At 36.5% G+C, this 134896-nt stretch overlaps 1 protein-coding gene across 2 annotated transcripts; it reads right to left on the reverse strand.

Annotated features, from left to right (window-relative positions):
- Positions 1-38557: 38557 nt before the first annotated feature.
- HOOK1 (hook microtubule tethering protein 1) lies at positions 38558-113012 on the reverse strand. Of its 2 annotated transcripts, XM_084964914.1 has the most exons (22): positions 112765-113012; positions 104986-105071; positions 96123-96195; positions 93106-93156; positions 91781-91913; positions 86105-86172; positions 84729-84791; positions 83488-83571; positions 77249-77415; positions 70624-70764; positions 68784-68985; positions 67899-68009; positions 61063-61150; positions 60911-60971; positions 58834-58974; positions 56730-56823; positions 54707-54741; positions 54094-54176; positions 53396-53496; positions 50556-50657; positions 48580-48648; positions 38558-42052 (listed from the first exon to the last, which is right to left on the reverse strand). In XM_084964914.1, exons 1-22 carry the CDS (start codon positions 112825-112827, stop codon positions 41882-41884), a joined length of 2187 nt encoding a protein of 728 aa, XP_084821040.1. In that variant the 5' UTR covers positions 112828-113012; the 3' UTR covers positions 38558-41881. The 2 variants fall into 2 exon arrangements, 1 of the variants encoding a protein (XP_084821040.1); XR_014808143.1 differs by lacking the exons at positions 38558-42052; positions 48580-48648; positions 50556-50657; ... (4 more) ...; positions 58834-58974; positions 60911-60971 and having other exon boundaries at positions 61117-61976; positions 67590-68009.
- Positions 113013-134896: the final 21884 nt, after the last annotated feature.

Genomic DNA, 134896 nt, shown 5'->3' on the forward strand with positions numbered 1-134896 from the left:
TAGGTCCTTGTTTTTTATCTTATATATAGTTGTATGTATCTATTGATCTTATACTCCTTAATTTATCCCTCCTTCCCTTTTCCCTTTGGTAGCCATAATTTTATTTTATATGTCTTTGGGTCTATTTCTGTTTTGTAAATAAGTTAATTTTATCATTTTTTCAGATTTCATGTATAAGTTATATGATAATTCTCATTTTCTTTCTGAATTACTTCACTTAGTATGATAATCTCTAGGTCCATCCATTGATGAAAATGGCACTATTTTGTTCTTGTGGCCGAGTAGTATTCTATTGTGTGTGTGTGTATACATATATATATATATATCTTATTTATCTATTCATCTTCTTTATCTATTCATCCGTTGATGGATATTTAGATTTCTTCCATGTCTTGGCTATTGTAAATAGTGCTGCAATGAACATTAGGGTACATGTACCTTTCCAAAATTATATTTTTCTTTGGCTATATGCCTTGGAGTGGGATTGAAGGAAAATATGGAAATTCTATTTTTAGTTTTTTAAGGGACCCCCATACTGTTCTTCATAGTGGTTATACCAATTACATTCCCACCAATAGTGTAGGAGGATTCCTTTTTCCAACTGTACACTTAAGATCTTTTCAGCTTGCTGTATGCAACCATATCTCAGAAGAAAAATAGGAAAGCATGTTCAAAACACAGGCACATAGTCCTTGAATATGTGAAAAATCACTCAACATTAGTCATAAATGCAAATTAAAACTATCCTAAGATTTTATTTTCATCAATCATCCCTGCAAAACTCCAAAATGCTCCACAATACAGTGTGTGACAAGACTGTAGGACAAATAGCTGCATTCATAAATTGCTGGAGTGAGTGCATCACAGTTATAGCTATGAAGGGCATTACCAAGAAAACTATATGTGCACTTACATTTTGGCCCAGCCATTGAACCTCTAGGACTCTGCCCTGAAGATATACCACTGTAGGAGTTCCCATCGTGGCTCAGCAGAAATGAAGCTGACTAGCATCTATGAAGACACAGGTTCGATCCCTGGCCTCACTCGGTGGGTTAAGGATCCAGCATTGCTATGAGCTGTGGTACAGGTCACAGATATGGCTTGGATCTCGCATTGCTGTGGCTGTGGTGTAGGCCAGTGGCTACAGCTCTGATTCAACCCCTAGCCTGGGAAACCTCCATGTGCAAAAAGCAAAAAAAAAAAAAAAATATATATATATATATATATATATATATATATATATATATTTCCATAAACACAAAACAGCATACACATAAGAGCATTGAGATTATTTGAAATAGCAAAAGACTGAAACATAGCAAATTTCATTTATTAGGAGATGATATATGCAAACAACTATGGAGTGCCATGATTTGATAATAATTTTTAAGATATAGTCAGTGGGAAAAAAAAACCAAGATGCCAGGTATAGAGGGCAAAGCAGTGGTTTCCAATAAGGAGGGAAATGAGAAGGGGCAGTATCAGGATAGGTGATTTTTTTAAAGGGTTATTACAGGATCATATGAAATCATGTGTGTTAAACTTTTGTAAACTGTTTAAGGCACTCACTATAAAATTTCAAAATCCTCCATTCAATTAAAAATTTAAAAAAAGGACTCAGGGTATCACGGGAATTCAGACAAACTAATGGTCAAGACTTTGGAGTTATACTGGCCTGAATTCAAGTCCTGGTCTTACCATTTAGTAACTTTTGCTTGGCAATTGAGCAGACCAGGCTACTTTCCTGAACCCATTTCCTAATTTGCAGAACAGAAGGAATAACACAGCTGTGAATCATGAGCTGGGTTAAAGGATGCCCTGTCCCTGTCTGGGTCACCTTCCTTTGCAGTGCTTCTTCTCAAGGGATAGTTATCTAACTACCCTGATAGATGCAGGAATGTCTGTGGGCAATAAAAGGGAGCCAGATTTCCTCGAGTCACTTTTTAGTACTTAAGAGCCAGATCATAGTTCAATATGTTTCTTATTTCTCTGCAATGACCAGAAATATCCCAGATGAATATTTATTGAATATTTATTAGCCTACACCCAGGAGAAAAAGACAAGAATCAGATCTTAGCTGATGCAAGATAGACATATGATGAAAAATTAGCCTACTTTGTTGTGAGCGACAGGATTTTAGGATTGTTACTGGAGCATGAGTTACCTTGAAAATGTCTGATAAACCTGATTTTAATTTCTGTGGTGACCAAAATATGTGTGTATGTGTATATAGAGTTATTTTGTTTAACATATTCAATATTTATAAATTTATATTATATGCAAATCAAATTATATAATATGCAAATATATTATAAGTATATAATATATAAGCGTATTATATATTTTTGTACCAAAATTATTGCTATTTTAATTTTATTTTATTTTGCATCTATTTTTATTATTTAAATTTTATTTTAATTTTTTGGTTTTTTTAATTTTAAATGATTTACAAATCATCTAAATTTGTTCTGTCAAATTCTGGCAAACAGTAAAACAACCCAGTTATACATAAATATACATATGATACACATAAATATATATATAATATACATATATATCATATTATCTTCTATCATGTTCTAGCACAAGTGATTGGATATAGTTTCCTGGACTATACAGCAGGGCAATAGTTTGCATCTACTAACCCCCAAACTCTCAGTCCAACACACTCTCTCCCCCTCCCCCCTGGCAATCACAAGTCTGCTCTCCATGTAGGTAAGTCTGTTTCTGTCCTGTCAATAGGATCATCTGTGACATATTTTAGATTCCACATATAAGTGACATCATATGGCATTTGTCTTTCTCTTTCTTACTCTGCTTAGTATGAGAATTTCTAGTTCCATCCATGTTTCTGCAAATGGCATTATCTTGTTTTTTTATGACTGAGTAGTAGTCCATTGTGTATATGTACCATATCTTCTTAATCCATTCATTTGTTGATGGACATTTAGATTGTTTCCATTTCTTGGCTATTATGAATAGTGCTGTAATAAATATAGATGTGCGAGTATCTTTTTGAATTATAGTTTGTCTAGTTATGTGTCCAGGATTGGTATTGCTGGATCATATAGTAGTTCTATATTTAGTTTTCTGAAGAATCTTCATACTGCTTTTCATAGTGGTTACACCAATTTATATTCCCACCAACAGTGTAGGAGGATTCCCTTTTCTCCACACCCTCTCTAGCATTTGATATTCGTAGGCTTATTATTGATGGCCATTGTGACTGGTGTGAGATGGTATTTCATTGTAGTTTTGATTTATATTTCTCTAATAATTAGTGATGATGAGCATTTTTTCACGTGCCCATTGGCCATTTGTATGTTTGCTTTGGAGAAATGTCTATTTAGGTCTTCTGCCCGTTTTTCAAGTGGCTTGTTTTTTTGCTGTTGAGTTGTATGAGTTGTTTGTATATTTTGGAGATTAAGCCCTTGTCATTTGTATCATTTGCAACTATTTTCTTCCATTTCATAGAATGTCTTTTTGTTTGTTTGTTTTTAAGGTTACCTTTGCTTTTTAAAATCTTTTCAGTTTGATTAGGTCCCATTGGTTTATTTTTGTTTTTATTTCAATTACCTTGGGAGATTAACCTAAGAAAACATTGCAAGGTTGATATCAGAGAATGTTTTGCCTATGTTCTCTTCTAGGAGTTTTATGGTGTCTTGTCCTATGTTCAAGTCTTTAAGCCATTTTGAGTTTATTTTTGTGCGTGGTGTGAGGGGTATTCTACTTTCATCGGTTTCCATGTAGCTGTCCAGTTTTCCCAGCACCACTTGCTGAAGAGACTATCTTTTTCCCATTTTATATTCTTGCCTCCTTTGTTGAAGATTTATTGAGCATAGGTGTCTGGGTTTATTTCTGGGCTCTCTGTTATGTTCCATTGGTCTGTATGTCTGTTTTTGTACCAGTACCAAAATGTCTTGATTATGGTAGCTTTGTAATATTGTCTGAAGTCTATGAGTTATGCCTGATGCTTAATTTTTTTTGTTCAGGATTGCTTTGTCAGTTCTGGGCCTTATATAAATTTTATAGGTCTTATATAAGTTCCATGTAAATTTTTGGATTGTTTGTTCCAGTTCTGCAGAAATGTTATTGGTAATTTGATAGGGATTGCATTATATATGTAATTGCTTTGGGTAGTATGGGAATTTTAATGATATTAATCCTTCCAATTCAGGAGCATGGGATATCTTGCCATTTTTTGAATCCTCTTTAATTTCCTTGATTAGTGTTTTATAGTTCTTAGCATATAAGTCTCTTAACAACTTGGTCAGGTTTATTCCTAGATATATTATTTTTGGTGCAATTTTAAAAGTTATTATATGTTTATATTACTTTTCTGATATTTCATTGTTTGTGTATAGAAATCCAACCAATTTCTGAATGTTAATTTTGTATCCTGCTACTTTGCTGAATTTGTTGATCAGATCAGGAAGTTTTTGTATATAGTGCTTAGTATATATAGTATCATGTCATCTGCATATAGTGACACTTTTACCTCTTCTCTTCCAATTTGAATACTTTTTTTTCTTTTGTTTGTCTGATTGCTGTGGCTAGGACTTTCAATACTATTCTGAATAAAAGTGGTGAGAGTGGGCATCCTTGTTTTGCTCCAGATTTTAGCAGGCAGGCTTTCAGCTTTTCTCTCTTATTATTTTGGCTGTGGGTTTGTCATAAATGGTTTTTATTATGTTAAGATATGTTGCATCTATAACCACTTTAGTAAGAGGTTTTTTTATTATGAATAGATGTTGAATTTTGTCAAATGCTTTTCCTGAAACTATGAAGATGATCCTGTGGTTTTTTACTTTTTTAAATGTAGTATATGATGTTGTTTGATTTGAGTATGTTGAACTTGGGATGAATCCCACTTACTCACGCTGTATGAACTTTTGTACGTGCTGTTGGATTTGGTTGGTTAAAATTTTGTTGAGAATTTCAGTGTCTATATTTATTAAATACATTTGACTATAATTTTTCTTTTTTGATAGTATCTTTGTTTTTTGTATTAGAGTGATGGTGGTTTTATAGAATTATTTGGGAGTGTCTCCTTCAATTTTTGGAAGAGTTTTAAAAGATTGGTATAAGTTCCTTTTTGTATGTCCTGGACTTTTGTTTGTAGGGAGGGTTTTTATCACATGTTCCATTTCATATCTAGAGATCAGTCTGTTCAAATGATCTGTTTTTTCTTGATTTAGTTTTTGCAGGCTGTCTCTAGAAAGTTGTCCATTTCTTCTAGGTTGTCAAATATGTTGCAATAATTATTCATAGTATTCTCTTAAGGTTTTTTTTTTTTTTTTGTATTTCTGCAGTATCCACTTAGATTTCTCCTTTTTTATTCCTTATTTTGTTTATCTGGGTTCTTTCTCTCTTCTTCTTGGTGAACCTGGCCAGAGGTTTGTCAATTTTGTTTACACTTTCAAAACATCATCTCTTGGTTTTATTGATTTTTTTTCAATTTCTAATATCTATTTTACTGATTTCCTCTCTGATCTTTATGATTTCCTTCCTCTGCTAACTTTAGGCTTTGTTTGTCTTTTTCTAATTCTTTTAGGTGGTAGGTTAAGTTGTTGATTTGAGATTTTTCTTCTTTTTTGATGAAGGCCTCTATTGCTGTGAACTTCTCTCTAAGCACTGCTTTTGCAGAAGCCCATGGATTTTGAATGGTCAAGTCTTCATTGTCATTTGTCTTGAGGTATTTTTTTTTTAATTTCTATTTGATTTCCTCATTGACCCATTGAGTTTTTAGTAGCATGCTTTTTAGTCTCCATGTAGTCAGTTTTTTCTCATTTCTTTTCCTGTGATTGATTTCTACTGTCATGCCGTTGGGGTCAGAGAAGATGCTTGACATAATTTGTTAAGGTTACTTTTGTGCCCCAGTATGTGACCAATTCTAGAGAATGTTACATGTGCACTTGACAAGAATGTATATTCTGGGGTTTTTGGATGTAATGTCTTATAAATATCAATTAAGTCTAACTGTTCTATTGTATCATTTAGGATTTCTCTTGCCATACTGATTTTCTGACTAGGAGATCTGTCCGTTGATATGAGTATGGCATTAAAATCTCCTATTATTGTTGTATCCCCATCAATTTCTCCTTTTATGTCTGTGTTAGTATTTGTTGCATGTATTTGGGTGCTCCTATTTTAAAGGCATATATATTGATGAGTGTAATATCCTTGAATTGATGCTTTTATCATTAAATACTGTCCTCTTTATCTTTCTCTGTGGCCTCTGTTTTAAAGTCTATCTTGTCTGATAGGAGTATTGCAACTCCTGATTTTCTGTCATTTCCATTCACATGAAATATCTTTTTCCATACCATCACTTTCCAATTTATATATATCCTTTGCCCTAAGGTGAGTCTCATGTAGGAAGCATATTGTGGGCTCTTGTTTTTTGTGCAGTCTACCACTCTATGTCTTTTGATTGGAACATTCAGTCCATTGACATTTAAATGTTGATAAATATGTATTTCTTGCCATTTTAAAACTTGTTTTCCAGTTGATACTATGTTTCTCCTTTTTTACTTTTTTTTTTTTTTTTTTTGGTTGGTTGGATGATTTCCTTTTATTTCATGCTATGTCCTCCTCTTTTTAGTTTTGGCAAATGCATTGCTTGGTTTTTGTGGTTGCCCTGTTTTTCAGGTGTCTTAACCCCTTCCTATATCTGCTGGCTTTATCAGATTAGCAGTGGTTGTTACAGATGCAACATATCTGTTGCATAACGGTATAGGCTCAAATACTTCTAAAAAAAAAAAAAGCAGTCTAGATTTCCTAACTTTCCTTCCCTATATTTTATGATTTTGATGTTCTTTTTTATATCTTCATGTTTATCCTTTTGCAGATCCCTGAGTTTATTGTTGCTTTTACAAATAGTTTTTTTTTTTTCCTTTTAGATCTGTATGCTGGCTTATTTAAGTGATTACTTTCCAATGGTCACCTTATCCATACTGTATGTTCTTACTTCTTTCCCATTTAGAAGAGATCTTTCATTATTTCTTTTAGAATGGCTTTAGTATTGCTGTATTCTTTTAGTTTTTGTTTTTTGGAGAAATTCTTTATTTCTTCTATTTTAAATATTCTTGATGAGTAGAGTATTCTAGGCTGCAGATTTTTTCTCCTTTAGAACTCTGAATATATTTTGCCACTCTCTTCTGGCCTGTAGTGTTTCTGTAGAGAAATCAGCTGATAGCCTTACGGAATTTCCCTTATAATTAACTCTTTGTTTCTGTCTTGCTACCTTTAGAATCTTCTCCTTATCTTTAACTTCTGCCATTTTTACTCTGTGTCTTGGTATGGATTTATTTGGGTTCAATTTGTATGGGGCCCTCTGTGTGTCCTATATCTGAATATCTGTTTCCTTTAGATTTGGAAAGTTTTCAGCTATAATTTCTTCAAATATATTTTTAATCCCCCCCTTTTTTTTCTCCTTCTAGAATTTCTATTATGTTTATATTGGTCCACTTCGTATTATCCCAGAGATCTCTCATATTACTTTCATTTTTTTGGAGGGGTGTTCTGTCTGCTGTCCTGATTGGGTAATTTCCATTATTCTATCTTCCAAGTCACTTATTCATTCCTCTTCATTGTTCATTCTGCTCTTCAATGCCTTTAACTCAGCTTGCATCTCTGCAAATGAATTTTCTTAATTTTTCTTGGCTTCTTGTTTCTTGTTCTTTTCTAAAGTAATCTGCATTACTGTTCATAGCTGCTCTTAATTCCTTCAGTATTTTCATTATCTCCCATTTGAACTCAGCGTCTGATAGACTTCAGAGGTCTCTTTCATTGTTTGCTCCTTCAGGGGAATTCTCCTTTTATTTTAACTGGGAAGGTTCCTGAGCTTTTTCATTTTTCTTATATTTTTCTCATTCTGTGAGTTTAGGGAAAACAACTATCTACTTTAGTCTTGAAGGTGAGCTGTTTTTATGGGAGAGCACCCCTGAGTAGCTTATGAGGGCTTACTAATTTTTTATTTATGGGGGGGACATGAGGGCCACATTTCATTTGGATCCTTGCTTTCTCTTTCCTCAGTGTGTGCAGGCTGTTATCCCCTTAATAAGGGGTGTGCCAGTGTACTGCCTTGCTTCTTGGGAGATAAAAGGTCCTGTAGCCAGTGCCTACTTGCTGAGCCCTTGACAGTGGCAAGGACCCAGGGATAGAGGGTGCAGGCTGATCCTGGTTGCAGGGCCCTGGGAGATGGCAGTGACCCTCAAGGCGGTGTAGGCATTGCCCAGAGACTTGGCAGAAGCAACAGCAGAGTCTGTGCATTCCCAGGGAAGTGAGGGCAATGGATGGTGCTTAGTTGCAGTGCCCTCCTCTTCAGTGAGCCCTGAAGTGACTGGAGCCACAGATGATGCCGGTTCAGGGATCTTTACTGGTGGTGGGCCACACCCATCTCTGGAGTCTGAGAGGTTTACAGCAGTTTGCCCCCACCACCCATAGCCTGAAAAAAAGGCAACCCTCTGCCAGAGAGCCTGTGAACACATGCTCAGAGATAGATATTCCTATGGCAATTTCCCCCTCTTCCCCTCATTCTTGCCAACAATGGCACCTTGCTTCTCCTTTGGGCCCTGGCCACCTCCCACATTCCCTAGGCTATGGCACTCCACTCCCCAGCCTGTGGCACACTGATCCCTCAGCCTATTTCCACAAAGCCAACCTTAGTCCTCTACCTGGAACTGTCCTCCAAAACCTGGGTCTCAGTGCCCAGCCTCTGCCTGAGTGTCTCAGCCTGTGGTGTCCTGGGGAGTGGTACCATGGTCTGTGAGGCTACCTCTCTGCTTTGCCCTCCTCTGTCCATCTGCTGTGCTTTTCTCCAAGGTTTTGAGGTACTCCCTCTATCCTGGTTGACCTCCCCATCAGTTAGGTGGCTTCCTGGGGAACAGATTCCTTTCCTCTTTCACAGCTCCCTCTCAGGAGTGTTGGTCCAATCCTGATTTCTTTCTTTTTTATTTTTTTCCTCTCTTCTCTCTCTCTCTCTCTTTTTTCCCCTTTTGTTCTATCCAGTTATGTGGAGGGTTTCTTGCCCTTTCTGGAGGTTTAAATTCTTCTGCTGGCATTCAGTAGATGTTGTATGCCAGTTGTTCTACATGTGGATGGGTTTTTTGTTTGTTTTTTTCTGGGTGGTTTTGTTGTTGTTGTTGTTGTTGTTGTTGTTGTTGTTTTTAGGACCTCACTTGTGGCACATGGAGGTTCCCAGGTTAGGAGTCTAATCAGAGCTACAGCTGCTACGCTATGTCACAGCCACAGCAACAGCAGATCCAAACCATGTTTGTGACCTACACCACAGTGCTCATGGCAACACCGGATCTTTAACCCACTGAGCAAGGCCAGGGTTCGAACCTGCAACCTCATGGTTTCTACTCAGATTTTTTTCTGCTTCACCGCAACGGGAACTCTTAGATGGGTTTTTTTTTTTATGTGTTTGTGGAACAGGGTGAGCACCATATCTTACTCCTCTGCTATCTTGATCCTGTTCCTGTGTTATATATTTATACTGAGCAAAGTAACAGTGTTCTTGGCATATAATAAAGTGTAGTTGTAATGCTGTTATGGTTTTTCAGACAAAGCCTCCTGTTCTTTCTATACCTTTTTACCAGGCCATTTGATCTTTTCAATGGATTCACAGAACAGTAAACTCTTTTCCCTGTTGACCACAAAATCATTATAAATCCTTTAGCTAGGCTGCCACACAGGTGGTCTAGGTGAATAGTGCCCTCTGGAGGTAACCGTGTACAGCCATGTGTGTGACACACTCCTTTGCTGGGTTCATGGTAGTTTTATCATCTGAAACCTGCTTACCTCTTCAATCCATCTCTTAGTACTTCTGTCAAACTGCTGAACTCATATCAGTTCCCTCAGGCCCCAGGTCCTTTATCATCTCTGTCTCTATAAAATTTATGTCTCTGTAAGATGTGTCTAATTATAGCCAGTAGACCTGACTTAAATGTCAAATCTTCAATGACATTTTGTTGACTCCTTGATCCTTCCATTCTCTGAGAACTCTACTCAAAAGTGTCAATTTTGGAGTTCCCCTCATGGCTCAGTGGTTAACGAATCTGACTAGGAACCATGAGGTTGCCGGTTCGATCCCTGGCCTCACTCAGTGGGTTAAGGATCTGGTGTTGCCCTGAGCTATGATGTAGGTCTCAGATGTGTCTCAGATCCGCATTGCTGTGGCTCTGGCATAGGCCAGTGGCCACAGCTCTGATTAGACCCCTAGCCTAGGAACCTCCATATGCCACGGGTGCAGCCCTAGAAAAGACCCCCAAAAAAGTGTCAATTTCTTATTTCCATGTAATCTCCCTATTATATTTAACTTTTCAGAGGGATTATGCCTTCCTCACTTAGGATAAGTACCCAACAGTTTTGGTGCATAATACATCACAGGTAAATGTTTGTGGAACATGTCGAGGGCTGGGTGGGAGGAGTCAAGTGAGGAAGACAGAGCAGTCTGATTCATACTGCAGCTTGTCAGATATCCTTTCCTGCTCTGCAGCAGACCTTGAAGCCTCAACTTCACATCCTGCAAAATGTGGACTTCAAAGACTGCTTCCTAAGATCACTTCTACTTCCAAAAATATGACTTTTGGAGAGAAAAACGTCTGAAATGACAAAGTAAGGACCTTCAGAAATCTACTCCTCCATAAAAGCACTGGAAAAACTAGCAAAAGTTGTCAAAGTGAACATTTCTAGAAGTCTTGCAACAATTGTACATGTTATAAAGAAAGTCTTTGAAAAATATGAGCTTTTATTTAAGGATAAGCAAAAACAAAAATAGAGCTGAATCTTGGTAAGAACAGAGAGCTCTAAGGCATTTAACTTGTTCTGCTCCTGTTGCTCTCTCCCAAGCTCCGCAGTCTCCTTGAAAAGTAACAGCCTGGCAACTACAGTAGCTGAGAAAACCAGCACCATGCAGACACTGAACAGAACACCCCAAGGACCCAGTGCCCAGACAATTGTCTTTACTTGGCCTGTCTGGTAGCTCCCTGGAAAACATCACTGTCAGGGCTTGTTGTTATTTGACCTGACTCAATGTCTAGTCTGTTTAAACCATACTACAATGAATTTGTTCAAAAACACATATTTTGGTTGGGTTATGTGGTTTTTCATTGAGTTGTATGAAAGCATTATATATTCTGGATGTTAGCCCCTGGTCATATATACATGGTTTAAAAATGTTTTCTCCCATTCCGCAGATCACATTTTCTCTCTGTTGATTGTTTCCTTTGCTGTGCAAAAGCTTTTTAGTTTGATGTAGCCCCACTTGTCTTTTTTTTTTTTTTTTGCCTGTGCTTTTGTTTCAGGCCCCCAAAAAGTTATTGCTAAGTGCACTGTCAAGAACATTTTCCCCATGTTTTCTTCTAGTATTTTTATAGTTTGCTGTCTTACATGTAAGTCTTTAATCCATTTTGAGTTGATTTTTGTACATGGTGTGAGGTAAGGTTTCAGTTTTGTTCTTCTGTATACCTAGTTTTCTCAAGACCATTTATTGAAGAGACTCTCTCTTATCTATTGTGTGTTTTTGGCTCTCTTGTTAAAGATCATTTGACCATAAATGTGTGGATTTATTTCTGAGTTCTCTATTATGATCCATTGGTTTACACGTCTGTCTATTACTGTAATGAGTAACATACTATTTTCATTACTACAACTTTTTAATATAGTTTGAAATCAGGAAGATTGATGCCTCCAGCATTGTTGTTCTTGCTCAAGATTGCTTTAGTTATTCAGGGTCTTTGTACTTCCATATGAATTTTAGGAATTTTTTCCTATTTCAGTAAAGAATGACATTGGGATTTTGATGGTGATTTCATTTAATTTCTAGATGACCTTGGGTAGTATGGACATTTTTACAGTATTACTTCTACAATCCATGAGCATGGAATATCTTGCCATCTACCTATGTCTGCTTTAATTTCCTTATGTTTTACAGTTTTCATTGTACAAGTATTTCACTCTTTTGATTATTCCAAAGTATTTTATTCTTCTTGTTGTAATTTTAAATGGGATTCTTTTTATTTATTTTTATTTTATTTATTTATTTATTTAGCTGTGCCTGCCGCACATGAAAGTTCTGAGACCAGGGTTCAAACCCACACCACAGCAGTGACCCATGCCACAGCAGTGACAATACCAGGTCCTTAACCTACTAAGCCACAGGGGAACTCCTAGGCTTTTTTTTTATAATTTCCTTTTTGAATAGTTCATTGTTGGTGTATAGAACATCAATTTTGGTATGTCATTTTTTTTTATCTTGCAACTTTACTGAATTTTTAAATTAGATCTCCCAGTTTTTGTTTTGAGTCTTCAGTGTTTTCTATAAATATGATTGTGAAATCTGCAAAAGGAGATAATTTTACTTCTTTCCATTTTAAATGTCTCATTTCTTTTTTATTGTCAGCTTAATTGACTTGGGCTTCCAGGACTATGTTGAGTAGAATTTATGAGAGCAGGCATCTTTTATTGCACTAGTTCTTAGATGAAAAGTTCCATTCCCTCACCTCCAATTGATTATGTTAACTAAACACTTTTCATATGTAGCCTTTATTGTATTGTTCCTTCATTACCTATTTTGTTGAGAGTTGTTATCATGAACAGATGTTGAATTTTGTCAAATGCTTTTGCTGTATATAATAAGATGATCATGTGATTTTTATTATTGTATTGATGTGGTGAGTCCCATTGATTGATTTGTGTATGTTGAACCATCCTTGTTTCCCAGTGATAAATCCAACTTGGTCATAGTGTATAATTCTTTCAAGGTGCCACTTAAATTTGATTTACTAGTATTTCATTGAAGATGTTTGCATCTGTATTTATTAGATATATTGGCCTGTAGTGTTCTTTCTTGGTCTCTGTTTGTCTGACTTTGGTATCAAGGTAATTATGGCCTCATAAAATGACTTTGGAAACATCCCCTATTGTATTTTTTGGAAACATTGAAAGATATTAATTATTTTTGAATGTTTGGTAGAATTCACCCATGAAGCTATATATGGTCCTAGGATTTTCTTTGTGGTAGGTTTATGATTACTATTATAATCTTCTCATCTGTTACTGATCTATGCATGCTTTCTATTTTTTTCTTGCTTTGTGCTTTGTAGGTTGTATGCTTCTAAGAATTTATCCATTTTTTGATCATGCAATTTGTTGGCATAGAATTATACATAATACTCCTTTTTGATCCTTTTTATTTCTGAGGCATCCATTACAATGTCTTCTCCTTCATAACTGACTTTGAGTTTTCTTTTTTCTTAGTCTAAGGGTTTGCTGATTTTGTTATATTAGCAAAAAGAAACCTCAGTTCTTAGGTTTGTTCATTTTTTAAAATTGTTCTTCATTTGATGTATTCCCTAATCTTTAGATAACTTTGGGCTTAGGTTTTTCTTTTTTTTCATTTTCTAGTTAATTGAGGTGTAAGATTGAGTTGTTGAGATCTTATTTTTAAAAATTTTTAAATTTATTGAAGTATAGTTGATTCGTAATGTACTAGTTTCAGGTGTGCAGCAAAGTGGTACAATTTTAAATAAGTATGTGTATATATATATGTGTGTATATATGTATATACACATAAATATTCTTCTTCAGATTCTTCTCTATTATAGGTTATTACAATATATTGAATACAGTACCTTGTGCTATACAGCAGGTCCTTGTTTGTTTTCTGTTATATGGTAGTGAGTATATGTTAATCTCAAACTTTTAATTTATCCCTCTGCCTCTATTTCCCCTTTGGTAACCATAAGCTTATTTTCTATTTCTAAGTCTATTTCTGTTTTGTAAATAAGTTCATTCGTATTTTATTTTAGATTCCACATATAACTGATATTATATGATAATCTTTTTCTTAATTCATTAGTGTGATAATCTCTAGGTCCATCCACGTTGCCACAGGTGGCAGTATTCATTTTATGGCTGAGTAATATTTCATTGTATATATATACCACATCTTCTTTATCTATTCATCTTGTTGATGTACATTTAGGATGATTAATTGTCTTGCCTATTGTAAATACTGCTCTTAAGAACACTGAGGTGTATGTATCTTTTCAAGTTAGAGCTTTCTCCAGATATATGCCTAGGAGTATATGTTAAATGTATATTTAATTTTTTAAGGGCCCTCCACACTGTGCTCCATAGTGGCTGCACCAATTTACATTCCTACCTACAGTGAAGCAGGGTTCCTTTTTCTCCATATCCTCTCTAGCATTTATTATTTGTAGCCTTTTTGATGATGGCCATTCTCACCTGTCTGAAGTGGTACCTCATTGTAGTTTTGATTTGCATTTCTCTAATAACTAGTGACATTACGCATATTCATTTGTATATTTTCTTTGAAGAAATGTCTATTTAGGTCTTCTGCCCATTTTTTATTTCTTTATATTAAGCTATATGAGCTTATTGTATATTTGGAAATTAATCATTTGTTGATTATATCATTTTCAAATATTTTCTTTCATTTTTTAGGTTGTCTTTTCATTTTGTTTATAGTTTGTTTTGCTATGTGAAAGCTTTCAAGTTTAATTAAGTCCTATTTGTTTATTTTAGATTTATTTCCATTACTGTAGGACTTGGACCCCAGAAAATGTTGCTGTGATTTATTTCAAAGAGTGTTCTGCTTGTGTTTTCCTCTAGGAGTTTTATAGTATCTATCTTACATTTAGGTCTTTAATCCATTTTTAGTTTATTTCTATATATATATGGTGTTAGAGAATGTTCTAATTTCATTTTTATATGTACTCTCCAAGTATCACTTATTGAAGGGCCTGTCTTTTCATTGTATGTTATTGCCTCCTTTTTCATAGATTAACCATAAGTGTGTGGACTTATTTCTGGGTTTTCTATCCTGTTACACTGGTCTATATTTCTGTTTTGTGCCAGAACTGTACTGTTTCGATGATTGTAGCTTGGTAGTGTAGTCTGAAGTCAGGGAGCCTGATTCCTCCAGCTCCGTTTTTCTTATCAAGATTGCTTTAGTTTTTCAAGATCTTTTGTGTTTCCATACAATTTTTTAACCCCCTATGGCCACATCTGTGGCATATGGAGTTTCCCAGGCTAAAGGTCTAGTCAGAGCTATATCTGCCAGGCTATACCACAGCCATAGCAACTTGGGATCTGAGCCATGTCTGCAACCTACACCACAGCTCACAGCAACTCCAGACCCCTGACCCACCGAGAGAGGCCAGGAATCAAGCCTGCATTCTCATGGATACTAATAGGATTTGTTTTTGCTGTGCCACAAAGGGAACTCCCTCCATATATTTTTGTTGATGTTGTTCTAGTTCTGTGAAAAATGCCATTGGTGATTTGTAAGGGATTGCATTGTACATGCAGATTTCCTTGAGTAATATAGTCATTTTGACAATATTTATTATTCCAATCCATGAACATGGGATATCTTTTCATCTGTTTGTATCATCTTTGAGTTCTTTCATTAGTGTTTGCTGTTTTTAGAGTACAGATCTTTTGCCCCCTTGGCCTCCTTGGATAGTTTTATTCCTAGGTATTTTCTACTTTTTGATTCAATGGTAAATACAATTGTTTCCTTAACTTCTTTTTCTGATATTTTGTTTTACTTTATAGAAATACGAGAGATTTACATGGATTTGTATCCTGCAAACTTACTGTATTCATTGATGAGCTCTAGTAGTTTTCTGGTAGTGTCTTTAGGATTTTCTATATATAGTATCATATCATCTACAAAGATTGACAGTTTTACTTCTTCCTTTCCAATTTGGATTCCTTTTATTTCCTTTTCTTCTCAGAATGCTGTTGCTAAGACTTCAAAAACTGTATTAAATTAAAATGGTGAAAGTGAACATCTTTGTGTTATTCCTGACCTTAGAATGTTTTCTTCTCACTGTTGCTTATGATGGTGGCTGTGGATTTGTCATATATGGCTTTTATTATGTTGATGCATGTTCCCTGTATGCCCACTTTCTGGAGAATTTTTATAAGAAATTGGTGTTGAATTTTGTCAAAAGTTTTTTGGGCATCTATTAAGATGATCATATGATCATATGATTTTTGTTCTTTAAATTGCTAATGTAGTATATCACACTTACTAGTGTTGTGTTTGAAATGTGTTTTCTTTGTGTGTGTATACATTGTAAATTTTTTATTTGTGTTTGCCATGAGGTTTTGATACATCTCATATATATATATGTAAATATATATACATACCCACACATATATACATGTTTTCCTATATCCATATGTATATATGTGTGTATATGTATATAAATATTTAATCTAGCGGTATATATCTTGTATGTATATGTATATATACACATATATATCTTGTATGTGTACATGTGTATATATATATACTTATATATCACGTGTGTGTGTGTACATACACACACACAATATCATTTTAAGTTTCTCATCTTTTATTTTCAAGTGCATTTCTAATATCCTGCATTTGTACTTCTCTTCTCAATTGCTGATCTCGATATTGTATTTGCGTTTGGATGATCCTATCTTTACTGTATGTTTGCCTTTACTGGTGAGCTTTTACATTCATAATTTTCTTGTTTCTAGTTGTGGCCTTTTCTTTTCTGTTTAGAGTATCTCCTTTAGCATTTGCTGTGAAGCTGATTTGGTGGTGCTGAATTCTCTTAGCTTTTGCTTGTCTTTAAAGCTTTTGATTTTTCCATTGAATCTGAATGAGAGCCTTGCTGGTTATTCTCAGTTATCCCCTTTCATCACTTAAAATACATCCTGGAATTCCTTTTTGGCCTTCTGAATTTCTGAATGAAAAATTTGTTGATAACCTTATGAGGATTCCCTTTATGTTATTTGTTGTTTTGCCATTGTTGCTTTTAATATTTTCTCCCTATTCTGAATTTTGTTGTCAGAATGACTAATATGTGTCTCAGCATGTTCTTCCTTAGGTTTACCTTTTATGGGACTCTCTGTGATTCCTGGGCTTGAGTGTTTCCTTTCCCAGTTTAGGAAAAACTTCAATTATTATACCTTCAAATATTTTCTCAGGCCCTTTCTCTCTTTCTCTTTCTGGTACCACGATAATGTGAATGTTATGGTTAACATCGTCCCAGAGGTCTCTGAGACTGTCCTCATTTCAAATTTCTTTCTTCATTCTGTTTCACAGCACTGATTCCACCACTCTCTTTCAGCTCATTTATTTATTCCTATGCCTCATTTATTCTGTTATTGATTCCTTTTAGTGTATTTTTTTATTTTAGTTGTATTATTCATCTCTGTTTTTTGTCCCTTAAATCTTCTTGCTTTTTGTTGAACATTCCTTGAATCTTCTCAATCTGTGCCTCCATTATTTTTCTAAGATTGCAGATCATCTTTAATATAGTTACTCTGCTTTTTCAAGTAGATGTGGTTGTTCTTCTAGAAGAAGTATCTTGTTACTTCTTCTGATACATATTTCTCTACTGTCTCATTTGTCTAACTTAATGGAGCTTAGAACTTTCACTACTGTTGGAGGATTTCTGCATCATAATTATTTTCCAGTTCATGGGTTGCCCACCCATCTGGTATGGTATTGGATGACATTTCAAAAGTGCCCCATTACCATTTTGTTGTAACCTATTTTTTTGGATGTAGAATATATTTTTTGGTAGAGGTGAGTCTTTTTTGTCAACAGTTGTTCAGTAGTTAGTTGTGATTTTTGTGTTTTCATGAGTAGAGGTGTATTCAAATCCTCCTATTCTACTGTCTTTGCTCATGGCTCTCTATTTAAAATAGTAGTTATTTTTAATACTTTATTCCCATTTGTTTTTTTCTTTTTTTTCTTTTTTTTTCCTGCTGTACAGCATGGGGATCAAGTTACTCTTACATGTATACATTTTTCCCCCACCCTTTGTTCGGTTGCAATATGAGTATCTAGACATAATTCTCAATGCTACCCAGCAGGATCTCCTTGTAAATCTATTCTAAGTTGTGTCTGATAAGCCCAAGCTCCCGATCCCTCCCACTCCCTCCCTCTCCCATTGGGCAGCCACAAGTCTATTCTCCAAGTCCCTGATTTTCTTTTATGAGGAGATGTTCATTTGTGCTGGATATTAGATTCCAGTTATAAGTGATATCATATGGTATTTGTCTTTGTCTTTCTGGCTCATTTCACTCAGTATGAGATTCTCTAGTTCCATCCATGTTGCTGCAAATGGCATGATGTCATCCTTTTTTATGGCTGAGTAGTATTGCATTGTGTATATATACCACCTCTTCCGAATCCAATCATCTGTCAATGGACATTTGGGTTGTTGCCACGTCCTGGCTATTGTGAATAGTGCTGCAATGAACATGCGGGTGCATGTGTATCTTTTAAGTAGGGTTTTATCTGGATAGATCCCCAAGAGTGGGATTGCGGGGTCATATGGAAGTTCTATGTATAGATTTCTAAGGTATCTCCAAACTGTTCTCCATAGTGGCTGACCAGTTTACATTCCCACTATAAGTGCAAGAGGGTTCCCTTTTCTCCACAACCCCTCCAGCACTTGTTATTTGTGGATTTATTAATGATGGCCATTTTGACTGGTGTGAGGTGGTATCTCATGGTAGTTTTGATTTGCATTTCTCTCATAATCAGCGATGTTGAGCATTTTTTCATGTGTTTGTTGGCCATCTGTATATCTTCCTTGGAGAAATGTCTATTCAGGTCTTTTGCCCATTTTTCCATTGATTGATTGGCTTTTTTGCTATTTAGTTGTATAAGTTGCTTATATATTCTAGAGATTAAGCCCTTGTCTGTTGCAGTATTTGAAACTGTTTTCTCCCATTCCGTAGGTTGTCTTTTTGTTTTCTTTTGGGTTTCCTTTGCTGTGCAAAAGCTTGTCAGTTTGATGAGGTCCCATGGGTTTATTTTTGCTCTAGTTTCTATTGCTTTGGGAGACTGACCTGAGAAAATATTCATGATGTTGATGTCAGAGAGTGTTTTGCCTATGTTTTCTTCTAGGAGTTTGATGGTGTCCTGTCATATATTTAAGTCTTTCAGCCATTTGGAGTTTATTTTTGTGCATGGTGTGAGGGTGTGTTCTAATTTCATTGCTTTGCACATAGCTGTCCAGGCTTCCCAGCAATGCTTGCTAAATAGACTTTCTTTTTCCCATTTTATGTCCTTGCCTCCCTTGTCAAAGATTAATTGACCATAGGTGTCAGGGTTTATTTCCAGGTTCTCTATTCTGTTCCATTGGTCTGTCTGTCTGTTTTGGTACCAATACCACACTGTTTTGATGACTGTGGCTTTGTAATATTTCTTGAAGTCTGTGAAAGTTATGCCTCCTGCTTGGTTTTTGTTTCTCAGGATTGCTTTGGCAATTCTGGGTCTTTTGTTGTTCCATATAAATGTTTGGATTGTTTGTTCTAGTTCTGTGAAAAATGTCCTGGGTAATTTGATAGGGATTGCATTGAATCTGTAGATTGCTTTGGGTAGTATGGCCATTTTTACAATATTGATTTTTCCAATCCATGAACATGGAATATCTTTCCATTCCCTTACATTTTTTATTTCTTTGATTAAAGTTTTATAGTTCTTGGCATATAAGTCCTTTACCTCCTTGGTCAGGTGTATTCTGAGGCATTTGATTTTGCGAGGTGCAATTTTAAAAGGTATTGTATTTTTGTATTCCTTCTCTAATAGTTCATTGCTGGTATACAGAAATGCAACTGACTTCTGAATGTTAATCTTATATCCTGCTACTTTGCTGAATTTATTAATCAGTTCAAGTAGTTTTTGGGTTGAGTCCTTAAGGTTTTCTATGTATAGTATCATGTCGTCTGCATACAGTGACAGTTTTATCTCTTGTCTTCCTATATGGATGCCTTTTTTTTCTTTTGTTTGTCTAATTGCTGTGGCTAGGACTTCCAAAGCTATGTTGAAGAGCAGTGGTGAGAGTGGGCATCCCTGTCTTGTTCCAGATTTGAGTGAAGAGGCTTTCAGTTTTTCCCCATTGAGTATTATATTTGCTGTGGGTTTATCATAAATGGCTTTGATTATGTTCAGGAATGTTCCCTCTATACCCACTTTGGCGAGGGTCTTGATCATGAATGGATGTTGGACTTTCCCAGGTGCTTTTTCTGCGTCTATTGAGATGATCATATGATTTTTGACTTTTTTTTGTTAATGTGGTGTGTGACATTGATTGATTTGTGTATGTTGAACCATCCTTGTGAACCTGGGAGGAACCCAACCTGGTCATGGTGTATAATTTTTTTGGTATGTTGTTGGATTTGGTTGGCTAAGATTTTGTTGAGAATTTTTGCATCTATATTCATCAAAGATATTGGCCGATAGTTTTCTTTTTTGATGTTATCTTTGTCTGGTTTTGGAATTAGGGTGATGGTGGCATCATAGAATGTCTTTGGGAGTATTCCTTCTTCTTCAACCTTTTGAAAGAGTTTAAGGAGGATGGGCACCAATTCCTCTTTATATGTTTGATAGAATTCACCTGTGAAGCTGTCTTGTCCTGGACTTTTATTTGTAGGGAGTGTTTTTATGACTTCTTCAATTTCATTTCTAGTGATGGGTATGTTCAGTTAGTCTATTTCTTCTTGATTCAGTTTTGGCAGGCTGTAAGATTCTAGAAAATTGTCCATTTCTTCCAGATTGTCAAATTTGTTGGCATATAGTTGTTCATAGTATTCTTTTATGGTTTTTTGTATTTCTGCAGTATCCATTGTGATTTCTTCTTTTTCATCTATAATTTTGTTTATTTGAGTTCTTTCTCTCCTCTTTTTAGTGAGTCTCGCCAGGGATTTGTCAATTTTGTTTACCTTTTCAAAGAACCAGCTCTTAGTTTTATTAATTTTCTCTATTGTTTTTTGACTTTCTATTTTATTGATTTCTTCTTTGATCTTTATAATCTCCTTCCTTCTGCTGACTTTAGGTCTTTTTTGTTCTTTTTCTAATTCGTTTAGATGGTTAAGTTGTCAATTTGGGATCTTTCTTCTTTTTTGAGAAAGGCCTGTATCACTATAAATTTCCCTCTGAGCACTGCTTTCACAGCATCCCATAGATTTTGAGAGGTTGTGTCTTCATTATCAGTTGTTTCAAGGTAGTTTTTAATATCCTTCTTGATTTCCTCATTGACCCATTGGTTTTTTAGTAGCATGTTGTTTAGTCTCCATGTAGTAGGTTTTTCTCCTTTCTTTTCCCATGGTTGATTTCTAATTTCATGGCATTGTAGTCAGAGAAGATACTTGAGATAATTTCTATGCTCCTAAATTTGTTGAGGTTAGCTTTGTGTCCCAATATGTGGTCAATTCTTGAGAAGGTTCCATGTGCACTTGAGAAGAATGTGTATTCTGATTTTTTTGGATGTAATGTCCTGAAGATATCAATTAAGTCTAACTTTTCTATTGTTTCCTTTAGGATCTCTGTTGCTTTATTGGTTTTCTGTCTAGAGGATCTGTCCATTGATGTGAGTGGGGTATTAAAGTCTCCTACTATGATTGTATTCCCATCAATTTCTCCCTTTATGTCTGTTAATATTTGTTGTATGTATCTGGGTGTTCCTGTATTTGGGGCATATATGTTGATGATAGTAACATCCTCTCCTTGGATGGATCCCTTAATCATTAAATAGTGTCCTTCTTTGTCTTTCTTTATGTCTTTTGTTTTAAAGTCTATTTTGTCTGATAAGAGTATTGCAACTCCTGCTTTTCGGTCATGTCTATTGGCGTGAAATATTTTTTCCCACCCCTTCACTTTCAATCTATATGTATCCTTTGTCCTAAGGTGAGTTTTTTGTAAGCAGCATATTGAAGGTTTTTGCCTTTTTATCCACTCAGCCGCTCTGTGTCTTTTGATTGGAGCATTCAGTGCATTGACATTTAAGGTGATAATTGATAGATGATTATTTATTGCCATTTTGAACCTCATGTTCCAGTTGATTCTATAGTTCTCCATTCTTCCTTTCTTTTTTTGGTTGGATGGTCTCTGGTTATTATATGTTTGACTGTTTTTTTTCCCCATTTTTTGCGAATGCAATGTTTGGTTTGGCTTGTGGTTGCCCTGTTTTTTAAGTATGCTAACCCCTTCCTATAATTGTGTGTTTTAGCCTGATGGTCCTGTAGGTTCAAACACTTCATTACTATATTAAAATTAAGAAGAGATACAAGCAAACAAGCAAAAAAAAGGTTTATTTATTTCCTAACATCCCTTGCCCACATTTTATGATTTTGATTACTCTTTTTTTTTTCTTTTTAATTTCATTTTGTTTGAAACATGTTCATGATTAAATCTGTATGCTGGCTTATTTGAGTCACTGCTCTCTGTGGTTTCCTCAATCCTAGTTCTTCCTCTTCTTTTTTTTTTTTCTTTTTCCTCCCTTTCTTTCCTTCCTTTCTTTTTGGTTTAGAGAAGGCCTTTCAGTATTTATTTTAGCCTGGGTTTTGTATTGCTGTATTCATTTAGCTTTTGTTTCTTGGAAAAATTTTTATCTCTCCTTCTATTTTAAATGATGTTATTGCTGGATAGAGAATTCTAGGTTGCATATTTTTTCCTTTTAGCACTTTAAATATCTCTTGCCATTCCCTCCTGGCCTGTAGTGTTTCTGTAGAGAAATCGGCTGATGAACTTATGCGGGTTCCCTTGTAGTTAACATTCTGCTTTTCTCTTGCTGCCTTTAGGATCCTCTCTTTATCACTAACTTTTGCCATTTTTATTATAATGTGTCTTGGTGTGGGTCTATCTGGGTTCAATTTGTTTGGGGCCCTCTGTGCTTCCTGTATCTTGAACTCAGTATCCTTTAGATTTGGGAAGTTTCCAGGGATAATTTCTTCAAATATATTTTCCATCCCCTTATCTTTTTCTACTCCTTCTGGAATTCCTATTATGTGTAGATTGGCCCGCTTTATATTATCCCATAGGTTCCTATATTGCTTTCATGTTTTTTCATTTGGTTTTCTGTCTGCTGACCTGATTGGGTGATTTCCATTATTCTATCTTCCACATCACTGATTCATTTTTCCGCATTATTCATTCTGGTTTTTACTGCCCTTAGTTCAGTTTGTATCTCTGCAAATGAATGTTCTAGTTTTTCTTGGCTCCTCCTTATATTTTCTAGTTCCTTTCTGAGGGTGTCTGCATTACTGTTCATATCTTCTCTTAATTCCTTCAGTATTTTCACTATTTTTCTTTTGAACTCCAGGTCTGTCAGACTGCAGAGATCTGTTTCATTGTTGACGGCTTTAGGTGAGTTTTCCTGTTGGTTTAACTGGGGGTGGTTTCTCAGCTTCTTCATCTTGCTTGTTGTTTTCTTTTTCCTGGTGGAGTTGTACTCTCCGTTATCGGGCAGTGTTTGCCTTGTCACTGCCTTGGAATGTTTCCTAAGGGCTGGCATTGCTGGTCAGTCTTCTTTGAGGCAGTGTGGCTTTTCTGGAGGGTGGGCAGGGCAGACAGAATCTCTCTGAAGAAAAGGAGGACTTCCTGAGGGCAGACAGGACTGGGAGGTCCACACCACGATGGGAGTAGATTTCACTTGGCCGGTCAGAGCTTGCTCTGGTGTTTTTGGGCTGTGGGGTTCTTGCAGGGGGCTGGTGGTGCTGGGCAGTTGTTCCCTAGGAGTGCAGTGCCCCCCAAGGGCTGTAGAAGCTATCAGGGTCATTGAGAACCCAAGAGGCTCTTCCCAGGGCAGCCCGACTCAGAAGGACTGTCCGAGAATGTAGGCACATCTTTTCACCGCCCGGCCAAGCTTGTTCTAGCTTTTCTGGGCTGTGGGGGCTCCTGCAGGGGGCTGGCAGTGCTGGCCATTCTTTTTTTTTTTTCTTTAGGCACCTGTGGCATATGGAAGTTCACAGGCTAGGGGTCAGCTTGGAGCTACAGCTGCCAGGCTATGCCATAGCCAGAGCAATGCCAGATTCTAGCCATGCCTGTGACCTACACCACAGCTCAAGGCAATGCCTGGTCCTTAACCAACTGAGTGAGGCCAGGGCTCAAACATGAATCCTCATGAATACTAGTCAGGTTCTTAACCTACTGAGCCATAATGGGAACTCCCACTCTTTCCCATTCTTTTCTTTCTTTTTTTAAATTATAATTGATGTACAGTGTTGTGGCAATTTTTTCTGTATAGTAAATTGACCAAGTCATATATATGCATACACATTACTTTTATGTTACCTTTCAATATGGTCTATCCCAAGAGACTGTATAAGTTCTCTGTGCTATACAGTAGGACCTCATTGTTTATCCATTCTAAATGTAATAGATTGTATCTACTAACCCCAAATTTCCCATTCATCCCACTTCCTCACCCCTCCCTCTTGACAACCACAAGTCTATGCTCTATGTCTCTGAATCTCTTTCTGTTTTGTAGATAGATTCCTTTGAGCCATATTTTAGATTCCATATATAAGTGATATCATATGGTATTTGTCCTTTGCTTTCCTACTTCATTTAGGATGAGAATCTCTAATTGTATCTGTGTTGCTTAAAATGGCATTATTTCATTCTTTTTTTTTATGATGGAGTAGTATTCCATTGTGTAGATGTACCATATCTTCTTAATCCATTCATCTATTGATGGACATTTAGGTTGTTTCCATGTCTTGGCCATTGCAAATAGCACTGTAATGAACATAGGTGTGCAAGTATTTGTTTGAATTATAGTTTGTACAGTTATGTGGCCAAGATTGGGATTGCTGGATCATATAGTAGTTCTAAATTTAGTTTTCTGAGGAATCCTCATACTGTTTTTCATAGTGGTTATATCAATTTACATTACTACCAACAGTGTAGGAGGGTTCCCTTTTCTCCACACCCTCTCCAGTATTTGTTATTTGTAGACTTATGCCATTCAGACCAGTGTGAGGTGGTACCTCATTGTAGTTTTAACTTACATTTCTCTAATAATTAGTGATGTTGAGCATTTTTTCATGTGCCTACTGGCCATCTGTATGTCTTCTTTGGAGAAATGTCTATTTAGGTATTCTGCCTATTATTTTATTGGGTTGTTTGCTTTTTTGCTGTTGAGTTGTATGAGTTGTTTGTATATTTTGGAGATTAATTCCTTGTCTGTTGCCTCATTTGCAAATATTTTCTCCCATTCCATAGGTTGTCTTCTCATTTTGTTTATGGTTTCCTTTGCTGTGAAAAAGCTGTTTGATTAGATCACATTGGTTTATGTTTGCTTTTATTTCTATTGCCTTGGGAGACTGACCTAATAAAATATTTGTATGGTTTATGCCTATGTTCTCTTCTCAGAATTTATGGTGTCTTCTCTTGTGTTTAAGACTTTAAGCCATTTTGAGTTTATTTTTGTGCATGGTATGTGGATGTGTTCTAGTTTCATTGATTTCCATGAAGCTGTGCAGTTTTCCCAATACTACTTGCTGAAGAGACTGTCTTTTCCCCGTTTTATATTCTTGCCTCCTTTGTTGATGATTAATTGACCATAAGTGTCTGGGTTTATTTCTGGGCTCTCTCTTACGTTCCTTTGGTCTCTATGTCTGTTTTTGTACCAGTACCACAATGTCTTGATTATGATAGCTTTGTAATATTGTCTGAAGTCTGGGAGAGTTATGCTTTCTGCTTTTTTTTTTTTTTTGACCCCCACCCTTAGGATTTCTTTGGTAATTCTGGGTCTTTTATTGTTCCATATGAATTTTTGGATTGCTTGTTCTAGTTCTGTGAAAAATGTCATGGGTAATCTGATGGGAATTGCATTAAATCTATGGATTGCTCTGGGTAGTATGGCCATTTTAATATTAACTCTTCCAATCCAGGAGCATGGGATATCTTTCCATTTCTTTGAATCTCCTTTAATTTCCTTGATTAATATTTTATAGTTCTCAGCATATGAGGCTTTAACCTCCTTGGTCAGGTTTATTCCTGGGTGTTTTGGGGTTTTTTTTAGTGCAATTTTAAAAGGAGTGTATTTTTACATTCCTTTCCTAATATTTCATTATTAGTGTATAGAAATTCAACCAATTTCTGAATGTTAATCTTGTATCCTGCTACTTTACTGAATTCATTGATCAGATCGAGTAGTTTTTGTATGGGGTACTTATGGTTGTCTCTATATACTATCATGTCATCTGTAAATAGTGACAATTTTATATTTTCTCTCTCAATTGGGATAAATTTCTTTTTTATTTCTGTCTGATCTCTGTGGCTAGGACTTCCAATACTATGCTGAATAAAGGTGGTAAGAGTCGGCAACCTTGCATTATTCCAGATTTTAGTAGGAAGGCTTTCAGATTTTCTCTGTTGAGTATTATATTGGCTGTGGGTTTGTCATAGATGACTCTTATTACGTTTAAGTATGTTCCTTTTATACCCTCTTTGGGTAGTTTAATTAATTAATTAATTAATTTATTTATTTATTTATTTATTTATGCTTTTCAGGTACACATCTGTGGCATATGGAAGTTCCCAGGCTAGGAGTCAAATCAGAGCTACAGCTGCCAGCCTACACCACAGCCATAGCAATATGGGTTATGAGCAACATCTGCAACCTAAACCAAGCTCACATCAATGCCAGATCCCTGACCCAATGAGCAAGACCATGGATCAAATCTGCATCCTAATGGATACTAGTCAGATTTTCTTCTGCTGTGCCACAACAGTGGCAGTTGCAGTAATTCTGGGAGTTCCTGCCGTGGCTCAGCAGGAACAAATACGACTAGCATCCATGAGGATCCCTGGCCTCACTCAGTGGGTTAAGGATCTGGCATTGCAGTGAGCTCTGGTGTAGGTCACAGGTGCGGCTCAGATCTGGTATCGATGTGGCTGTGGTGTAGGCTGGAAGCTACATCTCTGATTGGATCCCTATCCTGGGACCATCCGTGTGCCACAGGTGGTATGACCCAAAAAGACAAAAAAAGAAAAAGAAATAAAGAATTTTTACCATGAATGAATACTGAATTTTCTCAAATGATTTTTCTGCATCTATTGAGATGATCTTTTGTTAATGGCGTGTTAAATACATTGATTGACTTCTGTATATTGAACAATCCTTGTGAATTTGGGATGAATCCCACTTGTTCATTTTGTATGAACTTTTTAATGCATTGTTGGATTTAGTTTGCCAAAATTTGTTGAGAATTTTTTGTGTCTATGTTCATCAAATGTATTGACCTATAATTTTCTTTTTTGGTAGTATCTTTGGTTTTGGTATCCAGGTAATGAGGGCTTCATAGAATGTCTTTGGAAGTGTTCCTTCTTCAGCCTTTTGGAACAGTTTTAAAAGATCAGTATAAGTTCTCTTTATGTTTGGTAGAATTACCTGTGAAGCCATCTGGTCTTGGACTTTGGTTTATAGGGATTGTTTTTAATTACATATTCAATTTCATTTCTAGTGATTGGTATGTACAAATGACCTATTTCTTCTTGATTGAGTTTTGGTGGGCTGTATGTCTTTAGGAAGTTGTCCATTTCTACTTTTTCATTTCTTATTTTGCATATTGGATTTTCTCTTCTTGATGAGTATAGAGAGAGGTTTATCAATTTTGTTTACACTTTAAAAATACCAGTTCTGGGTCTTAGTGATTTTTCTTTCTTTATTTTTTTTTAAATTAAGGCTGTACTTGTGGCATGTGGAAGTTTCTGGGCTAGAGATAGAATTGGAACTACGGTTGCTGGCCTATACCACAGAAACACAGGATCTGAGCTGCATTTGCAACCTAAACCACAGCTCATGGAAACTCTGGATCCTTAGCCAAATGAGCAAGGCCAGGTACCAAACCTGTTTCCTCATGAATAATAGTAGGATTCATTTACACTGAGCCACAAAGGAAACTCCGATTTTTCTATTGTTTTTCAATTCCTATTTTATTGATTTCCTCTTTGCCTTTTATTATTTCCTTCCTCCTGATGACTTTAGGTTTTGTTTGTTCTTTTTTCTAAATCTTTTAAGTGATAGATTAAGTTGTTTATTTGAGATTTTTCTTGTTTTTTGAGAAAGGACAATATCACTGTGAACTTGCTTCCAAGAACTGTTTTTGCAGCATCCCATAGATTTTGTAGTGTTGTGTTTTCATTGTTGTTTTTCTCAAGGTAGTTTTTAATTTCATTTTGGATTTCCTTGTTGACCCATTGGTTTTTTAGTCACACGTTGTTTAGTGGTCATGTAGTCAGTTTTTTCTCATTTCTTTTCGTGCAGTTGATTTCTATTTTTATTATTTTATTTTATTTTACTTTATTTTATTTCATTTCATTTCATTATTTTATGTTTTGCTTTTTAGAGCAACACCTGTGGCATATGGAGGTTCCCAGGCTAGGGGGTCTAATCAGAGCTACAGCTGCCAGCCTATGCCACAGCCATAGCAAATATATTTTGACTTTTTTTTTCTTTTTAGAGTGATTTCTAGTTTCATGCCGTTGTAGTCAGAGAAGATACTTGAAATAATTTCTATATTCTTAAAATTGTTGAGGTTAGTTTTGGTCAATCCTTGAGAATGTTCCATGTGCACGTAACAAGGATGTATATTCTGGGTTTTTTTTTTAAATGTAATGTCTTGTAAATGTGAATCAAGTCTAACTGTTCTATTGTGTCATTTAGTATCTCTGTTGCCTTATTGATTTTCTTTCTAGAGGATCTGTCCATTGATGTAAGCTGGGTGTTAAAACCTCCTACTATTATTGTGTTCCCATCAATTTCTCCTTTTGTGCTGTTAGTATTTGTTGTATATATTTGGGTGCTCCTATATTAGGGGCCTATATATTGAAGAGTGTAATATCCTCTTCTTGAATGAATTCTTTTGTTATTAAATAGGGTCCTTTTTTTCTATAGCATTTTTTATTACTCAATTACATTTATTGTTGTACAATGATCATCACAAACCAATTTTATAGCATTCCCATCCCAAACCCCAGCAAATCCCCCCACCTCCCAACCTGTCTCATTTGAAAACCAAAGTTTTTCAAAGTCTGTGATTCAGTATCGGCTCTGTGAAGATATTGTGTCCCTTTTTTAGATTCCACATGTAAGTCATAGCATTTGATGTTGGTGTCTCACTATCTGACAGACTTCACTTAGCATGACAAATTCTAGCTCCATCCATGTTGCTAAAAATTCCATTATTTCTTTCCTTTTAATGGCAGAGTAATATTCCATTGTGTATATGCACCACATCTTCTTGATCCACTCCTCTGTCAATGGATATTTAGGTTGTTTCCATGTCTTGGCTATTGTATATAGTTGCAATGAACACTGGAGTACACCTATCATTTTGAGTCATGACTTTCTCTGGATAGATGCCCAGAAGTGGGATTGCTGGATCAAATGGTAGTTCTACTTTTACTTTTCTGAGGAATTTCCATACTGTTTTCCACAGTGGTTGCACCAATTTACATTCCCACCAACAGTGTAAGAGGGTTCCCTTTTCTCTACAGCCTCTCCAGAATTTATTGTTTGTAGACTTTTTGATGATTGCCATTATGGCCGGTGTAAGGTTTCTCTAATAATGAATGATGTCGAACATCTTCTCATGTGTTTTTTTGGCCATCTGTATTTTTTTTTTTTTTTTGGAGAATTGTCTGTTTAGATCTTCTGCCCATTTTTTGATGGGGTTGTTTGCTTTTTTGGTATTGAGTAGTAAGAGGTATTCATAAATTTTGGAGATTAATCCCTTGGCAGTCGCTTCATTTGCAAAGATTTTCTCCCATTCTGTGGGTTGTCTTTTTGGTTTTTTTAGGGTTTCCTTTGCTGTGCAAAAACTTTTAAGTTTAATTAAGTCCCAGGTTTTTTTTTTGTTTGTTTTTATCGTCATTACTCTATGATGTGGATCTGAGAAGATGTTGCTGTTGTTTATGTTAGAGAGTGTTTAGCCTATGTTTTCTTCTAAGAGTTTTATAGTATCTGGTCTTATATCTAGGTCTTTAATCCCTTTTGGGTTTATTTTTGTGTACAGTGTTAGGAAGTGTTCTAATTTCATTCTTTTCCATGTGGCTGTCCAGTTTTCCCAGCACCACTTATTGAAGGGACTGTCTTTTCCCCATTAAATATTCTTACCTCCTTTATCATAGGTTAGTTGACTATAGGTGTGTGGGTTTAATTCTGGGCTTTCTATCCTGTTCCACTGATCTATATTTCTGTCTTTGTGCCAGTACCATATGGTTTTGATGGCTGTAGCTTTGTATTGTAATCTGAAGTCAGGGAGCCTGATTCCTCCAGCTCCATTTTTCTTTCTCAGGATGACTTTGGCTATTCTGAGTCTTTTGTGCTTCCAAACAAACTTTAAAATATTTTGTTCTAGTTCTGTGAAAAATGTTCTTGGTAATTTGATAGGGATTACATTAAATAGGGTTCTTTCTTTACCTTTCTTCATGGCCTTTGTTTTATTAAAGTCTTTTTTGTCTCAAAGAGTGTCTCAAGAGTAGGAGTTCCTACTTTCTTGAGTTTTCTATTTATATGAAATATTTTTTCCATCCCATGAATTTCTTTTTTATAATGATTTTTATTTTTTCCATTATAGTTGGTTTAGAGTGTTCTGTCAATTTCTCTGGTATAGCAAAGTGATCCAATCACACACACATACACACACACACACACACACACATATTTTTTTCTCACATTATCCTCCATCATGTTCCATCATAAGTGACTAGATATAGTTCCTTGTGATATTCAGCAGGATCTCATTGCTTATCCAACACACACACATACACACACATATATATGTATTTTTCTCACATTATCCTCTATCATGTTCCATCATAAGTGACTAGATATAGTTCCTTGTGATATAGAGCAGGATCTCATTGCTTATCCACTCTAAGTGCAATAGTTTGTATCTATTAACCCCAGACTCCCAGCCCATCCCACTCCCTCCCCCTCCCCCTTGACAACCACAATCTGTGGTTCCCTGTGGAAAGGTTCATGTGTGCCATATATTAGATTCCATAAGTATGTGACATCATAGGGTATTTGTCTTTCTGACTTACTTCACTTAGTAGGAAGTCTCTAGTTCCATCCATGTTGCTGTAAATGGCATTATTTTTTCTTTTCATGGCTGAATAGTATTCCATTGTGCTTCTTAATCCATTCATCTGTTGATGGACATTTAGGTTGTTTCCATGTGTTGGCTATTGTGAATAGTGCTGCAGTAGACTTATGGGTGCATGTGTATTTTTCAAGGCAAGTTTTGTCCTGATATATGCCCAAGAGTGGGATTGCTGGGTCAAATGGTAGTTCTGTATTTGGTTTTCTGAGGAATCTCCATACTGTTTTTCATAGTGTTTGTACCAATTGACATTCACACCAACAGTGTATGAGATTACCCTTTTCTCCACACCCTCTCCAGCATTTGTTGTTTGTTGACTTGTTAATCATGGCCATTCTAAGTGGTGTGAGCTGGTACCTCATAGTAATTTCGATTTGCATTTCTCTAATAATTAGTGATGCTGAGCATTTTTTCATGTGCCTATTATCTATCTGTATATATGTGTCCTCTGCCCTAAAGAGGGTCTCTGGTAGGCAGCATATTATATGCTCTTTGGTTTTTTGTGGGGGAGGGTTGTCTTTTTTTTATCCAGTCTGCCACTCTATGTTTTTTGATTGGAATATTTAGTCCATTGACATTTAAAGTAATTTATTGATAAATATGTTTTTATTGCCATTTAGACATTTTTTTTCCCTGTTGATTCTTTGTTTCCCCTTTTTTCCTTTCAAAATCACCTAATCTTATTTGGTTGGATGATTTTATTTTATGTTGTGTCCTTTTCTTTGTGCTTTTTGTGAATCTATTTTTTGTTTTATTTCTAGCTGCCCTGTTTTTCAAGTATGTTTACCCCTTCCTATATCTGCTTGCTTTAAATTAATAGTCATATAGGCTCAAAAATATTCTAAAAAGGGGGGGGGTCTAGATTTTTCTTATTCTCATTCCCCACATTTTGTGACTTTGATGTCCTGTTTTATATCTTAATATTTATCCTTTTGCTGTTCCTTATTTCTATTATTGTTTTCACATATAGTTTTCTTTTTTTCTTTTTGAACCGTATACTGGCTTATTTAAGTGATTACATTCCAATTGTCATTTCCTGTATCCTATATCTTCTTTCCTATTTAGAGAAGATCTTTCAATATTTCCTTTAGAATAGTTTAGTATTGCTGTATTTTATTTTTTGTCTCAGAAATTTTTTTTTGAAAGTTGAACTTTTATTTTTTTAATAAAAAAGTTTGTGTATGTTGAGTTATGTGACAATAAGAATTTCATTATATCATCATTTTATCATATTTGAGATAATTTAATATTATATAATAAGCTCAACAAAATAACTATGCATTCACTTTACAAATTTTTTATCTTAGAATTTTTGTCCAGTAATTCTTTATTCTACTACTACCTGATAATCTTGTTGGGTAGAATATTCTAGGTTGTGAATTTTTCCCTTTTAGGACTTTGAATATATCTGGCCACTCTCTTCTGGCCTATAGTGTTTCTTTAGAGAAATAAGTTGATTGCCTTATGGCAGTTCCCTCATAATTAACTCTGTTTTTCTCTTGCTCTCTCAGAATCCTCTCCTTATCTTTAACTTTTTCCATTTTCATAATATGTCTTGGTATAAGTCTGTTTGGGTTCAACTTGTTTGGGGCCCCTCTATGCTTCCTGTATCTGAATGTGTTTACTTCTTGAGATTTAGAAAGTTTTCAGCCATAATTTCTTCAAATATATTTTCAATCCCCTTTTCTTTTTCTTCTCCTTCTGGAATCTCTATTATGTATAGATTGGCACAGTTTATTTTTTCCATAAATTTCTTATATTTCTTTCATTTTTTTTTTCATTTGGCATTCTTTTGGCTGTTCTGATGTGTGACTTCCATTATTCTATCTTCCAAGTTACTTATTCATTCCTCTGCATTATTCATATTGCTGTTTAATGCCTAATGAAACTCCACTTTCATTTTGGCAAATGAATTTCCCAATTTTTCTTGGCTCCTCCTTATAGTTTCTACTTCTTTTATAAAGTAACTTGCTTTACCGTTCACATCCACTCTTAAATCCTTCAGGATTTTCATTACCTCTTTTTTACTTTTTTTTTATACTGCAGAGGTGTGTTTCTTTGTTTGATCCTTCAGGGGAATTCTGTTTTTTAACTGGGAATGGTTCCTGTGCTTCTTCATTTTGCTAATTTTTCTTCCTCTTTGAGTTTAGGGAAAACAATTATTTACTCTAGTCTTAGAGGGCTATTTATATGTGGGAGTGTCCCTGGGTAAGTTTGTGAGGGCTATTTTTTTTTTTTTTTTTTTGGTGTGAGGGCTGCTTTTGCTTTGGTTGCTTGCTCTCTCCATTCTCAGTGCATGCAGGCCACTGTCCTCTTGACAATGCAGGTGTGCAGGTGTGGAGGTATGCAGCTATAGGGCCTGCATGTGCTTCCAGGGAGGTGGGGACAATGGGCACCTCCTGTAGGCAGTGCCTAGTTTCCAAGCACTGGACAGTGGTGGGGACCCACTGGGAGATGGGAGCAGCAGGCTCTTTCTGGTTGTAGGGCACTTGGCAGTGGCAATGACTCTCACTGAGTTGGGGGCACTGCCAAAAGCCTTTGGTAGCAGCAAGAGTGGGGCATGTGCATTCCCAGTGAGGTGAGGGCTACAGGTGGTGCTCAGTTTCAGGGCCCTCTGAAATGGAAATCCTTGAGTTGACTGGGGCTGCAGGTGGTGTCTGGTAATGGGATCCTTAGTGGCAGTGGGCTGTTATCCACTGCAGGAATCTGAGATGGCTGTGGTGGTTTGGACATACCCCCATAGCCAGTGAAAAAGTGTCCCTGCTCCCTGTGAGCCCACAGGTGCATAGAGAAGAAGTTCCTATGGAAGTTCCGCCCTCCCTTTCTGAACAGTGGCATCTTGCTTCCCTGGCAAACCCAGGCCTTCTCCAGCACTCCTTTGGCTGTAGCACACCACTCCTCAGCCCCCTTAGGCTGTCTCTGCACAGCCAACACTAGTCCTCTTCCTGAAACTGACCTCTGTAGGCTGAGTCTCAGCACATAGCCTCTGCCCAAGTGTCTCAGGCTGTGGTGCCCTAGGCAGTGGTGCTGATGGTCTGCATGGCTTTTTCTCTGCTTTGCCCTACTCTGAACGGCTGCAGTGCTTTTCACTGAGGCTTTGAGGTTACCCTGCTATTCTGGTTGATCTCCTCATTGGTTAGGTGGCTTCCTGGGTTGTAGATTCCTTTCCTCTTTCACAGCTCCCTCTCAGTAGTGGTAGTCCTGTCCTGATTCCTTTTTCTTCCCTTCTTTCTCTTTTTCTCCCTCCCTCCCTCTCTTTTCCCTTTTGTTCTGCCCAGTTATGTGGAGGGTTTCTTGCCATTTTGGAAGTCTGAGGTCTTCTGCAAGAGTTTAGTAGATGTTCTGTGTTAATCATTCTACTTTTTTAAAAAATGTATTTGTGGGAGAAGGTGAGTACCTACTCCTCTGCCATCTTGATCCTACCTCTATTTGTAGTGCTTTTCTCTTTTAACTTTTATACTGGAATGAAAAATGATTTATGCACCTCTGTAGCAGTAATATGGAATTCTGTTTTTGCCTGTATATTTGCCTTTGCTAATGAGTTTCATGATTTCTTATGTTCTTGTGTTGCCGTTTAGCATTCTTCGGCTTTAATCTGATAGTCTTTGTCTCCCCTTCATTTCTGAAGGACAGATTTGTCAGCTATATTATTCCTGGTTAGCCTGTTCCCCCCATCCCCACCCCACCACCACCATTTTGAATTTAATCATCCTAGTCCCTTCTGGATTGCAAGATTTCTGATGAAAAATCCTCTTATAATCTTACAGGTCTTCACTTGTTTGTACGAAATCACCTTCCTTTTGCTACTTCAAAATTCTGTTTTTATCTTTTGACAATTTGATTATAATGTGTCTTGGTGTGGACCTCTTTCATGTTATTTTGTGTCATTTGAGTTTCTTGGACCTGATGGCTATTTCTTTCCCCAGGATTGGGAAATTTTTAGCTATTATTTCTTCAAATAAACTTTCTGACCCTGTCTCTCTTCTCCTGGGACTCTCATAATGAATATTCTATAAATCCTTTAAGCTACCTCCACTCTTCTAATTTTTATTTTTTGCCCTTCTGATTTCCAATGGCCTGGCCTATCTTTAAGTTTGTCAATTCTTTCTCCTCAATCTATTCTGTGTGTAAGCCCATTTAAATTTTTTCAGCTATTTTTCAGCTCTATGATTTGTTTGGAATTTTAAAACATTCTTTGTTGAAATTCTTACTTTGCTCATGCATTGTCCCCCTGCCCTTGGTGATCATCTTTATGACCATTATTCTGAATTCTCTGTCAGGCAAACCACAAACCTTCATTTTATCAGGATGCTTCTGGAGACCTGTTCCTTTATGTGGAACACATTTCCTTCTTTCTTCACTTTCCTTGACTCTCTTTATTTCTTCACATTAGATAAACCACCCACTTCTCCCAGTCTTCATAGGCACTAAACCTTAGCCTGGCCAGAGACTCCAGGTGCCTCTCAAACCTTTGGGCTTGTCTAAGCTACCATCTTTGTTCAGTGACCCCCCAGGAGCATAAAGTATGCCAAGTCCTTTGTGCCCCAAGTTAGGAAAGAAGCCATACACTCAAATAATAGAAATGTTGGGGTACTACATTAGTAAATCAATTCCGTCTCTCCTCAAGTGAGAAGCTGGGAGCTGGAGTTTATCACTCACTTACTCTGCAATGAACTTGGGAGAGGAGCTATGGCAAACTGCTGCACCTTTATTCAGACCAACCATTCTTTCAAATGACTGATTTGTTCTTTCTGTTACCATCAATCAGCGGCTTAGCAAATGATGGGTTGTGTTAGCTTTCACAGACAGGTGGGTTAGAAGCCAGTCACTTGGGTAAGAGCTGGAAAGGGGTGGGAGCTTGTTGTGAGGTCCAACTCCTTCTAGGGAGATGCTGGGGGCTCAATGTTATCACTGCAGCAGGCTGGAGGAGGAGCTGCAGAAAGTGCCTGATCATTTGTTCAGACTCCCAAGAAACTAATCATTGCCTGTCCTATCAGTTCCCAGAGACAGGCAAAGTAAAAGCCAGACCCTTATGCAGCAACTGGAAAAATCAGAGCACTGGTATGCAGTCTAACCCCTCCCAGAGCATTGCTGAATGCTGGGTTTTATTAAAGTGGGCTGAGAGGAGGGGTCATGGGGATACCATGCATGGACATTCAAAATTGCTCCTTTCTCTGTAGACCCTGGAGGAACAGTGCAGGCCAGGCCCCATTACCTCCTACAAACAAGCAAGCTGGACACTCAGCAGCTGGAGAGTCAGGACACTTGCATAGTTCAACTCCTTCCAGGGAGAAGTTGCAGGCTTGATTTATTTCCTGAAATGAGCCAAGGGGAGGAGCCCAGAAAGTGCCTATATGCCCACCCAAGCTCCCAGGAATCTAATAATTGCCTCCCCCATAAGCTCCCAGATGCAAACTAGTTCGAAGGCAAATTCTCAGGCAGCAGTTGGGAAAGACAGTGCAAGCTGTGCTCACCACTTCCAGGGAGCAGCTGGAAGTTGAGCTTTGCTGCCTGCTCACTCTGTACCTAGCCATGGGGAAGATGCTTGGCAAGTTCTCCCATGAGTTTAAAACCAGGGCACTAGTAAATATCAGGCCTCATCAGCTCTAAAGATGGATGAATTAGAAACTAGTCCTTCACAGGGCAGCCGTAAAAATTAGTATGCTAGATATGTGGTCCAAATCCTTCACTCCTCTGGTCGAAGCTGGTGGTTGTTTCCCTCCCAATTGCCAAATGTATGGCACATTGCTGGGGGTGGGGTTTATGGTACGAGTATGTCTTAGCATTTGCTGTTTCAGCGTAGGTATTTTCTTAGTCACTCAGTGTGTAGGCGTCTCTCTAGTTTCTGGATTTCTCTCAGACGTATTGATCCATGTGTAGTTTACTTGAGTCTATGGGTAGAAGATCTTACGTCTATTTAGACACTCCTTCCAATGCACCCCCTGATCTCTTCAGAGCATTTTGAGAGTGGATTTCTAAAGAGAACATTCTACCCATTCATCATCAGCAAGTCTAGTTCAGCCAGTACATATTTCCTGGCTGTGTAAGATACTACACCAAGTGCTGTGGTAGAAAGAGAGATGAACCAAACATGGCCCATGACCTCAAGAAACTTAGTGTAGTGGGACAGATACATTAAGAAAAAAAAAAAAAGTAGATCATACTAAGATCACTAAGAGAAAGAATTTGAATGCTTTAGAAAAATGGATCTCTCATGTTGAGAACTCTTAAGATTATGAGAGGGGAAATGTTTTGAGTTAAAGCAAGAGGCAAGAGGTCTAATTTGCAACTTTTAACCACTTAATGATAGCAGGTTTCTTAGCCCAGGTGGGCAAGGGAATGGTGCACTTCGTCATCAAAACTGTAGCTAGTTTAAGAATCCAACTATAGCTCTATTCCTCAGCATGTCACTGTGTGCAGGGTGATACCTGAAAGTTTCACTTCACTACATTTTTGTTTTTCTCTATAATCTGGAATTTTAGAGAGCTACAGAATGTGTGCATTTAACTAGACATCTAGAGCAGAGCAGTCCAAAAGAATTTTCTGTGATGAAAGACATGTTCTTATGCACTGTCCAATATTGTAGCTACTAGCCATATGTGACTGGAATGAGAAAATGAAATCTCATTAAAATTTGTTTTAATATTTGATGTGGCTAACAGTCACCACATTTGTTGGTCAGTGCAGGTCTAGAACTTTGGGTTTCTGTTAGTGAACTAGTCACAAGATAATGTATGGGCAACATTTATTGCACAGTACATGTTAAATTAGTAGAATCATGGCCTTTTGGGATCCTGGAGATCTACTTAAAGTGAGATGGGATTTAACTTTTGTCTTCATCTTTGCATATACGACACACTAACATTATCAAACATTTATTGAGCATCCACTAACACAAACAGAATTAAACCTTTTCAAGACAGATCCAAAGAACATGAAACACCTACACTTTTCTAGAAATTTCACAACTCATTTTGACAAACATATATAAGATTGGGAAATAAGTAGGATGATGGAAGAAAAAAACCCCAAATAAAGTAGCTGGAAAACAAAAGAGAAATCTTGGCTGGAAGCCCATAGCTGATATGACTAAATGGTGATTTCAGGATCCAAGTGCCTTCATTATTGTTCCACTAGCCCCGAATATTTCAGGCACATGGCATTCCAGACGGGGAGGGAGAAGAGCTAGGGAGAGCACACCCATTCTTTTGAAAGGCTCATATCACTGTTATTCACACCTCTTTGGCCAGAACTTAAATGACCCCACTTAGTTAACAAAGCAATCTGGCAAGGAGTTATTCCATACATCCTCTTCGTAAATTAACAAGATGAAATGTCAGATTCTGTTACTAAAGGAAGAAGGACAGAATGGGTATTAAAGGATAAGTAGTCTTTGCAAAAACAAAAACCCCAGAAATATTCTGGATTTCATGATAATGCAAATTGCAGATATAAACGAGCACACCAAACAAAATCATGTCTACACATCTCATTTATCAAAAAAAAAACAACCATTCAGATGAAAAACAGAATTAAATGTAATTATTTTTCTTTAGCACTCTAAATATTGTTCTTTAATTAAAGTAGCAAATAACAGTGCACTTGTATCCAATAAAAACTGATCATATCAGACACAGAATCAGAAAGTTTATTTACTTAAAACATTTGACAAATATTGTATTGTCACGAGACAATCATTTATTTAAAATAATACCCTAAATACTTACAAAAATAAATCAAGTATTGCTTCTATTTTTCGTGTCAAAGTCTTTGCCATAGAAAATAGAAAGAACCTTTTATAAACTAAAAATTATATTTAAGCTACATCAAGTTTAATAACTGAACACTATTTTCTTTTATGGTTGTGCTTTACAAATTTCCAAACTACTTTTTCGCAATGTATAGGTTCACAATAAGAATGTATGCAAACAACCATGTGACATATTTTTACATAGAAATGTTTTTCATTAAATATACATATATAGAGAACCCAACACAATATCGTGACCTAAAAGCCACCCCATAGGGCTACATGTGCCACCGTAGAGAAACAGAAGTAGATGTAGAAGCATTATTTGACATTCAAATTAGCACTCCAGTTATCAAAGACGATGCTATCTTAAGAAGGGATATTTGATTTAATGTTTCTAAACAAGAAATTAAACCTAAATTTAATATTAAATCATTGGTTCAACAGCCTTATTCACTGAAAAATAGAATGAACTTCAACTGTTTCTCAATCCATTAAGTTAAACTGAGGATGAACATCACTACCATGTGTACAAACACTTTTTATTTTAAAAAAGGAAAGGAATATTAATCTTGGAGCAAAGGCTCAAAATTTAAAGACCTTTCCCAAATTGGTCTGTGGCTTTACTTTATAGTCACTGGGACATTCAATTCCTTATCAAATAGATGCTGCATTTCTTTTCCCTGGTATTTGCACTTAAGCTTCACAACACAGATACATACAAGCTATGTTTCAAGATGAGTATTTATAATGTTTTACCACCCACAGGGTGTCAAATCTCACTATATTAACCAGATGTGGAAAACAATCTCACTTCTGATCAGTTCCTGAATTTCCATATGTTAATCACAATAATAAAGAATTTTAAATTACATTAGTAATTTATTTAGTATAAATAAATATTGAGCATTTTAAATTCTATTAACTAGAAAAGTGATAAATCACAAAAGTTGCTTCTTTATTTAGGAAAAAGAATCTAGCCTTAAATCCTTATTCAGAAATTACATGAATTATTTAGAAATTCCAAGTATAATAATTGAAAATTTATGAGCAATTGAACTGTGAAAATACTAATTTATTGAAATTGATGGTTTACAATAAATTTCATTAAAAGGGAGCTTGAAGAGCTTGGGAAATCTTGATTATAAGCAAGTAGTAAACACCAAAGAGATGTCTTACATTGACCAAAACATACTAAAATGCCATAATATTTAGAAATTTTTACTTATCATGCTATAATATTTCAAAGGCTTAGTTTATTTTACTAAAAATCACAGGCAAGCAAAGACTACAATATTGCACCAGTAAAGAACACCAAAATCTAAGAGGTAGTAAAAAGAAGTAACCCTGATAAAACAAAGTATCCTGACAGATGCTCCCTAATCTCAGAGACCCAAATACAGGGCCCAGTTCTTAAATTTCTCAGTGATTAGAAAACATTTACTGGTACAGAATCAAAAAACCAAGTATCCAAATGAATAATACTGTAAATGGAACAATACTCATTTGCAAAAAAAGGCTAAGAGTAAAATCTAGAACAGAGGTCTATAGCCAGCAGGCCTAATGTGACCTACTGCCAGTTTCTGCAAATAAAGTTTTATTGAAATACAACCACACCCACTTTATTTACATATTGTGTATGGCTGCTGCTTTTATATTTACCGCCAAGTTGAGTACTTGTGATAGATCATATGGCCCACAAGACTTAAAATATTTACTAAAATATTGACCATCTGTCTCTTTACAGAGTTTGTTGAGCCCTGGTGGAGACATGTTGATAGGTATGTATTTATCGGAAAGCAATGGAGAGAGAAAACTATGAATGTCACAATATAAGGTATTCAACTAGAAGGAATGTAAGATGCTAGTTTTATCACAATTCAATTTCTTTTTATATCTAAATCATCCTAACAGTATCATTTTTGTAGCCTAACATCAAAGAACATTTCCAAGTTATTACAAAAAGATCGGTACAGCACTGTCCAATGGCAATTTCTGCAATGACCCAAGTATTTTATGTTTGCATTCTCTAATACTGTAGCCACTAGCCACATGTGGCTACTGAGGATTTGAAATGTGGCTAGTAAAACCAAGGACTTGACTTTCTAACTTAAATTAAATTGCCTCATGTGACTTTTGGCTACATCACTGGACAGCAGAGATTTTAACTAAATTAAAATTCCAACATGTAATTCTTAGAAATGACCAGAAATAATAAAGTAACATTTCTGAAAAAAAGACCTTGGGGAGAAATGAACTAAATTCCATCAATTCAGCCCAAGACAGATTACTTAATTACTAAACAAAACAAAACTGATTTGAAACTGTCCCTCTCCTTCTTTTTAGTGAAGACACAAAACTACTAACACATCTTTCTTTTAGTAGAAGTCCTGATAATTTTATGCTTAAAAGCAATAGTAATCGTAATCTTCAATAATTACACTAAAAGTATGTGGGCATTTCATACAAAGTATGTATTTTTTAGCTGCCTCCCATCAGCAAGTCACCTCTTCAGAAAGTCAGTTAGTTTCTATGCCCTTAACATTTCAACCATGCTGTGTAGAAGCCTTTGTTTATAGTAGGTATGTACGAAAATTATGACATCTTCGAAATCTGCAAAATTTTCATTAGTGACTTTTACTATGGACAAGTCATTTCAATAGTCATATCTTCCAAATATATATCTTTCATCGCATGATAAAATATACCCATTCAATTACAGAATGAGGAGATAGAGTTAACACCTTGTATTATATAAGTCAAAAAATATAACTCAATGTATGGTTCTCCACATGCCCACCTCATGACAATTTTTTATATGGACCAAAACAATAAAATAAATAGAGACGTATTTTTAGATTACATGTTATGGATTACACATTGCAAATTAACCTAATTACTAGGACAACTGAAAACATTAAAATATACAAAGTCTTTCTGAAATAATTTTATAATACTCTCAAAAGACAAATGTTTGAGATGTTTGCCTTATTTTATCTTCCAGTCATTTACATATACCCCCCCAAGAGAAATAGCTAATCCCATATTCTACTTGCAAAATCAGCTGGCAAAATTAATTTTATGCCTTTTGATTTTAAAATAGCTGATATCCAATATCATAAACTTCTTTTCCAACCTAGTAGTTAGTTGAAAGATACAAAGTATTTTAAGGGCACTTCTGTTTATGTTTACTTTTGCAGTTTAATCAGCTGTTGTAGCAGGAACTTTAACAGAGAGATTCCTTCTGGTGCTGGTGATGTGCCGCTGTTGTGCTAGGAAAGACCGGGCGGGGGCACAGGCGCCTGTGTCTCTGCAAGTACCACTGCCGCTCACAAGTCTAGATTCCATCCCCAGCTTCTGGAATGCTAGACTCTGAACAAAAATAAACAGGTGACATGACAAATGAGGGTCTGCAAAGTGCTGTTCACATATACAAAGTCATCTAATCCTAATAATCCTATAAAGCTGGTGTTTTCCTCACTTTTATAGAAAAAAGTAACAGTTCAGAAGCTAATTTGTACATGGTGAGGATGCTCTTACGAAAAGGAAACAAAGGCATAAACCCAGTTTCTCTATTATAATCCACTAAAAATGATTAAACATTAAAAACAGTAGCTTAAAATAATGTTCTAAAATTAAGCATGGGAGTTCCTGTTGCGGCTCAGTGGTAAGGAACCCAACTAGTATCCATGAGGATGCAGGTTCTATCCCTGGCCTCAATCAGTGGGTTAAGGATCTGGTGTTGACATGAGCTGTGGTGTAGGCTACAGATGCAGCTCAGATCCCATGTTGCTGTGGCTGTGGTATATGCTGGCAGCTGTTGCTCCAATTAGACTCTTAGCCTGGGAACTTCCATACGCCACAAGTGCAGTCCTAAAAAGCAAAAAATAAAAATAAAAAAATTTATAAAAACAAAATTAAGCTTGATTATAACAAGAAAAGTTTCAGGGCAAATTTTTGTATTGGGGCCATTACCACAGACATTATGTGTGGACAGCACAAGAGAAAAGCTTAATCTCAATAGGTCTTCCTTTTTTTTTTTTTTTGCCCACTGCATGCAAAAATTCCTAGGCTGGGGATGGAATGTGTGCCACAGCTGCAACCTGGGCCACTGCAGTGACAACCCTGGATCTTTAACCCACCACACCACCAGGGAACTCCTGATCAATGGTTCTTGAAGTGTGGTCCCTGGATTAACATCTGTGCAACTGGGAACTTAAAAGTGCAAATTATACCTATGGATTCTACGGAGACCCAGTGAATAAGAAGCTCTGTAGGTAAGTCCAATAATTTGTGTTTTAACAAGTCTTCTGATGCATGCCGAAGTTTGAGAAACAGAAAAGTTCCAATTTACCATAGTCTATCTACATACTGATATATGACAAATTATTGTAGTTGTGGCTGTTGGGTTTTTTTTTTTACTAAGGCAAGTCACTACTCCTCTTTCACTAGACCTCATAACAGTTTTACTGAACTTATTAGCATCACTAGTAACTAGTGAAATATACAATATAGTAAATGCTCAAAAAATACAGGTTGAAAAATGATTAAATAATATATTATTTGGTGCTAATATCTTTGATGAATTATATATCAAGAGGCCAAAAAGTAACAAAGAAAATAATACACTGTCCCTGATTTTAACTAGGATGGCTGCCTAACCATGAAGGTTGGTTCTGACACCACACACAATTTCCTTCAAGGCCTTGCTAAAGCCAGACTTTACCAAAAAGAGAAGGGAGGAAAAGAGCACAGACAAAAAAAACATGATGGCATGAAAGAAAAAGGCATGTTTAAGGAGATCCAGTTCTATGTGCTGAAGCACAGGGTTCATGCACCAAGAGTCTATATTGATAATCTGTCATAATAAAGAGCAGCTGAGGTAAGTAATGGCTGTTATTATCTATGCCAGCTGATGAGAACACTCAAAAGAACCATAGACATCAAGAAAACATCCCACTAATGCTAGGGATGACAAAATAAAATACATTTCAAATTATTTTATACTATTTCCTCCATGTTAGAACAGACAGACAACTACTGAGGAGCTATCAAAAGATAACAAATAGGATAAACTGGGAAGTTAACATAAGTTAAAAATAAAAGTTTAACTTTTAGGGAAGACAAAATTAATAATGTAAGTACTATTTCATCTGAAAGCAGCAGAATACAGTTTCTTCTCAAGTGCACATGGAATATTCTCCAGGACATATCACAACCTGGGTCACAAATCAAGCTTTAGTAAACTTAAAAATTGGAATCATACAAGCATTTTTTCTGATCACAATGCTATGAGACTAGAAATCAACCAACAAGAAAAAAACTGCAAAAAAAAAGAAAAACGTAGAGGCTAAACAATACACTACTCAACAACTAATGGATCACTGAAGAAATCAAAAAACACCTAGAGACAAATAACACAAAGATATGACAATCCAAAACTTATGGGGGAGTTCCTGTTATGGCGCAGTGGGTTAAGGATCTAACCACAGCAGCCTGGGTCACAACAGAGGTACAGGTTTGATCCTCAGCCCTGTGCAGTGGATAAGGATCCAGTTTTGCACCTGCAACTGTGGCTTGGATTCAATTCCTGCCCTACAACTTCCATATACTACAGGTACAGCTAAAAAAAAAAAAAAAAAAAAAAAAATTCAAAACCCACAAGACTAATGGGATGCAACAAAAGCAGTTCTCAGAGGGAAGTTTAGAGCAATACAATATCACCTCAGGACACAAGAAAAATCCCAAATAAATATCCTAACTTTATACCCAAAGCAACTAGAGAAAGGACAAAACCCAAAGTTAGTGGAAGGAAAGAATCATAAAAGATCAGAGCAGAAATGAGAGAGAGCAAAGAAAAAAAAAACCGATGAAAATAAAAGGTGATTCTTTGAAAAGATACACATAACTGATAAACCTTTAACTAGTCTCAAGAAATAATGGGACAGGGCTCAAATCAATAAAATTAGAAATGAAAAAGGAGAAATTACACCACAAAAATACAAAGGATCATGTAAGAGACCACAAGTGACTATATGCCAATAAAGTGGACAACCTAGAAGAAATGGCCAAATTCTTATAAAGGTACAACCTTATAAGACTGAAACAGGAAGAAATAGAACATATGAATAGATTAATCACAAGTCCTGAAAATGAAAATGTGATTTAAAAATTTCCAAAAAACAAAAGTCCAGGACCTGATGGCTTCCCAGGTGAATTTTATCAAACATACAGAGAAACGTTAACACCTCTCTTTCTGAAACTATTCTCAAAAATTGCAGGGGAAGGAAAACTCTTAAACTCATTCTATGAGGCCACCATCACTCAGTTTTGATACCAAAACTGGACAGACACCACAGAAAAATAAAACTACAGGCCAATATCACTGATGAAGAGATGCAAAAATCCTCAACAAAATATTAGCAAACTGAATCCAACAAAACTTTAAAAGGATTGTATACCATGATCATGATTTATCCCAGGGGATACAAGGATTCTTCAATATATTCAAAATCAATATGATATACTACATTAATAAACTGAAGAAGAGGGAGTTCCCATTGTGGCACAGCAGAAACGAATCTGACTAGTTAGTATCCATGAGGATGCGGGTTCGATCCCTGGCCTCACTCAGTTTGTTAGGGATCCAGCATTCCCATGAGCAGTGGTGTAGGTCGCAGATGCAGCTTGGATCCTACATTGCTGTGGCTGTGGAGTAGACCAGCAGCTGTAGCTCTGATTCGACCCCTAGCCTGGGAACTTCCATATGATGCGGGTGCAGCCCTAAAAAGCAAAAAATAAATTAAAAAATTTAAAAAAATAAACTGAGGAATAAAAACCACATGATCATCTCAACAGATGCAGATAGTTTTTGACAAAATTCAACACTGTTTTCTTAAACTCTCCAGAAAGTGGACATAGAGGGAACCTACCTCAACATAATAAAGGCCTTATATGACAAACCCACAGCTAACATCATTCTTGATGGTGAAAAGCTGAGAGTTTTCCCACTAAGATCAGGAACAAGACAAGGATGTACACTCTCACCACATTTATGCAACATAGTTTTGGAAGTCCTAGCTATGGAAATCAAGAAGAAAAAGAAATAAAGGGAATCCATATTGGAAGAGAAGTAAAATTGTCACTGTTTGCAGATGACATGATACTATACATAGAAAATCTTAAGCTACCAGAAAACTACTAGAGCTCATCAATGAATTTGGTAAAGTTGCAGAATTCAAAATTAATATACAAAAATCTCTTGCAATCCTATACACTAACAAAAGATCAGAAAAAGAAATTAAGGAAACAATAACATTTACCATGCATCAAAAATAATAAAATATCTAGAAATAAACCTACCTAAGGAGGCAAAATACCCATACTCTGAAAATTATAATTTGCTGTTGAAAGAAATCAAAGATGACACAAACAAATGGAAAGCTATACCATGTTCTTGAATTGGAAGAATCAATTTCATCAAAATGACTATACTACCCAAGGCAATCTACAGATTTAATGCAGTCCCTATTAAATTACCTATGGCATTTTTCAAAGAACAAGAACAAAAGGTTTTAAAATTTATATGGAAACAAAAAAGAGCCTAAAATAGTCAAAGCAATCTTGAGGAAGAGAAATGGAGCTGGAAGAATCAGGTTCCCTGACTTCAGACTATACTACAAAGCTACAGTTATTAATACAGTATGGTACTGGCACAAAAATAGAAATTAGATCAGTGAAACAGGAAAGTCCAGAAAAAAAAAACCACGCACATATGGTCTAATCGATGACAAAGGAGGCAAGAATATACAATGGAGAAAAGACATTCTCTTCAATAAGTGGTGCTGGGAAAACTGTACAGCTACCCATAAAAGAATGAAATTAGAACACTCTCTTAACACCATACACAACAATAAACTCAAAATGGGTTTAAGACCTAAGCATAAGGCCGGACACCATAAAACTCCTAGAGGAAAACACAGCCAGGACACTCTTTTAATTGCACCAATATCTTTTTTGATCTACCTCCTAGAGTAATGATAATAAAAACAAAAATAAACAAATGGCACCTAATTAAGCTTAAAAGCTTTTGCACAGCAAAGGAAACCATTAACAAAACGAAAAGACAACCCATGGAATGGGAAAAAAATCTTTGCAAGTGAAGCAACAGATAATGGATTAATCTCCAAAATATACAAACATCTCACAACTTTATTTCAAAAAAAACCTCCCAAACAACCCAATTAAAAAATGGTCAGAAGATCTAAACAGATCTTTCTCTAAAGATATACAGATGGCCAAAAAGCACATGAAAAGATGCTCAACATCACTAATTACCAGAGAACTGCAAATCAAAACTATAATGAGGGATCACTTCACACTGGTCAGAATGGCCATCATCATAAAAAAGTCTACAAACAAAGTCTACAAACAATAAATGCTGGAGAGGGCATGGAGAAAAATGAACCCTCCTACACTGTTGGTGGAATGTAAGCTGGTGCATCCACTATGGAGGTTCCTTACAAAACTAAATATAGAACTACTGCATGATGCAGCAATCCCACTCCTAGGCATACACCTGGAGAACACCTAAATTTGAAAAGATACATGCACCCCAATGTTCAATGCAGCCAGCACTATTTACAGTAACCAAGCTATGGAAGAAACCTAAATGTCCAACAGAGGACTGGATAAAAATGTGGTACATATATACAATGGAATATTACTCAGCCATAAAAAAACTCATTAAATAATACCATTTGTAGCAACATGAATGGACCCAGAAATTACTATACTAACTGAAGTCAGATAAAGACAGATATCATATGAGATCACTAATATGTTGACTCTAATAAGCAAACACAAAAGAACTTGCAAAACAGAAATGCACTCAAAAGATTTTGAAACCAAATTTATGGTTACTAAAGGGTAAACATGGGGTGGGGAGGGATAAATTAGGAGGTTAGGATTGACATATACAGACTACTACTGTGTATAAAATAGTAACAAGAACATACGGTATAGCACAGAGCTATCTATTCAATACGATGTAATAACCTATGTAGGAAAAGAATCTGAAAAGGAATGGATATGTATTATGTATAACTGACTTACTTTGCTATACACCTGAAATATAATTTTTCAGTTATCATCACTCCACCAAAATTAAAAAAATAAAAATAAATTTGAGTCCTAGAAGACTTAATTTTGCATTATAGAGATATTCACATATCTACAGAGACCCTGTATGAAGCATAAATGTTTTAGCTCAATAATGCATTTTAAAAACATTTATGAATTGTGCAAGTGCTTCCTGTGCATTAACTTAAAAGGTTGGTGAGTCATGAAATCAATTTAGTGGTTTTGAAAAAAGTCAAAATCAACTAAAAACATTCAAATAAAATATAAAGTGAGTCTGGATTACGACAAACATTACTAAAAAAAAAATACAACAGAAAATATCTGAGTGCAATGCACACATTCAGGGTAACTTTGTTCAATTATACCTAAACATGAACACAAACCAATTTGTGATGTAAGGTATATTTTCTTCTGTGGTTCGCAGTCAAAATGTTTGAAAAATGCTGTCCTAAACATTCAACCACTGAAGTTCCCGTCATGGCTCAGTGGTTAACAAATCCAACTAGCAACCATGAGGTTGCAGGTTCAATCTCTGGCCTTGCTCAGTGGGTTAAGGATTCGGCATGGCCATGAGCTGTGGTGTAGGTCACAGATGCGGCTCAGATCCTGCATTGCTGTGGCTCTGGCATAGGCTGGTGGCTGCAGCTCTGATTGGACCCCTGGCCTGGGAACCTCCATATGCTGCGGGAGCAGCCCTAGAAAAGGCAAAAAGACAAAAAAAAAGAAAAAATTCAACCACTGGCTAAATTTCAACTCACCTTATTATACCAGGCAGAAACAATGAGTTTTTCTTCATAATCACGGAATTTTGCTACTTTACATTCACTCTGGAGAAAGATATAAGGACTATTACAATCCCAGAAATAAATCAAATTTCTAAAAATGGAGTAACTTTTTCACTATGGTTATGATCAAAAGAATGTGAAGAATGCATTGTGAGGCAAACAAAGTAGTCAAAATGTAAAACTGAATCATGAGCAATGTATGCACAACACCTTTAGGAAAGAAAAAGGTTGTGACTAAATATTTTAGGAATTTTACTGGTAGGACAGATATTAAACAATAACAAACAAGATGATAACAGACAAGAAACAAATGATTCTTATGCCACTGTTGCTTGGATCTAAAGAAAAAAGTAACACTTGCTTAGGTGTCAAAACAGAGCTGCACCGGTGGAGGAGTCAAAACCAAGGGGGAAAAGGATGTAGGAAAACATACCCCAGAACATCCTTTAAAATTTCCTGTAAAGCTTAGCACAAATTTTTCTCTCGATTCTTGGTGACTGTATACTCCACTGCCTGTGGCCTTATCTGCGAGCCACCCTAGAGAGTGAATCCATTTTTTAATTATTCTAATCCAGCTAACTGTGTAATTTTGTTGAGCACCAAATATAGTTGGCTCAGAGAAAATGTCATAATCTAAAACATTTGCATGTTTCCACAGCAAGACGATCTTGATAGAAAAAGCACTCAGGAAACAAAGAGGTCAGATGTCCTCCTGGCTCACATCCACTCCAGGCAAACTTGCCTGAGAAGGATGGCAGATAGAGTAACCTCTACTATAAACTTCAGCTTGCTTCTTTTCACTCTTTGAGGTATGTGTACAGTTACATATCCATAAATTAAAGGCCCATATGCTGTGACTTGACTGAGGTTTTCCTCAGAGCTCTAGTTAGAGGCACCATTTTGTCACTGTCCTTGTCAGGGAGCTACATTTCAAGCATCAACAACGGTGAACCGTCTCACTGGCTTTCACTGGAAAGTGAATAATCAGACAACTCAGATTTCAGAGATTATTCAGTTCAAATCTGATTATTTTACAGATGAGAAGACTGAAGACTAGAGAGGAAAGGTGATAACTTTAAGGTAAGTTAACCATAAAGCTGTAACCTTGGCCTCTGATTTATGTGATATTTAATGCTGGGGGTATAGAGATATATAGTCTCTGCCCTCAAAAAACACTCTGACACATGCCAAAAAAAATAATGGTGCTATTGGGGTATGAATTCATGAGTTCAGAGTGCATGGAATCACAATGGAGAGATAACTAACTTTGCCTAAGACATACAAGAATAGCTTTATAAAAGAGGAGATCTCTGAGTTGGGTCCTATAGAATGAAGAATAAATTTCTTCAGAGAGACACTTGTATCCAGTGCTTTTCACAATGCCTGACATGGCCTGGACAAGCACTTATAGCCTGTGTATGGTAAGGCTGCTGTGAACTCTGGATATTAAAATGTTTAAGTAAAATATTTCCACTACAGCCTCTATCTACTGGCTCAGAAATAATGTGAATAAAATGGTAAATGAATATAATGTGTTTCCCTATAACATCCTAGATGATTTACAGGGAGAAGAAAAGGGAAGAAGAATCTGGTTAACTTAGGACCTTTTTAAAAAAGTGAACTTGATTTCTTTTTTTTATGAACTCTCATCCACAGAATGTTTAAAGGAACATTATAATAGCAGGACCCTACTAGAAAGAAGGGCTATATATGACTGGCTGTTAAAGAGGGAGACAGACACAAGGCAGCAGGTGTATAAACCTGCAGAGACCAATCTTGTGGGCTAGTGATAAGTGGCTTTGTAATAAGCATACTAAGTGCTAAAACATGATAAGCCTAACTTCTAAATTCTTGTGAAACCTGATCATTAGTGGCAAATATATGACAGCAGTTAATTACTAGAGTTACACAGAATAATTAAGAGGCAATGTATAAAATGGAAGTTTTACCTCTAGAATCTCGATTCTTCTCTCTTTCTCTGCCAACTGCTTTCTAAGTAGCATTATTTCAGCTGATGCTGGATTTAATTTGGGATCTAATGTTTTTATTACCTGTTTAAAGAAAAAAACAAAATTTTATGTTCACTTTATCTTGTCATATATCGAAAGAAGAACAGTCTATAAAAATCTGTGCAAATAAAGTGGAACATCCAGAAAGTGATCCATGAGCTAGTTACAGCTTGTTTTACAATCTAATCTGAATTAAAAAAATAACATTCTATAATCTAGAAATGGTACAAAAATTCAGTACAAAAATGGGATATACATCCCCAAATCAAGTGACCCTTCTCCAAGGCTTAGTACTCAGAAAGTAACTTAGTCTTATCAAGCTTTGAGCACTGGGGTCTTGAAATAACCCCTTTCCACACTTATCTGATCTGAATCAGGTAAATTAAACATTTTTAAAAAATTAAAATGATTTCAGTAATTATATATGTTCACTGTACAAAGAGTAACACACACACACACAAATTCTTGGCAACAATCTTTTTTTACTGCCATTATCTAGTTAAATGTAATTTGACATATAAGATCAATATAATAGATGTTGGTGATTCTGAATGCAAATTCTAGAGTACTCAACCATACTTATGTAAATTACTAAAAAGCTGAGTAAAAACAGATGTTTGATCAGAATGTTGTTCAGTGACAAACTAACCATGTAGACAGCAGTATGTTGGAAAATCAACTCAGAAATAGGTATAAATTACAAGCAAAAACCAGTTTCCAATAGCAAGGTCATCTGAGTGATATAATTACAAACCTATTTTAAAAGATCTACGTTTAATGAGTTAAGAAAATTTCATCTATGTTAACAGAGGTTAAAAAAAAAAAAAAAAAGACTAGAAAGCAGTATTCCTAAAACTTACTGTGTTCATTCAAAATGATTTACTGAGTGATAAATGTGGAAGGCCATGGTGGCAGGTGTAGCCACAGCCATTTACTAGAGTCAGGGCACGTTCCCTTAGAAAGTTCACATGATCAAAGAAGACACATCAGTGTTTAAACCATAATTTAATTACAAAGAACATATAATAATATGTTGCCTCTAAGTGATAAAATTATGGTTGTGACTATTTTATACTTTCTGAATTTTCTATCATGTACATATGTTACTATTTTAACCTCTCCCCTGAATGTACAGGAATAAAACTCAAAATTATATTTACCAAAAAAGCAACTATTTCGCAAATGGTAAATTCGATGATGGCAAGAACATGGTATTCATTGCCACTGCTCTAATTAGTTATAATACTTATAGAATATTGTTTAGAAATATGTGCAACATCTCAAAATGTTATCCTTTGACCCAATAATTCCATTTGATGCATTAACCTAGGAACAAGATTAAGATAATAAACCAACAAAAGGGAAAACTTTCTGTATAAATATGTTGCGTGTAGCCCTATTTCTAGGAACAAAAAAGAAGACGACATAGAACCAAATGATTCCCAACAACAGGATGATGACTAGGTAAGCTATGATGTATCTACTAAACTGAAAGAATATTATGTAGCTCTTCTTATTTTGCAAAGGTGGCTCCATACACACAAGTGTCTGTCCTATTCGCCTAGCATAACGTGCTTGATAAATATTGTTACATTTATATAACATGACATTATTTTAAGTTTAAAAATACAAATCATATGATCACAAATCATATGTGATATGATCATACAAATCATGTGTATATTTTGGTAAATAATCACGGAGGTAACAGCCATTGAAAAAAATGCACCATTAAGAAAAAAACACCAAAAGGTTAACAGGAGTTGTCTCTGGTAACCTTTCTATATATTATCTATTAAAAACATTTATACTTTTGTTACTGAGAGACACCGACCTGTGGCAGACTGCCTGGGAGACAGCAAGCCTGCCTCCCTAGAAGTTGGGTGCAGCGAGCTGCCTGAGCTCTGCCCACTGAAATCAGAGGTTTACGCCTGACCCATTCTATCTCCTACGCAATCCAGGCTGTCTTCCCTCATCTATAGCTGGACAATGTCAAGTGAACTTGAGGACCCCCTGCTGAAGAAGGCTGAGTCTCTATTAGCTTGGGACTCTGAATAACTGCCCCTTCCCACACTGATGACTGGATTTTGTGTGCTCAAGAAGTAAACTCGTATCTCATTAAGCCTTGAGACCTTGGGGTTTGCCTGTTGCTGCAGGTACTATTTATACCTTAATTAACAAATACAAAACTTAAACACGAAAAGGGCAGACTTAGTAGTAGTATTTTAAGACTCTGTCATAAAATTCTGTTCTTCTATTCAGTAAATAGAAAAGAATAACATTCTCTGAGAATATCTATAGTTAATTAGGAAACTATATTCATGGAAAAAAAAGATTTTATGAGAATAGTATTTACTGATATTTAAGAAAAAGTAAGAAATCAGGAAAAGAATAATTAGTCTGATAAGCATTAGACTAATCTTTAACTGTCTAATCTAGACTAAATGCTAAAACAATTTAAACAAGTTTGAAAAGCTCAATTTTCACAAAGGCAAATGTTCATTGTAAGAACTAAAGATTACATACTTAGTCATTTTCTCTAATGAGGTCATTACAATCAACATTTAAACTGTCCCTATGAAGCCATGTGCTGTTCTATCTGATGCTGATGAGTGACAGGGAAATAACATGAGGACTAAGGTGGAGATGCACCAGGAATCTGACTGGCAGGGCAGGTTAGTGGGGAGCAAAGCAAGGTGATACAGATCCAGGAAGAAATGAGACAGGCCCAATTAGTACTAGAGTCACAAAAGCTAGAACCTGAAAGATAAGCCACTCACATTTCTTGCCTTCTCTAAGTACATTTTGTATCTTTCCTCCATTGCTTTCATATCTTCATCTTTCTTCTGAAGAGCAGCTTCAAGTTCACTGATCTTTTGCACTATTATTAAAAATAAAATGAAATACGACCAATTTAAAAAACTCCCTCCTCACACACAAAAAATTATTTTCTAAAGACTGATAAAGACAGTTTAAAAGAGAAATCTTTATTTCTTCTTTGTGGTGAATTCCTATCCAAAACTTTTGAACTACACCAATATATTCCCAGTCATTTTACATTATTTTTTCTTAAAAAAAAAAAATCTATAATCTGCCTTACTGAGCTATCTTTCTCCTTTCTGGCAAGTATTTCAATGAACAAATGTACCTTACAATATAAGCACAGCCATCCTAAATTCATTCTGTTTTAAGTTCATTTTAATCTGATCATAAATGATTTCATTTACACTTCCATAGTATTAATTCTATTTTACAATGTTTGATACTCCTATATATCAATCAGTTCATCTCATTACATTTAACTTTTTTTGCTTTAAGATCATTCATTACTTACTTAAATCACTAAAAATTATTACGGTTCTTATTTGCAATGTAACTATCTTTGCATTGCCTGAAGACTTATACACAGTTCTTGCCATCCTTCCACTAAAAAGGGCAAGTCTTCACAAGTCTGATCCAGGTTTTTACAAATACCTACCATTCTGGTTTACATCTGGCTGGAGGTCTTCAATGAGCTCCTGTTTCTTCTGTAATTCTTCCTGGACCTCTGTTAGTTTTTCCCTAAGTAGTGAAAAGAGCATGGAGCTTTGGAGCCAAACAGACCTAAGAATGAAGACTGGTTTCTGTCATATAGCATTTGTGGACTGTGGGCAAGTAACTTTCTGATTCTTCATTTCCTCATTTGTGAAATGGGAATAATACCTGCCAGATATTTTAGGAGTTGGTTGTGAAGATGTAAAACTGCCTGATAAATGGTGGGCCAAAAAATTTCCCTCTTGCCACCCTTGCTTCCTAAGATAGTTAAAGAAAATATTTTATAGGTTAAACATCCCACATTTCCACATAATCTAGTTGTGATAGTTGTCTATTTTGTAAACTCTTTTAAGTGTCATTAGCAATTAAAAAATGTAGCAGTTTGGGATCATAGGCAGGTAGACTGACGGTTTTACCATGTTTTTCTTCTCACCTTGGTGGCAGTTGGGCATTAGGGTTTTTGCTTTTAGTAAACAACATCACAAAAGGATATTAACTTTAGAAGCTTTTAAATCCATTCCTTCTCATATTTGAAATGAAATATCAGTTTTACTTACATATGAGCTTCCAACTTCTGCTTTAGTTTGCTGGACTATAAAAATTAGAAAAGGTTGCTGTAAGATAACTATTGTGACAAAGATAATTTTTTCCAGACAACAAAATCTCTTTACCTCCTTTAGAAGGTGTACTATATGCAATTATAAATGTTTAAAAAAATTTAATTTCTAATAACATTCTTGTAAAAATGTAATATTTTACATATATTTTTACTTCAACAAAGAAAGGAAAAGGATAGGAAATTAAATTACGAAGAGTAAGTATAATAGTAAGAAGAAAAATGATTGATTCATATTTCTGAATACAATGAAAATGAAATTTGAACCTGAAGAAAAATAGCAAATGCAAGCTGAATGTGATATATTGAGGAGTATCAAACGTTTAAACACCTGAAGAGTCATCCATCATAAATTTTGAGGTTTTTAGACCTCCAAAGAAGAAAAGATTTAAAGAACTAAAATAATTATAATAAAATTTTATCATTATAAATGCAAGCACTTTAATATTAACATCAAAATGAAGCAAATGGATTTTGTTAAAAAATAAAATTTACAACACAAAATTTCCTCTTTAAAAGAATAGGAATTTAAATTGCAAAAATAATTCTGTATTATCTGAATAGTTTGAAGAGCTTAAAGTACATAATCTAAAATATAATTTGGACAGCAAATAAATTTTTTTAAAAAGATAAATTTGCAATCTTTAAAACATTGCAATCCAAAAGTGTACACCCAAAAATGATTCCATCTTTGAAATATTCTCTAACGTGGCTTAAAAAAATTTGTATTAGAGAAGTTACAATACCGTATATATGCACATATGAGATGCCGCCATGCATGAGACGATTTCTATTTTCCAAGCCCCCAGGAAAAAAAGAGAAAATCATATAAAGCATATAAAAGACAGAAGGAAACTCAACCCTTTCAATCTTCCTTTTCATTTCTTATTTACTCTCCTTCTGTAGTTTTCTCCCCCATCAACACAGGTCTAATCATCTAACGTTCTATTCAGCCAATATCTATCTAACACACATCTAGCCCTAGCTTTTGGTTGTTGTTGCTTTTGTTTTAGTTAAACATTCCTCTCTCAATTATTTATTTTATTTTATTTTTTTTTGTCTTTTTTGTTGTTGTTGTTGCTATTTCTTGGGCCGCTCCCGCGGCATATGGAGGTTCCCAGGCTAGGGGTTGAATCGGAGCTGTAGCCACCGGCCTACGCCAGAGCCACAGCAACGCGGGATCCGAGCCGCATCTGCAACCTACACCACAGCTCACCGCAACGCTGGATCGTTAACCCACTGAGCAAGGGCAGGGATCGAACCCGCAACCTCATGGTTCCTAGTCGGATTCGTTAACCACTGCGCCACGACGGGAACTCCTCCTCTCTCAATTATTACTTTTTTTTTTCCTCTGTGCATATAGAGCTCAAACTATGGGAACACTGCTAGGTATATTCAGATTTAGGCTGTTTGATCTCTTTTAAATCCTTTTATCTCAGCTCTCACAATTATTTGCCGTCAAAACCCATTAGAAATGGCAAGGCCCATATGAAAGGAGGGAAGAAATAGCAGCAATGTGTCTTCAAGACTGCTTTAAGATTTGTGTCCTCTGGAGGTAGGTGTTCTTGAATGCTCTGTTAGAAATAACTTTCTCATTCTCTCTTTTCCTCAATTCTGACTGCTGATTACTCTCAATATAGTTTTTCTCAGGCCAGCCCTGTTGGGATCCCAGCAGGACTAGGAAGGCCTCAATTGTAGCATGCTTTCAATCAGGAATTATCATGAACCTAAGGGTAGTTGTCGAAGTAGAACAGATAGAAATCACCTTCCAATCCATATGATTGATTTATAGGCTCCAAGTTGGCAAGACAACTGCATCTATTATGCAGATATATACGGTATTTAAGGGCACCATAAATGGTAAGGGTTGCACTTTCAAATACAAGATTCACTTGGGCACCAGGACCTATTATGGAGAGTCCATACGCAACAGAATTCCCATAATAGAATTTTAAGTTACTTACACTTTCTCCTTCAGACTTGGAGCCTTGTTCCTGTAAAGACTTCTGGAGGTCCTCAATCTGCTGCTGTAATTCTCGGATTCGTTCTTTGCTGAGCCTATTATAAGATGAATTGTGTGTGTTTATTTGTACTGAAAGTCAAAGTAGTTAAGGATCTATAAATGTGACTTTACGCAATTTAACATAAACTATGCATTTAATAGTAATAATCAAAGATGAACAATTATCTGTGGCTAGGTATAATATACAGTATAGTAGGCTGCTTTCAAAGAAATATACTTTAAAAGACATTTTTATACCTAAAGCATGTAATATGTACACATTAAAAAATTTAAAGTACTTAATGTGTTAGTAGCAATAGCACAACATTTCTGCACTGTACTAAGTGGTAAAAAAAATTAGAGTACTGGTTCACTTTTCCTTCAGTTGTGTTTTTTAATGAATGGAAACTAAGTTTACTCTTCTTATTTCAGATTTCACAGGCTACTGGAAGAAGAAGAAGGCCATGATTTTGCATCCATTTCTTCATGACTTTTATTTAAAGAGACGGGCACTAGCAACTATTGCAGATTTTTAACTTGGCAAAATCTCATTCCTTAAAACCCTGCTTAACCATAACCTCCACTGAAGTTACCAGCAAGAGCGAGTTAGTTATCTGTCTGACTTTCTTCATATATATATGATACAACACACCTGCATATTATAATACTCCATTTTCCACTGTTGCAGTTATCACATCATCATTATCTATTCACATGTCTGTCTTCCTATATTAACTCTATAAAAGCTGAAACACAGCATGTCCAGTACTGATAGTAAACTGTATAAAATAGCAATATTTAATTGTCTCTTCAGAAAGCTAAAATGTGGGAGTTTCCTGGTAGCCTAGTGGTTAAGGATCTGGCATTGTGGCTGTGGCTCAGGCCATTACTGTGGGTTCAATCCCTGGCGGGAACTCTTGCATGCCAAGGGTGTGCCCCCCCCAAAGAAAGCTAAAACGTTATTTTTCTTTTAACCACAGGTGATATACATACAAGTTGAGAGGCAAGGTTTATGTGTCTTTAAAATTCCTGTGGTCTCTAAGATCCAATAAAGGTAGGTCAAATAAATCCAAATACTTTTATTGCCAGTATGCTATTTATAAAAAGCATGTTAACACAGTGGTTTAGAGCAGACACTGGAGTCAGATTGACAGAGGGTTCAAACGCAGGATCTAGAACTTACTAGCTGTGTAACACCAGGCAAGTTATTTAACCTCTTTGTACCTCAGCTTCCTTGTCCATAAACAAGAGATAATCACAGTTACTACTTCACAGTTATTGTCAAAAAATGCTTAAGAAAGTACCTGACACTGGTAAACACCACATAAATTTTTAATATTAGCATTTTTAAGCATCTCATTTGTATCACATAAGTACTGTTTGTTTTAAACACATTATCTGTAACCTTCTTCACAAACTGCAAATAGGTATCACCTCCAACTTGTAGCTGAGGACACTACGTGTGAATTTAAGTAAACTGCCCAGATTAAGGAGAGGTGGGACTCATATTTGACTCCAAAATCTATGTACCATCTATATACCAGATGGCAGCTGAAAACCAGATTGTCATTTATTCATTTGCTAAATTTTTTTTTTGTCATTTGTGAAGATACCTAAGTGACATTCAAGAATAAGCAACCTGCTTAACAAATCTGCTAAAAATAATGGGTAGTGAGAAATGAAAAATTCTGGGAGTTCCCATTGTGGCGCAGCAGAAACGAATCCGACTAGGAATCATGAGGTTGTGGGTTTGATCCCTGGCCTTGCTCAGTGGGTTGAGGATCCAGCATTGCTGTAAGCTGTGGTGTAGGTCACTGACGTGGCTCGGATCTGTCATTGCTGTGGCTGTGGCATAGGCCAGTGGCTACAGCTCCAATTGGATCTCTAGCCTGGGAACCTCCATATACCGCAGGTGTGGCCCTAAAAAAAAATAAAATAAAAAATTGAAACATTTGAAAATCCTAATTATTTTAACTACAATGATCTTCCACTTCTGCAGATTAAGATTTTGTGGGCAGATAATTAAATCACTATTATTATCAATTATAAAGGAGTGTGTCAGTCACCTCTGCTCAGTTTCCAGTTCATTCATCTTGCGGTGTTTCTGATCTAGCTGCTCCTGAAGTTCTTCAATACGTTCATTCTCAGTACCTTCTTGCTGTAATCGAAGCATCTTATTTTCATGTTGCAGTCGAATAAACACCTCCCTTATGTTAAAAAGTAAAATTTGTTTTTAAAAATTTTAAATACGAAACTTTAAAAAATTCTTTACTTTTTCATAAAGAAAATTCCTGTCCATGTGATAGCTGTCGTTTTAAAACATTACCAAAGCTTCTGAAAGTTTTTAAGAAAAAAGTTGTACATTGTAAGACTGTGTCCCAAACAAGTAGGAAATTTTTAAAGGTACAGGTATAAGATTATGTTTTTACATCAATAAATGTTTATTATGCAAGCCCCTGATAGTACGAATTATTTTACTTTGATAATTTAGAAACTATTCATATTCAAAGTAATAGATAGCACATCCTTTGAAAACATATAAATAAAAAGCAATAGATATACGAAAGTGAAGTTTCCCTAAAATTTTTAAATAGACTTTTATGATAAATGACAGATATATGACTGTTTGTATACTTTTTGCTTTTAGAGAAAATGCTGGAATTTACATAGATATGCTTTTAAAAATGCAAATGATAGGAATGGTAGGAATAAAAAAGTAATTCTCTCTTACTGCTCCCTTCCTAAATCCCATTCCCATTCCTCCAAAGCAACTAATTTTAATTAATCTCAATTTTTGTTCTTCTGAATGCCAGTGACCTAACTTGAAAAAATAGGCTTGTATGGGAGTTCCCACCATGGCTCAGTGGTTAACAAATCCGACTAGGATCCATGATGATGCATGTTTGATCCCTGGCCTCGCTCAGTGGGTTAAGGATCTGGCGTGGTGAGCTGTGGTGTAGGCCGGCAGCTGTAGCTCTGATTTGACCCCTATTCTGGGAACCTCCATATGCTGTGCATGCGGCCCTAAAAACAAAAACAAAAAAAGCCGAAAAAGAAAAAGAAAAAAATAGGCTCATACGGCTACTTCTAAATGATTAACATCACTAGATATTACCAAAGAAAATGGGCAAGTTAGTTTCCAGCCTAACATATAAGGAACTCTATCTTAAGAGCAAAAAATGAACAAACTGAAAGTCAACAACTTTATAAACATTATGCAAAGTGAAAAACGTCCATCACTAAAGGCTGCATATGGTGATTCCAGGTATTTGAAATGTCCATAACAAGCAATTCCATACAGACACAGAATAGGTTACTGGTTGCCTGCAGCTGGAGTTGGAGGGGAGGCAAGAATGGGGAATGACTGCTGATAAGTACAAGGCATCTTTTAGGGTCATTGAAAATGTTCTACAATTAAGATAGTGATGATGGTTGCACAACTTTGTGCCTACACTAAAAACCACTGAACTGTACATTTGTAAATGGGAGAACTATTTCTCAATAAAGCTGTTTAATAAAGAGTAGAATCTCTTTATTTTACTTTATGTGGCAACAGTTTTATTTATTAATTACTTAAAGGAAAAGAAAACCATGAAAATATCAGATTAGTCAAAGACCTAAAAGTAAACGTAGCAGTAAAATAGCAAAATAAATGTTGGGTCAAGAGGAACGTCTTAAACTTGTATTTTATTTAGTAACCTCTAAAACTTGTATTTCATTTAACTCCAGATTAATCCTCCAGCAATCGACAGCCCTTCTCCTACTTTTTTTCTACTGATGTGGATTTGAATGACATGCATAAAAAAGGTTTTGAAAAAGGAAATTCCTATCCACTCCAGAGCTGTCACTATAAAATGCCATCAAAGAGTTTAAGCATAGAAAAAGAAGTTCAGTATAGTAAAGACCATCATAACAACTAGAATATGTTACTCAACTAGTAAGGGAAATTTTATTTCTGGGAAATTTTGAAAGTGCTGTAGTAGCAAAGCTAATCTGATTTTGAAAGTATAAGCATATGAGACAAAGTAATTTTTGAGCTCAATGACTCGTAAAATGGAAACTTGTTAAAGGCTTAGAAATTTATAAAAGAAATCACAGTTCTAATATTAAGTATAGATTATCAATTGACAAAAACAAATTTACCTATATTCCACTGGCATAATCTCAGCAGCAAGATTCTCATAACTTTTTGTAGCAGATGTATCTAAAACAACATCAACAATAACAAAAAATAGATTAACATTTTAGTATTTCTACCATTTAAAAAAACCTTTTCTAAATCCAACAAAATTCACCTGTTTGGTTTAGATGATCCTGTTGTACTTGTGAACATCGAAGCTCTTCATTCGTTTCTTTCAGAGTATCACGCTGTTCTATTAATCTCTAAAAAACAATTGTTTATACAAGCAAAATATTTAATTCTGTCATGACAATGTACTTTACACTTAAAATAGTTTGTCTTAACATGTTCAATTGATAATTGTTCCTTAGTTAATTAAAAATAAGGCTGTTTTAGTTTTAGTGGTAAGGGCTAATTTTCTCTTGTATAAATCACATAAATAATAGACTTTATACAACACAAAGCTTGTGACTGCCTTGTTATTTTTGAACCAAATGAATACAATTATGCAATAGAGTACAAATATGCAACTGTAGAGTAAACAAAAAAAGTATGGACTTGGGAGGCAAATGGATTGTGGCATGAATTCAATTTCACTTTTTCCAGCTATAATATCTGAGACAAGTTACTGACTCCTCTGTTTTAGATCTTTATCATCAAAGTGAGAATACTAATTCATATGCCCTTGTGAAGGTGTTCTGAGTAGCGGATGAGGTAACGTTTGTCTAATATCTAGAGTAGAGTCTTGTGTGTAAGATATGCTGGAGAACTGTTATTTCCTTCTATCACTGCTATAAAACTCTACTAAAGGTGATAGGTAGCATACAGAAAGTATGAATCTGCAGAAAAACATTTTTTTCTCAGGGAGAACATACTAGGACTTCATATCATTAGCTATTCTATTTTATAGCCTAAAGCCAATGACAAACCTCTATGCTCTGTACAAAAAGCTCACGTTTAAATGATTTTCTTGGAACTTGAAAAACACTAACATATTATCATACTTTAAATGCTGTTATTATTTCAAATCAGTAAATGAAAACTTATTTAGGGGAGTTCCCGTCGTGGCGCAGTGGTTAACGAACCCGACTAGGACCCATGAGGTTGCGGGTTTGGTACCTGCCCTTGCTCAGTGGGCTAACGAATCCAACTAGGACCCATGAGGTTGCGGGTTCGGTACCTGCCCTTGCTCAGTGGGTTAACGATCCAGCGTTGCGGTGAGCTGTGGTGTAGGTTGCAGACTCGGCTCGGATCCCGCATTGCTGTGGCTCTGGCCTGGGCCAGTGGCTACAGCTCCGATTGGACCCCTAGCCTGGGAACCTCCATATGCCGCGGGAGCAGCCCAAGAAATAGCAAAAAGACAAAAAAAAAAAAAAAAAAAAAACAAACAAAGAAAGAAAACTTATTTAGACCATTATGTGGTTCAAATCAACTTAACAATAAATGGGTAACTGATTCCAAGTCCTTAGGTAGAAGTGCATGGATGCCCCAGGGATCTCTGAACACTATAAATAACAACTACAGTCAGGCATGAGGACCCCTACAAATCTGGTCCTTCATAAATGCAATGCAACCACTAGCAGATTTGTCAAAATCAACTTTTCCAGAGCTCTGACAATTAACCAAAGGAACACCTGTTAAAGAAAACCTGTTAAATCTCGGAACAGTGAGTTTTCTGTTCTTCTTAACTATCACCTTCTCCCCAGCTCTGGAGTAGCCCTGAAAACCAGAAGCCTTCCAATCTTGTACCTTTGAAAAGCAGCAGCTCAGCAGCCAATAGCAGGGACACACTGGGTAGGAAACTCCTGCTAAAAAGCCCCATCCCTAAAGAACTGTCACTATTTAGTCCGCACCTGGGAGAAGCCCCATTCATTTGTACTGAGTTGGCATTTACTGTGTAGGAAAATCCCTATTCCCAAGGCATCTGTCAAAAAAAAAATTTGATAAAAATCAATTGTTTATCACTGTAGCTGCTGGAGACTGTGATGCCAGTTAGGGCAAACAAGAGCCTTGCCAAAAGCTTACAAGGAAGAGCTGAGAAACAACAGATCCATAGAGGACTCTGAAAAGCTCTGACATATTCCTGGAGATCCAAAAGACCAGCCATGAGCAGAGCTGCATACATGCCCAGGAAAGACCTGAGAGGGCCCCAGTGTCTCAGCTCTGGATAAACCTGAGGCCCTGTGCTAACAGGAAAGAAAAGGCAAAGGCAGAGTTTTAAACTGCCTAAGAATTGAGATGTTTTCCAAAGCACACAGAGTCCTTTGGCAAAGCTTAGAACAGTTATTGGTCCAAGGCATCTATAGTAATATCTGACTAATCATTTACTGGTTTCAGTGGCAACTGAGTAGAGAATTCAGCGGCTGCACATTACAAAGACGTCACAGAATTAGTCCAAAAGAGTCACCAAAAAACCAGCAATAGCAAAAATCCCAGAGGTTGGGGAGAATTTGATTTTGAGTTGTATAATCATTTTAAATGTCATATTTTCTAGAAAAACACAAAACATGCAAAGAAACAGGATAGTCCCTGAATGGGTTAAAAAAAAAAAAAGTCAACAGAGACAGTCAATGAGATGACCCTAGTGGATGGACCTAAAAGGCAGGAAAAAATTTCTCAACTCATTCTATTTGGTATTAGCTTGACACCAAAACTAGGCAGTGACATAAAAAAAAATACCGACCAATATCCTTTATAATAAAGATGGGAAGACATTCAACTAGCAAACTGAATCTAGCAACATATATAAAGGATTATATATTGCTATATGACCTATGTTATATATGTCCTATGACCAAGTGGAATTTATCTCAAAAATGAAAACTGGTTTCTATCTAAAAATCAGGAATTCTCGTCATGGCTCAGTGGTTAACAAATCCAACTAGCAACCATGAGGTTGTGGGATGGACCCCTGGCCTTGCTCAGTGGGTTAATGATCCAGCGTTGCCATGAGCTGCGGTGTAGGCTGCAGACGTGGCTCGGATCCTGTGTTGCTGTGGCTCTGGTGTAGGCCAGCCGCTACAGCTCTGATTAGACCCCTAGCCTGGGAGCCTCCATATTCTGCAGGAGTGGCCCTAGAACTGGCAAAAAGACAAAAAAAAAAAATTTAATTAAAAAAATAATAATAATCAGTGTAATACACCACATTAATAGAATAAAAGACGAAAACTGCATGTCATCTCACTGACCCAGAAAAAGCAGATGAAAAAGTCCAAAACCCTTTCCATGATAAAAACATGCAACAAACTAGGAATAAAAGGAAACTTCCTCAACCTCATAGAGGGCATCTACAAACAAAACACACAGCTAATAACATACATTAAATAGTGAAAGGATGAATGTTTTCTAATAGCAGAAACAAGAGAAGGAGATCCACTCTTGACATTTCTATTCAACAAAGTACTGAATGTTCTAGTCACGACAGTTTTAACAAGAAAAAGAAACAAAAGGCATTCAGATTGCAAAGGAAGAAGTAAAACTATCTGTATTTGCAGATGTCCAGGTCATATGTATGGAAAATCCTAAAGAATCTTCTAAAAACTAATACTAACTGAATCCAACAATGTTGAAAGATACAGGATCAATATTCAAAAATCAATCATATTTCTGTGTTAGTACTGAACAATCCAAACATGAAATTGAGAAAATAATTTCATTTATAACAGTAACAAAAACAATAAAACACTTAGGAGTAAGTTTTTAAAGGTGAAAGTCTTGTACAATGAAAACTATAAAACATTATTGAAAGAAGCTAAAGGCCTAAATAAATGGAATATTATCCCACCTTCATGGATCAGAACTTAATGCTATTAAGGTGGCCAACTTTTCAAACTGATCGACAGATTCAGGCAATCCCTATTGATATCTCAACCTGGTTATTTTGCAGAAATTGACAGTCTGACCCTAAGATTCATATGAAATGCGAGGGACCCAGAGTAACCAAAAAAATCTTTAAAAAGAGGCTAGACATAGAGATTAATGACAAATAATTGAAAATCCATAAATTCTTATATCTATGGTCAAATGATTTTTCTTTTTACTTAAAAAAATACTAGACTTTTCACAGAAAAACTGAACAGAAAGTACAGAGTTCCCATATAGTCTCCTCACACTGGTTTCCCTTCCCCCATTATTAACACCTTGTATTAGTGTGGTTACTTTTCAGAACTGATGAACCACCAGTGATTCACTGTTATTAACTAAAGGGCATAGTTGACATTAGGTTTCACTCGTTTTAGTTTTATGAGTTTTGACAAATGTGTAAGATATCCATCATTACAGTATCATGTTCAAATGACTTCTAACAAAGGTACCACCAAGACAATTCAACAGGGCACAACAGTCTTGTCAAGGAAAGGTGCTGGGAGAGTTCCTGTCATGGCTCAGTAGTGAACAAACCCGACTAGTATCCATGAAGATGCAGGTTTAATCCTTGGACTTGCTCAGTGCGTTAAGGATCAGGCGTTGCCATGAGCTTGTGGCGTAGGTCGCAGATGCAGCTCAGATACCACATTGCTGTGGCTGGCTGTGGGTAGGCTGGCAGCTGCAGCTCCAATTCAACCCCTAGCCTGGGAACCTCCAGATGCTGCAGGTATAGTCCTAAAAAATGACGGACAGACAGACGGACGGAAGGAAGGAAGGAAGGAAAAGCTGCTGGGGAGTTCCCATCGTGGCTCGGCACAAACAAACCTCTTGGAAACGTCCAAGAGGACGCAGGTTCGATCCCTGGCTCTGCTCAGTGGGTTAAGGATCTGGTGTTGTCATGAGCTGTAGTATAGGTCACATACATGGCTCAGATCCAGAGTTGCTGTGGCTGTGGCACAGGCCAGCAGCTTTAGCTCCGATTCAACCCCTAGCCTGGGAACCTCCGTATGCCTTGGGTTTGAGCCTAAAAAGACAAAAAAATTTTTAGAAATTTTAGAAAATTTAAGAAAAAAGAAAAGGTGCTGGGACAGCTGAATATCCACACATGAAAGAAAGTGATTAGAACCCTATCTTACATCATATAAAAAATTAATTCAAAATTGACCACACAGGGAGTTCCCGTCGTGGCGCAGTGGTTAACGAATCCGACTAGGAACCATGAGGTTGCGGGTTCGGTCCCTGCCCTTGCTCAGTGGGTTAACGATCCGGCATTGCCGTGAGCTGTGGTGTAGGTTGCAGACTCGGCTTGGATCCCGCATTGCTGTGGCTCTGGCGTAGGCCGGTGGCTACAGCTCCAATTCAACCCCTAGCCTGGGAACCTCCATATGCCGCGGGAGCGGCCCAAGAAATAGCAACAACAACAACAACAACAAAAAAAAAAAAAAAAAGACAAAATTGACCACACAATAAATAGAAGAGCTAAAACCATAGAACTCCTAAAAGAATATATAGGAATAAATCTTTATAACCTTAGGTTATCAATGGTTTCATAGAAACACAATGAAAAAAACACAAATAAAAGAAAAAACAGGAAACTTTGACTTCATTAATCAAAAAACTATTCTGCTACAAAAAAACACCATTTAGAAAGTGAGAAGACAACCCACAGGATAGAGGAGAGAGTTCTTTATATATTCGGGATACAAGTCCCTTATCAGGTATCTTACAACTCAATGATAAAAAGCAAATAATCTAAATAAAACATATGCAAAGAATTTGAAAAGACATTTCTTCAAGGATGATACACAAATGGCCAATAAGCATATGAAAAGATGCTCAACATCATTAGTCATTAGGGAAATACAAATCAAAACCATAATGATATACCACTTCATACCCACAAGGATAGCCAAAATTAAAAAGTAATGTGTTTGTTGGCAACAATGTAGAGAAACTGGAATCTTCAAAAATTACTGGCAAAAATGAAAAAGGGTTCTTCCGTTTTATGAAACAGTCTTGTAGTTCTTAAAAAGGTTAATAAGCATAGTTACTATATGACCCAGCAATATCATTCCTAGAAATATACTCCAGAAATGAAAATCTATGTCCACATACACACTTGTACGTAAATGTTCACATATTATTTATTTACTAGGCAAAAAGTGGAAACAACCCAATGTCCATAAAATGACAAATAAAATGTGGTATATATCCATACAATGGAGTACTGTTCAACAATAAAAATGAACGAAGTACTGATACATACGACAATAGGGAAACCTTAAAAGCATTAGGCTAAATGAATAAATCTAGTCACAAAACATATTCTGTACAGACTAAGCAAATCAATAGAGACAGCAATACTAACGGTTGATAAGGCTGGGGGGAGAGGGGCCAAATGCAGAGTAGCTGCTCATGGGCACTGGGTCTCTTTTTGCAGTAATGACAGTACTCTAAAATTTGATTGTGATGATCCCTGCACAACTCTGAATACACTGAACACCACTGAACTATACATTTTAAACGGGTGAAATTTATGGTATGTAGGTTATATCTTAATAAAGCTGTCTAAAAAAGTGCATCTATTGTCCTAGCTTTCAAGGAGTTGACAGTCTACAGAGCTGGAAAACATGCTCTGAGACAGACGACCTTGGCTCTGTGATTTCACCTTCCTTTGTGAAGAAAACAAAACTGCATAAAGATATTTTTTATGACTTTCTTTTACATCAACCACTTCAATTTGGAGAATGACAAAAGAAGAACTGATTATATCACTTCCACTCTTAAAACAGCAAGGACAGGAGTTCCCGTCGTGGCGCAGTGGCTAACGAATCCGACTAGGAACCATAAGGTTGCGGGTTCGGTCCCTGCCCTTGTTCAGTGGGTTAACGATCCGGTGTTGCCGTGAGCTGTGGTGTGGGTCACAGACGCGGCTCAGATCCAGCGTTGCTGTGGCTCTGGCATAGGCCAGTGGCTACAGCTCCGATTCGACCCCTAGCCTGGGAACCTCCATGTGCCGAGGGAGCGGCCCAAAGAAATAGCAAAAAAGACAAAAACAAACAAACAAACAAACAAACAAAAAAAAACAAAACAGCAAGGACAGTATTCTTAACAGACATATTACCTATCAATTATATTTATATTTACCTCTTTTTCCTTAAGTAAAGCTTCATGTTTTTCTTCAAGTCGCTTCATTTCAAATGCTAATGTGTCTGCCCTTTTGGATTCAGAGGAAAGTTTAACATGAAGATCCTGAACCTTTTGTCAGAAAGAAAAACAAATAACAAGAATATAAATATAGATAGGTTTTCAGAGTTCAATAAATGAGAAACTGATTGGAAATAAAATTTATAGTAAGATTACAGTCTAAGTATTTCTGGAAACAGCATGTAGATAAGAATAATCAACATAAATTTTAAAATGCCAAATAATTATTTAGCCAAAAAAAGAAAAAAAAAAAATCACCCTTCTACTCTGTTTCTCTAGGTTGTTTTGATAAATAGCAAAACAGAACATTTTAGGTTATAACTTCATTCTCTAGGCATTTGACACTGGTTACCCGAAATGCTAGTAAACAATAAAATGTCCAAAAAAATATAGCTCAGAAGCTAATAAAAATGTAAAGGACCTAGATAACTCAAACTCAACTATTCACATTTGAATTAAAATTACTGACAGAGGAGTTCCTATTGTGGTGCAGTGGTTAACGAATCCGACTGGGAACCATGAGGTTGAGGGTTTGATCCCTGGCCTTGCTCAGTGGGTTGGGGATCCAGCGTTGCTGTGGCTCTGGCGTAGGCCGGTGGCTACAGCTCCGATTGGACCCCTAGCTTGGGAACCCCATATGCCGCGAGAGCGGCCCTAGAAAAAGGCAAAAAAAAAAAAAAAAATTTACTGACAGAAGAAATGTATCATAATAAATTCACAGCTAACTACAGGCAATGTTTATTCACTTCTACATCATTCTTAAGGTATCAAATGGAATAATGAACTCTTTCAATTTTATTGATAAAAAATTAAGATTTTTTTTACCTGTCTCTTGTATGTTTCTAATTGCGTACGTGCTGCATTTGCCTTCTTCAATTCTTCTTCTAAGCTGACTGTATTATGCATATACATCATGTTTGTTTCCTGTAAAGTTTTCACCTGCTTGCGAAGGTCATTCAGATCTTGTAGCTTCTGACGATATATCTCAACTGTTGACTCCAGTTTATTTGCTTTATCAGAGGTAGCCCTATAATTTAAAGATTAAACATTACCATGTAAAAACTAGAAAATGCACATAACAATGTTATTCTGGCTATAAAATAAGTCTTCAAAAAAAACCCTATCAACTGGCTTTAAAAAGAGAGAGAGAGAAAGAAACAGAGAAAAGAAATCATAAACATTGCAAGAATTTTGGAAACACACTCAGGCCTAAAACAGTCTAAAGTTCAACCTTTTTGATATAAAATCATCAAAATAAAAATGCTTCAGGAGTTCCTGTTGTGGCTTAGCACATTAAGGACCCAACATAGTGTCTGTGAGGATGTGAGTTTGATTCCCCGGCCTTGCTCAGTGGGTTAAAGATCCAGAGTTGCTGCAAGCTGCAGTGTAGGTCGCAGATGAGGCTCAGACCAGCGTTGCTGTGGCTGTGGCTGTGGCATAGGCCAGCAGCTGCAGCTCCAATTCAACCCCTAGCCCAGGATCTTCCATATGGCGCAGGTACAGCCCTAAAAAGGAAAAAAAAAAAAAAAAAAATGCTTTAGGAGTTCCTGTCGTGGCTCAGCGGCAACAAACCCGACTAGCATCCATAAGGATGCAGGTTTGATCCCTGGCCTTGCTCAGTGGGTTAAGGATCCAATGTTGCCATAAGCTGTGGCATAGGTCGCAGATGTGGCTCAGATCTGGCGCTGCTGTGCCTGTGGTGAAAGCTGGCAGCTACAGCTTCTATTCAACCCACAGCCTGGGAACTTCCATATGCTGTGGGTGCAGCCCTAAAAAGATAAAAAAAAAAACTGACATAATGAATTATCAAACTATTTTGTATATCAGAACAATATATTAAAAAGGATGGTTTTGTAAATACCATTGACCAATTCTGAGCTGCTCTATAGCCTACGGGCTAATTATGCTTTTTGCATAACATTTAATTTAATTTTGTTCTAAGTATTTGATATACCCAGGAAGTGACTCAACTTATAAGCTGTTTGGCAAAGCACTTCCCTTTACAGTTGTGCTTACCTGACAACTGGGCTAGAACAAAAATAAACAGGCTGAATCATTTCAATATCACATGCAGGTTCAAATTAATGGTTACCAAGATTATGTTTTAAATAGACACTAAAAACTGTGCAAGAAAATGACTAAGAAAATTTAACAGAAAATATAAAAATCATGTGGGAAAGACTGTTTGCTTGAGTAACATCCCACAGGCAAAAGCTAAATATAAATTTTATATTGTCAAAGAAAGCAAGAGAACCTGGGATAACTTCAAAATAAATGTTAGGATTCTTATCTATATTCATCTATATTTTATCAAATGCCAAAATATGGATTGTGAGAATTCATTTTTACATGAATATTTCACAAGATACACTAGTAAGCACAGAAGGTCAAGCCAAATGTATATAAAAGTAACTCAGCTTACAAATTTTTAAAAAGGTATCATTTGGGGCTGGGAAACTGTCCTAATAATAATCAAATATTACCCTTAAATTGCACAAACTATTAACAAGCATAAAAGAAGTAATAAAGACTAGAAGCCTGGATAAAAACTGATCAATACCTGACATATAGGGATATCTCTAAAAATCCCTGATAAAAAAGTGGAATACTGAAATGGCTATGTAACAACTCAGAAGTGACATAATTATATTTAGACAAGCCATACCTAAGAACATCTATTTCATCTTTCAGGGCTCTTGTTTCCTCAGCAAGGCTAGTCAATTCATCATTCCTATGCTGAAATTCAATTAATTGCTTTTCAAGTTCTTCACAGTGAACACGGTAATCATCTTTTGCAGCTTCAAGCCTTGCATAAAGAAAACAGGCATTTATAATGTTATTTCCATCATTTGTTTTCTCACTGACAAACAAGCTTAGCCAAACTCACTTATAATTGTTTTTTTTAAACTCCACATTCAAAAGAAAAACTAAAGGAAAAAGACACTTCTCAGCTCTTGATTTTGAAACAAAGTTGAGAAGAAAATATTCTGAGTTTTCATTTTCACTTCTGAAACACTGAGCTTGGTTCTCCAATTCAAAAGGAATTTTATATTCAAAAGATGAAGAGAAAACATAAAGTTACCCAAAAATATACATTGCAGGTAAAGAGATAAAATATTAATTCTGAGTACACTGTGATAAAATAAATACTTCAAACCCTAGAGCAACAATGAAAACAAAAATGACAATACAGTGCTTAAAATCAAATATTAAAAATTATTTGATCAACTGAAAATAATGCTGAAAAGGAAGAAAAATAAGAATAGATATGACAAATGAAAAGTAGCAAAGTGATAGACCTGAATACAACCCTATCAAAAATTACATAAGAGGCAAATGGCCTAAGTATACCAATTAAAAAGGCAGAGACTATCAGATTGGATATGTTACACTCAAATATATGCTAGATAGAAGACACATTTTAAAATACAAAGACATAGTGATTAAAAGTAAAAAGAGAAAAAAGTACCTTACAAAGAGTAAGCAAAGATAGCTGAGGTGGTTATATTAACATTAAAAAAAAAAAAAAAACTCAAGATGGAAAGTATTACCAAAGATAGAGATATTTCATAATTATAAAAGTATGAATTCATCAGAAAGACATATTATAAATCTGTATATTAACTAAATAAAGTTTTAAAATAGATGAAGCAAAAATCCATAATTATTGTTGAAAATTTCAATACCAGTTTCCCAATAAATTATAGAACAAAACATAAATGTTGGTAAAAATACAGAAGAAATGTGAATAACACTATTAACAACTTGCTACAATTAATATTTATGAAACACTTTAGTCAAAAACTATAGAACACTCATTCTTTGCAAGTACATATGGAACACTCACCACAAAAAATACGATAAGCAATAAAGTATCATAAATATGAAAAGATTGACAGCTCATAGAATATGTTCTCTATCCACAAGGAAATTAAATTAGAAATCAGTCACAATAAGAAGTCCGTAGAAAAGCCTTGAATATTTGGAAATTAATACATTTCTAAATAATCCATGAGTCAAAGAAGAAATCTCAAGAGATATTAGACAGCATTTCAAACTGAATAATAACAGAAACAGTCAATCAAATTTTGGGGACAGAGCTAAACTAGTGCTTAGGGGGAAATTTACAATTTTAAAGAAAGGCATCTAACTTTAAGAGGCTAGAAAAAGAAAAGTAAATTAAATCCAAAGTAAGTAAAAGGAAATAAAGAACAGAGATCTAAAACTTACAATATGGAAAGCTAATAATAGGTGTTTGAAAAGATTAATAAAATTGATGAACCCTTAGCAAGAGTGATCAAGAACAATGAGACAAAGCACCAACTACTAATATCAGGAATGAAAAAGGAAATACCACCATAGCTCCTACAGTCATTAAAGGGACAATAGAGTATTATGAACAACTTTATATCAATAAATTCAACAACTTAAAGCAAATAAACATACTCTGAAAAAAAACAATTCAGCAAACTGACGCAAGATGAAACAGAAAATCTGAAAAGTCCTATGACAATTAAATAAATTACATTTGTCATTAAAAGCCCTTACACAGAGAAAACCACAGATCCAACTGCTTTAATTAATAAATTCTTTCAAATATTAAAGGAAGAAATTGTATTATTCTTACATAAACTTTCAAAAAATAGAGGAGAGAATATTTCCTAATTATTCTATGAGACTAGCAGAACTCTGGTAACAAAACCTGAAAGACATTACAAGAGAAAAAAGTTGCAGACCAGTATCTATTATGAAGACAATCACAACAATTCTTTCAACATATTATTAAACCAAATGCAGTCATATGTATACAGGATAATAAAATATGACCAAAGTGTTTTTTCCCTGGAACATAAGATTTCTTAACACATAAAAATTGATCATATTAGAAGAATGAAAAACACACTATCTTTTCAAAATGCAGAAAAGTCACCTGACAAAAATCAACACCAATTACGGATAAAAACTCTTAGCAAAGCAGAAATAAAGGGGAAATCCTTCAATCTGATAAAAAGCAAATTAAAGAACTCCAGAGCTAGCTTCATATCTGATAGTACTTATTAACTGAACATTTTCTCCATAAGACACAGAACAAAGCAAGGTGTTTTTTCCTGCTCAAAGCAAGAAGAAAAAAAAAAAATACAAGGCAGAAATAATAAAACGAAGACGTAAAGCTCTATTAATAGATGAATGTAGATTCCTTAGGACTTTCTACCTAAACAAACAATTACTAGAATCACTAAGTGAATTAAGAAACTTTGCAAGACATAAAAGTTTCAAAATACAAGATACAAGTTTAAGTTACAAGATAAAAGTTTCAATATACAAAAATCAACTGTATATCTCTATATTAGCAACAACTTTTCAGAATAATTTTTGTAACTGCATTTGTAACAGGAAAAAAGTACAAAACACTTGAGAATAAAATTAACAGAAGGCACATAAAACTGCTGGAAACAACACAAAACTGTAGAGAAATCAAAGATTTAAAATAGACGGAGATACTATTTCTGTAGGCAGAAATTCTCAATATGGTTAAGATATCAATCATATACAATCCAAATCATAATCACAAGTTTTGTTTTTAAATACAGAAACTGACTAAAAAAGCAAAGGACTTAGAATATGAGACTAGCAGAACTCTGATAACAAAACCCGAAAGACATTACAAGAGAAAAAGCAAATGTGGAAAGGAAAGAAAATGGTTGCAATACTTACACTACTTGATTTTAATAACTTACTCTAAAGTAATGAAGACCATGCCACATAGGTACAAAGATAGCCAAAATGATCAATGAGAAAGAACCAAGAATCCAGAAAATGACCCAAATTTTATGATTATATAATTTTCCACAAAGGTGCCAAAGAAATCTGATGGAGTAAAATAAGAATTTTTTTTTGACTGATGATACTGGAACAACTAGATATTCATATGGAAAATATAAGTAAAGCCTGATACCCACAACTCACATGATTTTCAAAAAATCAATTCAAGGTGGATCATACGCCTAAATGTAAAAGATGAAACTGTACAGGTTCTGGAAGAAAATACTAGAAAGTATTTTCATGACAAGGCAGTAGACAAAGATTTCATTGGGGACAGTACACAAAAAGCATTAACCTTAAAAAATCAATAAATCAGATTCATCTAAGAACTTTAATACTTTGAAGACACCATTTGAAAAATGAAAAGGCAAGCCAAAGAATGAGTGAAATATTACATGTATACCTAACATAGGATCTGTATCCAGAATATATTTTTTAATCTACAACTCAGTAATAAAAAATAAACAACCCAATTTAAAAACAGGCTAACAGTGTTAAGAGCCAATTCACAAAGTTAAGATATATTGCCAATAAGCACAAAAAGGGGCTTATCATATCATTAGTTATCAGGAAAATGCAAATTAAAGTCACAATTTGACACCCATAACACATGCCCTGGGATAACTAAAATTAAAAAGACTTATAGGCCAAGTTATATTATAAGGGCAGAGTAACTAGAGCAACTAGCAGCAAACACTTCCAGTGGGAATGTAAAACAATATGACCACTTTGGGAAATGGTTTGCCAGCATCTTTTAAAATTAAATATAGACCTAGTGCATAACTCAGGGATATCACTTTATGTTATCTGCCAATGAGGAATGAAAATACATGTTTACAAAAAGTCTTATATTACAATGCTCATACTAGCTTTATTTATTTTAGCCAAAATCTGGAAACCCAAATGCCCATCTAAAGGAAAATGAATAAACAAAATATTACATAATGTGAAATAATATTCCATATAATGGATACTACTCAGCAATAAAAAAGAATGAACTACTTGTACATTCAGCAACATGGATACAACTCACAAATATGCTGAGCAAAAGAAACCAAAGAAACAAGTCACCAAAAAGTTCACACTGCAGTTCTATTTATATGAAGTTCTAGATCAGAGAAAATATCTATAGTGAAAAATAATCAGAAGTGTAATTAGGAGTTCCCGTCATGGCTCAGTGGTTAACAAATATGACTAGGAACCATGAGGTTGCAGGTTCGATCCCTGGCCTCGCTCAGTGGGTTAAGGATCCGGCATGGCTGTGAGCTGTGGTGTAAGTCGCAGATGCGGCTCAGATCCCATGTCGCTGTGGCTGTGGCTAGTGCCTACATATTCAATTAGACCCCTAGACTGGGAACCTCCATATGCTACAAGTGCAGCCCTGGAAAAGACAAAAAGACCAAAAAAAACCAAAACGAAACAAAACAAAACAAAACAAAAAAAAAACAGTGTAATTAGCCTCTGGGAGGTAGAGACTGACTGGGAAAGGGCATGGGGGAACTTTATGCAGTGACAGAAAGCATCTATCAAATGATAAAAGTATGAGTTACACAAGTATATGCATTTGTTAAAACATGCAAAATTGTACTCAGAGTTTATTCATTTCACAATATGTAAATGTCATTTTGAAAAAAAAACAACATACTGAAGAATAGTATTAGTTTGCTTTTTATAGAGGTGTGGGTGGCAATTCTTACTTCCTATGTGTTTTGGGATTGAATAAATGAGTTAATATATTGAGGAAAATGGCCAGGTTTCTCACTGTTGGAGAAGGTAGTTACAATATGGAAATAGAGAAAATCAGAATGAAATGGAAGATGATAATACGAACTAATTCTTCACAACTCTAAGTGTGAAAACAAATGCAGATATGTGCATATGCACGTGTGTGTGAACATGGATGAATATGAACCTGTATAAGCTTGTTTCCTTGCTCTGTACCCCAAGATGGCCCAGAAGCAATGATAGAAAATTTTACCCAGAGCATAGGTCTTTGTATCTAAATAACATTCTCCACTAAAACGATCAGGGCTTCTTGGAGAACTGGCTGATCCCAGAGTTCTAGAACATTCTGTCATTCTAGAAAGAGAAGAGCTTAGAACACCTTGTTGTGCCAGAAGCTAAGAAAATACTCAAAGAAGGACAGTAACATACTCAAAGAGCACAGCACAGGGCCAACGGAAGGCTTCTCAGTGGTCAAATCTGGGATGACTTAAGCATCAAAATAAATGATGATGGAATTACAGACCACTGAATAAGAATCCATTACTAAATGCAATACATGATCCTGGATTAGGCTCTGAACAAAGAAAAAAAAATAGCTACAAAGGACACTAAGAGAGTTCCCACTGTGGCTCAGCAGGTAACAAACCCGACTAGTAGCCATGAAGATATGGATTCAATCCCTGGCCCTGCTCAGTGGGTTAAGGATCTAGCAACACTGTGAGCTCTGGTGTAGGTCAAAGACATGGCTTGGATCCCATGTTACTGTGGCTGTGGCATAGGCTGGCAGCTACAGCTTTGATTCTACCCCTGGCCTGCGAACTTCCATCTGCTTCAAGTGAGGCCCTAAAAAAGCAAAAAAATATAAACAAACAAACAAAAAATAAAGGATACTGAGATAACTGATGGAATCTGAATAATATCTGTGGATTAACTAATGATAGTGTATCAACGACAAATTCGCTAATTTTGACCATTATACCGTGGTTTATAAGAGAATATTTTTGTTCTTAGGAAATACATACTTAAGTATTTAGGGGTAAAGGAGCATGTGTCCATTTACTCTCAAAACTATATATATATGTAGAAAGGCTGCTAAAGCAAATAAAGAGAACTGCAAAACAACTGTCAAATCTGAATGAAAGGTATAAAGGAGTTCCTTGTTCTATGTAGTCTGAAATCATATCAAAATAAAGTAACAACAAACAAAACAGATACAGTACAATTGGAGGGCCTACTCTCAGGCCTTATAGTGCAAGGCTCAGTGATAAGCACACAAGAGACAATCAATGTTTACTAATGACTAGATATACACCTTTTTTTTAAAGAAAAAATACAAAAGGTGATATGAAAAGCATCTCTTTAGCTTAAGATTTACATTTTTCCCATTTATTATCAAGTTCCCTCTTCTATGTAAGAAACTCCCCCTTCCCCCAAGCTTCAGAAATCACTCCTTTAAACTCCTCTTGGACTTGCCTATGGACTTCATTTGGCCCTTATCAAACATTATTTTGAGGTGTTTTTTGCTTTTTGGTTTTTTTTTTTTTCACATAGGTATCCCGCTTGCCTAACTGGACTGCAAATAAGCCATATGAGGGCAGAAACCACTTATTCTGCTCAGTATTCTCAATAGTTTAGTTTTCTAAACATGCTTTATAATGCTTAATAATTAGCTGTTGATATTACGATTTTTTAGCTACTAGTTTAGTAAAACTGTATAGAATGATTTTTACTACAAATGCTACCTGAAGTTTTCTTCTTGTAATTGTTCTAGTTGTAACTGTGCATGAAAATACTTTTTTGCAACCACTGTATTTGGATCATCAAAAGATCCATCCAACTGGTCAAGTTTTTCATTCATCATCTCATTCTCAGAAACTAGTGAATTCTTTTCATCTTGAAGTGCTGTCACCTAAAAAACAAATACAAAAACATAAGCATTGATAGCAAAAAAAAAAAAAAAAAAAAGATTACACTGGAGTTCTAGATTCTAATTCTGACTAAATCATTAAATAGCTTGGTCAGTTAGACTACATAATTTCTAAGGATCCTTCTAACTCTGGAATTCTGGGTCTAGGAGGTTTGAGTCAGAAGAAATCAAATTAATTTTATTAATACTGAGAAAATAGCGTAATACATATGAGGAGAATATTTTACAAATGTTATGCTTGCTTTAGTTCTAAGAAGAAAATGTTTTCTAAGTCTCTAAGACTTGATGCACTAATGAATTTCAAATATTAATTTGTTTCCTTTTTAGGTATAAATTTATTTTTAAGATGCTGCTATCTATTAGGCCAAAATACACCCATATACACAAAGCTACCATTTTAGGTCCATAGTAGAAAATTTCAGCTACACATCATGTCTTCAGGGGATAAGCGCAGTATTTGGTTCATGAATCAATAACAAAAAGCTGAACTGAATCCATCTGCACATTCAAATTGTTTGCTTATAACTTAAAATGGATATAAACATTTAACTTTAGAATCACATCAACATCAGCACTTGATACTTTTTTTTTTCTTAGAAAACATATTCAGTCTTGAGTTCCTGCTGTGGCACAGGGGGTTAAGGGTAGGTTGGATTCCCAGCTCAGCACAGTGAGTTAAGGATCTGGTCTTGCCACAGCTGCAGTGTAGGTCAAGGATGAAGATGGGCTTCACGTTCCTAGCCTGGAAACCTCCATATGCCGCAGGTATGGCCAAAAAAGAAAAAAAAAAAAGAAAGAAAAGAAAGCAAGCAAGTCCAGTTTTATTTTTCTAAATATAACTAAAGCCAGATTGACACAATTTTTTGGTTTTCTATTTTTCCTTAGGGATCTTATTGATAAATATATATATTTATATACAAATAAGTTGATAAATATATATATTTATATGCAAATAAGTTGATAAATATATATTTATATGCAAATAAGTTGATAGATATATATTTATATGCAAATAAGTTGATAAGTATATATTTATATATACACAAACATATATGTTAGTAATTTGCACATTGCTAGTTTGAAAATGGATGCTTCTAATAAAACAGTGTTTGCAGGAACAAGTAGGCTAGGCCAGTCTGCTTCAGAAAACACTTAATACATTTTCAATTTTACTTATATATTTATTTAACGAGCATGATTTGCTCCTTCAGTTCTATCTCTTTGTTATTTGAAAATATCTTTAAAAATTTACAGCTAAGGCTATGACCTTTTATAAGAGATGTTTACATGCAATTTTATTAAAACTAGTTTGAAAAAGGGTTGACCTGTCATGACTTATGACGTATTATTGCACAAGTTTGCTATTTACACTTTACACAGGTATAATCAATTCAGTCCAGTTTTGTGAATGAGACTATATATTGACACACTGAGCTAATAACAGGACATTAAAATCAAGCGATAGTCTTAAACACAGCATAGGTTAAGTTACACACACTGTCCTCCAACCCTCCAAATAAGAAACACAAACGAAGGCTGGTAAGCTTTTCCCAAAGAAACCACAGGAGGAAACAATCTCTCTTAAATTCAATGCATGCATCCAACCTTGTCATTAAGCAGTTTAGTGGCTATTACCTGCCACGTATAATCTTTAGTGATGGGGATACAAAAAGAATGAGAGGTTGTATCCTTTTAAGATCTCTATGGTAGAAATGTAAACAATTACAGGACAGAAAATGAAGTGCTTTGATGGAAGTATATAGAGGGGTAGAGAGGGGTGCACAAAGAAAAAAATCTCATTCCAGCTTGAATGTAGGGGCAGTCCTAAAAAGACTGGTGGAGGAGTTTCTGCTGTGGTGCAATGGGAACAGTGCCATCTCTGGAGTGCTGCAATCCAGCATTGCTGCAACTGTGGCTTGGCTCAGATAGGATCTGTTCCCTTGATCCCTGGCCCAGGAACTCCATATGTTATAGAGGGGCCAAAAAAGAAGAGGGAAAAAAAAATCCCCTAAAGAAGGAAGAGGAGCAAGAAGGGCAAATTTAGTTTTCAATACCTAGTGGGTAACCAACCTTCTTCCTATCTATATACTTCACATTGTGGTTCCAGAGCCACCTTTATCACAGATGTGAAAGAGAGGGGTATTAAACATGGACCCATGCCTGATGGGTGACTGAGAATGTCCAGCAGTGGTTCAAGACATCTCTTTTCACAAGATCTCATGGTGATATTTTGTTTAGGTTCACTGCATCTACCTCTGTCCCTCTCTCTTTCTCTCTTCTCTCTCTCTCTGAGCTACTTAAAAGAGACAGGACGGTCAAAAAGCTAACAACAAAAAAAGCTCAAAAATACTACTACTCATTTTCTCATATCACTCAGATTTAACCTAATATTTCTATCATATCTGCTTATTTTGGAAATTAAAATATAAACTTTGATAGCTGGAGTCTCCTTTATCATACTGTGCCCAGTCCTACACACTTTGTAGACACTTCAAAGTCTGAAAATCACTGCTTCTCTCTCTCTCTATACACACACACACATATATATCTGTTCTACAATGATGGGTGGGAGTATGCTTTTCTCTAACAAACTATAAGCAAACCAGCCTCTGCTACTATAGTAATAAGTGAAGGAGTGCTACCAGGAGATAGGAATACTGACTGGAAAAGGCAGAGTAAAGAGCTGTTGATAAACCCGCCCTAACTTGACCAGAACTCTAAGACTACACCAGAGCTTCTCAAAACTTTACAATGAATACTTATGTGGACTGTTTTTGAAAGTACACATAATCAGGCCTTACTCCTGACTGTGTTGGAATTTCAGTGGTCCAGTGTCTATAACCATGACCTGCAGAGAACTGACACAGAACTCTATTTAAATGGATCAAGTTTCACCACTAGATCTTTCACTACATGAATCTCCCCATTCTTGCATTATTGACTTTGATTAACACATGTCTGTTAACTGGATTGTATCAACAAGTAGTTTTTTCCAAGAAGAGCTCCTAAGTTTGTATCTGAGCTCTTCGCTTTATGCTGTTTCTCTGACTCAGCATTTTGTGGATATTGGGCCTCTACATTCTGGCAGGCAAGCTGTAGGGGGGCCTAATTTTCTTATCTTTTTGGGTGATTTATCTTTTCTACCTGAATAACTGAGTTGTTTATTCTTGAAGTTCAATAGCTTAACTAGGTTATAAGGCTTGGTGTTAAACATTACCTACTGATTTTTGTTTCTATATAGCTGCAATGCCCTTTTAAATCTCACTTTGTTGTCCTACCACTTAGTCTATTTTATTGATGTACTCTTATAAAATTGTTATACTACATGAAGCAAAAGTTATGTTCTAAGCTTGGTGATTTTCTCATATTTGCTCTTACCGATTTTTGGTTTTAGTCTATAGTTAGTTGGCACAGATGTCATGCTTCTGTTCTTTTCATTTAGTTCATGCTGTGCTGGCAGTCAAGATACCCTGCTTGTTCCAGCACAGTGTTGAGGACTTCTCGGACATCCTCTCTGCTATATGCTATGGCTCAGTGTATTTTCCCCTCTGAGTTAAGTTGGAACTTGTTTTCTCTCTACACCATTCTATACAGCCTTGTGAATGGTTGGGGTAGGGGGGAATGCGGAGGCAGCTGAGCCAATAAGCCATCTGTTTACAACACCTGGACTAGGCTCTCACTTCTGAGGTTGAAGTATCTTATATACCAGCGTGGTGAGAAGCGTATCCCATTCCTATGGAGTAATTCCTTTGGGCATCAGACTGTTTTCCCCAATTCAGTGTGTGGCCCTATCACATTTTTCTATCAGAAGGAGTCAGCCTCTTAATTTCTTCTTGGCCATCATTTCCACTCTTCCCCAGTCCAAAGAAAATGAAGGACTCAAAGGGTGATTTCTTTCTGACTGGGTAGACTGCAGTGAGAAGTCTCGAGATTTTTCCTCATTCCCAGGCATGGGCTAGGGGACAAAGGCAGAAGAGCAGGTTCCTGTTGTGCAGCACTTCTGTCAACACCATATGCCTGCTTCTTTCCTTGATTGCCTACTTTCAATTTAACTTCATTAGGTTATGCTCTTTTACTTAATTATCTGCCCTTGGTAAATTTCTCTGCAGCTTATTTTTCTTTTTTGGTTTATTTGGTTAGATATTAAAAAAGAATTCCCCTCAAATTTTACAATCACATTCAGGTGACATACGATTAAAAGTAAACAATTTTCAAATATAATTTTCCTTATAAAATTGGGGTTTGTGTCATACACCTGTGTGAATTCCATACTGTTAAATTAATAACTTTTTGTTCTGTTTATATGCAGTAATCATTCGTTTCATGTGTGTAGCAGGTAGTTGAGTTGACCCTATTTCAACACCAAATTAAAAATGCCATAACTTGGGATGTCTACACTTTTCAACTAAAATCATTTTTACTCATGTTAGAAACACTGAAATCTTTTAACATGAAATTCTGTTATTTACTAAGTAAGATTTTCTTGGAAAACTGTACAGAGATCCTACGTGAGATTGGTAATATCTGAATGATTCAATTCTCCATTCTTTATCTGAAGTAACCTGGAGGATGGATATAAGCTTACTTGAAAATAAAACATCTCAGATGCTATGCATGTGTCTTATGACATGTGAGGCGGGTATGGTTTGGAAAGAAGAAAGGATAACAAGTAGAAGTTCCCCTAATTTGTCTGAGACACTAGCTTTGTTCAAATATACACATTGGCTTTGTTCAAACATAGAGGACTGATATTTAAAGATGATGTCAGAAGATCTGGATTCTAGTGCTGTCACTGCCCTTAAGTATCTGAGTCTTGCTAACCAAGTCATTTCTCTTCTCCTTATTTGCAAACTCCTAAAGGTTAGAAATATTACCCAGTCCTATCATTCTAGATATTTATCTCATCAAACAAGGATAATGTTACCACAATCTTGTCCTCATACTTTTCAGAGAGTCAACTATTTACGTAGCTCATAGTTTAAATGAAAAATGCAATTTATTATTGCATGTTATGATGGTACATTTAACCATAATTTTTCAAGACTTATTGCATAATTTTCACATATGCACTTTCATATAACAATAACAATATATGCGAACACATACATAGTCTTCAATGCCAGGCCCTGCTTTAAGGGCTTTATGTATGTTAATTCATTTAATCCTCATTATCACTCTAGGAGATATACAGTACTATCAAATAATTTCTCAAAAGAGAAAAATGACATATAGAGAAATTAAGCAATCTGCTTGAGCATATACAACCAGCTAGTAACAGGACTAGGTTCTGAATACAGGTTGCCTGGCTTGACAATCTACACCTTTAACCATTAACTATTGTCTTCCATGCCAAGTTATTTTGCTAACAAATATGTGCATATGAATGCAAGAATTATACACGTGTTCATACCCACGTACATGTTAGCAAAACAAACAACACTCACATTTATTGGGAGTCAAGCAGTATGTATTTTCATAAAAGACCCCACTTAATATTCATACCCTATGAAGTAAATGCTTTTATTTCCCCCCTCACAAAACAACAAACTAAGCCATAATCTAAACAGTTAGGGTTGTAAGATTAGAATGATCCTCTCAAAAAAGTAGTTAAGCCAGCAATTTTCAACTCTAAAATAAAAATTATAAGATTCACATTTGAATATTCAAGCTTATAATGAATCTTTTCTCTCTTTTTTTGTCTTTTTAGGGCTGCACCTGCAGCACATGGAGGTTCCCGGGGTAGGGGTCGAACTGGAGCTATAGCCAGTGGCCTACACCACAGCCACAGCAACGCAGGATCTGAGCCGCATCTGCAACCTACACCACAGCTCAGGGCAATGCTGGATCCTTAAGCCACTGAGCAAGGCCTGGGACTGAACCCACATCCTCATGGATGATAGAGTCATTTCCACTGAGCCATCATGGGAAATCCTAATGAACCCTTTCGATGGTCCCTCCATGAAATGAAACCCAACCTCCAAAACACTTTACCAATTAATTAACTAAAATAAAACCCTTGTAAATTTAAAGAGGACATTATTCTCAGATCTGTACCTGCATATCTAATTCTTGACATCGCTGCCTAAGTTCTTCTTTTTCTGCTTGTGCTTCCTGTAGTTCTTCTAGAGCCCTTTTAAGCTGAAAATGAAAATGTTCCAATTCTTAATACATCACATTTTGACACAAATTGAAAAATATATATTTATCACAATACATATATACACTGATGTTGGAAGTGGTTTTTAAATTTATTAACAAGTAAGTCTTAATATGTTGTTTTTGTATAAATATTAACAGAGTCTCATTACCATTTAAGGCCAAAGTCCTATAGAAATAAAATTTTACATAAATCTTTATGAAATATATAAAAAAAGTTTTAGAGGATGCACTATTTAATTTTATCACAGAAAAAAATTTAGAACATGGCATTTTGGTTGGTTTTTTTTTTTTCTCTCTTTTTCGGCTGCATCTGTGGCATATGGCCATATCCAGGCCAGGGATTGAATCTGATCCACAGCTACGACCTATGCCACAGCTGCAGCAATACCGTAGCCCTTAACCCACAGTGCCAGGCCAAGGATCGAACCCATGCCACCTCAGAGACAATGCTGGATCCTTAACCCACTGTGCCAGAGTGGGAACTCCTAGAACACAGCATGTTTAAATTTAAAATTTTTATAGAAAAAAATTATTTTAAGTTGAAATACTTCTTGAGATGGCTGATGACTCAAGGAAAGTCAGCTATTCAAATACATAACAGGAAAAGGATTTGCTGCATTTGCTTCTCCTCTTACCCATTCCCTTACAACTCAGATTGGGTTACACAGAGGAGAGTACCTTTTCCCCCATGTGAAACAATCGTGGAAAACAGTCAGGGAAAGGAGCCTTAAGTACAAGGTCTTTGAGCTATTTCTTCAATATTAGAGGAGAGTAACTGTGACAAAAATTATATTACCTTATTAATTAGAATTTAGCAGAATTTTAAAAATTGTCTACTGTTTAATTGTGCAACTATATAGGATGGACCACATATGCATTAAGACTAGCAGAAGGGAAAGTTCAATAACACTCAACTCTTCAAACATGATCATAAAAAATCTATGGAGATTAATACTACTTGCATTCATGCAGGAATCCACAGTAATATTCAGTTGAGCTCTTATAGAACCATCTACCTAAATTTCATGGAAGAAAATAATCTTGTATGTACTCTCCCAGTAAGCCTTTAAGACAGTAACTGACAAAGGAACTCTATCACTGCTTTCAACATTTTCCTCACATACTGAAATACTCACCTGTTGTTCCAATTCTCCAACAGCATCATTTGTAGGAGAGCTCAAAATTTCTTTACTCATCAACTAGAATTAAAATAATATAATTAAGTACAATTAATAGATGTTTATGAAGTAAAAATATGTTTACCTGAAAGGAGAGTAAAATGCTTTAATTTTTCCTTGCCTTATTTGATAATCCTTATATTGTTCAAATAAAAAAATTATACAGGTTTAAGCTAAATAACACAACATTCAAGCATTATATTAGTAAGAACATAACATGTGCTTGAAATATGAAGATATATTTAAAATATTTGTGTACTGAAAAATTATAATCCAAGTTCTAAAAGATGAATTACTAAATAAAACTAAACATATTAAATAATTAAAAATAATTCTCCTATAACATAAATTAACACTTTTAAAATACAGCTAAAGATGGAAGTGATATGACCAAGTTCCTAATTTGAGAAATTTTACAGGTAGGTATTACAATCATATGAAAAAAAGAATTCTATAAAATAACTTCTTGCATACAAAAGGCAGATTTATTTATACATAGTGATGCTTTGAATTCAAATCAGCAATGCAAACTCAGAGCATACACACTTCTAAAGTCCCGCATGCTATCTTCCTCTAAGTCACGCCTCTTCCAAACTATGTTTTCCTCATTAACCCCCCACTCAACTTTCCTTCAGGCCACCTCTTCACTCCACTTCATCCCAGCCTTTTGATCTGATTTTAAGAATGAACAGGCACTGAATGGATTCTGAATCTTTATGGTTCACCTTAGCTAACTAGACTGGCTTGAATCCAGCTTACCTGACTCTAAAACTGAATCATCACTCTAGTTGCTCACAATTCTAACATTCTGAAAATACATGACACACACACACACACACTTAAAAATTTCAGAAAAGACTGCCCTAACTGGCAAGAAAAAACAGAAAGTATAAAAAATTCCTATCTGGAAAGAGGCTGTTTATCCTACTTAGTTTAAGTTATTTAAAGGAACTTGACAACATTAACTTTTTATGTGTTTGTTTTTGGCACATGCATGGCATGTAGAAGTTCTCTGGCCAGGGGAAAAACCCTTGCCACAGCAGCAACCGGAGCCACTGCAGTGACAATGCCAGATCCTTAACCCGCCTGTGCCAAAAGAGAACTCCTAATTTAACTTTTAAAAAGCAGAGGTATTAAAATTAGGTTTGAAATTCTTACAAGAAATTTTTGGGGGGAAAAAAAAGAAAGGATTACACAACAGCCAAAGATAAGTAAACATGCTGCAAAAAGCTAGTTTATACAGTAGTGAGATATACATCCATAAAATTTATATGAAGAGTTTTACATAATTTGGTTTTGGATTTTCATACATATGTGATCATGATACAACTTACCTCTTGAATAGCAGTCATGACCACATGTTGAACAGATTCTTCCAGTGTCATAATATTTTGAATATGTTCTATGATTAAAAAAAAATCAGATCTGAAAAAACCTACTCTTTATCCACAGTATTTTAGCCACTCAATTAACATAAAAGTTCATTTACTACACATAATTCTTTATGCAAGTACATTATTTTTCCATAAGAAATATGTCCATTGAAAGCAAATACACAGGACTGAAAATATTCATATAAGTATTTTTAAAATGTTTTAAAGAAAACCTTGGGAGTTCCTGTTGTGGCTCAGTGGGTTACAAAGCCAACTAGTATCCATCCATGAGGATGCAGGTTCGACCCCTGGTCTCGCTCAGTGGGTTAAGGATCTGGTATTGCCATGTAGGTCCCAGATGTGGCTCTGATCCTGCGTTGCTGTGGCTGTGGTGTAGGCTGGCAGCTGCAGATCCAACTCAACCCCTAGCCTAGGAACTTCCACATGCTGCTGGTATGACCCTGAAAAGCCAAAAAGAAAAAGAAAGGAAAACCTCTAATTTTCTTATAAGGAACAAAAAGAGAAGAAATTACAATTAATCTTAAAAACTATTATGACAGTTTTGTCTCTCTTGTTAAATATTCAATACTATGGGATAAATTCACATGTACAGGCATTCTAAAGAGATACTGCAAAAGTCCAGTTTCAGACCACTCCAATAAAGCAAATTCCACAATAATGGGAGTCACGTGAATTTTTTTAGTTTCCCAGTATATAAAATAGTGTATGTACACAATACTGTAGTCTACTAAATAGCAATAGCATTATGTCTAAAAAAAAAAAAAAACAATGTACATACTTTAATTAAAAATACTTCACTGCTAACGAAATGTTAAACATCATCTGAGACTTGAGAGAATGGTAATCTTTTTGTTTGTGTTAGTGTTGATGACTGCTGACAGAAAAGGGTGATGATGAAAGCCTTGGGTGGCAGTGGTGATTCCTTAAAATAAGACAACAGTGAAGTCGGCCACATCGATTGATTCTTTCTTCCACATACAATTTCTCTGCAGCATGTAATGCTGTCTGATAGCATTTTACCCACAGTAAAACGTCTTTCAAAACTGGAGTCAATCCTCTCAAATCCTGCTGCTGCTTCTAAGTTTCAGTAATTTCTAAATTCTTTGTTGTTGTTTCAACAATTTTCACAGCATCTTAACCAGGAGTGAATTCCATCTCAATAAACCACTTTCTTTGCTCATTTATAAGAAGCAATTCATTTGTTAACATTTTCTCATGAGATGGTAACAATTCAGTCATATCTTTAAGCTCTACTTCTAATTCTAGTTCTCATGTTATTTCTACCCCATCTGCAGTTACTTTCTCCACTCAAGTTTTGAACCCCTTAAAGTCATCTATGAGAGCTGGAATCAGCCCAAACTCTTATTAATGTTGGTATTTTGACCTCATCCCAGGAATCATCTCTTTTTGTAATGGCATCTAGAATGGTGAATCCTTTCCAGAAGGTTTTCAATGTACTTTGCCCAGATCCATCAGAGCAATCACTATTTATGGCAGCTATATAGAGTCTTATAAAATGTATATCTTAAATATCAAGACATGAAAATCAAAACTATGTCTTCATTGATGGGTTGTGAAATCGATCGTTTTGTTAGCAGGTATGAAAACATTAATTTTGTCGAACCTCTCTATCAGAGCTCTTGGGGGACCAGGTGCATTGCCAGTGAGCAGTAATGTTTGAAATCTTTTTTTGTGAGAAGTATGTCTCCACAGTTGGCTTAAATTAGTAAACCATACTGTAAACAGATGTGCTGTCAGCCAGCCTTTGTTGTTCCATTTACAGCACAGGCAGAGTAGATTTAGCATAATTCTTAAGGTCCTAGGATTTCCAGAGCTGTAGATGAGCACCGGCTTCGACTTCAAGTCATCTTCTCCACTAGCATGAGTCAGCCTGTTCTTCAGAGCCAGGCACTGACTTCCTTCTAGCTATGGAAGTCCTAGATGGCATCTTCTGCCAATAAAAGGTCGTTTTATCTATACTGAAAATCTGTTGTTTAGTATAGTCACCATCATTAATGGTCTGAGCTACATCTTCTGGATAACTTGCTGTAGCTTCAACATCAGCACTTGTTGCTTCACCTTGCACTTTTATGTAATGGAGGTACAGTTTCTTATCTTAAACCTTATGAACAACCGAGAAAGGTTAGTTTCAAACCTTTCTTCTGTGGTATCCTCAATGCTCTCAGCCTTCACAGAACTGATGAGTTAGAGCCTTGGGTCTGGATTCAGCTTTGGCTTAAGCAGCTGGTTTGATCTTCTATCCAGACCACTAAAACCTTCTCTGTGTCACTGCTTTCATATCATGGTGTGGTCACTGGAGTAGCGCTTTTCATTTCCTTTAAGAAGTTTCCTTCCCACTCACAATTTGGCTGTTTGGTAGAAGAGGCCTAGATTATGGCCTATCTTGACTTTTGATATGACTTCCTCACTAAGCTTGATCATTTCTAGCTTTTGATCTAAAGTGAGAGATATGTGACTTCTCCTTTCCCTTGAAGAGGCCTAATTTCAGTATTGCTGTGTATCAGAGATAGGGAGGCAGGGGAAGGGAAAGAGAAGAGGGAACAGCCGGTTGGCGGAACAGTCAGAACACATTTATGGCTTAGGTTTGCCATGTTAATATGGGTGCAGTTTATAGTACCACAAAACAACTACAAAAGTAACATCAAAAATCAAAAATCATGGGAGTTCCCGTCATGGCTCAGGGGTTAACGAATCCGATTAGGAACTATGAGGTTGAGGGTTCAATCCATGGCCTCGATCAGTGGGTTAAGGATCCGGCATTGCTGTGAGCTGTGGTGTATGTCACAGACATGGCTCGGATCCCGTATTGCCGTGGCTCTGGCGTAGAAGCTACAGCTCCGATTAGACCCCTAGCCTGGGAACCTCCATATGCCGCAGGTGCGGCCCTAAAAGGACAAAAAGACAAAAAAAATAAATAAATCAAAAATCACTGATCACAGGTTACCTTAACAAATATAATAATTATGAAAAAGTGTGAAATATCGTGAGAATTACCAAAATATGGTAATTCTTCAGAGACATGAATTCTTCAGAGACATGAAGAAAGCAAATACTGTTAGAGAAACAGTGCAATAGACTTACTGGACCCAAGGTTTCCTCGAACCTTCAATTTATGAGAAACACAATAAAGCAAAGCTCAACAAAATGAGGTATGCCTATGCTCAATGAACTCTTAACATCTAAGCCCAGAAAGTTTAATTTTATCAGCTATTTAATTCATTTTAGGAAGGTTTTCCATGAAGAAATATATATATATATATATATATAGCCTCCTGCAAATACCTACCTAACATACACCAAGTCTCACCTTAAGCGCAGCAACACACACACCTACACTCACAAATGTGGGAGTAGAGTAAGTTGATTCTCTCCCAGTCAAAAGAGTAGAATCATGAGAAGGTGTTTTTCATGTATTTACAGATTTAAATTCATGTCAACTGTATGTTCTCAGCTAAACCAATTTTCCAAAAATTTTAAGGACTGATTATTTTTTAATGTATTTATTATTTTAATGATTCTTCTGGAAAACTTCTACAAGTTCTCTAAATCTATTTGTGAAGTTAAGTACTGGACAGAGATTCTGACAGACTATGGTATCCACCTGACCACTAAATGCTATGGGGGTATGTGCAGGGGGGCAGAACTAACTAGAGGATGCACAAGCAATAGAATGATTTCCTTTAACTGGATTTTTTTTTATGATTTTTCTTTTTTCCATTAGAGTTGGTTTACACTGTTCTGTCAATTTAACTGGATTTTTTGGATAATGGGGTATTTGTTTCAAGTCTGCTGAAAACTTCCTAAAAATTCTCTCCCCATCAAGATAAACAGGGTACCATTAACCAAACTAGTTCATCCTTTCACTATTGAGACTATTTTGCAGTACTTTTGAATAGTTTTGAAAAAAACAATTCTCACCAAAAAGTATAATGATGTGGAAGTTGGTTTATATTGTAGATGTGTTTTGTTTCTAAATTTCAATTAAATTACTGTTTTTTTTTCCCATTTATCAGCTTACTTGTACCTTAGAAAATAAATTCTATTAGATAATCCAGACATTTTTAATAATAAAAATTAAATTCTTTTTTCTTTATATTTACTGCTTGTTAAAATTTTATTTACATATCCAGCAATTTAGCTCTTTTTAATAAGATGAGGTCAAAACTGCCAAGTAATGCTTAGAACTAAATTATGAAAATACTATACACTATATCAAGACTTTTAGGTTGCAACAAAATTATAACTTAAAATATCAATTACAGCTTGGAATAGAAAGAACTTATTAACAACAGAAGACATGAGATAAAGGAATAGGTATTAAATAATACAAACAAAACTGAATCAAAGCCCAAAGTTGGTTCTTTGCAGATGACGATTAAAACTAACAAAAATGCTAGAGTTAAGCAAAAAGATGTTATAAATAACTAGTTACTGAAATAGGAGAAAAGTATTAAATAGAAAAATAAAAAGGACTGCAATAATAGAAAATTGCTAATTTATAAATGATTTGTCAATTTACATTTAAAAATTTATAGATGTTTCAACTTTCCACAAGAAATGTTTCTTACTTTCATTAAAAAAAACCCAAAACCTAATTAATACAAAGACCTTTAACATTATCTACGAGAAATAAAATTCTATGCAGAGGAACTGACTTGCCCTAGAAAAAAGCAGCCAGTTAATAATAGAGGTGGACTAATATCAAAATTTTCTGATACCCAAATGCTTTTTATTGATAAACTGCAGTTGGTTTCATGTATTTCATTTTCTCCTCCCTGAATTAATTTTTATTTCATTTAGCTTGTCTGATATGCTCTTTTCATTAGTTAGATAATACTGAATGTGTTGTCTAAGATTCTGGCGTATTTTATAAAATTCAGTATCCAATATTCTCCTATAAAGGTGACGTCCTAAAATCAAGTTTGGATGAATCCTTCAAAAATTATCAGCCAAAAATTTATCAAAAATTTTATCACCTACACTGATGAAAGCCCCTGAAAGTAGATCTTGGTCTGCTTAGCTTATCATTTTATTCTTTACATTCAACCAAAAATGTTCTTTTTGTACTCAGCAGGCTGTGGATCACCGTGTTTAGATATACCAGTACAGCACTCCAATTACATTTCTAGCATCAGGCTGCTTAGAGGGTATGCTGGACAAGCTTTCTGCTCAAAAGCAAAGAATCTCATCTGAAGAAGCCTGGGTTATAATTTAGCAGCTGCATAATCATTTATGAAAAATCTGAATCAAACTCAAGTTCTATTTCTTACATGTGAAATAAACAATGTATCAGATGAGTAAGTGCAACTTTTATTGAATATCCACTAAGTACTAAGCACTGAATATATTAAATTAAGCTAATTAAACTAAAATCATTTCATTTAGCCACTGAATATGAATCTCAGAATCCAGGTACAATTAAGATACTGAAGATTTGTACCTTTTTAATGACAGAGCTGTGCTTGAATTCAGATCTGGCTTGCATTTCAGGGTGTTTTCTGGCAACTTGTAATAGTACTTTTTTATGCCATTTCCTACAGCAATGTAGATTGTTTCTAGAAAGTAGTCATCCTCAAAGGATTGAAATGCACTTACCTTGCTTCTTTTCACAGTTGACAGCACAACCTAAAATAAGCTGGAGCAACCTCCCAAGCTCCACAGAATCTGAACATTCAGTTATCTGGTTTAAATCAGGGATAAGTTCTTCAGAAATCTGTTGCCCCAAAAACTGTAGTGTTGAAAATAAATTAGATTACTCATTTATGTAGGCTACAGAGGATTTACTACATCTAATTATTACAAGGAAAATAAATTATAAATATGTTCATGAAATGACTCAGATAAATTAACAAATTATAAATCCACGATTATTGACTAAAAACAGTTAGCAAAGTTCAAGCAATCCCCCAAAATTTGAGAACCAACCAAAAGCAACTAAAACGGTTTTATATCAAATATCCTTTGGTCCCAATATCAGAGAGAGGAATTGTTTAAGAAGGCCCTGACCTGATCTATTACAATAAAACTTATGTCTTTCCCATAAAAATAAGCAGATTTACATTAAGTCAGAGAATATCCATAATATTTTGATATACGTTTGGTGAACATAAAACCACAAAATAAGCCATTATGATTTGACAAATGAACAATAAATCTAATGGATTAATCTTTACTAACCCTATTTTTTTTAGGATTTTTTTTCAAGTTACTAAAAAGTATTCTCGACTTTAAAAAAAAAAAAAAAAAGAGAGCTTCGAAGTGAGTTTTAAGCATAAATGAATTAAAAATTTTTAGTCCTAAAATTATTTGGAAAAAACTACAAGTTCAATTGTACGACAACTTAAAAAAATAGAAACAAAATTCTTTAATGGCAAAAATCAAACCAAAAGCTTTCACACATTAAATAATAAACTTTCTTATATCAAATAATCCTACTAGAGAATTTGTTATGATGCTAAGAAAATAAAAACTACTCGAATAATGTACTATCTAATGTGACTTTAATACTACTTTATTTTGCATTTTCTTCCCCATTCACTTGCAACAACCATAATTTCATAGAATCTTTGCTGTTGTTTACACTGGAATATCAAAATAATGCTTTAAATAATCAATTTAACTAAAAGGTCTAATTTATAGCACTGCATAAAATCAAATTATATACAGATGAAAGTTTATTTGAGAAAATAATCAATTTAAAGAATATCAATATAGAAACATTATTTACAAATCAATGCATTAAGTTTTAGCCCTTTTATGTTCACAAAATGTGAGTGTTCTAAAAATGGAAAAAATAATATATTCCAACTAGGAATTACATTCTACTAAAATGTTATAAATGAAAAGTCAAGTCATTTTTAGTGTTGATATAATTATCATGAAGTATTTCATATTTAAAGAAAGTCATATGATTTTCATACCTCATTATAATAACTCATAATTCCTTGAAGCACCTTCTTTAAATTACTAGCCTAATGGAGGAAAGAAATAATTAAGTAAATCATTTAATATTAATGAGAGAAAAAGAAATGTATGTCAAGGTGGAAGACAGTAACGACTTCCCCTGATAAAAACGACAGCAACAACATCATATATTAGAGTTCTACTAATACAAACACATAATTTTTAACTGTCAAGGCTTCATTCAGAGTCTGATTAAAATGTCTTCATGCTTACACAGTTTAGCCAGAATAATTCTATTTAAAGTGAGCCACAACAAATTCAAGTAACAACTTAAAAGATTTAGCTACAAGCACGTTCACCTTCAGTCATGAGTTGAGTATATGGGTTGAGACTTACTCTGTGCCACAAATAACTAGAAAACAGGACAAAATATAAGGGACGTTGTTTTCAAGCTTTAGCACAAAGACAATAAAACACTAGTTTCTGAGAGAAGGAAAACTAAAAGCATGCACTCTACACTACTCTAAGATTTCCTCTAGAGACAATTTTCGTACCATGGCATAGGGAGGTGAAAACTAAACAAAGCTGTGTTCTCTGGAGTTGAGAAGATAGGCACCAGAGTTCAGTAAAGTCAAGGTAGTTGGAATTTGCATGATGGATAAATGAAGAGCTGAAAGCTATGGAGAAAAAGAGCTCCAGAAATCTGCATAGTAGTTCCATTGACACTTTGGCTGAATACTAATTTGCATGTACATGGATGAAACTCGATGAAATTAAACAAAAATAATTCCAAAAAAAAACCAACAATCCAAGGAGTTATAAACTGAATAACTACTGAAGACTGCACAGGGCCAGAAACTGTTGAAATTCCCACCAGCCAGAGCAAGGAGACCATGACCGTGCTGTATGGACAAACATTCACTAAAGACCCCAAAAAGGTCACAACTTAGCAGTGAGTCCAATCTAGCCCTAGAGGAGAAAATAACTCTAGAGTTGCCTTCCACTGCCCCATACCTTTGAAAGGATTAAACTGATTCACAATTATCTTAATTTTAACTACCTGTAAGAACAAAGTCCAACACTCTTTAAAGGAATACAAAAAACCAAGCACTCACAATAAAATTCACACTGTCTAGCATCCAATAAAAAATTACCACACATGTGAAGAAGCAGGAATATGTGGACTATAATGAGGAGAAAATTCAGTCAATAGAAACAAGCCCAAAAATGAGAGACAACACAATTAGAAGAAAATAATGTTAAAGCTGCTAGTTTAAAATGTTCAAGGATTTAAATGATAACAGAAATGTAAGAAAATATTTTTTTTTAAAAAAGAACGAAATAAAGAGATTGTCGATGGATAAAAAAGTAAGACCTACTAGGTGTTCATATCACTTTCAACATAAATACACAGACTAAAGAAGAGAAAAAGATATACTTAGCAAAAATAATCATAACATAACTGGAGTGGCTACACTAGTATCACACAAATTTTAAACTTCTAAACAAGAAATACTACCAGGGATCAAGAAAGTTATTTCATAATGATTAGTAGATACATTCATCAAGAAAACATAAAACTTAGTGCATATAAACTAGATAACACATTCAAATTACATGATTAAAAAATTAGTAGACTTCAAAGAAGAAACTGACAAATCCACAGTCATCATTAAAGATTTGAGGACTCCTCCTTCCTTAATTGATAGCATAATCAGACAGAAAATCAATAAATATATAAAAGATGCAAACAGTACTATCAACAAAGCTGGAATAATTCATATATGTAGAACTGCAGAATACATGTTGCTTTTAAGTGTATATGGAATATTCATCAAGAGAGACTACATATTAGGTTATAAAATAAGTCTCAGTAAATGTAAAAGAATTCAGAGTATGCTCTCAAACTAAAATGGAATTAAATTAGAAATTAATAAATAAAAGAAAGATGCGTAGAAAATCCTCAAATATTAGAATATGAGGAGTTCCCTTCATGGCTCAGTGGTTAATGAATCCGACTAGGAACCATGACGTCATGGGTTCGATCCCTGGCCTGGCTCAGTGGGTTAAGGATTCAGCATTGCAGTTAGCTGTGGTGTAGGTCGCAGACGTGGCTTGGATCCTGCATTGCTGTGACTGTGGCGTAGGCCAGCGGCTAGTTCTGATTAGACCCCTAGCCTGGGACCCTCCATATGCTGCAGGTGTGGCCTTAGAAAAGACAAAAAAAAAAAAAAAAAAAAAAGAATTTGAAATGTCTACTTCTAATCTATCTAAGGGTTAAAAGAAAAATCACAAGGGAAATTACCAAATATTTTAAACTAAATGTGTCAAAATGTGTGGGATGTGGCTAAGGCAACCATTCGGGAAAAATGCTTAAAGCTGATGACTGAGAAGCAAGAACAGTAGATGCAGAGAAGAAATAATAAAGATCATAAAGGAAATTGATAAAATAGAAAAGAAAAGCTAGTTCTTTGGGGAAAAAATTTTTAAAAAATGAAAAAAACCAAGCCAGATTTATGAAGAAAGAAAATATAAAGAACAAAAATTACCAATGTTAGAAAAGGAAAGAACAGAAACAATTCAAACATCCATCAACAAGCAAATGGCTAAGCAAATTGTAGTAAGTCAGTGTAATGAAATACTCCTTGGCAAAAAAAATAATTACTAATACAGGCAACAAGGATGAGTCTCAGAAACATTACACTGAGTAAAAGAAAACCAAAGACACGTAATGTCTGATCCCATTTTTTATGGAACTCTAGAAGTGGCATCTACAGGGACAGAAAGATCTGTGGCCACTTGGGGCCAAGTCAGGAGGAAGGACTAATTGGGAAGTGGCAGAGATTCATGTTTTGGGTTAATGGAAAGGTTCTGTAGCTAATTGTGACAGTGTAAGAACATACAAAAGTGTCAAAATCCAAACTATACACAATAAAATATACCCTTCAGTTAATTTAAAAAAGACGACTTAGGCCCAGTGCTTGTTTTAGAACCACTGCTGGGATCAAGTACTTCTAGCATCCGTTCTGCATACCTTTATTCTCCAGTTGTCACCAATATCCTCTTTAATTCGGCTTAACCAAGATTCATTGAACCAAGCCATATCGCTACAACAAAAGTACAAATGCTGAATATTAAAACCTTTTTATTACATGGAAATTATCAAATTTAATCAGTAGAGAAAGTTATTTTCCAACTTAAAGTCTGTCCTCAATAAGACTAGCAAATATTTAACTCATTGAGTTTTTTGGTTTTTTTCTGAGGGTTTTTTTTGGAATTTCTCATTATGAATTAAGTCAAGAACTCTTCAATTTAACACACATTTACTAAGTATCTCATACTGGACACCCCAGTAGCAGAGAGATGTAAAAGTCCCAATCATAAAGGGAAAAAAAGAAAACGATTTGATGTGCCTATTATGCATCAAGCACTGTGCTTCATGTTCTTCCACGTTACTTCATTTAAATATCATAGTAACTTGGTAAAGGACCTATTATCCCCAATCTTACTCCTCAATGGACTGAGGATAAAACAGTATTTGCTCCAAGATATACTAGTACATGGAAAAATGTAGTAATAACTTGTAAAGTTAAGTCCTATATTGATGCTGAAGGCCAAGAGAAAAAATTGTTAGGTCAAATTTTTATGCATTTAATAATAAGGTCTTTAACAATAGCATCTGACTACAGTGAACTCTAATAATATACTCAATTCTAAACAAATACTTAGGTGCTTCATCTGAGTAAGCAATTGAAGATTAATATGAAGATGAATAATTTCTTATCTTGATTCTTAGAGAAATGGCTATTAAAAGGAGAAAGTAAAGAGCACAAATAACCATACCCAAAGGACAATGTGATGAATGCTTTAAGCAGCAGGAAATCACAGAACAGGACGTCCTGTTGTGGTGCAGGGAAAACAAATCTGACTAGCATCTATGAGGATGCGGGCTCAATCCCTGGCCTCACTCAGTGGGTCAAGGATCCAGTAGTGCTGTGGCTGTGGTGTAGGACAACAGCTATAGCTTTTATTCGACCCCTAGAGTTTGGGAACTTCCACATGCTGTGAATGTGGCCCTAAAAAGAAAAAAAAAAAGAAAGAAAGAAAGAAAAAGAAATCACAGAATGGTAATGCTAGAAGAGGTTTTAGAGGTCTTTTCTGAATTTGTACTTTACGGTTCAGCTAACTAAAGTGAGGGAAAAGAGATTCTTACCAAGGCAGTATTATGAATTCCAAAATGCAAAGCTGAGGGAGTTCCCACTGTGGCTCAGCTGTAACAAACCTGACTAGTATCCATGAGGATGTGGGTCTGAACACTCACTTCACTCAGTGGGTTAAGGAACTAGTGTTGCCATGAGCTGTTGTGTAGATTGCAGATGTGGCTCAGATCCTACATTGCTGTGGCTGTGGCATAGGCCAGCAGCTCCAGCTCCAACTCCGATTTGACCCCGAGCTTGGGAACTTCCATATGCTGCAAGGGCAGCCCTAAAAAGTGAGAAAAAAAAAACTGAAACTAGAAAACAGTGCCTAGCTTTTCAGAAATCATGCTGCCTCAGATGTGCTAATCAGAAGATATCACTTCTGACAGGAATAACCAGAAATGGTTTCACCACTTTCAATTCATTTATTGGAATCTGTAACCATTTTCTTTTGAGCAAATTAATATTCACTATTCTCAACTTTTCTCAGATACTAAGGCTATAATTACCAAAATAACTTGGCTAAGTGCATAAATAATATTTCTAACCAGGTATTTACCAGAAAAGACTGAATTCATTTAATGAATCAAAATTCTCAAAGTAAATTTACATTTTTTTGACATCAGATTAAGTAACAGGAATGACAACTATGATGGTTAATTTTACGTGTCAATTTGGCAGAGCCAGAGTACCCATATATTGGTCAAATATGCTTGGCTGTTATAGTGATCAATATATTTTCTATGAGATTAACATTTAAATCAGTAGACTTTGAGTAAAGCTGATAACCCTCCATAATATGAGTGGGTCTCATCCAATCAGTTGAAGGCCTGAAGAAAAACTGACCTCCACTGAGAAAAAGGAAATTCTCCCAGCAGACTGCCAGTGGAATACAGCTGCAACATCAGCTCGGCCCCAGATCTGCTGGCCTACTTATTCTGTGGATGTTTTGAGTTGCAAGCCTACACAGTCGCATGAGCCAATTTCTTAAATCTCTTTCTTATCCTGTAGGGGTGTATGTGTGTGTGTTTGTACATACTATTGTATACACACACATTTTATTGGTTTTATTCCTTTGGAGTACTATGACTACTACACCAGTCTTCTAAGTTACCCTTAAAAAAAAGCTTCATATATGATTCCATAATTCTGTAATTCCATTGTAATTACCTTCAGAAAATGGATCTGGAGGTAACCTCTTTTAATGCTCCCTCCGGTATTCCTACTTGTCTTCCTTCCCTTCTCAAGTCAACTTCAACCCTATTTCTTAGAGTCTGTTCAGGCTGCTATAGCAAAATATCATAGACTGGATGGCTTAAACAACTGAAATTTATTTCTCACAGTTCTGGAGGCTAGAAAGTCCAAAATCAAGATGCTAGCAAGGCAGGTTTCATTCTGAGATCTCTTCTCCTGACTTAAAGGTGCCACCAACTTGGTGTGTGTTCACATGACCTCTTCTCTGTATATGTTTATAGACAAAATGTGAGCTCTCCAAATTCTCTTCTAATAAGGAGTTTAATCCTGCTGGATCATAGCCTTGCTCTTATGACCTTGTTTAATTACTTCCTTAGAGGCCCCAACTCGAATACAGTTACAGTGGGAGTCAGGGTTTGAACACACAAATTTTGAAGAGATATAAGCATTCTGTTGGTAATATGCTAATGGAGAAATACTTTCTAACTTCTCCATAAAAATGTATCTCTTGCTCCCTTTCTTATAAACAAATTCATCCTTCTCAAGCAATGATAATGGCAGCCAACCTTTCCCATTAGTAAACCTGATATCCAATCTCAGAACATATCCTTCTTTCTACTTTTTTGCACTGCCACACCTACATGCCTTAAATAGGCATTTGGCTGCAAAAACTAGCTCCTTTTTTCTAGTACTTCCCAGAACTTCAATGAAATTAAAGAGACACCAAATAAGAAGGGAACGTAAAACTAAGGGAGTGAAATGTGGTGCAACTGTTTTCTAAATAAAAGTTAAGTAAGACATACTACATGATCATTTTCTAACTCCACCCATGGTAGTTGTCTTCACAATTTTACCAACTAAATACAGGTAATAATAAATGCTTACTGGTTACTAGACACAGCATAGGTGTGTTGCTTCAAGGGACACCCTGAGACCACTCTTCTTAAATAATCAAAAGGCCTTCTGCACTGAACACATCAGATTGTGATCTGCACTTTGGACATGCATATCTGACCTTTCATTTATTAACACCCCAAAGTCAAAATCTATCAGGAGGAGTTCAAGGTATTAGACCTCAATCATTATAGCTGGCTGAGGGCACTGATTTAGTCAGACCAAAGTGATAAAAATCTGAGCTTTGCTATTTTACTCATTATTTGATTTTACAAAAGTCATGTTACCTCTATAGACCTCTACTTCCTCATCTATAAACTGAGAATAAAAAGTAATGTCACAGAACAGTAAAAATAAAATGAAGTATCATATGTACAGGGTATACAACAATGTTTGACATTTAGTAAATACTCAGATGTTGGCTACAATGATTTATTATTTTAAGTGCTCAAATATCTACTAAATGAATCAATGAATGAACATTTAAGTGCATAATACTTGAGGTCTCTAGATATTCTACATTCTCTGTCTCATTCTTCTCCCTCTTGTAAAAATGTCTAATCAAAGGCAATAGAAAAAAAAGCAGAGAAGTTATCTGGTGCTTAAAGTGACAAAGCTAAGCCTTTCTTTTGGGGGAAATAGCATGCACTATTCATAGCTGTTATAGGTTGAATTATGTCCCCCAAAAAGATATGTTCAAGGCCTAACCCCAGGTACCCGTGAATGTGACCTTATTTGGAAATAGGGTCTTAAAGATGTAATCAAGACAAGAGGTAGTCATACTAAACTAGGGCAGCCCCCAATCCATTGTGACTGGCGTCCTTCTGAGAAAAAGATAGAGGACACAGACACAGAGGGAAGAGGGAGACAGAGACTGCAGTTCTGATGCCACAAACTAAGGGATGCCTGGGGCTACCAGAGACTAGAAGCAGCAAGGAAGGATCCTGACCTAGAGGTTTTAGAGGGAGCACGGCCCAGCCAATATCTTGACATAGGACTTCTAATCTCTTGAACTTTGAAAGAACACATTTTTGTTGTTTTAAACCACTCAATCTATGGCACTTTGTTATGGAAACTCCAGAAAACTAAAAAAATTGTAGCTATGGGTTTTTCCCCATGTATTTTTAAAATAACAACAGTTTCTACATTTTAAAAAAGAGATACATATTATGTATTCGAACTAAAGATAATTATTAAAGAACTGTGGAATCTGAGTAATAATTCCTTGACTTACCAAAGTCATATACTTTGGGAACTGATTTTTAAGATTTTATTATTCGAAGCATAACTGCCTCAGGTAAATAAAGAATTTTTCATTAAATTTTGCTTTCCTTTTTTTGTTTGTTTTTTGGGTTTTGTTTTTTCAGAACTTATGTACACCATGGTGACCATAGTTAACAAGACTTTATTGTATATTTGAAAGTTGCTAAGAGTATATCTTACAAATTCTCACCCACAAAACCACAATGAAACAAAAAGGTTACTATGTGAGGTGAAGATATGTTAACTACACTTTTGTGGTAATCATTTTACTATATATACATACAGAAAATAATTGTGTTGCACACCTTAAATTTCCACAAGGTTATATGTTAATTTTAATCTCAATAAAGCTGGAAGGACAAAACAAAACAAAAACAATATAGGAGCATGCAGAATGTTAACCAACACAATCAGCAGGCATTTTTTTCTTATTCTCTTCTACAGGGTTTAATTAGCAGAGAATTAGATGTCAAATTACGCATTTACAGTAAGATATATTTTGTAGAAAAGAAGATAACACCCATATCGGTTTAAAAAAAGTGAAATACTAAAAAAATTAGCTGATCATATAGAAGGCATTCAATCTAAATATTTTTAAATAGCAATTTTTTTGTGTTAGGACATTGACATTTAGGAGTTTTCATTCATGGCTCACTGGGTTAAGGATCTGCCCAGGACCTTCTGTATACTGTGGGCGCAGCAAAAAAAATAAGTATTGATATTTATATACACAAAATATGCATACATATATGTGTGTATATTCCCATACATATGCATACATATTTGTATTTTTATGTGTGATATCTACATTGTGTGTTATGTGAGCTACTGCTCTCTCTATGCGAATTACACACAGGATGGCAAGATTCTACTTGTAAACAAGTAAGCCTGGAGTTCCCGTTGTGGCTCAGTGGTTAACGAATCCGAGTAGGAACCATGAGGTTGCAGGTTCGATCCCTGCCCTTGTTCAGTGGGTTAAGGATCTGGCGTTGCCGTGAGCTGTGGTGTAGGTTGCAGATGCGGCTCGGATCCCGCGTTGCTGTGGCTCTGGCGTAGGCCGACGGCTACAGCTCCGATTCGACCCCTAGCCTGGGAACCTCCATAAGCTGCAGGAGCGGCCCAAGAAATGGCAAAAAAAAAAAAAAAAAAAAAAAAAAAAAGACATAAACAAGTAAGCCTGATGGGTTTAATCACCACAAACAATAAGCCTCTTTAAATCTGTTACGAACAGCATTTTAATACATTTTATTAGTAGATGTACTTCCTTAAAAAGCAAGGATAACTTCTTCAGGGATAACTTTGATGTGATTTGATGTAAATCACAACAGTCAATGATGCAATACATAATAAACTGTAACATATATAAACAAGTGCTTTGAGGTGTCAAAGAAATATGGTAAAATTTGCCCTTTTAGCAGGAATATGATACACTGACCCAACTAGGGGAAAATGTATGTTCTCAGTTTCACTCTCTGGATCCAGACTTCTGAAAAGCTGGCCAAACTGGAAGGAGGTTCAAAAGGAAAAACACACTTACATTGGTTCTCATATGATAAGGCGTCTTAGACATCTAAATACATGCCAAAAAAAAAAAAAAAAAAGGCAAATGAAGCAAAAAAGAGGTTTAGGCCCAATTTTAGATCACTGTCATTTGTTTTATAAACAGCTCTTTTTCTTTCATGAAGAAAGAGACTTTCTGACTGGTTGGCTCTTTCATTATTCCTGCAGAAAAGCTATAAAAAGACAGTAACAGACAAATGAGAGAACAAACAGAAAAAAAAAAAAATCAGAGACTGAGGATCAGCAATAAAAACAGAATCCAACACATGCAAAAATGAGTTGGTGATAAAGGATACAGTTTAACTAAAACTGACCTGAGCCTATTCTAAACATCTGGTATAGGGCTAGTGTATAGGCGGTCAAAGAGCCATATACATCACTGTGTAATGGTAAAAATGGGTCTCACCTACTGTACTGTGGTATATATAAAGCTGTATGGGTACATACAGATGGTATCTTTGGATGGCACTTTGAAGTGAGTGAACATACACCAGGCTTCCATCTATACCAATTATACTGCAGCTACATCTACTCCAATACCCACAACAATGGGAAAGGACAAGGTCATACATCCTAACAACAATAACGATGACTTTCCCATAAAATCAAGAAAGGTCCACGTTCAGAAGTCTAGTTCTGACCAATTAAATCACTCTGAATAAATAAGAGTATAAATAAATAAAACAAGAAAATTTTCTCTTTCCTTAGAGCCACACCTGCAGCATATGGACGTTTCCTGGCTAGGGGTCAACTGGAACTGCAGCTGCTGGCCTACGCCACAGCCACAGCAACAGCAACTTCGGATCTGAGCCTTGTCTTGTCCGCAACCTACACCACAGCTCACAGCAACGCCAGATCCTTAACCCACTGAGTGAGACCAGGGATTGAACCCACATCTTCATGTATACTAGTCAGGTTCATTAACAACTAAGCAATGACAGAAACACCAAGAAACATTTTTAAGGAGTTCCCGCTGTGGCTTGTCAGGTTGAGGACCCAACACTGTCTCTGTGAGGATGCAGGTTCAATCCCTAGCCTCATTCAGTGGGTAAAGGATATGGTGTTGCCACAAGCTGTGGCACAGGCCTCAGCCGCAGCTTCCACTCTACCCCTAGCCCAAGAACTTCCCTATGCCACAGGTACAGCTGTAAAAAGGAAAAGAAGAAGAAAAAAAAAAAACATTTTTAAGTAAGCAGAGGAGTAAGGCATATTTTAGAAAGACTGCCAAAAGAATGTTAACATGCTAAATTTATCTTTTAAAGTGTTAAACTTGAGTTAACCATAAAATCTGTCTATTTTAAATCGTTTTGAAGATTCCAAGTAACAGAGATTATGATATTGTTTTAAGTTGTTTTTCTAAGAGTGGTAAAGGATTTTTGCTAACCCATCTACAGGGTTTTTCAAAGTCAATCATAAAAACCTTTACAAAATGAAGGCAATCATTAAACAATTTCTTACACATAAAATCATGTAGCAGAGATAGGATTCTGGCCTGATTGAAGATTTATTATCATAAAAGTAAGCTAATACAAAATCAATATGACTATTAATTAATAAATTTTGATTACAGAATTGGCCCTCTTTGTCCTACTAGAGGTATGGCTCATATTGTAGACACTATACCCTAATTCTTACAAAATTTTTGGCAAAAATTATGAAATAACAAATTTGGAACCTTTGATATTGTTTTGTTTTTTTTTTTTTTTATTTTCCCACTGTACAGCAAGGGGGTCAGGTTATCCTTACATGTATACATTACAATTACAGTTTTCCCCCACCCTTTCTTCTGTTGCAACATGAGTATCTAGACATAGTTCTCAATGCTATTCAGCAGGATCTCCTTGTAAATCTATTCTAAGTTGTGTCTGATAAGCCCAAGCTCCCGATCCCTCCCACTCCCTCCCCCTCCCATCAGGCAACCACAAGTCTCTTCTCCAAGTCCATGATTTTCTATAATTATATAAAGTGGGCCCAACCCAAACAGAATCACTTTACTGGTAAAAGTTCTTCAGCATTTGCAACTTCAAATTTCATTTATACAACATTTCATTAGTAGTGGATTCCTACAATTACTACTATTACTTCAAATATAGATTTAAAAATTTTTTTTGTCTTTTGTCTTTTTAGGGCTGCACCCTCACCATATGGAGGCTCCCAGGCTAGGGGTCGAATTGGAGCTGTAGCAACTGGCCTACACCACAGCCACAGAAACATAGGATATGAGCCATGTCTGTGACCCACACCACAGCTCACGGCAATGTGGGATTCTTAACCCACTGATCCAGGCCAGGGATTGAACCCGCGTTCTCATGGATGCTAGTCAGGTTCATTAACTACTGAGACACAACGGGAACTCCATAGATTTTATATTTAATATTTTTTCCAAATCCAGTATTTTATGTTTCAATTACCTCAAAAATAATAACCTCCATGCACTGATACCCTAAAATGGCAATAGTATAGCTGAAGGAAACACTATAAGAAATTATACCACTCATTTAACCTGTTTCTTTCCCAGTAACTATAACTTATGAACATGACCAAAAAAGGTTTAAAATTAACATCTCTTGAATAGATAAGAATCCTGAATGCATCTTATTTAATTGAGATGTATCTCCATGAACAAACAGAAATAATCAAGTGGTAAACGTTTTTGTTCCCTCGATTCAAGAATGCCTGTCTTCACTGAAAAGGATGAAGTTTCAATAACTTTAGAATACAAGCCTAAATTTTCTTCCTTGAAACCAGGCTTACAATTATTTCAGCAAGAGTCTCATTACTACTTACATTTGATGAAGAACTTGTGCCATGGCAACTCCATTAGTCAGCTGTTTGACATCCTGACAAGGCGCAGTAGTATTGAATGTCTGTAGCTAAAATGACATAAAACAAACTACTTAACTGCCTCTTTATACCCAAAGGGTAGCCTTACTGCCTGCCCCCCCCGCCAAAGTCAAATATATAAATGAACACTAGAGAGAAAACTATTTAAATTCAGACCTTGCCAAATAAATGAAACTGTACTAATACATTGCTATGACTATGTAATACTTTTATAAAAATACTAAGCACTTCATAAAATATTGTTAAATATTATACCTAAAATAGTCAAATATATTGATGTCAAGTATGAAGTACTTCAGAAATTCTAAAAACTATGCATAGGATGCTTAACATAGTAACAATCTGTGTTTTGTCTATGTTGAGGAGAATAACATCAGAAAAATAACTTTAAGATAACCTAACATTTACAAGTTGAAATTTCATTCATATTATTTGGCAGGAAAACAAAGGCAGAAATGTCAAGCCTACCTAACTGATCAATGAGCTCTAAAATAAGGCGGGACCTCTGCCAACAGTTACCCTTAGAGCATGAACAGTCCAGGGCCCCCCTCACCATGTCAAGTTGTTTCTAGCTACACTGGCTTTAGATATTACTAACTTTTCAAATCTCTATTTGCTAAACATTCATGTATATTTTAAAAAGAAAAGTGGAACAGTGGCACTTATTTCTAATAAGCAAATACAACGTAGAGGGATTTTAAAAAGCAAATTACAACAGAGCTAAAATGGATTATATACTTTCTGGAGATAAAATCTCAACCTGTAAATATCTTAAATTAAACATGCTATGATTCTCTTTTCCAAGACATATTCATCTCCTTTACTATTCAATTACTAATTCATTACTTTATCACCATAATACACCTTTAATGGTTCTGTGCATTTTGAGATTCTACAAATCTGTCTCCATTATTGTAATACAACACAAACTAAATCTAGCCACAGGCGATTTCAAAGAACAAAGATAAAGATACTTTACTGAGCCTCTACTCTATGTAGGGCACTGCAGTATAGGATGGAGTTACAAAGGAAAATCACCAGGTTTCTACCCTCAAGTAGCTTCAATTGAGAGTTTAGTAGAGAAAAAGACACAAATGATTTATAGATGTCATTTGTAGTCCCATGATTGTAGTATGCACAAAATCTTCTGAAATAGAGATTAGTCAACTCATCTAATTAGGGCTTGTATTGAGGGAAGACTTCTTAGGGATGATTCCTAGATGGAAAGTCTTGAGTAAAGACAGCCAGGGGAAGGAAGCTTTAAGAAACAGTAACATGAAGGAGTTTCCGTCATGGATCAGTGGTTAATGGACCCACTGGTATCCATGAAGATGCGGATTCCGATCCCTGGCCTCGCTCAATGGGTTAAGAATTCTGCCTTGCTGTGAGCTGTGGTGTAGGTCAGACGCAGCTTGGATCCTGCATTGCTGTGGCTGTGGTGCAGGCTGGCAGCCACAGCTCTGATTTGACCCCTACCCTGGGAACTTCCCTATGACAAAGATACAGTCCTATAAAAAAGAAAAAAGGAAAAAAAAGAAAGAGCAACTCGATAAAAGCACAAACACATGAAAAGAGGTGGTATTTTTAGGCAACATGCGGTTCAGTGTTGCTGGATTTCTTTGCATGTTCAGTGCAAAGCCAAACAACCATGGGAGTTGAAAAACAGGTATGGGTCAGAACTCTGGAGGGCCACAGCAAGAAGTCTGTACTTATCCTACCGCTATCATCTGTATAATGGGGAAAGAGTAGAATAGTTTCTACCTCGCAAGATCGTTGTGAGAATTAATAAATTAGCAAACACAGTGTACTTAGATCAGTGCCTGGCACATGGTAGGAACTCAACAGCTGTTACCACATTAGCTGTGAGTCAGAAAAGTGTAATGTCTAAGAACAATATGTATTACAATCTCCAGACACATTAAATCAGAAAATCCCCGAATGATTCTTATGTACATCAATTTTGTAAAACCACCGCTCTGGGTGATGAAGAATCACTGAAGAGTAACAAGGAGGAAAGCGACATCTTTAGTATGTTCCGGACAGCAACAAGAGTAACACAGAGCGGCTTTATGCTTGGGTCAGTTAGAAGGCTCCTGCTGTGGTCTTTTTGATTATTTTGACGCATGCTGAGATTAGTCAGAATAATGCTGACTGAGAGGATGGCATGAATTCATGGCATATTTAAAATATAAAATAAGAAGGACTTTTCAGTTGGATACAAGGAAAACTCCAGGTTTTAGGACATCTTTAAAAGGATGATAATAATATACTTTCAGGTAAACTGTGGCTCCCACTTTTCAACTCTTCCTACTTACACTTTACAACATTAACTTTCTACAAAATGGATATGATTAGTGATTTTAGAAAGACAATTTGAGGCGTTCCCACGGTGGTGCAATGGGATCAGCGTCTTAGGAGTGCTGGGGCGCGGGTTCGATACTTGGCCGGGCACAGTGGGTTAAGGATCTGGCATGCCACATGGGCAGCTTAGGTGGCGACTGTGGCTGGGATCTGATGCCTGGTCTGGGAACACCATATACTGTGGGGCAGCTGAAAAATTTAAAAAAATAATAATTAAAAAAAGACAATCTCATGAGGCGCAGACTATTAGGCAAAATAGTGAAGAAATATGGAAAAGAAGTAAATACACTGAGTTCCTCTTGCCCACCATTCCTAGATTAAGATCGTTTTCTCCTTTTTATAGCCATGAAAAGTGTTTTCTTAAACTAGTTGCAAAATAAATTAAATAACAGAGAATGTCATTTCATTTGGCTAAACTGAAAGACTTTATAACCAAGAAGTGTGACGAAATTAAAAAGTTCACTGTGGGGGTGAGGTCAGAGCAGGGGGGAGAAAAGAAAATGTGCTCTTTCACACTACTCTTTACAGAGGTGGAAAGGCACAAGTCTTTTTAGTGAATGACCTAAAAAGGACAGATAGGGTTTCCATCGCTAAACAGGGTATTCTGGCAAGTAATATTTTACTTTCTTCTTTACTTTTAAATAAAGCAAATAATCAGAAATGTGGAAATGCTGTTCCTAAACTGCTTCAATAATACACAGCAAAGACATCAAAGAAAAAAAGAGTTTTCAAATTGATAGCCACAAAAACTATTAATTTTCAAATTCTCCTCTTCCAGCTGCTCATTTCAGAAAAAGGATCACTGCTTTGAGTTTTGTTTTTTTCTTTTTGTTTTTTCTTTTCACAGCTGCACTTGCAGCATACAGAATTCCCCAGGCCAGGGGCCAAATTGGAGCTGTAGCTGCAGCCTACATCAGATGCAAGCCCCAAGTGTGACCTATATTGTAGCCTGTGGCAATGCCAGATCCTTAACCCATTGAGTGAGGTCAGGGATGGAACCCACATTCTCAGAGAGACAACATCGGGCCCCTAACTCACTGAGCCATAATAGGAACTCCTGCTTTGAGTTTTAAGATCTTCATTAACATGATTCAGCCTTTCACACTTTTTTTTTTTTGGTTAATTTGGGAATATATTTGGTATTAGTTTTTCCTTCTCCTGTCTGTCAAAGACTGCAAGAGCCAAGTGAACTATTAAAAAAAAAAAAAAAAACAAAAAACCTGATGTAACACTCTAATTTTATTGGTGAAATTAAAGTCCAAACACTTTAAATTTTCAAATGTCACAAAGCCAAGAGTCAGAATTAAATTTATCTTCACACATCTACTTTGAACTCTCATATGCTATCTCCACAATGTAAGTGATGCCCAAATTTATCCTTCAGCTCTGAATTTTTTGCTAAGTAGCAGTAAAACATTTCTAAGAAGTAATCATTTTAAGGTGAATTCCAAATCATAATATAACCTTTTAAAAACTGCCAAAAGAAGCATCTCTTCATCTAATCAACTTTTCTTGATGATTTCTCTACCTCTGTTAATGGCAGTTCTACCATTCTGGAGCAACGTCCAGTGTTGAAAAAACACAGTTTACTACCAGCTGTTTCTCACCTCCATTATTTGGCTAGGGGTTTAGTCAGAGTTGTAGCTGTCAGCCTAAGCCAGAGCCACAGCAATGCAGGATCCAAGCCAAGTCTGCAACCTACACCACAGCTCACAGCAATGTCAGATCCTTAACCCACTAAGCGTGGCCAGGGATCAAACCCAAGTCCTCATGGATGCTAGTCGGGTTCGTTAACCACTGGACCATAACAGGAACTCCCCATTACCTTCTTTCAATTTATCATCAAAGACCACTCACATTATGTGTCTGGAAAACTAATTTGTCCTTATTTCTATTTGTTGAAAACCATCAATCCTCTAGGAAACAGTTAAAAATGTACCCCAGCTATCTACCAAAACTGTTCTCTGAGGTCAGGACCAAGACAAGGATATTTACAATTACCACTGTGATTCAAGGTTACCCTGGAGATCCTTGTCAGTTCTTGTTCCTGGGGATAGAGCAGACCCCAAAGAGCAAATGCAATGACTTCAGAAAATGTTAAGTGTTATAGACACAACAGAAAGGGGTTTAACAGTTACAATGGGATAGGAGCAGGAAACAGGTCACTCACTGTCAGTCTCTCTGAAAGATGCCAACAGACCCAAGAACTGAATGGTAAGAAGCCACTGGAAGAACTAGGAGGAGGATATTTTAGGTGGAAGGAAGAGATGTTAAAAAGCACTGAGGCATTTTAAAAAAAAAGGCTTAACTTCTTCAAGAAAAAGAAAGTCAATGTGGCATGGTGGGCAGGGAGGAGTGTGGCCTGAGGCCAGTTTGCAGAAGTGGGGGGAGGTGAGGTAACACCAACAATGCAGTGGCTGGTAAAATTAAAATAAGACAGCAGAGTTCACTGGGAATCATCCATAGAGGTAAATCATCATCAGAGGCAGGTACCGAAGAAACTAAGGCAGAAGATGATTTCGCAAAGGAATCATAGAATAAGATAAGCATAATATAATAGTTCCCAGTTTGCCAAGCCCAGGAAGTCGAAGACCTTAGAGAAAAGAGCTCAAGTACAGTGTGCTGAGGAATACATAAAAGTTCAAAAGGTATAAAGGGTGAGTATTTAAAAAGGCAAGAGGAATTCCCTTTGTGGCTCAGCAGAAACAAACCCGACATGCATCCATGAGGATGTGGATTCGATCCCTGGCTTCACTCAGTAGGTTAAGGTTCCAGTGTTGCCATGACCTGTGGTATAGGTCGCACACTTGGCTCAGAGCTCATGTTGCTGTGGTGTAAACCAGCAACTGTAGCTCTAATTTGACTCCTAGCCTGGGAACTTGCATATGCTGCCAGTACAGCCCTAGAAAGCCAAAAAAAAAAAAAAAAGCACAGTTCCTATGGTGGCTCAGTGGTTAACGAATCCAACTAGGAACCACGACGTTGCGAGTTCTATCCCTGCCCTTGCTCAGTGGGTTAAGGACCCAGTGTTGCTGTGAGCTGTGGTGTAGGTTGCAGACGAGGCTCAGATCCCACGTTGGTGTGGCTCTGGCGTAGGCCGGCGTCTGTAGCTCCTATTAGACCCCTAGCCTGGGAACCTCCATATGCCACGGGAGCAGCCCTAGAAAAGGCAAAAAGACAAAAAAAAAAAAAAAAAAAAAAAGCAAGAAATATGGCTATGAAGAAAAGGGGGACTATAGTGTGGTTTTAGCAGTCAGTAGTGGTTCTTTGCTTTTTCTTTTAAAAGACAGAATATCTTTTTAAGAGAAGGAGCTAATGGAAAAGAAGAAATGAATACTGAAAGGGGACAAATAACAAAGTTTTAGTAGAGGTGGAAAGGGTGGCTCTAGAGCTAGAGCCAAAGATAAGAAGGCGGCCGTTTTTCTGATGGGGAGAAGAGGTGGGGTTCAAACTAGGTACTGATAAAGGTTTGCAAAGAGAAATGTGAGAGGATCCCTGAAGTTATTCTTAATCATAAAGCTGGGCAGTGTTATGGGAACAGGAGGTTTTGGCTGTGTAGCATCTGAAGGCAACAGTCTGCCCCATTAATTCCATTTTCTCCATAATATTTCAGGAGCCTGAGAGAGAAATGGAGAAGCAAACAAGCAATTACAGCCTGTCATCTACAATTCCTTATCATTCCTTAGGATATATATATATATAACATTTTTACAGTTTTTAAGAAAGTCTGCATTCCATTATAAAAAATAAGCACATCAATTAAAATGGAAAATTCTTTTATTATTCTTGGTATCTTTCTTTCTCAGGGTCATACATAAAGTAGGAACTCAATAAGTACTGATTAAAAAGAATGGATATAGTCACATAATATTTTAAAATTCGAAACACAATTCAGGAAAATCCCATGCTTCACCACCACCTCATACATAAGTCAATGACATCACAAAGACTGTTTACTACTTAAGTGAGACATTGAGAGCAACAATGCAAAACATTAGGATTCACCCTTTAATTAGTCACTTTTTTTAATAAAACATAATTAGAAGTAATGTTGTCTTGTCTCATGACTGCCTTAAATAGTGCATCTAAATCCCCATACTTATTTTAAGTGAAAATGCAGATGAACAGTTAGCTAACTGCTTTTAACTTAGAAACCCCAGATACCTGCATTCCACTTAGAGCAAAAGCTATTTACCTCCAAAGTGTAAAAGTGGCTTTACATTACAGTTGTTTCCAATAGACTTCACACACTGCCAGAAACATTTCCTGACTTCTCATGCTTTTGAATTATAGGCATCGAGAGATAGATGGGGAATCTCATCAACCAATAACCGCCTCCTAATCCAGTCTGTTTATATTCCATTCTGCACACACTCCCTTGCCTACACAAAACTAAACAACTGGTTTGAGGATGAGGATCACTGACAGCACCTTGTGGATCATCAAGCACCAATCTTGCCCAATATGGGTTAGAAACCACACCTGAATGTCAGCTCTCTGATGGCTGAGCACCTCCAAAAGCCGAGACATTGTTTTGCTGACAGGAATACTGAGGGTAGACCCTGACCGTCCAAACACAACACAAATTAATAGAAATATTAAACACTGAAAAGTGCAAACGAAAATGGCCAGTTTTTGGTTTTTGTTTTGTTTTGTTTTGTTTTTTTTTAAAGAAAATGCCTGTCCATTGGATGGGGAAGGGTACCAGTAAGAAAAAGGAATACAAGCCCCCAGCCCCAACATATCTTCTCCACGCAGGAAATATGTGGAAACATCTCTTCTACCCGGCTTCTACAAAACTGACGTTCTGGGGCCCAAGAGAAGCACTGATACACGAACTACAACCACCTCTTGGCCACCTGTGTCCAAGCAGAGCAAGGTGGTTGGAGTCGGAGGGAGGTTTTGGAGAGATCTTCACTTCCAAATGCATAAAGGTCCCAATGGGAAGGCTGTTTAGCAGATGGAAGGCAAAAGACAGTGGCCCAGCAAGTCCAGCGCTTGGGCGGAGGGCAGGTGTAGAAAATGGGACGGTGGGGATGGGTGGGCAATTGGCTCCAGCCACAGCTGTTAGCAAGCAGCACGGTCAGAGGGGTATGACGATCCTCCTCTGTCCCGCCCCGCAGAGCTCCCTTTACCCCCCCCCCCGCCCCCAAAGACTTAAACATACACTCACGTAAGCACACCTGCTCCGCGACCCGCAGGTGGCACTCTCGAGGTCAAGGGCGACTGGAGGCGCGGAGGGCAACGAGCCTAGTCTGGGGTGCAGGTGGCCCCAGCTACTCCACAGGCTCCCGTGGGGAGAATATGGAACCTCGGCAACTGGCCGTGACCCCCCGGTGCCTCTCGCCCCCTCGTACTCACCCAGATGATGAGGCTGTCGCACAGTGGCAGCTCGGACTGCGAAAGCGGCTGCGTTTCTTCCATGCCCGGGATGGCTGTCGACAACGCCGCTTACACCAACACTTCCCTCCTCCCTCGCGCTCCCCTAGGAGCCGGCGTCGACGACCTACTCGCTCGCCAGGAAAGCTCGGTAGCCAGGCCCAGCGCCCGCGCAGCTCACGCGCGAAGCCTCGCGCTGCCGACGTCGCCGGCGTAACCCCCTCCTCGCCGCCTCCCCCGCTCCGCCCCGCCCCTTTCCACTCCTCAGTTCGCCCCCTCCCCCGTCTGGCCCGATCCCCACCGCTCGGCACCTGAACCCCGCCCCTCCCCTCCCCTTCCCGCCCTCTTCCCACCCTCTCCTACCCCCTCCTTCCCACTCCCGCACGCCTCGCCCCGCCACACTGAGTGACCTGGGCGCGCACCAGTCACAAAGAAGGCAGGTGCCGGGGACAGAAGGGTGGGGTGGGGAGGGGGCGGGAAAAGTGGGAATAGGTTGAGCAGGAGGGATTGCTGATTGGACACCTCCTCTTGAGCTCCACCCAATCAGCGTGAGACAAGGCGGAGCCTCAGGGTGAGAGCGCGAGCGGGTGGGAACCGGTTTGTGACCTGGCAGGTACTGTGATGGCCGAGGCGGCGAGTGCGCGTGCGTGACGGGGCATTGGTGAGGCCGAACCTGGCGCAACCCAAAGGGCAAAAGCAGCAGCTGGCCTCAAGGGTACGCAGGGAGGGCTCCCGCGTCTTCCCGCCTCCTTCCTCACCAGTAGGGCAGTTCCTGGCTACACCTGTGGAGACCCACACTTTGCTTCCATAACGTCTTCAGAAATAGATCCTACCCATGAATAAAAACCACCTGAGATAGGGAAAGCTGATTTTCTTCTAGGCACTCGAAAAGGATATTTTAATTTGCAGATGTGGCAAAGAAATATGTATCTTAAGGGAGGGAAAAATCCCCAAAAGCTGCTTAAATCAAATAAGCTCTCACAAGATCACAGACCACAGACATTTTATTTTAAATGGGGCCAAAGGGAAGACCATTTTCAGGAAGTAAAAAGATTTCAAAAAACGTGGAAGATACCAATATATAATGCTTCCTATTTTTCTTTGGACAAGTTAAAAACTTGTTTTCTCTGAGATTGTTCTGGGCGAGGGGCAGTGTAAAGTTGGAAACTCTCCAAGGTACTGATACATAGCTCAGGCTGTTGAAATGGACTGGAATATTATTACTCTTACTGTTGATTTCCATCACTTAACTCATTCATAAACTCATCAATTCATGCTCTGTGTGAAAATGCAGCTGGCTCATTTATATTGCTGTGTCTTTATATTTAGATTTTGAAAGTTTAAAACTGACGGATGACTGCAATTAAAAGCCCCCAAATGTAAATCAGTCTCATTCTAAAAATACTGTATATGCATTTGCTATCCAGTCCCTTATCATTATTGCAGAACTTTCTTACCCTGTGTGGAGTCATCTTCTATTTCTGGACACTAGCGACATTAGCACTATAACTTAATGAAAAGTAAAATATATAGGAATTGAAGACCTGATCTGAGTCTTGACTTTATTCTCCACTGGCTGTTGACAGCTTTCTCCTGTGGAACCGAACCTTACACATTCCTAAAGTTATGGTAATGACACTGACCTGCCTTGCTACCCCACAGGGTCAAAAATAATAATGAATATGGAAGATTTTCATGCATTAAAAACTCCTTGGCAGATATGAGTTACTACAGTAATATATGCTTAGAAATGTATGAGAACACTTATCACTAAAAGCTACAGGTGATTAAACTACTCAAAATATTTAAGAAGAGTAAGACGCAATTGAGTTACCTTTCTGGGCTCTGTACAAGCAGAGAATAGATTCTAAGGGAAAGATGCCCAATTCTCTTCATGACACTCGATCTTCTGGGAAAATATGTGAAGGACATGATCAGTGAATTCAGAGAAGATACAAATATTTCAAACACGTATGAAAAGTTAGAATAATGCAAAACATGAATCGCTGAAATAAAACAAAATAATATTGAAAAGTGTGTTTTCATATACAATTAGAGCAAACATTTTAGAAATTTTTTTTCTATTTTTTAATTAGAAAACATTATACTAGGAAAAAAGATATTAAAAGAAAAGCCTAATACATTGCAGGCTGTCATGTAAAAAATACTGGGATTCATTTCTAAAAGTTGGTATCAATTTGGACAATTGAAAAAAACTTTTATTAAACACCATGGAATTGTAAATTGGCACAATCTTTCTGAAAAGTTTTTGAGAATAAATGTCTAGAATCTTTAAAATGTTCGAAGCCTTTAAACCAATAATTTCACTTCCAAAATCTATTCTAAGAAAATAATCAGATGCCAACAAAGTTGTTGATTGCGGTGCTATTTATCAAAGCAAAAAAAGAAACAGCCATTAAATGTCTGAAAGAGGAATGATTAAATACATTATGATATATCTATACAATGAAATATATTGTAGCTCTTAAAATATTTTGAAAGAAGTTTAATTACTCAGGAAAGTACTTACAAAATAATATTAAAATAAAATGTGATGATACAAATATATACATTTGGTGTGGATTGATCTCTGTATATACAAACACACATATTTGTATATCCCTATTTGTGTATGTTTGTGTGTGTGTGTGTGTGTATAAACCAAGAGAAAAAGAAGAGAGACTAAAAAAAAATTAAAATGTGAATCGTAATAATGATAATCTCTAGGTGTTTTTCGAATAATTGGTCAGATTTACGTTCTTTGTACTTTACAGTAATTTTGAAATTTTCTACAGTGATTTTATCATCAGATAAACTAAATCCTGAAAATGATTAAAATTTGCAAGATGGTTAGATTGCAACTGTAGAAGAATACATTCAAGAATACACACATACAGAGATATGAATCTGAACAGAGAAAGATTTGACAAGTGATTAAAATCAAGCCAAAACTTTAGTGTTATAGACACCTGATATGACTTCATATTGCCTGGATGATCTTGGGCAAGTCAATTTCAGTAAAGCCTCAGTTTCAATCTCTGTAAAGTTGAATAATATTTGTATACTTCTGTGCATTTCTGTATTGGTTAGGAATTTTTTGCTGGTAGGTGGGCGAAATCAAACCTGGTAAATTTATTTTTAAAATGTTGTTGCAAGGGTATAAGAGATGCCACAGATGCAGAGAAAAATATGAAGAACTCCGCATGGGAAAGGGCAGGTCTCGGAGCAGCTCATCAGATCTAGGTCATGAACACTATGGGAAGTCTTTTCAGGAGAACCACCTGGGGAAATATGACGAAATGGTTGCAAAGTCTTTCTAAATTATTCTATTCAAGATTGATGTTCCAGGAAGAGCAATGGATTGGTCTATCATGGGATATGTGTCCAACTCTGCCAGAGAAGATAAAGCACCTTGACTGGCTGCCCCTCCAGGACTGCAGAGCCAAGTGGAAATCATGGTGCCATTGCCTGGTGTAAATGGAGTAGGGGCAAAGGATACCGGCAGACAAAGTAAAGAGAGCAGTTCTCTCCACCAGTTCTCTCATATGGTTGCTGTGAATACCAAATGCATATAAAATGCCTACCTAACAGAAATCATAGCTCCTAATAGTTGTTCAATCTATTTTAGCTATTATTTACACTATGTGTAATGTCTTAAGGGGTGTGTGTGTCTGTTTGCATTCATTTAAAAAAATGAAAGAAGATATATTAAATATTGGTAGAGGTTATTCATGATGATATTCTGCAATGCAGGACCCTTAACCAATCGTGCTGGGCAGGGAACAGCAACCAGCAACACCACAGAGACAAGCTGGGTCATTAACCTGATGGGCCAGAGCAGGAATGCCAACCTTTAAAAAAAGAAAACCAGAAATGTTTTAAGAGAAAAACTACAGCAGGATGGGATTTTAAGCTCTGAGTGGGCCTCTAAGTAGATGGATGTATGATAAAAAGGAGAGAATCCTTGACTAGGTACCTTAAAAAGAATCATGATAGGCTCTACTTCTAAAAAGGAAATTTGTGCCTTGCACATACAAGTCATAAACTGAAAAAATGGAGAAGTCTAAGGTTTTCCCTGCTGATATCTGGATACCATGAATGGCTGAGAGTGGGCACGAGCTAGAAGAAAACTCTGGCTGGACAGATCTAGACATTCAGGAAGAGAAGCCATTCAAGCAGAGTGACCATATCAGCAGCAAATTATCCAGTGGAACTCACCAGCAAAGCATTCATTCAAGAAGCAAATCACAGAAGATCCTACATCCAATCAGCATCAAGGTCCACAGTGACTTAAATGCAACATCAGATACTTGTAGATTGGGACAGTTTTCAGAATCTGGGAGATCCTTTGGATTAGCATGTCCAGGCCCTGAGAAAGGGGATTCACAAGCCCTAGGCAGAGTCCTAGGGAAGAGAGATGACGAAAATCAGCATTTTGAAACAGCTTCTAATTCTTAGGCCTGTGGTCATACTTGGTGCAAGTGCCAAGCTCTACTGCACTGTTGAGGGAGGCAAGACCAATCCCAAACACTATCCATGGGTGAGCTTTAGCCTTCTGATAAAGAGACAGTCTTGGACAGAAATGACTTTCCACTCAGTGGATCTGAACATTTAGGTGATGGGGTTAGGACAGACTTTATCCCCACAGGTGTTTTCAGCCTTGGTACCTGTTGAGGTAGAGACGAGAGAAAGAGGATCAAGGGTTAAAAAGGAATACTTCACCCTAGCCAGGAGCTGACTTCTGTTATGAAATTAATGCTCATTTGGAGACTGTCACTGATAACTTTGCTTCGGGGGCTTTTATAGACTGAAGTTTAAGATTTTTATTTCACTTAATGAAACTGCCTTTTAATGCATTTCAGTTCAGTGCTTACAAGAGATGTTATCACTAACTTGTTGGGCTGCTCCAAATGAGATTATTCTAAGATTTCAATGGAAAAGCTCAAGCCAAGTTCAAGTTCAAAGTAAGGCTGATGGCATCCCTGTCGCTGATGAATGTACATCTACAGGGCAAGGGATTTTCAGTTTATACTCAGAAAAAAATTGCAGGAAATAGACTCTGAGATGGAGATTAGCATGCAGGAAGTTTATTAAGAAATGTCCTTGGGGGAGGTCCCATTGCGGCTCAGCAGTAAGAAACCTGACTAATATCCATGAGGATGCGGGTTTGATACCTGGCCTCACTCAGTAGCCCGTGTTGCCGTGAGTGAGCTGCAAAGTAGACTGCAGACCTGGCGGCTCAGATCAGGCACTGCTATGGCTGTGGTGTAGGCCCACAGCTGCAGCTCTGATTCAACCCCTGACGTGGGAACTTCCATATTCTCCATAAGAACAGCCCTAAAAAGAAAAGAAGAAGGAGAGGAGAAGAAGAAGAGGGAGGGACAGGGACAGGGAGAGGAGCCCTTGGGAATAGCAGACATGAAAGGAAGGGAAGGGAAGAAAGCAGAAGTGTGCAGAGGGAGAAAGAAAGCAGTGGTGCAGTCCTGGTGAAAGCCCCAACCAACCCCTGCAGAGTTCTCAAGCTGGAATGACCTTTCTGCATTGTCTGAGTTTGGATGAAGGAGGATTGCCCCTAGGCCTCCAGTTGTGCCCATGGTCATTTTGAGCAGGGTGGGGTGCTGTCAATAAGAGTGGTAAAGCATAGTTCAGAAAGAACATGGACAAGTAAACATAACTGGCACAACAGTATCACAGCCACAAAATTAAAATGGAAGAGTGTTGGCATCCTCGGTTCTTGCACTGAGAAGCCAGCAAAATGGAAAGGGGTTGTAGCCACAGTTATAATTTCATGTAGGGACTTGGTGTTGAACTAAACAATGCTGCTTGGGAGGACTTAAAACTGGGGTGCCTGGGGAAACAAAATTACAAAAGATAATCACAATGCACATTGATATTATCAATCGTAACTTAAACCCATATTTTCAAAAACTAAAAACAACAGGTAACAAAAATAAACATTTAGTAAGATGTCACCAACCTAAAGTATCACCTTAAACATAAACGTCTGTACTTTCTATCTGAGTTGAAGTGAATCATAAGACATGGCATCATTTTACACTCTATTCAAAGAGATGATCCAGGGTCCTCATTCTGTCGATGACCTGTTTCTTCTATACAAAAATCCTTCTAATCCATGTAAGCAGATTTTTAAAATAAAATCTAAGCACTGACACATAGTGGCTAATCACTTAATCCGCAGATGTTTGTCTCTAAAATGCAAGCAAAATCTAACTTTATTTAGTTTTTTATTTTTTATTATAATTTATTTATTTTGTTTTTTATTTTTTATTGTAGTTGATTAACAATGTTCTGTCAATTTCTGCTGTACAGCAAAGTGACCCAGTTATACATATATGTACATTTTTTTTCACATTACATTATCCTCCATCATGTTCCATCACAAGTGATCAGATATAGTTCCTTGGGCTATATAGTAGAATTTCATTGTTTATCCATTCCAAATGCAATAGTTTGCATCTACTAAACCCAAACTCTCAGTCCCTCCTACTCCCTCCCCCTTCCTCTCAGCAACCACAAGTCTCTTCTCCATGTCCATGAGTTTGTTTCTTTTCTGTAGGTAGGTTCATTTATACCATATATTAGACTCCACAAAATCTTTTTTTTTTTTTTTTGTATTTTCTAGGGTTGCACCTGTGGCATATGGAGGCTCCCAGGCTAGGGGTCGAATCAGAGCTGTAGCTGCCAGTCTACACCACAGCCACAGCAAGATGGGGTCCAAGCCAGATCTGCGACCTACACCACAGGTCACAGCAATGCTGGATCCTTAACCCACTGAGAAAGGCCAGGGATCGAACCCACAACCTCATGGTTCCTAGTCAGATTCGTTCGTTAACCACTGAGCCATGACGGGAACTCTGACAAAATCTAACTTTATGGTGTATCTACCCAAGCTACCTCCTATTGGTTTCAAGGGTATTGAAAATAAATCTTTTTAAAATGAATAGTTATTTAATTTACATCATATAAATGGAAAGCGAATAAAATCACATTCATGAGACAAGGTTCACAGAAAGGATGACAGGAATCACTGTATTAGAAACACCGTATTTTATTATAGCTTGAGAAAACTGTATTTGAAACTGTTGTGTCTAAAGACAGTGTTCTGAAACCTCCACACATATCAACTGAAAATAGAGTAAAGTGATTCTTGCTGGAGAAGATATAATATCTTGCTGACTCTTTATGTGTCAGATAATATAACATATAGAATACAATAGATCCTAAAATACTAAAATGGTAGAAGAAAGAAATTTATCAGATCATTTAAGGGCAGAGGAAGACAGGGGTTATCTAACCATGAACAATAAAAACAAGCTGGACTGTTGAAAACAAAGATAGAAATGAGAGGAAAGATGTGTGAAGGGTTTGCTAATATGAGCGTTTGTAGGAAATACCTAGATGTCCTATTATGGTTAATACAACTTTTGAAATATTTTAACCAGATAAATAAATCCATCCATAATGTGATTTGGAAATATTTTCCAGATATCCTAAAAACAATACAAAACAAACAAATTTGAAAAATGATCAGGGCACACTCTCTGACATGAACGACAGCAACATCTTCTCAGATCCACCTCTTAGAGTATTGACAATGAAAACAAAAATAAACAAATGGGACCTAATCAAACTTAAAAGTTTTTGCCCAGCAAAGGAAACCCTAAACAAAACAAAAAGAAAACCCACAAAAATGGGAGAAAATGTTTCCAAGTGAATCAACTGACAAGGGATTCATCTCCAAAATTTATAAACACCTTCTGCAGCTCCATACCAAAAAACAAACAAACAACCCCATCCAAAAATGGGCAGAAGATCTAAACAGACACTTCTCCAAAGAAGACATACAGATGGCCAAAAAACACATGAAAAGATGTTCAACATCACTCACTATTAGAGAAATGCAAATCAAAACCACGATGAGGTACCACCTTACACCAGCCAGAATGGCCATCATCCAAAAGTCTACAAACAGTAAGTGCTGGAGACGGTGTGGAGAAAAAGGGAGCCTAGTACACTGTTGGTGGGATTGTAAATTGGTGCAACCACTGTGGAAAGCAGTATGGAGATTCCTCAGAAAACTAAACATAGAACTACCATTTGATCCAGCAGTCCCGCTCCTGGGCATCTATCCAGAAAAAACCACGACTCGCAAAGACACATGTACTACAATGTTCATTGCAGCACTATTTACCATAGCCAAAACATGGAAACAACCTAAATGTACATCAACAGAGGAGTGGATCAAGAAGATGTGGTACATATACACAATGGAATATTACTCAGCCATTAAAAAGAATGAAATACCGGCATTTTTAGCAAAATGGATGGACCTAGAAATTATCATACTAAGTGAAGTCAGCCATACAATGAGACACCAACATCCAATGCTTTCACTGACATGTGGAATCTGAAAAAAGGACAGACTGAACTTCTTTGCAGAACAGATGCTGACTTAGACATTGAAAAACTTATGGTCTCTGGAGGAGACAGTTTGGGGGGTGGGGGGATGTGCTTGGGCTGTGGGATGGAAATCCTGTGAAATCAGATTGTTATGATCATTACACAACTACAGATGTGACAAATTCATTTGAATAATTAAAAAAATAAAAAAAAATGATCAGGGCTTAGCCTTACATAGAAAATAGAGTAATGACTCATTTCATTAACATATGGGTCTTCACACTTGAACAATGTTTTATATGAAGATGATTGGTAACCAAGAAAATAACTAATCCTGAAGCTATAATAAACTACAACAACGACAGTAATAATAAAAGGTAAAATTTATGAAGTACTTATTAGGTGCCACGCACTATTTCAAGTGCTTCATCTTTACTAATTCAATTGACAAGTAGGTAACACTATTTTACAGATGAAGAAACTGATCATATAACAAAAATTTGATTTTTTAAAGCTTTATTAAAATGTAATTGATAATATACAGCACAAATGAATCTCTCCACAGAAAAGAAACTCATGGACTCAGAGAACAGACTTGGGGTTGCCGGGGCGGGGGGGGGGGGGAGGAAGTGGGATGGACTGGGAGTCTGGGGTTAATAGATGCAAACTATTGCCTTTGGACTGGATGAGCAATGAGATCCTGCTTTATATAGCACTGGGAACTATATCTAGTCACTTATGATGGAATATGATGGAGGATAATGTGAGAAAAAGAATGTATATATGTATGTGTGACTGGGTCACTTTGCTGTACAGTAGAAAATTGACAGAACACTGTAAACCAGTTATAATGTAAAAAATAAAAATCATTAAAAATATAATTGATATACAAAATTTATACACATTTAATATGTACGTAGTGATGAGTTTGGATAGCTGCCTATACCTGTGATACTGTTACCATAATCAAGGTTTTAAACCCAGCCATCACCTCCAAAAATTTCCTTGTGTCCTTTGTGTGTGTGTGTGTGTGTGTGTGTGTGTGTTGTGGTTAAAAACTGATTTTTTAAAAGATAATCTTTGCAAAAGATTGTCATTATTGTTTCTGTATGTTCCCTAGCTACTGAAATACTTCTTCAGGCAGTCAAGATTCTTTTTGTTCAACACGGTGAAGCAAGCGAAGCCAACATGTTTAGATGAGTGAAATTAATTGTTGCCTTTAGAGAATCTGCTGACTGAAAGCTAGTGATTGCAACATATCACTGAGAGACCTTAAATGGATTAAGCTTTCGACATTTTTATCTGAAGATGTGTTTGACCTATTATTTCAAATACGATTTTTCTTATAAACTTCACGTGATTTTTCTGAGGCATAATTAAGTTGACCATCCATATTAAATAGATAACTGACCTACTCTTAAAAGTATATATTTTTTTATGTTCAAATATGTTTTTTCAGATTAGGGTTGCCGTATTCATTATTTTTCTATCTCCATATGTATTTCAGTAGTAGCCAAAATACTTACCCTCTAACCTTTTAATGTCTTCTTAGAAGAAGGACATACTCTTACATAACCACATATAATTATCACATTTGGGAAACTTAACATTGATACAATATTATTGTTTAACACGGAATCCTTCTTTAAATTTAACTAATTGTCCTCAATTATTTTTCTCCAGTCTGGAATCCAAAAATCAAGGAATATGCATTGTGTTTCTTGCCAAGTTGCTTCAGTCTAAATCTAGGTCACTTCCCCAGCCTATGTGTGTGTCTGTATGATATCTCATGACAGCAATATTTTTGAATGGTCAGTCCAGAAAGATTTTTCAGATTGTTTCTTCATGATCAGATTTGGTTTAACCATTTTTAGCAGAGATTATATTATAAGCTCAGTGCATCACATTGGCAGGAACGTGAATTTATGTTTTGGTTTTGTTTTTGGTCTTTTTAGGGCCACACCTGCGGCATATGGAGGTTTCCCGGCTAAGGGTCGAACTGGAGCTGTAGCTGCTGGCCTACACCACAGCCATAGCAATGCCAGAGCCAAGCTGCTTCTGCAACCTACACCACAGCTCACAGCAATGCCGCCAGATCCTTAACCCACTGAGCGAGGCCAGGGATCCAACCTGTGTTCTCATGGATACTAGTCAAATGCGTTTCCACTGAGCCAAGATGGGTTGCCGTATTCATTATTTAGAATAATGAATTTAGATTGTTCAATTATGGGAGGTACATGAATTTAGATTGTTCAATTATGGGAGATGTTAAATTTTATCATTTAGTTATGATAGTGTCCACAAGATTTCTCCACTGTGAAGAATTTTTCCATTGTAATTACTTAGTAATTTGAGTGTGTGAATATATGGTTCCCCAAAAGTTTGTCACCCAAAGTTTTTAGCATCCATTGTTAGTTATTGCCTGAATTAATTATTACCATGGTGGTCACAAAATGGTGATTTTCTTCTTCCATTCTTCCTTTTATATCTATTAGCTGACATTAATCTGTTGGAAAAAAAAAAAACTTTCCTCTTCTATCCACACCCACTTTAAAATTTTTAAAGTGTATTTATGGATTCATAAATATATTCTCATTCAATATGATATAATTAATTTTTGTTACTTTTTAAATCATCGAATTGTCCCAAATTCAGCCAGTGGGAACACTTCAAGTTGGCTTCCACATCCTTTCTGCATACTTCTGCTGTTTTTAAGCACTTCTATACCTACAATGTTCTAGGTTCCCTTTGTACTTTCCTGTTCCTATCCTGGAATCAGCCATTTCTCAAAGAAGTCGTGCCTCCATTTTATGGGAAATGGTGTTTAGTAAGGCTAAGTTTCTGTGTCCAAAGCATGTTAGATTTCTTAATTATAATTTTGGGAGTTCTCGTAGCGGCGCAGTGGTTAACGAATCCGACTAGGAACCATGAGGTTGCGGGTTCGGTCCCTGCCCTTGCTCAGTGGGTTAATGATCCAGTGTTGCCGTGAGCTGTGGTATAAGTTGGAGACGTGGCTCGGATCCCGCGTTGCTATGGCTCTGGCGTAGGCCGGTGGCTACAGCTCTGATTGGACCTCTAGCCTGGGAACCTCCATATGCCGCGGAGCCGCCCAAGAAATAGCAAAAAGACAAAAAAAAAAAAATTATAATTTTGATCCTTAGACATGAAATTTTAGTCCTGTGTTAAAATAAGAATACCTCTGTAAAATCTAAAGTATTGAACCTAAAAGCCAATTACACTTCAGGGTGAAAGAATTTATCAGCCCATTTATTTTTATTTTTATTTTTATTTTTTAGTCTTTTTGCCATTTCTTGGGCTGCTCCCGCAGCATATGGAGGTTCCCAGGCTAGGGGTTGAATCAGAGCTGTAGCCACCAGCCTGCGCCAGAGCCACAGCAACGTGGGATCTGAGCCACATCTGCAACCTACACCACAGCTCACAGCAACACTGGATCCTTAACCCACTGAGCAAAGCCAGGGATCGAACCCACAACCTCATGGTTCCTAGTCGGATTCATTAACCACTGAGCCATGACGGGAACTCCCAGCCCATTTATTTTATAAGGAATTGGAAGAAGAAAGAATGAGGACACTGGATGATGTGAAAGGAAGGGTGGGGGCAATAGGGAAGTGAGAAGAGTCCATCGATGGGAAGAAAGCTAAGATCAGTTTCTTCTATGCCGGGCAACATCATGTATGCAATTTACTTATTTATTTATTTATTTATTTTATTTTAATTACTGAATGAATTTTTATTACATTTATAGGTGTACAACAATCATCACAACTAAATTTTATAGCATTACCACCTCAAACCCTTGGTTCTTCCCCCAACCCCACAACCTGTCTTCTTTGGAAACCATAAGTTTTTCACAGTCTGTGCGTCAATCTGTTCTGCAAAGTTCATTGTGTCCTTTTTTAGATTCCACATGTAAGTGATAGCATGAGATGTTGATGTCTCATTGTCTGATTGCCTTCACTTATCATGATAATTTCTGGGTCCATCCATGTTGCTGCAAATGCTGTTATTTCTTTCCTTTTAATGGCTGAGTAATATTCCATCATGTATATGTACCACATCTTCCTTGTCCACTCATCTGTCGATGGACATTTAGGTTGTTGCCATGTCTTGGCTATTGTATGTAGTGCTACAATGAACATCGGAGTACTGCAATTTAAATTAATCCTTACAACAATCCTTATTTTTGCAAATGAGGGAGTAACTTCAAAGTTGCAGTGTGTATGGCAGATACCTCAGAACTAAAACCCTTTCTGTTTGGCCTGAAAACCTCATCTGTGTCTTCTACTGCCCCATGCTGTTCCCCCTCCAAGCAAGGAGCTAAAAAGACAAGTTTCACCCACTTCAAGTTTTGAGAAAAGCAAATTATAACCATTCTATTTTCCCTGTTTCACTGTGACCTGTATGGAGAGCCACTCTGACAAATATTGTCCTTCGGTTGAGAATAAGTTTCAAATATTTCCCTCTACTGCTCAGGAAATCTGTGGGAAACTATTCTATTTCATTCGCTTTCGGTGTTGATTCAAAAAGAACAGATAGGCATCTCAAATTGAATGCTCTCCCAAATGGATTATTCATTACAAGTACTGCCTGTTGCCAGAAGTTGGTGCTAGTGGTGGGAAAGCATGTTGTAGGCTTGTAAGAGATAACTGAGGCAAGCTGCCTGAAAAACAGCATCGGGTACAAAACCCAGAAGAGCATGCTTTGCTCCCTTTCTTATTATTACCTTGGCCAAGTTCCTGAACTCTCTTGGTTCTCAGTTTTCTCACTGTAAATGATAATAAAAGCTTGCTTGCCTGGAGAAAGAAGGCAGGGTGGGACATCAACAACTATGTATTAAGTATCTTATAGAAATAGAACATTGTCTTTGACATTGGTCATGTGGAGGAATATAAGGCAGAATGTCAACCCTTACTATGATTGCCATCTAATTGAGGGTGCTGAACTTTCATATAAAAGAGGCAAATCAATTTTGTAGTACACCATGTAAGTGTCAAAGGCAAGAGAACAGAATAATCAGCAGAGACACTAAAAGCGTCCCAATTTAACATAACAATAAAATGCAACTTTCTCTTTGTTCTACCAATGTTGCATAAATGAGAATAAGAAACAAAAAAGGAAAGAGCAAAGGAACAATAGAACGAATGAAGAGGGAAGGGAGAAAGGACAGGAGAAAGCATAGGAGGAGCAATAATGATAACTGTGTAGGTAAATAAAGTCATTATTAATGTATTTTTATTTGCAACTCCTTTTCCTATATGATTTAAAGAAAAATAAGAATAAGTCTCCCAGAGTTCCCATCCTAGTGCAGTGGAAACGAATCCAACTAGGAACCATGAGGTTGTGGGTTCAATCCCTGGCCTTGCTCAGTGGGTTAAGGATCCAGTGTTGCTATGAGCTATGGTGTAGGTCACAGACGTGGCTCGGATCCAGCGTTGCTGTGGCTCTGGCATAGGCTGGCAGCAACAGTTCGATTAGACCCCTGGCCTGGAAACCTCCATATGCCATGGATGCGCCCCTAAAAAGACAAAAGACAAAAAAAAAAAAAAAGGAGTTCCTGTCGTGGCGCAGCAGAAATGGATCTGACCAGGAACCATGAGGTTGCCGATTCAATCCCTGGCCTTGCTCAGTGGGTTAAGGATCTGGCATTGCCATGAGCTGTGGTGTAGGTCACAGATGCGGCTCGGATCTGGCTTGCTGTGGCTGTGGCTGTGGCATAGGCTGGCAGCTGTTGCTCCAATTTGACCCCTAGCCTGAGACCCACCATATGCCATGGGTGCGGCCCCGAAAAGACAAAAAGACAAAAAACAAAAACAAACAACATAAAAAGGAATAAGTCTCATAATGATAGGTACACAATGCATAGAAAGTAATGTGTGACAATAACATAAAGGGAGGAATGGAATTGTATAAGAACAAATATTTTGTATATGATTGAAGCTAAGTTGATACTAACTCAAACTAGATTGTTATGAATTAAAATGTTAATTATAATCTCTAGGACAACCACTAAGAAAATAACTTGAATGTGTAGGAAAAAGTGAGAAAGGAATCAAAATAGTATACTATTATATATATATATATTAATATATATATACCCAATGGAGGAATTGAGGAACAAGAAAAGATATAAGACAGAGAACCTTTTCAAAGTAGAAGTCCTTCCTTATCATTACATTAAATGTAAATGAAATTAAAAATGCCAAGCAAAAGCAAAAAATGGTAGAATGTATTAAAAAACATGATCCAACCTATGCTGTCTACAAGCTACTCAATTTAGATTCAAAGATAACCTAGGTGTAAAATTAGGAGATACGAAAAAATATTCCATACAAACACTAACCAAAACACAGCTGGATTGTCTATATCAATATCAGACAAACTAGAGTTTAAGAAAAATTGTTATAAAAGACAAAAAGTTCATTACATAATGATAAAAAGAGCAATCCATCAAGAAGATATGTTAAGTATTAAACACCTAACCAGAACCCCAAAATATATGAAGCAAAAAACAAAGGGAAAAATAGTTGGCTTCCCAGTAATAGCAGAACACATATACACTATACACTATAGTTTCAATAATGGATAGAACAATTAAAAGATCAGCAAGGAAACAGAGAACTTGAACATTATATGCCAACTAGATCTAAGAGACATATATAGTCAATGCCTCCCAATGACAGCAGGACACATTCTTCTCAAGTGCATATGGAATATTCTCCAGGAAATACCATACGTCACGCTACAAAATAAATTTTGATATCTTTGAAAAGACTGAAACCATATAATACATTTTTTTTCTCACCCAAGGGAATAAACTGATAAGTCAGTGTAAAAGTCCTAGAAGAAAACACAGAGGAAACATTTACAACATTCAGTTTCGCAACAATTCTTGCATAAGGTACCGAAAGCACAAACAACAAAAGCAAAATTACTCAAGTAATTACCTCAGTCATTTACAAAAATTAATTCAAGTGAATCAAAGACCTAAATGTAAGAGCTAAAACTGTACAACTTTTGCAAGAAAACATAGGTGTAAATCTTCATGACCTTGGATTAGGCAATGGTTTCTTAAATAATGATACCAAAAGTACAAGCAATGAAGGAATAAAAATAGATAATTTGGACTTTATAAAAATACATTCCCTTCCGTTCATCAAAGGATGTTATTATTTAAATAAAGTCAACTACAGAATGGGAGAAAATACTTGCATATCATCTATCTGTTAAGAGACTTGAATGCAGAATACATAAATAACTTAAAATTCAACAACAGAAAGATCCAACAATCTAGTTTAAAAGTGGGCAAGGGAGTTCCCGTCGTGGCGCAGTGGTTAACGAATCCGACTAGGAACCATGAGGTTGCGGGTTCGATCCCTGCCCTTGCTCAGTGGGTTAACGATCCGGCGTTGCCGTGAGCTGTGGTGTAGGTTGCAGACGCGGCTCGGATCCTGCGTTGCTGTGGCTCTGGCGTAGGCCAGCAGCTACAGCTCCGATTAGACCCCTAGCCTGGGAACCTCCATATGCCATGGGAGCGGCCCAAAGAAATAGCAAAAAGACAAAAAAAAAAAAAAAAAAGTGGGCAAGGGATCTAATAGACTTTTTTCCAAAGAAGATATTTTAATGATCAATAAGAATATATAGATACTCAAAATCATTAGAAACTAGGGAATTACAAGTGAAAACCCCAATGAGACACCACTTCAACCCCCCCCCCCACTGGAAAACAGAATCAAAAACACAGAAAATAACAAGTGTTGGTATGGTATGGAGAAATTAAAGCACTTACATATTGCTGGAAATAATGTACAATGGTGTATCCACAATGGGATGCAGCGTAGTTCCTCAAAAGGTTAAATACTGAGTTAGCATATGATCCAGCAATTCTACTTCTAGGTATGTACCCGGAAGAAGTGAAAACAGGTGTTTAAAACTTGTATGTGAATGTTCATAACAACACTATTTACAATAGCTAAAAGGTAGTAACAACCCAGTGTCCACCAGCAGATGAATGGATAAACAAAACATGGTATCTACATATAGAGAAATGTTATTCAGCCATAAAAAGGGATGAAGTACTAATTCATGCTAATACTTAGATAAACCTTGAAAACATTACACTAAATGAAAGAAGCCAGACACAAAAGGCCACATATTGTATGATTGTATTTATATGAAATGTCCAGAACAGACAAATCCATGGGGACAGAGAGCAGATTAGTGTTTGCCAGGTGCTGGAGGGGGAGGGGAATGGTCGGTGACAGCTTATTGGGCACAGTGTTTCTTTGGAAAATGATGAAGTAAACATCGTGCATGTACTAAACACCACTGGGTTATACAATTGTAAATGATGAAAAGCGTGACTTCTACCTCCTGTGAATTTTAGCTCAGTGTAGGAGGAGAGAGAAAGCACTGAATAATTCTTATTTTATGCCCAGTCTTATCCTAGGCCTTTTCCATCTGTTTTCTCATCCATCCAAGTGGACCCATAAAGTCATTTGTCCATGAATAGGTCATGACTTAATTGAAGAGAATTTCCCAACTGGAATTAAAACTTTAGAATTTGCAACTCAGAGACTTGGAGAATAGACTTGTGGCTGCCAAGGGGGAGGGGGAGAGGAAGAGGGAGGGGGAAGGGGAGGGAGTGGGATGGACTGGGAGTCTGGCATTAATAGATGCAAACTATTGTATTTGGAGTGGATAAGCAATGAGATCCTGCTGTATAGCACTGAGAACTATATCTAGTCACTTATGATGGAGCATAATGTGAGACAAAGAACGTGTATATGTATGTGTGACTGTGTCACTTTGCTGTACAGTAGACAATTGACAGAACGCTATAAACCAACTATAATGGTAAAAATAAAAATCAGTAAAAAATAATAGTTAAAAAAAATCCTTTAGAACTTGCTCTGATTCCACCTCCTCTGTGAAGCATTCTCTTAACTCTCCCTGGGGGAAGAAAAAATGGCTACAAATTAGGTAACACTTCTCTACCTTTTTTCAGCTTCTGATATTGGCACACGTTATGCCTTGGCTTTACTTTTACATTTATTTTCTTTTAAAAGGCGACATGTTTGTTGCTTAGTTTATGAGCTCCTCAAGAATAGGACTAGTCTTTCATGTTTATAGTTCTGTGCTCAGTACATAGTACATGCTCAATGAAGGTTTTCACTGGCCAGCTGGAGTCACATATTTGGTTCCTGTAAATATACTACATTAATGGCTCCTAAAATAGCCATGTCTATTTGCCTTGCCTGTGCAACACTCAGCATCTATTTCCCAGAACAAAACTAGGTCACATCTGGGACGCATGAACAGTTTTACGAAAAGTTCTGTCTGAAACTTAAAACCCTGCAGTGTATATCAAATATAATCAAGCTGATGATGCCAAAAAACTGTAGAGGATTAAAACTTCATTATTACATTTTTGGTCTTTGCTCTTTTACTTCACGTAATAAGTTTTATAGCAACAGAACGATTTGCACAAGTTGAAAAATCAAAACAGGATGAAAATGGCAAAACGCAAAGCAAAATGTTTCACTTGATGCATCTTCTTTGTGACTTCTCCCCTACACTGCAGTTATTTTGGACAAGGCCTGTTTGATTATTGGGACAACTTGTGTGCAAGGGATCTAAGACATCTCTGCCCTCCAGTAAAAATGTGCATCAAGAGAAAAAGTAGATCTCTATTAATAAAGAGGATCTGAAGATGAGAGCCTCTCCTGACTGCAGTGATGTGTAGGATGCTTCAGCCAGGGAGGCACTTGAAATTAACTGCCCTTGATGGTTTCTGGGGACAACAGTTAAATTAGCTGGGTGCCCACAAACCTTTTGCTGTGCTGCAATACACTTCACGGGTTCCTGATACTTTTTCTCTTGTTTGTCATCTTTAAAGTATCTTGCGTGTTGTGTGTGTGTGTAAAGGAGGCAAGTCACTTCCTTTCTGATAGCAAATCCTTGGGAAATTATAAATCATTCCAAAACAGTTAGGCATTTGAGCATGTTAGGCATTCCATGAATTATGTTATGCCTACTCACCCCCACCCTACCTTACACCTAGGTCCCTAAAATGGCACAAAAATTCATGTAATTGCTCTTTGCTGCACCATTTCTCTTCGAATTTTTTTTAAAAACCGAGAACAATATTTTACATCTTCATAAATGTTAATACTTTGTTGTTGGTCAGGCTAAACAGGCTGATTAATCCCCATGCTTTCTCTTTTGCTGTGTTGACATTTCCTATTGGAGAAAGGAGGTCATCTGATGGAAAGGACCTGAGTCCTGTGTCTCAAATTCTTATGAAATCTGTTCTCCTTTATCCTGCACTTCGACATATCACTGTTTATGAATATCTGCTATAAACAGTGACCGGTTCTGTGCCTGGCCTATAGTACGGGCTGAAAGATCGGCCCCATTTCCATCTCCTTTCCATTTGTTATAAATATTCACTGCCTGTGTCAGAACCCTGGCCAGGAACAGAATACATGCTCAGACTGGATTCTGATGAGAATTTAACACAGGGATTGTTTACAGAAGTATGAATGGAGATGGGGAAAGCAACGATGATCCTGGGACACCCAGGGACAGCAGCATCAAGTAGCTGTTACTCTCCTTAGGCTAAAGAAGCAAAGGGAGGCAACATTCTTGGAGCTGGTGAGAGCCCTGGAAAGCAGCTGCTCATAAGGAGTTACCGTCTTAAAGGAACCAGCTACCACTAGATTCTGGGCATTGAAAGCTGGGGGAGGTTACTCCTTGTTGGAAGCCAGAGTGCAAAGGGAGCCTGGCTGATGCAATCCCAATCCACAGGGCAGAGAAGTGAGGGGGATGGATCTAGGTGACCAAAGGGAAAACAAAGAGCATGCTCACTTCATAATTTAACAATTCATGAAGCATCATTACTATCTGAATTTCACAAAATGAAGACATGGAGGGAGTCAAGTTTAAATAAACTGCTGAAGGTCACATGGCTACGAAGTGGCAGACCTAGGATTTAAATTCACGTCTTCTAGCTCCACTACTATTCTTTCATACGAAAATGTTTGTTTTATATTTTATTTACATGACCAGCCTTGAATTGTCAACTTTGTGACTCTTGTAAGTGATTGTGACTTCTATTTGTAATTTGGATGTTAATTCAGAGTTAAATGTTAAGCCCCCATTGCTCAGTGTGCAGGATTTTGTGGCTTTTATTTCTCAGTGGCCTTATCTTAGGATTTGATGTTACTTTTCTTTTGCCTTATTTTTATTTACTTATTTATTTTTCTTTGTATGGCCACATCTGGGGCATATAGAAGTTCCTGAGCCAGGGGCTGAATTGGAGCTGCAGCTGCATCCCATGCCATAGTTTGCAGGAACACACTGAGCGAGGTCTGGGATCAAACCCACATCCTCACAGAGACAACGTCAGGTCCTCAACCCGCTGAGCCACAACAGGAACTTCCTGCCCTGAGTTTTAAGATCTTTTTATGTTTTTATATTTTAAAATATTTTTTTCCATGTGTTTTTTTGAAGAGGTGAAGGATTAACAAATGAATAAATGAGTACCTGATATCTGTGTAAACTCTGGCCTGTGCTTAATTGGCCTGTCCCTTAATACAGAGCCATGACTAGAGACCGCTAACTCTTTCCTTCACTCTCAAACACACACCCACACATCCACACACATCCACGGTCTTTGCTTTAGAGTTGGTTTTACTATCACAGCCTTTTCCAGTAAAATACCCCTGGGAGTTACTACCCATCAATTAGTATTGGCAAGGGAGTTGAAACCTATTTGCTATACTTGGTAATATGACCAGTAAATTAACCAATAATACCACAGTATCTTTAATATGGAAATGCCCTACAGAAAGAGTGGCTTTTATGTTTAATGACAGACATTCTGAGAGCCTTTTACTTAAGTTCATTGTATATGATGAGCATCATTACGATCTGACTGCTTCCCATACTTCAAGTCCTTTAGTAAAAGGCAAGATGAACAATCTGGGAGTGCACTCTCTCTCCAAACAATTACTTTTTCTTCTTCAGACTCAAATGTGTGGCATTAGTCCAAGGATATCTCAATGGTTACTTTTTTCTTAAAGTTGCTGTGCTATTTGTTTTTATCATTCTACATAAAGTTCTATTTGGCCTTATTAATAGAGTTGGCTCTGCTCAAGATGCCAGGTCAGAATTCCATTATCTCATCCTGAAGCCACACTACAACACCATTCAGAAAAGAGTAGAATTCATTTAAGCAATTTGAAACTTGGATTTCATTCAAGACCATTCAGTGAACGTTCCCAAAGGATCGTTATTAAGAAGCCTTGCCCATGAGTTTGTAATAGTACTGGAACAGTAGAGCAATCAAGATATTACAGACAATAGCAGTTTCTTAGAATTCTATACATATATGCAGATTACACATAATGTGTTTTCACCTATATTATCTTAGAACCTCTAAATAAAGCTTTAACAAGTTTCATGTCAATACACTTGTCTGTCTGTAGGTATACAAATATATAAACAAAATGAGTTTGAGTCTGTGGAGGACCTACCCAAACTCACTGATTGGCATCATTGGTATGTTTTTTAAGATTTATTATTTTTAAATTAAAGTATAGTTGATTTATTGTCTCAATTTCTGCTGCAAAGCAAAGTGATTCAGTCATACATACATAGTCTATATGTATTAATATATATTATTATATAATTAAAATATTACATATATAAATAAAAATGTGTATTCTTTTCCATCACGTTCTATCCCGGGAGACTGGAAATAGCTCCCCATGCTGAACAGTAGGACCTTATTGTCTATCATCCTAAGTGTAATAGTTTACATGTATTAACCTCAAACTCCCAGTCCATCCCACTCCCACCCCCTCCCCCTTGGCATCCACAAGTCTGTTCTCCATGTCTGGAGTCTGTTTCTGTTTTGTAGATAAGTTCATTTGTGCCATATTTTAGATTCCACATATAAGTGGTATCTATGGTATTTGTCTCTTTCTGATTTAGTTCATGTAATATGATAATCTTTACTTGCATCCATGTTGCTGCAAAATGACATTATTTTGGTTCTTTTTATGGCTGAGTAGTATTCCATTGTATATATGTACCGCATTTTCTTAATCCATTCGTCTGTTAATGGACATTTAGGCCCTTGTTTCCATGTCTTGGCTACTGCGAATGTCGAGAGGGTGTGGAGAAAAGGGAGCCCTCCTACACTGTTGGTGGGAATGAAATTGGCATAACCATCATGGAAAACAGTATGGAGGTTCCTCAGAAAACTAAACATAGAATTACCATATGATCCAGCAATCATACTCCTGGGCACATATCTGAAGAAAATGACAATTCAAAAAAAAATATGTGCACCCCTATGTTCACTGCAGCATTAATATGTTCTTTAATCAAATTTCTCACCCTGTACTCTGCTGTGTGAAACTCAGGCTTCCTGGCCTGTACGCTTTGGTCATGAGGAATGACTGACTATTCTTTTATTCCACTGACAGCCTGAGTACTTTCTCTTTCTCCCCAAGGTCAGTTTCTGAGGCCTTGACATTGACACCAATGTGGGGCTATTTCTGCTTCAGATACATTCTGTTCTTTCATAAGTTTGAGATCAAAACTAAGAGGATGTTTAGGATTCCAACTACTTCCAGTGTAGAATTTTCTTGACGTTCTTCTTGCC

The sequence above is a fragment of the Sus scrofa genome, chromosome 6 (genome assembly GCF_054392235.1).
Source record: "Sus scrofa isolate SSC_HxYL_T2T_F1_AM1 chromosome 6, Sscrofa_HxYL_maternal_Yorkshire_Landrace_v2.0, whole genome shotgun sequence".
NCBI lineage: Eukaryota > Metazoa > Chordata > Mammalia > Artiodactyla > Suidae > Sus > Sus scrofa.

What these genes read in the sequence shown, in the direction of transcription:
- HOOK1 (XM_084964914.1), bottom strand. Translation starts at nt 112,827, where the DNA reads ATGGAAGAAACGCAGCCGCTTTCGCAGTCCGAGCTGCCACTGTGCGAC. An exon ending in TAGAAACATACAAGAGACAG is followed by an intron (nt 68,010 to 68,783) that starts GTAAAAAAAATC and finishes TTCTGACAAAAG; the next exon opens with GTTCAGGATCTTCATGTTAA. An exon ending in TTTCTGCCTGGTATAATAAG is followed by an intron (nt 42,053 to 48,579) that starts GTGAGTTGAAAT and finishes ATTTTTGTTCAG; the next exon opens with AGTCTAGCATTCCAGAAGCT.